Raw genomic sequence first — 140441 nt, 5'->3', positions numbered from 1 at the left:
TACATGCATGCACACCTGCTCATTCACACACATGACTACACGTATGTGCAACAAGCACAGAAAGACTATGGCTTCTGTCTTGGGAGCCTTCTGACTTACCTTCTCTTGGCTCAGGTCACCAGGCTATGAACAGCTCTACAGAGAGAGCCCCAAGCCTAAACACAGAAGTGTCTAATCTTGAACAGCAAGGAATGGCAGCTTGCCAATGAATCCTTGAATAACTGTAGAAAGACCTGCAGCCATGGGGAAGTCTTGAGATGCTTGTATGATGGTCCCCTCTGCAATCAGCCTGACTTCATTCTTGGGAGATACACTGAGCCATGGCCACGTGACCCAGTCATTCTTAGATCCTCATCTTTTAGAAGCTGTGAGCAGTCATAAGCCTTTATTGTTTTCAGCTGCCAAGTACTGGGTACTTCATTACATGGCCATAGATGACTAACACAGCTCCATGGATACCTGTGTAGTCAAATTTTGTTTTGCGAAACACCCGAGGAGGATTCTGCTTGCTGATACAGCTCAAGGCTGCAGCCTTCGTGGAAGGGACACTGCTGGGTCATTTAGCTTCTGCTTCTCTGATGGAAAGAATTGGTACGGACAGCTCAAGGGAGCAAGGCATTATCTGGGCTCACAGTTCCAAGAAGATTCAGGCCATGGCTGCTGGGACGTGTGGTGGGGACAGCTGTTTTCCTGCAAGCAAGAGGGAGAGAGGAAGATGAGAACCTGGGGCTGGTATCACCTTCAAGGGCACCCCTGGTGGTCCACCTCTACCATCTAGGCCCCCACCTGCCCAAGTTTCTGGAACCTCTCAAAATAATACCACTAGCGGGGATCCAAACACTCAACATGCAAGCCGTGAGGGATGCTGAAGCCACCAGCCATTATGCTTTCTTAGTGCCTGGATGACAGCTGTGCTGCTGTGTCTGATCCGAGTCTCTTCTCACTCATCCCTGAAATACCCAGGTTTGGAAAGAGCCACAGCCTCACACACACAGGCGGCAGCCCCAGGACTGGGGAGGAAATAAGTAGAGGAAGAGGAAAGAGAGACTGCCTACTGAGATTCATGCTGGGCTGGGGAGGCGCTCAGTCTGTAGAGTGTTTGCTGTGGGAGAGTAAGGACCAGGCCTTGAGCTTGATGTCAAGAACTCATGTTAAAACAACAACAACGCCAGGCAGTGGTGGCATATGCCTTTAATCCCAGCACTTGGGAGGCAGAGGCAGGCAGATTTCTGAGTTCGAGGCCAGCATGGTCTACAGAGTGAGTTCTAGGACAGCCAGGGATACACAGAGAACTCCCCCCCCCCAAAAAAAAAACCCACCACCACCAACAACAACAACAACTAACAAGCAAGCTGGAGTGGTGGCATGGACTTCCGATTTCAGTGCTGGGTAGGCAGAGACATGTGGGTCAGTGATCAGTCAGCTGAGCCTACTTGGAGGGCTCCAGGCCAAAGAGAGAGACTGTTTAAAAACTGAGGTAGATGGTGTCTGGGGAACAACATCTACAGTTGATCTCTAGCCTTCATATACAACCACACACACACACACACACACACACACACACACACATACACATACACACACATGTGCACACATATGTACAACTCAGGCCTGAGTTAGTTCATAAGAGGTCAGGGAGGAAGTTGTCTTTGCAGGGTCTGCTCGGCAACAAACTCACTTAACCCATCACATGGAACCTACACAGGAGCCTAAGAGAACTTCATGAGGGTAACAAGTTGTCCCCAGAGCAGTGACCGTGTTTTTGACTGACTATAACATGCAAGAGGTTTTCTTTGGGCACTGTGATGGTTGAAGTCGGTCAGTTACTAACTTGACAGGATCTACACTCACGGAGAGGACAAGTCTCTGGGTACATCTGTGAGGGATTAACTCTTCAAATCTTATTTATTAATTTTATATGTATGTGTGCATGTCTGTGTACCATGTGCATGCTGGAGCCTATGGAGGCCAGAAGAGGGCTTGGATCCCTCAGAGCGAGAGTTATAAATGGCTATGAACCATCATGTAGGTGCTGGGAACTGAACCCAGGTCCTCTGCAAGAGCAGTAACTTGTCAGCCATCTCTCCAGCCCCTGTGATGGATTATCTTGATTAGGTTAATTAAGTTGGGGAATCTTACTTCAATTGTGACGGGCACCATCTCCTGGGCTGGGTTCCTGGATTTAAATACACAGGAGAAAGGTAAACACCAGCACTGATGGCTCTCTGCATCCTGACTACGGGTGTCATGTGACCCACTGCCTCCTCAAGCTCTGGCTGCCAGGGATTTCCCGTGATGTTACATTGGATGTCAAACTGGAGCCAAAATAACTCCCCACCATCAGCTATTTTGTCTCAGGAGCTCATCAATAACAGAGGCACCAAATCCTGCCTGGTGGAAAAGATGTGTCCCCTTCTTGTAGGCAGGGACACATTCCTCCCTGCCTTTGGCTGAGGCCAGCAGCCAGGCATTACTATGCAGGGGGCCCTTTTGTGAGTCGGAGTGGCCTCGGGAGTACCCTCTGTGACTCATTTCCTGTTATTTCCTCCAAGAAGTCCTGCCATTCTTTAGAGCAAAATCTGACATTTTTGCAGGACTAACTTCTAAGATCTTTTGGTCAAGAAGTTGGTGGGGGAGAAGAGATCCTTTCTTCTATATTTACAAAGCTATTAATTGGTTTCTTTTTAAAATTAGACTCTATAATGGGCTCACTTGGAGCAGGAACACAGCTTTATTTAGCCCCAAGAATCAAATGGTTTTAAAGGTCTAATCTTCCATAGCAGGAAGGCCAGAAAAATTGCTACTAGGGCTTCTAGTGTCAGAGCCTGGGCCCTGGTGGCCTAACAAGCCAGCCTCAGTCACCATTCTCAACAGGCTGATTAAAGATACAAGTCATAACAGCTGTCTCATATGAGGCTATGCCAGTGCCTGGCAAATACAGAAGAGGATGCTCACAGTCATCTATAAGATGGAACACAGGGCCCCCAATGGAGAAGCTAGAGAAAGCACCCAAGGAGCTGAAGGGGTCTGCAGCCCTATAGGTGGAACAACAATATGAACTAACCAGTACCCCCAGAGCTTGTGTCTCTAGCTGCATAAGTAGCAGAAGATGGCCTAGTCAGCTGTCACTGGGAAGAGAGGCCCCTTGGTATTGCAAACTTTATATGCCCCAGTACAGGGGAACGCCAGGACCAAGAAGCAGGAGTGGGTGGGTAGGGGAGCAGGGCAGAGGGAGGGTATAGGGAGCTTTCGGGATAGCATTTGAAATGTATATAAAGAAAATATCTAATTAAAAAAAACAATAAATAAATAAATAAAATTGTCCTATCTGGAATAAAAAAAAAGATACACGTCATAGAGAGAGGCAGAGTCGTTCAATGTTCTACAATGGGAAAAACAATCAACAAATAAAGAGGTCTGGTGACCTCCAACTCCATCTTTGGGTTCTTGATATGAGGGAGGTTTAGGTTTCAATAGTAAGAAGGGGTTGGAGAGATGGCTCAGCAGTTAAGAGCACGGGCTGCTCTTCCAGAGGCCCCTGGTTCAGTTCCCAGCACCCACACGATGTCTCACAAGTGTCTGTGAGTTCTGGAGGATCTGATACCCACTTCTAGTCCCCATGGTACCTCACGCACAGAGTGCCCATATGTACATGCACACAGTAAACATGTGCACACAATGCTCATATGTACATGCACAGAGTGCTCCTATGTACAAGCAAGCAAAACATAGGATAAGTAAGTAAACAGAAGGCAAGAGGTGTGCATCTCTAGGCAGTCCTGGTCGTGGTGCAGGCCCAGCCATCACACACATCAATGTCCTGGCCCCAGCCATTCTTGGATGACTCGTTGTTAGAAGTATATGAAGTCTCTTCCTGGGGCTTCCCTCTGTGGCTGGCGCCTGGCTCCAGCCTTTTCCTTCCCTCTTGCCTGGGGAGCTTCCGGTTCCTTGGAGACCTCAGTATTCTGATGGCCCAGGGGAGGGGTGTAGCTTCTCTGTAGATTATCTTCCTTCCTGCCAGGATGGTTAGGGAAGGCAGGCTCTGTGGGGAGGTGCACCTCAGAGTACCTATCTGACCTGGGGAGGGGAGAGGATGCAGGACAGTGGTCCAGGGCCATTCCCAGAGCCCAGCTGCTCTCCTGTTTCTGTCTCCGTGTATCTAGCTAGCAACAGGGACATGCCAGGTGTGGAACTCAAAGACCTGGCACAGACAGCCGTGTTATCAGCCCAATGGCTTGCCCTTCTTACAGCTCCCCAGTCCACAAACCTGCCAACTACTGAGGCACAAAGGAGAATCATTCGACCTCACTTGAGTTCCAAGGATCTGGAAAGCACTCTCTATATCACTGCGCAAATGCCTGGGAATAGCTGCTGTGTGAGTTTCACCTTTCTCCTACCTAATCCCCAGCTCCCAGAGCACAGGGTGCAGGGTACAGCACATCTTCAGTGCCTGACTTCAGTCAGGGTGGGGTCTTGGGCTCCACATTTCTCAAGGCAGTGCTGGTACTGACACTTCAGGCCCCAAACACGCTTGAGGAGCCCAGAGCGTGGAGTATGCCCTTCAAACTGCACTGGGGAGCCTGAGCCCAGAGGAAGATGCCTTCCCCAGGACACTGCAGGGAGGGCTCGGGAGGCAGCTTAGGAGCTGTTATCTGCCTTGTGCGGCTAGTCCCATAGCCCTCAGGCTTCTCTGCACGCATGACTCTCCCAGGAGCTTTTGAAAATGCAGCCTCAGTCTGATGCCTTACAGCTGTGGTGGCAGAGGTGGCCTTGCACCAGCTCTCTGAGACTCCAGCTGCCCAACAGTGCAAGGACCCCATGGGGTGAGCAAGATCCCCAGAGAATGATAGTGTTGTGGCTCAGACCCCGGACTCTTCCAAACATAGGTCGGCGTTTAGTAACATTGCAACAGTGTTATAGGGGTAGAACAAGGACAGTGGTGGTACACACCCTTAATCCCAGCACTTGGTCCCCTACCTCCCCCCAGGCAATCTGATCACTGTGAGTTCAAGGCCAGCCTGGTCTACAGAGCAAGTTCTCAGTTCTCAGACAGCCAGGCCTGTTACACAGAGAGACCCTGCCTTGAAGAAAACAACAACAACAACAACAACAACAACAACAACAAGTGGAACATGAGAGAGACAGAGACACAGAGATACAAAGGCATGATTGTTTGTATTCCTGCGTGTGTGTGTGTGTGTGTACAGCCATTAAATAAGTGTTGACATTTATGGTAAAAGACAAGACTTTTTTAAAAATGCATGTCTGTGTGTGCAGGTAAAAGGTCAAGGGTTCAGACTCAGATCTTGGTCCTCAGGAGCTGTCTGTCACTGGCTTGGAATTAACCAGGTAGGTTCACCTGTCTTGCTGGTGAGCTCCAGCGATCTGTCTCTGTCTTCCTACAGCTGGGATCATGGCTCAAGGCTCACACCATGTCTGACAGCTTTAGTGTGTGCTGGGGACTCAAACTCACTCAAGGCTGGTACCCTATTGACTGGCCATCTCCAGACCCAAGGTGTGGCCCTTTTGAGAGGTGACACTACACTGTGATCCACCTTCATGGCTAGGGTTAGGTATCTTAATGTCAATATTTCTAATCGGGTATGCCCAGTCCTCTTGTCTTTCTCTGCTCTGTGCCTTGTAAAAGTAAAAGCCTCCACAGGGGTCCACATCCAACCTTGGACTTCCAGCCTGAGGAATGGTGAGGAAAAAGGTTTTTAGTCTTTGACCTTGCCCTGCCTCAAGTATTCTGTGACAGCAACACCATCCAACAAATAAGATAAGCATAATTAACACAGGCTTGGCGACCTGGGAACAGAAAGCCCAGGGCACTGCCAAGCCAAAGGCCTTCATTGTCCCGTCCCACCCTGGCTTTACTTGGAAGACTGATGTGGGAGAAAGGCCTTAAAGCGGAGACAGCAGCCAAGTTAGTCTCTGTAAAATGCTCTGAAGAACAAGCACAGACACCTGTAAGCAGGAATCAGGCTCTGCAGTCTCTCCTCTCCTGTTTGTTTGGTTTTTGTCAACTTGGCTCTTGCTAGAGTTATCTGAGAAGACAGAACCACAACTGAGACGATACCTCCATTGGGCAAGGCTGGAGGCAAGTCTGTGGAACAGTTTCTTTATTTTTTCCCCTTCTTTTAAAAATGTATTCTCCCATACAACACATCCCTACCACAGCTTCCCCCCCTACCCCCCCCAGCTCCTCCCCTCCTCCAAATCCACTGCCCCTCCTCTATTCCCCTTCAGAAAAGACTAGTGATTAATGTTTGAGGGTCTAGCACAATGTGGGCAGTGCCATCCCTGGGCTGGTGGTCCTGGGTGCTATAAAGAATCAGATTGAGCGAGCCAGTTAGCAGCACCCGCTCATGATCTCTGCTTTAGTTCCTGCCTCCAGAATCCTGCCCTGACTTTACTGGACGACAGACTGTGGCCTGGAGCTGTAAAGCTGAAGTCAAGCTTTCCTCCCAAATTGCTTTTGGTCTTTTTTTTTCCCCCCACAGTAGTACAATCCCTAACTGAGACGGTTTCCTTCCTGTACGCCTTAGAAGACATCGGGCTGGAGAGAGGGGTCAGTGGCAAAGTGTCTGACTCATGAGCAGGAGATCTTGGCTTCAGCCTCCAGAATCTATGTCACACGAGACAGGGTGACGTGTGTTTGCAATCTCAGCGCTTCTGTGGTGAGATGGGGACAGGGGAACCCCTGGAAGCTTGTGAACGAAGCACAGAAGTCAACAATGAAGAAGAACCCCATCTCAAATGAGGAAGACAAGGGCTGACACTTGGGTTCGCTCTCGGATCTCTACATGTGGGTCATGGAATTCCCATGTGCCTGCACACACAGCTGTGCACTTATACACACACACACTCATATACTCACACACATGTACCACACACTCACACACATATACACACTCATATACTCATACACACATGTACCACACACACACACACACACACACACCTGATTTTATTGGAGGCATTGAAGCAACCTGATTTTACAAACTGTGATTTTTCTATTCTGCCCTGAGTTTAGACTTTTATGTGGCAAGCTCCAGCCATAAAGTATAAATGGACATCACTATATCACTATATCAGGTTCTGTGGAAAAGTCTTTTAAAAGAATAAGCAATGGCCAAGCAAGATTGCACTTGCCACAAAGCCAGAGGACTTGAGTTCAATCCCAGGACCCACACAGTGGAAGGAGAAAATCAACTTCTGCAAAGTGTTCTTTGACCTCCGTCTCATCCTGCGGCATGCATCCTCTGATAAAGAAAGAAACACAGTTTAAACATTAAAATGAGATAAATTCATCAGTCTGTGCATTTTAAAATCCTGCTCTCTTCATCTCTCTTTCTTGCTACCTGGAATACAGATGTGAGAGTCAGGCTTCAGTGGAACGGAAGGTAAGATCGGCAGAACGAGGGAATGCGCATAAGACCTGATAGCAGTACACATGATTTGCATGGTTATCAGGGGCCGCCTGCATCTGTACATCAGAGGAAGGGACACCTGAGTGTTTGTTAGCCTCTCGGCTTCACCCTCAAGTGGTTGTGGGTTCTTAACCGACACACAGCATACCACAAACCCTGAAGGGGATCCAAAATCTCCTTTTGCATAATTCTATTCCCAGAATGAAATAACAAAGCTGGATTTTAAAAGACCAGAAATGGACAGATTTGGTTGGATTGAGCTTGAAGCAGTAGTGCTGGTCTGTGGGTGCTCAGCGTCTCCAGGGCGTGGCACTCTCTGGGGAGACATGGAGGCAGACAGTGCTCAGCCTTGGCCCCACTCCTCATTTCTCTAAGGCTCTAATCATATAAAAGCGAAGGTGATAATGATAGCGATCCATGAGGTAGCCAAGCGTCATAAGCAAATAGCCATTGGTATTGAACATCATGAGGATGTATCAATAGTTAGTGCACTTTGTGCACTTTTGCCTAACTTTGAAGGGTTGGAACAGGGTACAAAGAAGACAGAAGAACAGCTCTGGTCCTCTCGGAGCTCCTGGACTCGGTCCTGGAAGAATGGCTCCATGCCTTGATTGTCAAGAGGTCAGGAGATGCTGCAGAACAGCCTGGGCTGCAACTTCAGGGGGAGCCATGAGTTAGGTACCTGAGAAGATCCCCAAAGAGGTTCCCATGGAACATGGATCAGAGGTTCTCAGTGCACAGGCCTCCTCAGCATCTCACCCGGCCCTCTTCTGGACAAAGTACACCACTGTTTCTGCTTAAGATGCAATAGAAAGCCCGGCATGAGGGTGTGGGGTTGGGAGATGGTGGCAGGGGGCTCAGAAATTCCAGGCCAATCTCCCCTACATAGAGAGTTTGAGGCCAATCTCAAACTCACCTGAGAGTCCATCACAAACAGACAGACAAGCAAATAGATGCAAGACAGAGAACTGAGTGTATCTGGGGCTGCGGTGGGAACTCAGAAAGCCCAGGTGAAGCTGGGGCCTGTGGGCTGTCCCTGTCACTACCTTCATACGATCTGATTAGAAAACACTGCCGACTGACTCTCTGTAGCTCCTGCTGAGGTTGCTTGGGTTCAGTCCAGGACGTAGCTCCCAGGGGAAGAACTAGCTTCAGTGAGCTTGTCATCCTAATCTTCCTGAAAGTGACTCCTGCTGCCTGACACCCATGGCCACCTCTCCCGCCACCAGCCCCGGTCAGGGCCTGAGAAGTAAGATGCACTTTAGGGCCTATAGTCAGACAATTTCCTTCCAGTGGCTCCTTCTGGTCTCATTTGGGGAGCTGTGGTCAACAGGGCCAAGCAGAGTGGCTCCTGGTTGGGTGTCAGCAGCTTCTCTGGGGAAGCTCCTGGCTGATTCCGGAGCTCGCACAGGGCATTCCTCCAGGGGATTCTGGGAGACTTCCTTACTTGTGCTGTTCGGTTTTCTACCACCGTGTTATAATGTTATAAAGCACCGAGGACACACCTGCTGGGATTTCCAGACTCTGGTGTCTCAGAACAAAGAATCCAACCTCACACATGTGGACAGTGTTAGAAGTAGGGACAACTTACTATGAAGAGAAGTGTGTCAAAGATGTGGAAACCCAAAGGCCCTAGGACAGGAGAGCCATGACCCTTTATGGGTCACCTACATCCATTGCACACGGCACACTTTTCCTGCACTGCTCTGCACGTTGCATGTAACCTCAGTGGGCAGGAGTTTCCAGGGCTTCTGTTCACTGACTTCTTTCGATGCCTCTCTCCCCAGTCTTATGCCCCAGCCGCAATGGACAGGAGCAGCTTGAGAAAGGAGAGGTTTATTCTGGCTTACAGGTTCAGCCCACGGTTGTGCGAGCCTGTTGTAAAGGACTTGTGTCATGCATGACATCATGAGGACAGTATGTTGTAGAGAAAAAAGTCTCCTTCACCTCCCAACAGCCAGGAAGCAATGAAGGAGACCAGCATTTCAGTATTCCTTTCAAGGGTGCACCCACAATGACCTAACGCCCTCACATCCATTGGGCTCTGCCTCTCAGTGGTCCAGCACCCATGGCACCACAGGCTGGGGACAAAGCCTTCGATGTGTGAGATTTTCGGGGACACTTCAGATTCCAATCTGAAACCACCCTCCCCCTCATGTGTTTCATATGGAGCCATCAGGCATCCTGGCCAGCCCCTTTCCACCCCAGCTCCCAGGGAAATCTTTGCATGGATCGCCCACTGAGTGCCAGGAAGCCCAGGAAGGTGATGGAGGATGGCACCCTGTGTCTCCACCATGTCTGACCAGTGACTTACACTTCTCTGAGGTCATTGCAGTTCTCGTTAGGTGTGCTTTTCCCGCCGTCTGCCTTCGGTCCCCACTCCCATCCCAGCATGCTTCCTTGTGGTCACAAGGACAGTTAACTCTGGACTCACAAGGAAAGAGGCCACTGGTGCGCCCTCCCCAGCTTTTTTTTTAAATAAGTAATGAAATGTTTAAATTGAAATTCTTAGTAATACAGATCTTCTCAAAATGAGCATCCCATTTCTTGCTCCAACCTTCTCTCCGACTCTCTAAAGTAAACGTCCCCGAGGACTGGTAAGTGGCCCAGCCAGTAAAAGTGTTTGTCACCCAGCCTAGCAACCTGAGTTTGATTTGTAATACCCACATGGTGGAAGGGGAGAGCTGATTCCTGCAAGTTGTCCTCTGATCCCTATATGTATACCAGGGTACTCTGGAATACACACACACACACACACACACACACACACACACACACACACACGTATACATACATGCATGCACACATACCATAAAAGTGTAGTAAAAATTCCCATGAACTCTATCTACTGTAAATACCTTAACATGGTTCTGTGATCGATATTTTGGGTTAGCTTAGTTATGAATTATTTCCTTCACACCCACAAAAGTCAAATCAATAGCTAGCAACGGAAGATCAACCACTCACAAGGTACCACTCACAGACCAAACTAGTGCCTTAGTTTATAGTCTACTAAAAGAAAAGATATAAATTCGAAACATACAAAACTGTGAGGTCTAAATATGGACTAAAAACTAGAATCCCATACAATGTAACACATAGTTAATCAATGCATGATAACCTCATACAATGAAGGATAATTAATCGATACACTGTGGTCTAGGGGAATGGTTGGAGCTAAGGCTGAAGTGAGAGAAGAAAATTCTGCTCTTTCCTGGTCAAGGTATGTCTGAAGTGCAGCAGCTAATGTGGTAGGAAGGGTCAAATCCCAGCCCCAAACTGACTGGGGTCAGACCTTGCCTCTCGTAAACGCTGTATCCGCCTTGCATAGCACAGTGTCAGAGAGAGTTATGTGCAATAAATATTAATATCGCTCCCTTGTCTGCCACAGTTTCTTATTCAGAAGGAGCCCAGTCCCAGCTGGTGGCAGTCCAGCCTTGTGACTGGCATCCTCCTTCAACTGTCCCTTCATGGTTTATTCTTGGCTCCGGAGAAATATCTCTGACCCAGGAGAGCGGGCGCCTCACCAATTCCCTTCAGGGAATTTTTTTTCCAGAACTCTTCCTCCCCACCCAGCTTTCAATCTATTCCAACCATCAAAGTCATATGGCTCCACTGTGAGGAAACCTAGAATGCACAGGAAATTAATTGCATAATCCAAGGTTCACTGTGTGTGTGTGTGTGTGTGTGTGTGTGAGAGAGAGAGAGAGAGAGAGAGAGAGAGAGAGAGAGAGAGAGAGAGAGAGAGTGTTCTAATCATGTGCAAGTGTATGGGCCAGGCGAGGATGCTGGTATGTCCTTCTATTCCTTTCCACCATATTCCCTTGAGGCAGGGTCTCTCACTGAACTCAGAGCTCACTGTTTTTCTGCTCTGCTGGCCGTCACCCTCCCCAGGGCTGCAGCCACAGACTCATCCAGCCATGCTTGGCTTGAAATAGAGGACCTAACTCAGACCCTCAGGCTTGCCCAGGTGAACCGTTCTTACCCACCCTGCCACCTTCTCTGTCCCCTCCAAGTATATATGTTATACCTTTCTCTACTGATCTCAGTTTCGTTCATACACTTAGTCAAATCATTAATTCAACAAATATTTGAGTTAACAATCTTCTCTGAAATGAACATCACGGAGGGGGAGGAAGGAAGATTGTCGAGTAGCTCTCATCCTGCGTGTAACTGCAACATCATTTCTGGTTTAAGATGTGTGCGGTTCATTTCAATTAAATATATATTATATTGAAATGTTCCTTGTACTCAAATTTCATCTCAGATTGAAATCTCCATTAACATCCACTGTGAATTTCCTTTGTCCATTTAGATTCAGTTGCGTTCCGATCCCCAGCTCTCCTGGGCATGCCGCAGCTCTTAGGGCACGCCCTTGCTTGCTTACTTCAGCCCACTCCAAGCTTTCTTCCTGCTCAGAACTGAGAGGGTAGACATCCTAAATGTCTTCTTTTATGAAAGCCGCTCCCTCCAGCTTGCTCAGCGTCCACACCAGGAGGGGCAGCTTCCTTTGAGCCAAGCTCTATACAAAAAGTGCTATTGTTTGTAAGGCAGCAGCTTCAGATTCCCCGGTGGCTCTGGCTTAGGTGTTGTTTCTTTTACTATTTCCTCCCTCGTAGTTTGAAATGATAAAAACAGGGATCAGTTATGACTCTGAAACAATTGTCATTTAAAAGAATATGAATCTATTTTAAACGATCATAATGTGTGTAGCTTTCTTCCCCACACCACCCACCTCCCAGGCTATTGTATGGGGGAGCCTGGGTAACAAAACAAACCATATCTCTTTTAGTATTCGGATGAGCATAATACCAGGTTCCCTCCCAGCTGTTCCTTGCAAAGGGGCTTTTTTCCTGAGTTCTGCCAGCTTATACCTCTGTGAACTTGGTCGGTCTCTGTCCGGGCCCCAGCAGGGGAAGTTGATCCACTCTGTCCCAGTGGCCCCTCAGCAGACTGCATCTCTTTAATCCCATCAGCCTTCTTGTCCCAGGAGTTTGGACTGGGGGCTAAATCAATGAATCTGCTCTCTACAGAGCCACAGCCACACAACGAATGTCACCTCTACTTTCCTGCTGAAAGGAGGGTCTTACGCGAGTCCGCCAGCGTTTCTGTGTCCAACTCTCTAAGGTCTCGGCTAAACTCCCGGGTTAGGTACTGACTCTAGCATTTGTGAATTTTGTAGCCTTGTGGTTGAAAGCCATTCTGAGCTCTGGGTTTGTATCTGTAAACGTGGAACAAAAACAAACTAACAAACAAAACCCATGCACCCAGGGTTGGAGAGATAACTCCTGCTTGTCTGATAAACATGCAGACCTGGTGTTAGAAAAAGCTGGACCTGGTGTGTGTGTTTGTGATTCCAGGGCTGGGAGAATGAGACAGGTTGACTCCTGGGGTTTGCTGACCAGCCAGCCTGGCCTAGTCCAGGCCAGTGAAAGACCCTAGCTTTTCAAAAAAAACCCAACGTAGATGGTGCCTAAGGCATAAAATCCAAGGTTGGCAACACACACACACCCAGACACTCCTAGACAAAGACACACACACCCCCAGAAACAGGCACACACCCAGACAAACACAAGCACACACACACACACACACACACACACACACACACACACACACACACACACACACCATGTGCTCAGTGGTGGCCACTCTCTATCATGATTCCCAGAGCAAAAAGGCCATCTTGGCCCTTCCTGGATGAGTGAGTCTTAGCTAACAGAGGCTGGGGAAGTAGGGTGACCAGGGCAGGAGAAGCAGCCAGTGAAGCACTCAAAGAGTAGGTCAGGAGCCCAGTGTTGCTGCAGCTTCCCAGGAAAGAGGAATTCCCCCCAAATCTGGCCTCTTGAGCCAGGTCCTTAGAGTGGTGCCCAGGGTTAATCCACTTTAGCAAGCACCTCAGTTATTCTAATAACTGCTGTTTCAGCTCCAAGCACCACGGGTCCTTAGAGGGCACCCTGCTGCCTGCATTAAGGAACCCTGAGACCCAGATAGGAGAGGGCAGGTTCCTGAGTCATAGCTCACTGTCATTCAGACTTTACACTCTAAGACTCCCGAGATATCCCTCCAAAGCCAGCCACCTCCAGTATTCTTTCTCCTGACTTCAAATTCCTCATGGGGAGGGAAGGACCCCTGCTGCAGCTTCTAGCAGCCAACCCGAGTAGCCCTCCAGTTCTGGGCAGCTTCTCCCTCCTTCTGGCTGGAGCCTGCAAAGCTGTGTCCTCTGTGGTCCCACCACTATCTATGCCCCTGTCAATCTGCCTACACCAGGGCTGTGTGGACAGACTGCTCTGCCCACAGATTCGCTTTGCGATAGCTATGTGATTGAGACAGCTTTCTCATCTGTAGAATTGGGGAGGTTGCACCTGCTTTTACTGTGAAGCAAGAAGAATTCCTCAGTGCCTGGCAGCGCTGAGAAGTGGCTCCCAGGAGACGGAAGGAGAGAGTGCAGCTCACAATGGTATTTACAAGGGAAGGAGATACAGACCCTAGAGGGAGATGATCCTCAGTAAACCGCAGGATTCTCAGAATGTAGTTCCCCAACCTGTCCTATTCACTGCGTGGATTCTGCTGGGAGCCCAGACAGATGCAGGCGCCAAGACTCAAGCTTGTCTTTGGTTTTGTTCTTGAGACAAAGTCATGTAGTCCAGTGTACTGGCTGGTTTCATGTGTCAACTTGACACAAGCTGGAATTATCACAGAGAAAGGAGCTTCAGTTGAGGAAATGCCTCCATGAGATCCAACTGTAAGGCATTTTCTCAATTTGTGATCAAGCAGGGAGGGCCCACTGTGGGTGGTGCCATCCCTGGACTGATGGTCCTGGGTTCTATAAGAAAGCAGGCTGAGCAAGCCAGGAGTAGCAAGCCAATAAGAAACACCCCTCCATGGCCTCTGCATCAGCTCCTGCTTCCTGACTTGTTTAGTCCCAGTCCTGACTTCCTTTGGTGATGAACAGCAATGTGGAAGTGTAAGCTGAATAAACCCTTTCCTCCCCAACTTGCTTCTTGGTCATGATGTTTTGTGCAGGAATAGAAACCCTGACTAAGACACCCAGGCTGGCTTTGAATTCTCTGGAGTCGAAGATGCTAGCATCTATCCTCTTGTCTCTACCCCCAGGGTGCTAAGGTAATGGGGACGTGACACCAGTGGCACCAGGCCCACTTTATCCAGTACTGTCAATTGATTGCAGGGCTCAGTGCATGTAAGCAAGTGCTCTGTCACTCTAGCCACTCAAAGACCATCTTTCCCAACATGCATCGCTCCCAAGGCTTTTGGGCAGGAGCCTAGACGTCCTGGACCCTAGACACACACCCTGAGCACTGGGGGGGAAGGGCACTTCATCTCTAGAAGGCTTTTTGAGTGACCTGTGCTCACTTTGTATATGCATATTTGTGTATAGGTGTGTATAGGTGTGTGTGTGTGTGTGTATGTGTGTGTGCATGCCTGTGGAAGCCAGAGATTAACTTAGGGTGTCAGGCCTCAGTTACTCTCCCTCTTGTGTTTTTGAGACAGGCTCTCTCATTGGCCTGGAGGTCAATGATTTGGCTAAACTGCCTGGCCAGCAAGGCCCAGACGCCGGCCTGTCCTTATCTCCCTAGCACTGGGATTAGAAGCATGTACCACCATGCTTTGCTCTCCCCACGAGTACTAGGGTATCGAGTACTAGGGTATCGAGTACTAGGGTATTGAACTTGAGTGTTCACACTTGCAAGGCAAGCAGTGTAACAACTGGGCCATCTCCCTAGCTCCGTTCATCCTCCCTGTCTTCCTACAAGGGTGGGGCCCAGCCAGGAGCCAACCGATAGCACGGCCGAGGGTGCTCGGTGAAGATAAACATGCAGGGGCTGGACATGGAAGCCAGACCTTCTTCTGTCACCAGGCACCGTGGACTCCAGCAGGGCACAGCATGCCTCTGAGCCTGGCTTTTTCTCCTATAGAACAAGCTACAGTTCCATGAGATGCTGCAAAAGGCTGGAATCTATGCCCTTGCCATGGGCAGTACCAACTTCGTAATTTTTTGCTTCTATTACAGCCTCTTGACTTTAGAGCATAAAAGCTGAGACCCCGGCTTGGGAGGACTTTCTGGAATGGGGCTTCTTAAATTTTCTCCATTCACAATCTCCTTATATCCGATAGATTTTGATGCAGTCCTTGATACACAGGTGTCTAAGATAGATTTACAAGTCAAAAATTTGCTGATATCAAATCATACATTTATTTTAAACAATCCCTCGGTGTACATATAATTTACCATTTATTAAAGACAAAAGAGAAATGCATACCGATAAGGTGGGTGAGCTTGCTTATTTTTACCTGAGAATTAAATCTTGGCTGAATGCTCCATACTGAGGACACAGAGCCTCTACAACGCTTTTCAGAATTGATTGATATTTTCTATTCATAATCACCAATTCTGAGTATACTGTTTTTTGCATAAATTCATAGTATAAGTGGAAGACATCTGTTTAGGGCCAGACCAAGTTCACTGATTTTTTTTTTTTAATGAAACTCAAGTCAGCCATCAAACAGTAGTTTTAAAAAGCATCTAGCACGGGACGATGTAAAGTTGTGCAAATTTGATGCTTACACACTGGGGAGCAATGGTAGGGGAACGTGAAAACTCTCTGTTTTCTGTAATTAAGCTGTTATGTTTTTGTAAGAGAAGATCTCATATTTACAGGAAAAACACTGCAGTCCATAAGAGAGAAGAGTTTGAACCTGAGCTGAGGTTTGGGGCAGCATTCATGGCTTCCGGTATGAACATGCAGAGCAAGGTGTACCTGCATGTGTTCAGAAGCAAGCCCACAGTGAAGTCACATGACACAACATAGCTGAATGACGCCAGGAGAGCCTTGGAGGCGTGGCCTTTGATTTTGAATTAATTTTATGGGGCTGAGCACTCAAAAACCCTTTATTGTTGCCAACCCTTTGGTGACCCTCCTCATATTCAGTTGTGTGACCCCCTAAGAAGTCACAATCTACAGTTCAGTAGCTGGCATCTAGAGTACTTCATCCAGACCCACTCATTTCCCATTCATGAGAGCTGCTGAGAGTCCCACAGCAAGCAAGGCAGTAGAGGTAGTTTCAGAGTTCATGGTTTAACCCATGAGTGGATATGATTCAGCAAAGGACCCACAGGTCAACCCTGGGACTCCTGAAGGCATACCGGGGCTGTCAGTTTTCCAGAGCCCATCTGAGCTAGACACCTGCCTAGGTCATGTCTGTTAGACCTAGATCATGCCTGCCCAGCATTGCTTTGTACCATGTGACTCGTCCTGGGCATTGCACCCCAAACAGGCCATCGCCAGCAGACCTCGAAGCTCTAGAGCTATCTGTGGGTTTATCCAGACTCCCTGAGGCCTGCCTCCCTCAATCCCTATTTAACTCCCCCAGCCTTCCCTTCATCTCTGAGCATCCCTCAAGAGCCAATCTCCTATAGCAGGTAGCCTGTGTCACTCAGTGTCCCACTGGCTTCCACCGGTGTTATTTCCAATAAGCACAGAGTCAGTGGCTTGGCCACAACTCATGGTGACAAGAGATCTCTGACTCCGTGGTTGGTCCTTCTCTTCTGCATCCTTGTTTGGATGTCTGTAGCTGTGTTACCGTGCTTCTGGTCTTACCCCTCTGCTTGAATGTAGCATCTCAGAGCACTGGGACATCCTTCCGTACAGAGTGACCCACCCATTGTTGTTTTGAGAATGAGTCTCACACTCACAATCCTCCTGCCTCAGCTTCCTGAGAGCTGAGATTCTGTTTGGGTCCCTCCACTCCACTCTCTTGTCTTGTAGGATGTAGCTCCACCTCTTCAGAGTTCTATGGTGGCTCAGTTCAGGAAGCCCTGCCCACCCCCAGGCAGGCTCCACCCCAAACGCTGTGATCTGCACAGCGTGCTCTTCCATTTTACAGTTCTGCAGGATCTCCCTCATCTGCAGTGTCCCCTTCATCTCTGAACTGTTCCCAGAGTGAGGGAGTCCTCACCACGTCTCCATCCCTGAGCTGTTGCTGGGTTACCCTGCACTGCGATTATTAATAATAGCACAGCTCTTCAGCGGCTCTTAAGGGCAGTGTGACAGCTCAGAGGACCAACTTGACAGGATCTGAAATTATCCAGGAGGAAAACCTCCAGGGCTGTTTCTGAAGAAGCTTCTAGATTGAGTTGACTGAGGCAGGAAACCCCACTCTAAATGTGTATGGTGCTGTTCCATAGGTTGGGGTCCCAAAAGAATAAGAACAGGCAAGTGAGCTGAACACCATTACTCATCTCTCTTGGCTTCCTGATTGGAGCACAGTGTGACCAGCCCCCTCACACTTCCCTGCTCATGGCATCCCCACTGTGATGGGCTATGACCTCAAACTTCTTCAAACCTTACGTTGTTGCTCTTGACCAGAAAGTGACCTGTGATAAAGATGGAGACGGTACCTTAGTCGCCCTGCTGTCAGAAGGGCCTAGCCCAGATGGGGTGTGACTAAGTCAGAGAGCCAGATAGCTCCCAGTGCTGACAGCCCCCTTTGACTAGAGTGTGGTAGGAAGCACTTCAGACTCAGACTTTCTTCTCAGAGGCCAGGAAGAGCTGGTGGAACTGAGGGGCAGCTTGGATCCAGGCATCTGATCACAGGTAGCACCCGCCCACAGCTGTCCCCATGGGAACCATATCCCTCAAATCTCCAACTCTGAGCGAGCAGTATGCTCTGAGTCCAAACTCCCTCCCTCCTGCCATGGCCCTAGAGCCCAGTGGGGGCTGATGTGGGCACAGGGCCAGCTCAGGGCACCCATAGCCCCCACCACAAGGCCTGTGAGGGGCTGCAGCTGCAGGGACAGGGTGGGCAGGTTGTCATGGAAACCAAACTGCTGGCCTTTCTCTGGTGTTTAGAGTTCTGACAGAGGCCAGGCTTTACCAGCACACACTCCCCCGGGCTCCTCCCCACCTTCTCGGCCTGTGTCCAGAGTACACAGCAGGCACAGAGATGGGTCAGAGGCTCCAAGGAGTGGGACATGCAGAGAGACAGAGAAGTTGGCCATGACTCTCTCTTTCTGACTCTGACCACTGTCACAGTGTCTTAGATCAGGTACTGCCGGGAAGGAGGCAAGTGTCGCAGGTAGGAAATGCTTGGTGACTGGAGCTTTGGGACAGGAGGTTTTGTGTTCCTGTCCCTGCTAGTACTTCACAGCTGGTCATCACAGGTGATTGAAGCTTCTCAGCTTCCCCGTGCTCACTTTCCCCTCACAGGAGATGAAGACCAGTCAATCTGCCAGGTCCTCATCAAATACCCTACTCACGGGTAAACCTGAGGCCCTCGTGGGTCACTAGAGCCGTTTAGGTATATAACCGTACTCAGAATGATTAGATAAGCTGAGCTGAGGCAGCTCAGTGGGTAAAGTGCTTGTATTTGTAAACACAGGGACCTGAATTTGACCCCTAAAACTCACCTAAAAGTTCAGGCATGATGGCACCCACTGCAATCCCAGTGCTAGGGTGGTAGAGATGGCTGTTTCTTAAGACTTATGCATTTGCTGAATTCCAGGACATGGGAATACCTCAAAAAGAAAAGTGAACTGGCTGTGGGGAGGCATGCATTTAACTCCAGCTCTTGAGAGGCAAAAATAGGCAGATATCTCTGAGTTTGAGGCTAGCCTGGTCTACATAAAGAGTTTCAGGCCAGCCAGGACTATATGGAGAGACCCTGTATCAAAAAAAAAGAAAAGAATGTGGTAGAAGGGGGAGGAGAAGGAGAAGGAGGAGAAGGAGGAAGAGGAAGAGGAAGAGGAAGAGGAAGAGGAAGAGGAAGAGGAAGAGGAGGAGGAGAGGAGGAAGAGGAGGAGAGAGGTATTTGGCTCCTGAGGAATGACAGCTTAGATTATCATCTTATCATCTTTGGCTTCCTTGCATGCACACACATGTGAATGCACACTCATATATATGTACACCTGCATGAACATACTCACTTATATACATACGTGCACATACAAGAATTAGATAATCTGTGCACAGTAAGCATATTCCTTTAATCCAAGTACTGGGGAGGTTGGGACAAGACAACCCTGAATTCAAAGCCAGTCTAGTCTGCCTAGCAAGTCCTCATCTCAGACACCAAGAAGTCTCCCTTTTTATTCAATCCAGGCTCCCAGGATGGGGGATGCTGGGATTCAGGGTGTGTGTTCCCATCTCAATTCACAGTCTAGAAACTCCCTCCCAGACATACCCAGAGGCTTGTCTTTTCCAGACTCTGGATCCCATCAAGTTGACGACATTAAACAAGACAGAAACAGTAACTTCTCACTGACAGCTAACAGAGTCACCTGCAGGGAAACTAGGGAAGAATATGTGCTCTGAAGAGTTACTTTATATCCAGCGTGAGTTAAGTATCCATTTCTGTGTCTTCTTCTCAAAACTCCCTTTTTATGGTAAAACAATAAAATCCTGCCCGGAAGCCGAGAACAGCCGCAGAAGTTCAGTCATGAAGGATGTGGTTTGCCAGGAGACTCCAGGCAGCCAGGTCAGAGGAAGAGCTGCTTTCTAGTTGCAATCACTTGCTGTGTCAAAGGAGATGCCAATGACCCTGTCACGGTGAGTGCTCCTGCCTCCCCATTATGAGCTCCTTGTACACATATGGAACAAATGGATAGGTGAAATTACACAAGGGTATAGAATCTGGATAGGTTGTGTGTGTGTGTGTGTGTGTGTGCGTGTGTGTGTGTGTTTTGATGACACAAACTAGCGTCATCTGGGAAATAGGGAAGAGGAGCCTCAATTGAGAAAATGCCTCCATTTGACCTGTGGTCAAGCCTATGAACATTTTTCTTGATTAACGATTAATGTAGGAGGGCTTAGCCCACTTGGAATGGTGTACTCCTGGTCAGGTGTGCTACATTGTATAAGAGAGCAAGCCAAGCAACCCTGGAGGAGCAAGCCAGTAAATAGTGTCTCTTCACGGAGTCTGTCTGCTTCAGTTCCTGCCTCTGGGTTCCTGACTTGAGGTCCTGCCCTGACTTTCCTCCATGATGGATTGTGAACTGTAATTGAAGTAAACTCTTTCCTCCCCAAGCTCTTTGGCCATGGTATTTGTCACAGCAACAGGAAGCAAACAGATCCAACATCCATCGATGCGGAGACACAGGGAAGGTATTCTCAAGGGAGTGATGCCTTGTCTGTGGAAGGATGGGTCCAAATGAGCGGGTGAGGGAGAAGGAGACAGGCGAAAGGGGAGAGAAAAAGGAAGAGCGATGTCCAAGAAGGCTTCTAGTTGCAAGTGTGGGGTACCTGAGCACCTGGAAAAGCTGCAGTGTTTGGGGCATAGAAGTCAGGGTTCTGTGGAAGAACTATGGGGATGGAGCTGTAAGTCACCTGGGGCCTCGGGAACATCACTGCAGCAGCAACGGGCAGACAAGGGTGCTTAGAGAGGCAAGCCATGATCAGACATGTGTTTTTGTAGAGAATATTCCAGTTGCTGAGTGGAGAGAGCACTGTAGGGTCATGGAAGGACAGTGGGGAGGTCTGTTAGAGGTCCTTGAAATTATATAGTGACCTCGCCATGATGGTGGTCTCAGAGATCGAGAGATGATGTAATCAGGAGGACTCTAGGAATTCAAGTTAGAGGTCCCAGAAAGAGGGCTGTGGACGAGGGACAGCTCTTGGATTACCTCTAGATGCTGGGCTTGTGAGTCCAGGCAAGCAGAGTGTTCTTGGAGAGGCTTCTCTGGGGGAGGATCATTCTGAGCAGGGCACAGGCACAGAAATCATTAGTCCATCTGTAAACATGTCTGAGATGTTAGTGGAGTGTCCATGAAGGGAAATTCAGGCTTCTACCACATTAGTGTATATTTAAATCTGACACCAGGAGAGAGATTTATGATGGAGCTGACAGACTCCGGTGCCATGTCAGGTAGGTGACTGAAGCCCTGGGGAAGGAGAGGCGTAGGATGGAATCTTAAAACGATTCTCCAACTACTTCCAGGTGGCAGAGGAGGAGGCAGCCCAGGCCAGAGAAGCTCCTCTGAAAACAGAAGTCAAGAGGGTGGAGTGTGGTGCAAGGACCATGCAGCTAATCCTGCGGAGCCCCTAGGATGAGAGCGCCAGAGAGGAGTCACATGACCACAGGGAGACCAGTAGAAACCTGTTAAGATTCCGGGTGTCTCAGGACTGCCTCTGGATGCACACTTCTTCCTTCCTTGGGAAGTTACTTTTCTGTCACTGTGATGAAATACCTTAACCAAGGTGACTCAAAGAAGAGAGGGTTTATCTGGGCTCACGGGTCCAGAGGTAGAGGAACACATGGAGATCGTGGTGGGGAACCAGTGTAGCAGGAAAGCATGGTGGCTGGGGCTGAGGCTGAGAGCTTATATCTTTGTCTGTATACAGAAAGCAGAGAGAGCCAACTGGGAATGACTTGTGGCTTTTGGAACCTGAAACCTGTCTTCGGTGACATGCTCCCTCCAGCGAAGGCAATGCCTCCTCAAACTCCCCAAAGGGCACCACAAACTAGGAACCAAGCACTCAGATGCCCGAGACTATGAGCGACATCTCCTTCAGATCACCACACTTGGGTACACCCATTCTCCTGTCTCATCCAGTTTGCTCTTCTGGAAGGGTGGTGAGAGGGATGACAGCTAGTGACAAGTTGGAGAGACTTTAGAATAATTGCCATCACACAAAGCCTACCCTATCAGTTAGTGGCTGGCACGCTATCCCAACAGCTTGAGTCTGAACTTGCCAGAAATGGCCTCCGTCTCACCTCTCCCAGGCTCCCCAGCACCCACAGGTGCCCTCCCCCAAGACCTGACATCATCGGAGCACTGAAGAGATGCCTCCTCTGCCCCTTTCTCCCCTGGTCTGATTGCTACCAGGCAGCTGATCCACATGCCCTGCTCCAAGTTTGACCCCAGTCAGCAGGCTTCTCTGAAGAAGAGGGTCTGTTAGCATGACACACAGCATTTCCCATGCAACAGAACCTTGGAACCTAGGACAGAACTCAAGATATCAACGTGACACACACATGTACATGTACCCTTACACACCTGAACGTGCATATACACACGTACACTTGTACACACACTAAAATAACTGTGGTGCCAGGAGTGATCAGGGTACTGAGGTGACAGTCATTCACAAGGCTTGCCTTTCTCCACGTGACACACTTTGACCTTACCACCTGTTTCCACCTTGCTCTGGCATTTTAAAAACATGACATTTTTAGTAAATTCTTTGAATTTTTTTGAGACAGGGTCTTACACTACAGCTCAAGCTGATCTTGGGTTTGCAGCAATCCTCTTCCCTCGACCACCCCCCCAACTAGGATGTGAGCTGCCATGCCCAGTTTGACTCTTTCCCAGATGTTTGTTTTTATTCTGTGTGTATGAGTGTTTTACTGTATGTATGTCTGTATATGCACCATGTAGAGCCCAAAAGCAGTTGCTGAATGCTCCAGAGCTGGAGTTGTGGGTGGCTGTGAGCTGCCACGTGGGTGCCAAGAATAGAACACAGGTCCTCTGCAAGAGCATCGAATGCTCTTAACCACTGAGCTATCCCTCCAGGTATTAAAACATAAAATAAGCTTGACTTTTTACTCTGACATAATTTAAAATTCACAAAAAGTTTTAAAAAACGTAACAGCTTCCGTATACTCCCAACCCCATTTCCCCAGTTAGGATATTCTTTAACCATAGTACATTGTCAAATGAGAAAACTAACATTCATACAACACGACTGATTTTGGTGAAAACCCTATTTGGAGTACACTACCTTTGACTGTGATTTCTTTTTACGCTATGGCCCAGGCTAGCCTGCAACTATTTATCATTATTTATCCCAGGGTGACTTGAACTTAGGGCAATTCTTCTACCTCAGCTCTGCCCCCCACTCCCACCCCAACTCCAGTCCTGGGGTTACAGGAGCAAGCCATCAAGTTCTATAATATTTAATACACAAGGACACTGGTTAAACTCAGAAGGACCTAAATTAGCATAAGACTGTGGGGACCAGAGAAGTGAGAAGTGAGGACAGGGGAGGGAGGGTAGGAGAGGGAGGGCAGGGGAGGGAAGATGGGGAGGAATGATGGGGAAGGAGAATGAGGAGGAAGGGGAGGGAGGGAGGAGGAGGAAGGGCAGTGGAGGGAGAATGGGAAGGGAGGGAGTTGAGAGAAAGCAGGATCGGGAGCCATAGAATGTCTGTAGGAAACCATCAAAGGCATTTAATTTAATAAAGCAACCAGGATTGTACATAATTCTACTGTGTACATACAAACATTCAAGTTTTGGGAGCAAGAATTTTAGCTTTCCTTCCCCTGCCCCTTTATGATTCAGTCTCTGCTAGAAAAAGCGGAGCCTTGCAGGGTGCCGTGGTGCATGCCTTTAATTCCAGCGTTTGGGAGGCAGAGGCAGGTGGATTTCTGTGAGTTCCCGGTCAACCAAATCTCCGTAGTATGGTCCTTCGTGGAATACCAGCCAACCAAACAAGCAAACAAACAAACAAAAATCCCAAACAAACCCCACCCCCACCCAAATAGAGGGGATTATTGACTCAAAGAAGCCAATAATTTTGAGTTGGTTTGGGACATTTGAGTAAATGAAGCTGTAATGGGCAAGCATGGGCCCTCGCCAGTTTCCTGCAGTATAGCATGGCTTCCTAAGGCTGGGTGGGTTGCACTGTTACAGAGGGCTCAGCTCAGACAGGGGGTTCCCTGTGCAACCTCCCTTCTTATGGTCCCACAACCCCACAAATAGGGCACTTTCCCTACCCAGCTCCCTTCTCAGCTCTCACTGGGGTCGGAGAACATTTTTGTTTCAGCATTTCATCTGAAGCCACGGTTTCACATCATCAAGTCTGCAAAAAACCGTTCACAAACCACACCAAAACTTCTCGGTAAAGAACTCCTAAGGCCAAAGAGGGAGACTGGGTAGATTGTTTTTAATTTGTTTCTTTTTGTCAAAGGGGGACAAAACACGCTTTGGTGAGTGCGAGTGTTTATTCTGGGACACAAAACCAGAGTCTGGAAGGGAGCATTCAACGGGTGCTGCTCTGCCACGCAGGGGCAGCGGTGGGACTCAGCCCATCCTGCTAAGGACGGGCAGCCTGAGCCAGGCTTGGGAGTCTGTCATGGCTGCCAGACGAATCATTATCTAATTGCAGCCTTTTCTCTTCCTTAGGTTTCAGCAGGTCCCGAGAGAGCATTTAAAATCACATTTACTACTTTACCATCTAATCACACATAAGCCTCTCCCTATACCCTCCACCCTCCTTCCATTCAGAGTGTACTTTCTGGAGCACCATCCAGCAAGCAGGGTGGAACTCGTGACGGGAAATGGGAATGGCACCCACGAAGGCGTGATTCCTTGTAGATCCTTGAGTGACGGACGGGTGAGGTTTCCGTCAGGCAAGCCCAGCCACCTTCGTGGAGGAGCCCCGGACAAGTGTAAGTTTCGCAGAGCTGGGGTCTCCAGCTTACTTCTGCTAATGCTACCCCAGGCCTTTAGACGGAGAACAGATGGCAGATGGAGTTTCTTCCTGCCATGCGCGAATGCTGAGCGGATCTCATGATCCCCGAGCTCATGGCTTTCAGTAGAGGCAACCTGGGCTAAGAAGAGATCTCCGACTTACGGAGCAGCAAAGGTTTGGATGTGGAACTTGGGGTTCAGCCTGTGACTGAGGATTGAGAGACACACGCTTAGGGACGTTATGGGGAGGATTTCAGATTTACTCATGGACAAAGCGTAAGTGCTTTAAAAGAGTGGCCTTCACAAAATACTCATCCATGGAGAGGGCTAGTGTTCTCTTTCTTTGAACGATAAAAGGTTGTGGCTAATTCAAGCACTGGTCTTTCCTGCATGCTCTACCAAGTCGGTGCTTTCGAACAAGTTGTGCTGACATAAAAATACTTTCTTTTGATGGTGTGATTTTTAGAATGTTTTGCCAAAACGATGGTAAACAGATGACACCAATCCTGGAGGCATTGGTGAGGGTTCTACGTCTTAAAAATGGAGACATTGAGCCTCCTTGGGCGTTGGGAGATGAGTTTGGCCTCAGTCTCGAGGCAGCAAACAGTCTTGGTAGGGAGATGGAGGCGAGAGGAAACCATTGGCTTCCATTCTTGCTCACACTCCAGAATCAACAGATGTTTCAGGGGCTGCTGGATGCCACTGGTTCAGCTGGCTCTGAGCATCTCAGGAGTAACGGAACAGAATCTATAATTTTCAGAGTTCTGAGAGACAGTGGTAGGGCCTTTGGGATCTGGTGATGAGAAACAACAATGGAGGTGGTGAGGAGGGGGATTTTTCAACCTGCTGTGGAATGTTTCTGTGTGTCCAGTCGGAGTCAGTCACACGGACAGCCACTCTGACTCCAGGAAAAACGACTTGCTCAGATCTCTCTGTGGGTCTAGCTGTGTTTGGGCAGCAATCTTCCTCCTCCTCCTCCTTCCTCTTCCTCATCATCTTCCTCTCCACCCTTCTCTTTCCCCTTTCCTCCTCCTTTCTCTTCCTCCTTCTTTCCCTTCTCTTCCTCCTCTCTCTTCCCTCTCCTCTCTCCTCTTTCCTCTTTTCCTCCCCTTCTCTTCATCTTCTTATTCTTTTCCTTCTTATCTTCATCCCCTCTTTCCTCTATCTCTTCCCTCTCCTTTTCCTCTTTCTCTTTATCCTTAACTTTCCTCCTTCTCTTCCTCCTTTCCCCTCTCCTCTTCATCATCTTCCTCTCCCCTTCCTCTTCCTTCATCTTGCTCTAGTATACATAGTGTAAGGCTTCTCTCTTAATGATGGTTTTGTTCTTTGAGATTGCCTGATTTGATTGGTGCCGGAAAGAAAGAGGCACACAGGCTGTCTATCTGCTGTGGTTTTAAAACACAGTTTGAATCAGTTTTACTGCAAAAACAGATGCAGGCAGGAGTCACAGATGCATAATTTGAGTAACAGAAGCCAAAGGTTGGGCTTTCTAACCACACAGTGTGGGAGGAAGGTTGAAATGACACAGAGAAATGAATTGCTTTTAGACTGATGGGCAAATTTGTTTTGAAATGGCATAAAGTTGGTTTGAAACGTTAGAAGGTTTTGAAGTGGTCTTAAAGAGTAATTTCCTAGTTCCCTGTCCACTTGCTTAGCAAGTGGATGATGCTGATGATGCTGATGATGCTGATGATGACGATATGCAATCATAGAGACGGGAGCACCAGCGTACTTCCCTGGCATACAAAAGAGCATATATCTACAAGGCTGGTCCTAATGACTGCCAGAAGGAAATGAAAGAGAAATCTGAGAATGCTCTGTAATGGTAAAATGTGACAAAGAGGTTGTTTTTATATCCCCTCAAATAAATATTGCCAAGGAGATGCTGTCCCAAGAGGACAAAACCAGTCTTTCCTGACTCTGATCAGGTGGAGTCATGTGTTCCTGAGTTTCAAAGCCTAATCAAGTCACGAGGCTCCTAGGAACTTCAGCATCAGCTCTAGTTTCTGAAGGCCTCCTGTGCTCAGAGCGGAGATATGGGACGGCAGACACTGTGACTCTGGAGCCTTCCTGTCCCCGTCGCTGGCCCTTGTCCCCTTCTTGTTCATTCTCCATTCACTGGCATGCCCTTTCTGCATCGCCATGTCTACCCTCATCTGGCCTGCCTTTCCAGGTCTTGACTGACCACACCTTGTCCTCCGACAGACACAACCACCTTTCCTTTCTCTGCTTCGTTCCGTTCTTCACCGTCTTCTGTTCACTTCGCCTTGAGATGCCGCTTGTGCTTGCTCGGCTCCTGCCGGACTGTGAGTGTAGGTGGGCCGGGATCTCAGCCTCCTCTCTTCTTACAGCTTCACCAAGGCTTCGGACACGTTAACAGCTCCGTGAGTACTGGCAGAATCAAAACCATGGCTGGGTGTCCTGAAGTATGCGAGAAGATTCGGATGTATGAACACACTCTCGCCGTCTCCACTCAAGCCCCTCCCTTCCCTGCCAGCGTCCTCTCTGAGAGGCTTTGCTTGGTGTCCTCAGATAGCCTGCTGGTCCCTTCTGCTCCTATATTTTCCACTTGTTCATCTTAGCTTTCTATTCTTTTGTGCTTCTCTCTGCGTCTCCAAAGATGATGAAAGCCACATTTTATGAACTAGTTCCTAAGAGTAAGACTAGGTCGAGGTGACCATGGCCCAGCAGCAAGTACGGTGACTAAGAACACAGGCTCATGGCCTGAGCCAGACCTTATGGTCTAGGCTTTGCTGTTATTAGTGTCATAGGCAACCTTCCTCTTCTCCTTGTCACTACAATTCTGAAATGGCCTTAGTAAACCCAAGTCACAAGACAGTGTAAGGATTAGGTAGGCAGATGCTCAGAAACAAATTAGCCCTTCTTCTCAGCTCCAATGCCCAGTGTCATCTAATTAAAACTGAGACCTGGACTTTCTGTTCTGAGGACTTATTCAAGGTCATATAACTGATTTTCTGGCACAGAGAACAGTCCTGTCCACGGTTCCCAGAGTGAGACATCCTCTCGACATGGTTCGGCACTGTCTGTCTCTAAGTCTTTGTTCGCACTCTGTAGAGAAACGCCATGGCATTCAAAACCCCACAGAAATGTTTCACGGGGCTGTAGCTTGACCTCGTACTAGACCTGGTCTGAGGATAGGAAAAAAGGAGTGAGCTCTGTGTGTTGTTGTTGTTGTTGTTATTGTTGCTATGTGGCTCACAATGCTGATTATAAGCATAAATCAGAGGGTTTTTTTCCAAGAAAGGAGGTGGGGAGGGGGCTCGAGTGGTGGGTGGGCTTTAGACAGAACTCTCAGGGCCCAGGGGCAGGCAGAGCATCAGAAACATCCAGACTGTGCTGTCTGTCTGTGGTGATTAAAAACCAGAACTGGAGTCACCTGCCAGTCAAGGTGGTGATCGCAGGGGAACCTGCTTGTGTTAGAAAGGAACCATCCAACTATTGGTTTAAGATAAGCAAACCAAGGAGTTCAATTCCAAGCCCAAGAGCAGTTGTCGAGGCTGTAGGAGAGATAAGAATCTTGACTGAGATCTCCAGTGGCTTGGCTTTGGCTAAGTCAGCCTCCAGGCCGACTGACTGTAGCCTTATCTTAGGAAAGGGTTAAATGGGCTAGCCTGGTGTGCTGGGGTGAGGATTAAGACACACTGCATGCTTGCTGTTTTTGTCACTATGTTCAGCCCTCTGAAGGCGAACTGAATGGACAGTGTGGTGAGCAAGGCCATCGGATTTGTCTGTCTCTGAAAGCAGAGGAAGCTGTGGTGCTCTTTCCTATACAGTGTGAGCTGGAGCCTTGGATGGTCATAGGCCAGGCACGGGTCAGAACATCCGAACTTGGTTGCTTCTTGGCTCTAGAAGCCGAGGGACAGGAAGAATGGCTTAAAGCATCCTAGTTGGGCCACTGACTCAAAGGCTGATTGGGGTGGGGGTGCGGGTGGGGGTGACTATCTTGACACTGCAGAGCCAGTTCCTTCCAACAGTGGGATGCCAGCAGAGGGGAAGAGGGAGGAATCTAGAGATTGTGTTGATTCGGGCTGTAACCGTGCCCTGCCATCCTAAAGCTGCTTCTCCATAGCTAGAAGGGTCCATGACTCCCCTGACTCTCAGGTTCTCTGCCTGGCTGGGGGAAGTGGTATTCCTGAGAGTCCATACAGTTTGATGTGAATCCCGTATGTTGGCTGTTGTTAAGTCAACTATTTAGCAACCACAGACAATAAAATTAGCACGACACTTCTAAGCCACATATTCCTTTAACTCACCTGATCCCCTTGTGGAACTTATACTGTGACTGCTTCGAGGAAACAGAGGTACAGAGAAGTGACCTCATGTCCTGTAGACCACAGCTAGTGATTTGTAAGTCTGGCATTTGTTTCCTTCATTCATTTTTAACTAGTGTTTTACTTGTTCTCTGAAAATTCCATACAAGCATACAATGAGTTTTGATGTATTCACCCCCAGCTTCTCTCCCTCCAGGCTCGCACACACACACACACACACACACACACACACACACAATTTCACATTCTCATTTTCTGTGCTGCCCATACACCACAGGCATGGGCATCCTACCAGTAACTGGGTCCCCAAGAAAAAGTGACTCTGCCTTCTTCAGTAGTCGTCAACAACCAGTAGTTCCTCGGAGAGGGGTGGAGCTTGGTAGGCCCCTCCCCTGTCGATGTTGGTAGGTCGACTGGCTTGCTCTTTCTCTGGTCTGGTGCAGGTGAGGATAGCTGCTGTGAGTCCCTGCGTGCAGCAGTTGCGCCTTGTCTAGAAGACAGTGTCCCATCCCGTGGCTCTCTCCTCCCATCCTCCAGATCTTACAGTCTTTCCATAACCCCCTTCCTCGATGTCCCTTAAAGTGAGGATTTGAAGCCAAAGCTCCTGGCTCCCAGATATAACGAGCTCATGAGAGCACTCGCTCCTCTCTAAAGGTTGATTTCTTAATTGGTGATAAACGTTTTGAGGTGCAGGGGAAGAGATGTGACAGGTATAAAAATGGGTCAGGGATATTCCTTAGGAGGGGCAAAGCTTAAATTCCATCTATTGCCTGTTGTGAAGTCTAAAACTAGACGTATGCCACGAAGTTCTCAAAATGTGACTCTTTTCCTTAGAACATAGTTTTAGTCCAGTGATAATATTTGATGCGAGAAGTCAGCAAACCCACTCGGACCATCTGTGTGTGCTGCTCGCTGTGCTGGGCACTGAGCACACAGAGCTAAGGATGGAATAGATGTACCTTTGCCTGCATAGAACTCAGAGACAGCAGGGCAGACACACAGGAACTGAGCAAACACACAGGTAAGTACTACTGTCGAGTGTGGTGAGGAAGATCAGAGCGGGGTCCTTAGAGAGGCATCCCGGGCACAGCTGGTTCAGACAGGCAAAATCCAAAAGGGCTCACTGAGGAAGCCACATGGAATCTACAGCCAAATAGGAGACACACGATTCTGTCAGAACTCCTCATTTGGACAGGAGATTTAACGACCAAACCAAAATTGTGACTTGTGAACAAAAGGCAAATTCCTTCAATGCCAGGAGCTGCAAGGCAGCCTGGGATTTTCCCAGTGCCCTTTGCCTCCCCAGAATAAACCGAAGGGCTGCTTTATACTGCTTGGCATTTACATAATGTGCACAGTGCTCCTGCCTTAGAACTTTGTGTCCAAAACCCATTTCTGCCTGTCAATTTTTATTAGACTTTGCATATTTTTCTTTAGAAATTTAGCAGAGAAAGGAGGAATTACTCTTTGCAAGAAATGTATTTGGCTCTAAAATAATTAATGCTTAAGAAGATTAACTACCATAGAATTGCTTCATGGACAGAGGTCCTACATAGGTGCCCCTGCTTTTGGGATGTAACCAACAGAAACCAGATTTAGAGGGGAAAGGTCCCAGTAGGGACCTCCAGACAGGGTGCAAGTCTACATAACCTCCAGGGGCCCAGAGTTCGGGTGCACTGTGCCTCTCCCACACCTATTGCAGCATAGCTGCCATTTAGACACTACCCAGGCTACAGAAATGGCTCAGCAGGTAATGCCATGCAGATGGGAATGCCTGATTTCAAGTCCTTAGAACCCATGTAAAGCTGGGCACCGTAGCTGCATCTGAAACTCCTGTGCTCCTATATCGAGATGACAGGCAGAAGACAAAGAATCTCAGAAGCTTGCAGCCCAGTTATCTTGGCACACTCAATCATAATCAACAAAGAGACCCTGCTTCAAACAAGGACAGAGGTAAAGGCCACATCAGAGGTTGTTCTCTGACATCCACACATGCCCTACACGTGTATGCCTGCACACGCACACACACACTCACACAGTTTCTCTCTCTCTCTCTCTCTCTCTCTCTCTCACACACACACACACACACACAGAGTCACACATCCCTCTCTCACACACATATACACACTCACACACATACACACTCTCACCCAATCTTTTGTGTGCACATACACTCTCTCACACACATTCACACACACACATACACACACTCTCACACACATTCATACACTCTTACACACATACACACACATGCACACACACACACACACTCACATACACACACATGTACACACACACACACACACACACTCCCTCACTCCCACACACATACACATGTTCACATACTCTCTCACATACACACACATGCACACACACACACTCCATCCCTCCCACACACATACACACGCTCACACACTCTCTCACATACACACACACACATTCCCTCCCACACACATACACACTCATTGATACACATGCATACTTTCACACACACTTACAAGTCTTTCTCACAAACTCACACACACATACATACACACTCACATAGCCACATACTTACAAACTCTCACACACACTCTCACACACGTACACACTCTCAAAGTTTTTAGTTTTTTAGATTTTAAAAGGACACTCACAGACGTATTGGTTATTTCTTTATTCACACTTCAGACTACTTTATTTCTTAAAACCCCATAGCCAGAGTCACATGATGTTTTTTTCTCTTCTTCCTCTTCTTCCTCTTCCTCCTCCTCCTCTTCTTCTCCTTCTCCTCCTCCTCCTCCTTCTCCTTCTCCTTCTTCTCCCTCTTCTCCCTCTTCTCCCTCTTCTCCTTCTTCTCCTTCTTCTCCTTCTTCTTCTTCTTCTCCTTCTTCTTCTTTGAGACAGGGTTTCTCTGTGTAGCCCTGGCTGTCCTGGAACTCACTCTGTAGACCAGGCTGGCCTCGAACTCAGAAATCCGCCTGCCTCTGCCTCCCAAGTGCTGGGATTAAAGGTGTGCGCCACCACACCTGGCTGGTTTTTTTTTCCTAATTATGTCCTGATTATTAGGGATTTGTTTGACTATAAAATAAATCTGCAAAATATAGAACATGGTTTCTTGTTGAGGTGGAAGGTCTTGATGTACAATCTAGACCAGTCCTTTCATCGCACACATGAGAAAGCAAAGTTCCAGACCCTGGTATCCAAATGCTGGGCAGAGCTTTTCAGAACCTGGGCCTGGGCCCGCAGGCACCCACCTTCTAGCTAAATGCTCTTTTCTCTCATTATTGCTTCCTTGGTGTCTAATAACATCCGGCGCATAGCTGGCCTCCAGCAATTAAAGGCAGTGAAGTATCAGATTGAGGAAAAGTAGGGTTCAGAGTCATCCCACATCTTATAGCAACTGAGCTCACTCCTCTGGACCATAACGGTTTCAAGAGAGAAGGTCCTGAGCTGCCAAAAACCAAGGCCACATCCATACCTGGTTATAGACGTGGACACAGAGGTCCGTGTTTATTTGAATGTATGCAGTAGTCTCTACCCATCTAGGAGCTGTGTCCAGAAGGTGATGCATTACAGATGTGAGACACACTCCTGCCAGATGCATGACAGGACCCCTGCCCTCACGCAGTTTTGCAGAAGCCCCTGTGTTCATGAAACTCAGTCTCCCATAATCAGACAAAGCCTATGATTCCCCATAAGACTTCCAGGTCCTTAAGGCAGCCGGACACAGGGAGATCTCTGCTGTTTTGTGTGTGGTAATTTCTCAGAAGTGAAACTGATGCTCAAGCTCAGAATCGCAGTCAGCAGAAGGTCCTGGGCTATAAACTCCAGGTCTCCTTACTCTCACACCAGAGAGTTTTCCCAAGGCATCCTTGACTCTTACTAAACACCACTGAATTTATTTCCACCCCTGCCACTTCTGTTTTCTTACCTCAGATTTCAGCCACGACTTCTCTCCTGTCAGAAGAGAGTCCCTGGTCATGCTTAGCATCTTACAGGAGTGGGAATAATAGCTTTTGCTCTCACTCAAATAAGACACTGATGGTAGAAACTAGACAGAACAAGAGTGGTTCACATTGATGACCCTCCACTCCACGGGTGTCTGGGAGAGCTCCCTACATCTGCCCATTGATCCTTTTACCCTCAAATCACCCATACTGCCCAATGTCCCATTGTCTGGCATGTTAGGGATGCAGCTGGAGAGTAATGGGTGCATTTGTGGTTGTCAGGATGGTTGCCTTCAGGACAAGAGGGAGCGTCTCAACAGATGACGTTGAAATGGCGGTTAGCAGTGGAGGCTGCTGTAAAAGGATAAGGAAGATGGCTTCCCTGGTCTAGAGGGCCAGGGAGGATTGTTCTGAAGAAGGGACATTCAAATGCAACTGGTAGAGCAGAAGAAGTCAGCACAAAGGATGGAAAATACAGCCCTAGGTGTCAGGGTGGGGTATCAGACAAGTGTGAAGGGACCAGAGCAGAGAGGACCAAGGAGACCACGAGAACTTCCAGGAAGCAAACATGGGAAACAGTGGTGAGAATGGGGACAGACAAGGTGACACCAGGCTGAGTCAGGTGTGTGAATGTGCACCTGGGCTGAAGCTGTGCACCTGGACTGAAGCTGTGCACCTGGGCTGAAGCTGTGCACCTGGGCTGAAGCTGTGCACCTGGGCTGAAGCTGTGCACCTGGGCTGAAGCTGTGCACCTGGGCTGAAGCTGTGCACCTGGGCTGAAGCTGTGCACCTGGGCTGAAGCTGGTGAGAAGCCTTTGAAAAGAATCATCACAGGAATAAGACCATTCAGCCTCCATTTTTAAGCATCACGTTGGGGGCTGGTGAGAAGGCTCAGAGGGCAAAGGCTTGGCCTCCAAGCCTGATGACCGGAGTTTGACCCCTGGGGCCCACATGCTGGAGGGAGAGAGAGAGCAGATTCTTGCAAGCTGTCCATTTACTTCATTGCACATGGTACAGTGCGAATGCCCATGTATACCAGGGTACTCTAGCACATGTGTGTGTGTGTGTGCGTGTGCATGCAGGCACACACGCACACGCACACACACACACATACATATGTATGCACATGCACCCACACACATACACATATATAAACACTCTCTCACACACGTAGATGAATAGGTAGACAGACAGACAGATAAACACATGCATTAAAAAAATTATATTGTTTGCTGTGAATACAGGAGAAAGAGCTCGGAGAGAAGCTTGGGCGTGAGCAAGCACAGATGCTACACAGCTGACCAGGACGTGGCGACTGGAGCGGGGGAGTGAGTGTGTCTGGATGTTTGTGATAGAGACACTGGGTGCTTGATGGTATGTATTAGTTACTGTAGTAAAAGATAGAGAAGAAAAAGCCAATTTAGACAACATAGGTAGATTTCAAAAGAGCAGGTAGATTAAACATCAGGAGAGAGGTTGGAGTGGTTGTTGAAACCTGAAGAGAAAATTCTAGGTCCCTCTGAGAAAGGACATATAAGGGCGCCTGGGCAGAATCTCAAGAAGCTCCAATATTTAATGGCTTAGGAAAAAAGAAACCTCTAATGAAGTTTCATAGAGAACTCACAGAGCAGATTTTAAGGAAAATGGAATGGTCAATTATGTCATATCCTGCCAACACAAGCAAAACCGGAGGCCTGGGAGTGCGCCTGGAATTGGCACCCTGGTGGTAAAAGCTGGGTTGAAAGGAGCCAGGGAGACACAGTGTAGTGGGCTGTGGAGACACAGCATGAGTGGATGTGTTTCACACATGTCCTCGGCAGTAACAGGTCCCCTAATTGAACCAGTGAGGCCAGCACCCCTAGAACAGCTTAATTAAGGCTGGGGTGGGGGTGGGGGTAGCCTGGGCAGTAAGGTGCTCACTGTGCAAGCAGGACGGCCTATATTTGAGCCTCAGAACTTGTGTAAAAGTGCTAGGCATGGAGGCATGGTGGTGCACACTTGTAATTCCAGAACTAGGAAGACAGATAGGTGGATCCCGGGGACCCTCTGGCCACAAAAACAAGGTATGCCGGAAGTGGTACTGTACACCTTTCATTATAGTACTCAGGAGGCAGAAGCAGAAAGATCTGTGTGACTCAAAGCTAGCCTAGTCTACATAGTGAGTTCCAGGGCATCCAGGGCTACACAGCGAGACCCTGTCTCAAAAGAAAACAAAACAACAAATAAGATGAATAACACCAGAGTTGTTCTCTGAGTTCTAGATGTGTATGTGTGTATGCACATACATGCATGTGTGCGCACACACACACCTTAATCACTTTGGTCATTTTATGATTACATTTGAATCAAGCCTATGCTTCAACCTGGCAGAATTGTTGGGGTCCTTAAATATGCCTGGCAGTGGAAAACTGTAGTCTTAAAAATGATAAAAATTCAATTCTTGCCAGCTGCCCTCCTCCCAGAGCTCTGCAAGTAATGTGCTCAGATCAGTCAGTGAAATAGTATAGACGTGGGGGAAAGTAGATCCTATATGCTTTAAACAGAAACTCACCCACAGCACAACCTCCTTCAGTTTCTTGGGGGCGCTGTCATTTAAATGGCCTCACTGAATGAGTGCTTTTATTTTGGTCAGCTGAATTATATTTAAAAGTATTCACACACTAAAGATGGTGTGTAGAGAAATAAAGTGAAGCACTGTAAGGTTTTTTGTTTTTGGATTGGATTTAATTGCAGATGAGCCCACACGTTTATTTAATTTATGTGCCCGAGAGCCAATGGTGTGTTATGGAAATAGGCTAAGTGGCTATCGGCTATTAAATCACATATGTAATGGGAGTGTTAACATCGCCATTCTGTGTTTGCAAAGCAATTAGCTTACGAATGCTTTCACATACATTATCTGTTCCTCTGAACAACGGTGTCAGGTGAGTAGAGCAGAAGTAATCAACTCCACAGAATTGTGGCTCAAAGAATTTCAAAGGCTTAGTCAGGGTCCAATCCATACTTTATGTCTCCAAGCCTAGCGGCTATTCCAACAAAACCATGAGACCTCTGTGTTCTCTGTGTGTGCATGTGTGTTCAGATGCACAAATGATTGTGTGCACATGTGTGTGTATGTGTGCGTGTGCGTGTGCATGTTTAGAGACTAGAGGGTAATTTCAGGGATTGCTCTGAAGGCACGACTCACTTTGTTGTGTTTTGAGGGAGGGTCTCTTCCTGTCTGTAACTCACCAAGTAGGCTAGGCTGACTGGCCTGTGACCCCACAAATCCTCCAGTCTTCACCTCCTCAGCCCTGGGGTTGCCAGCACATTCCCCCTACTCCTGGCTTTGTTCGTTTTAAGGATGAGCTCTGTGGATTGAACTTGGGTCCTTTTTATGCAACGTGAGCACTCTACGAACAGAGCCATCTCTCAGCTTTCTGTGTAGTTACAGTTCGAAGTGCGTGGATCTGACTTGCCTCAACTTTCTGAGTTTCTGGGGCCACCACATTCTCAGATCTTATGATAGTGGATGTCTTTTATTTTTGTTTCTTTTTTTTTTTAGCAAATAAACTTTTTAATTTTCAATAATTTAGGGAAACTCTTGAGATTAAATATTCCTCTTCTTCAATTTCATTTGGCTGTCTACCCTGCAGTGTAAAGCTGTCTTGATTTCATAACGGAAACACTCATTTTCATTTTTTCAGCCAACTTCTACATATTTTTTTTTTAGCTCCCACAGAGATACAGCTAACCTCATCCCTCCAGCCAGACACAGGCCCTAGTGCTGCAAATTATTCACTCACCAAGGCGCACAGGAACCCGCTAGACTCGGTGCATACCCACCCTTGCGCTTGAGGTTCAGCACCACGGACAGAGCAGAGCCCAGCTGCAGGGCTCCTTCAGCCTCCAGAAGTGGATCCAGCTCTGCAATAGATGGCCAGCCAGGATCCTGTGCTCCCTCCCTCCCTCCCTGTGCATTCTTTCTGGTGTAAGGATATCTGAAGGGCCATCTCTGGTGACTGCACAGGATCACAGCTTGTGCTGTCAATGTGTAGTTCCAGGATTGCACTCTGCTCCCTGTCATCATGGTATAGCTGCTTCCATTCTCTCTCTTCCCTGGAGAGCATATCTACCCAGAGACCCTGTTATTCCAATGACATATTAAAGATAAAACCTTTCATGATAGCAGGCAGCCTTGATGTATAGGATATATATGTATATGCTGTATATGATACATACATATACATATATAAACATAGATAGATAGATAGATGGTTGGATGGATGGATAGATGGATAGATAGATAGATAGATAGATAGATATTTTAGGAACAATCTCTAAGTCTTGATCAGTCTGTCCACACTGCCCACATCACACAGACCAGGGACATCTAACCCCACATTCCTACTGCGATGGGAAGTCCAGTGTGAGCCAGCGCTCAGGCTAGCTCTGTTATTGGCTCTGTGGACAAGAGAACCTAACACACTCCCAACATCGAGCAGCCTCAGTCCCCACACTACCCTCACAGCAGACTCTCTGTGACCAGTGGAACTTGAGACTGGTGTGACTCCACTTTGGGGGTGCCTCCTATAGCGAGCTTGGTCATTTATCCTTATATAATACACCAATCCTGCTCTCTCTGCAATTCAGCAATCCAGCTGTGCCCTCTTATTTCTTGCTGTTAATTAGGCTCACCATTCTAGGAGGCAGCTCACTCATGGCCCTCCTTACTAAAATCACTGCTTCTCCAGAATAAGCCTGGTCCATTCTTAAATGTGTCTCCCTGGTGCTCCCATGCACTGGCTGTCCTGTGGCTCAGTATTTCTCCACTCCCAGCCTCCAATTTCTCCCTTCTGTTTAGAGAACAGTATTTATGATAGCACGGTAGAGTTTAGTACATTTTAAAATCAAATACAAGGCGCATGTATTTGTTTGCTTGTTTGTTTTTACAGCAGCAACATGAGGCAATCTACACCCTAGATTGACATTTTTAAAACATTTGATTTTCCCCCCTAACTTCCCAGAGTTTAATCCTGGGCCAGATGACAAAATCTAGCCCATAAATATTTTATTTGTGCCCCTTCAGGTCCCTTGATTATCCATTTTATCCAACAAATATTTGGTGATCTCCTACAATGTGCCAGTTTTTTTTCCCCCACTGTTAGGGGTTCCTCACTTAATCAAAGAGACAAAAATCCATACTCTGGAGAAAACACTTCTGATGAAGGAGATAAATAAGGAGCAAACAGAAAATTACCATTAAGTGTAAAATGTTACTAAGAATCATGGAAGGTAAAGGGATGGACAGTGGACAGGGACTGTTGTTCAGGAGAGAGTGCTGGGGAGCCTAGGCCAGCACAGCCATAGTGGACGGTGTGTGCATAGATGTGAAAATGAACACAGTACTGGCCAGAGGAGACAGGAGGCTTGGGGAAGCTGAGGCAAAATGGGCTTCATAAGACAGCTGTGGTGGCCATGCAATGATAATCCCAGCCCTTGGGATGATAAGGCAGGAGAATCATGAACTCAAGGCCAGCCTGGGCATCTTAGTGAATCCCAGACCAGGCTACATAGTGAGATCCTGACTCAATAGGTTATGCTCTGCATGTTTAAGAAATAGTAAAGCTGGGTGCTGGAGAGATGACTTACATTGGTAAGATGTTTGCCTTACAAACAGGAGAGCCTGAGTTTGACTCCTGAAAAACTGTACAGACAAATAAAAACCAGCCAGACATGATGGTGCAAGGTTCTAGACTCAGCTCTGGGAAGGTGGAGACAGATAGGCTCTCTAAGTTTGATGGCCAGCCTGACCTATTTGGTGTGTGACTGGCCAGCGAGAGACCCTTGAAGGCACTTGAAGAATGGCAATTGAGGTCGTTTTCTGGTCTGCACACATATGAGCAAGTGCATCAGAACTATGCATGTGCACACACAATCATGCGTGAACACACATAAGCGGAGTGGGAGAGAGAGATGGAGAGGGACAGAGAGGGGATGAGCAAGGCAATCTGGGGGGTAGAACTGCGGTCCTGGAAGCTAGAGAGACAACAAGGGCCACCTCATAGTACCCAGACTATATTGATGAGATCACACCACAGGGTGTGTGCTGGTCACTGCAAGTACAGGCTTCAGAGGGGCCAGAGACTGGTACAGTGAAACAAGCTAAGATAACGCACTCACAGTCAAGTGAAGGGTTATGGGGCCCTGGGCTATGGACCAGTGGTAGAGGTAGGTGGCAGTGGAATGGAAAGGCTTTGGCCATGACTGTGAGGGAATGTATACAACCACACTTGGGGACCAGGGGTATCTGAGGGACTGCATGCCCTCAGATTGAGGGTTTCCAATCAGTATGAATTTTTTTGGGTTTTGTCTTTAATTTATTATTCTCTTGTGCAATACAGCCTGGCCACAGCTTCCTCTCCTTCCACTCCCCTCAGTTCCCCCCACCTCCTTTCTCTCCCTGGTCCATCTGATGCCCCCAGAAAAGAGCTGGTGCCCCGGGACATCAACCAAACATGGCACAAGATACAATAAGACCAGGCACAAACCCTTACATTAAGGCTGGGGGAGGCAACCAAGTAAGGGGAGAAGGGTATTAAGAGCAGGCAAAAGACTCTCAGACACCCCCATTCTCAATGTCAGGAGCCCCCCAAAACATCAAGCCCTCCTTAACAACAACAGCAAAAACATACATACATACAGAAAGCCTAGTGCAAACCAACAAGGGCGCTGGGACTGCTGCATCAGTCTCTGTGAGCCCCCAAGAGCCCTGCTTAGTTGATTCTGTTGGCCGTGCTCTCCTGGTGTCCTTCAACCCTCTGGCTCCCACAATTCCTCCTCTCCCTCTTTCAAAAGGTTCCCAAAGCTCAGATGGAAAGGAGCTATCTCTGGTGATGACTGAACCATTGTTTGTTTATTGGTCAGTCATGCTGGGCTCTAACCTAGGTCTCTGGGCCATCCAGCCTCAGTTCCTGGCCATTCCCTCTCGTGGCACGAGCCTCAAATGAAATCACTCATTAGTTGGCCACTCCCACAAGTTCTGCACCACCATTGCCCCAGCATATCTTGCGGGCAGGACAGATTGTAGGTTAAAGGTTTTGTAGCTGGATTGGTGTCCCAGTCCCAGCACTGGAAGTCATGTCTGGTTGCAGAAGAGGAACAGTTCGGGCTCTGTATCCTCCATTACTAGGAGTCCTCACTAGGGTCACCTTCACAGATCCCAGGGAGTTTCCACTGCACTAATTTCCACATTCCCCGCTCCCAAATGCTCTCCAATTCCAGTCATCTCTCCCTATACCCCCCTCTCTATCCCTCCCCTCACCAGTTATCTCATCCCATACCATCTCTCTCTATCCCTCCCCTCACCAGTTATCTCATCCCATACCATCTCTCTCTATCCCTCCCTTCACCAGTCATCTCATCCCATACCCTCTCTCTCTACCCCTCCCCTCACCTCACCTTCCTGTTTTCATCCATAACTGCCCATGTCCACCTGCAAATTCCCTTCTGTTTCTCCTTTCCGGGGAGATCCATGCATCCCCCCAGAGCTCTCCTTGTTACTATGACTCTCTGGGTCTGTGGACTGTAGCATGATTATCAGTTACTTACCAGCTAATATCCACTTATGAATGATTCATACCACGTTTGTCTTTCTGGGTCTGTGTTACCTCATCTAGGATGATTTTTTTCTAGTTTCATACATTTGCCTGCAAATTTCATAATGTCATTTAAAAAAGAAACCTGTTGAATAATAGTCCATTGTGTAAATGTACCACATTTTCTTTTTCCTTCTTATGCATTCATCTCTCTACAATAATCTGACTGCAGCCTCCTCTCTCTCCACTCCTCCAAGTCCTTCCTCACTTCCCCTCCCCACCCCTCCAGATCCACTGCTCCTCCATTTCCCTTCAGAAAACAGCAGGCTAGCCAGGGATACCAAATGAACATAGCATAGCAAGATGTAATAAAACTAGGCACAAGCCCTTCTATCAAGTCTAGACAAGGCAACCCAGTAAGTGGAAAAGGATCCTGAGAGCAGAGACACCTCCACCACTCCCACTGTTAGGGTTCAGGGTTCCTACAAACAACAACAACAACAACAACAACAACAACCCAAGCTAGACAACCACAGCATGTATGCAGAGGAGCTTGTACAGAGCTATGCAGACTCCATGGTTGTCTCTTCAGTCTCTGTGAGCCCTGAGCCCTGCCTAGTTGACTGTGTGGGCCATGTTCTCCTGGTCTACTTGGCCCCCCTGGTCCCTACAATCCTTCAGCCCCTTCTGTGGGGTTCCCTGTGATTCACCTAATGTTTGGGTGTGGGTCTCTGCATCTGTTTCCATCAGTTGCTGGAGGATTCCTCTGTGATGACAACTGGCCTAGGGCGAATCTGAATGTAGCAGATTCTGATATCATTAGAAATCATTCCATTGACTTTTCTTTTCAGTTGTGTTTGGTTCTACCCTAGGTCTCTGAGCCATCTGGCTTCCAGTTCCTGGCCATCCAGGCAGTGTTGGGAATGGGCTTCCTCTCATGGCTTGGGCCTCAGGTTAGACCAGTCATTGGTTGGTCACACCTACCTACACGCTCTGAACTACCATTGCCCCAAAATATCTTGCAGGCCAGACAGGTGTGGGTTAAATGTTTTGTGGCTGGGTCAATGTCCCAGTTATAGATGATGGCCAGATCAGGCTCTGTATCCTGTATTACTAGGACTCCTTGCTAGGTTACCCTCATAGGTTCCATGACACTAGGTTTCCACATTATCCCATAAACGCCTCCCAATTCCAGTTGTCCCTCCCTGTACTCTCCCCCTACTCCATCCCTTCTTCACCAACGTGATCCCTCCTGTTCCCATGCCTACCCACCCAGAGTCCACCCACAAAATCTATTCTATTTCCCCTTTTCAAAGAAGTCTGTGCATTCCCCCGGAGCCTTCCTTGGGTCTGTGGACTGTAGTGTATCTTCCACTTAACAGCTAATATCCACTTATAAGTGAGTACATTCACATTTGTCTTTGGGGATCTGGGTCGCCTAGCTCAGGATGATCTTTCCTAGTTTCATACACTTCCTGGCAAGTTTCATGATGTCCTTGTTTTTAACAGCTGAGTAATACTCCATTGTGTAAATGTATCATGTTTTCTTATCCATTGTTCAGTTGGGGGACGTCTAGCTTGTTTCCAGTTTATGGCTATTATGAATAAAGCTGCTGCGAACATAGTTGAGCAAGTGTCCTTGTGATAGGATAATGTGTCCTTTGGGCATGTGCCCAGGGGTGATATAGCTGGGTCTTGAGATAGGTCAATTTTCTGAGAAACTGCTATATTGATTTCCATAGTGGCTCTACAAGTTTGCACTGCCGCCAGCAACAGAGGGGTGCTCCCCTTGCTCCGCATCCTCGTCTGCATGAACTGTCACTTCTGTTATTGGTTTTAGCCATTCTGATGGGTGTAAGATGGAATCTCGGAGATGTCTTGAGTTGCATTTCCCTCATAGCTAAGGATGTTGAACATTTCTTTAAGTGTTTCTCAGTCATTTGAGATTCCTCTATTGTGAATTCTGTTTAGATCTGTACCCATTTTTAAATTAGATTGCCTGGTTTGTTGATGTTTAGTTTCTTGAGTTCTTTATATATTTTGGATATCAGCCTTCTATTAGATCTGGAGTCAGTGAAAATCTTTTCCCGATCTGTAGGCTGCAATTTTGTCCTATTGGCAGTGTTCTTCGACTTTCAGAAGCTTTCAACTTAATAAATGAGGTATCATTTATTAATTGTTGATCTTAGTGCCTATGATATTGGTGCTCTGTTCAGGAAGTTATTTCCTGTGCCAATGCATTCATGGGTAATCCTCACTTTCTCTTCTATCAAGTAAAAAAAAAAAAACCCTCTACTCCACAAAATTGGAAAATCTAAAAGAAATGACTGATTTTCTTAATAGATATCACTTACCAAAGTTAAATTAAGCTCAGATAAACAATTTAAATTGACCTATAACCCCTACAAAAATCAAAGCAGTCATTAAAAGTCTTTCAACCAAGAAAAGCCCAGGGCCAGACAATTTTAGCACAGAATTCTACCAGACTTTTAAAGGAGAGTAAATGCTAATACTACTCAAATTATTCCACAAAATAGAAACAGAAGGAACATTGCCAATTTCATTTTATGAGACCACAGTCACCCTTGATACACAAACCACACAAAGACTCAACAAAGAAAGAATTACAGACCAATTTCCCTTATGAACATGGATACTAAAATACTCAATAAAATACCCTCAGACTGAATCTAAGAACACATCAAGAAGATTATCTGCCATGGCCAAGTAGGCTTCATGCCAGAGATGCAGGCATGGTTCAACATATGAAAATAAGTCAATGTATCCACAATAGAAACAAACTGAGAGACAAAACCCCCATGATCATCTCACTAGATGCTGAAAAGTCTTTGACAAAATCCAACACCCCTTCATGATAAAAGTCTTGGAGAGATTAGAGACACACGAGGCATACCTAAACACAGTAAAGGCAATTTACAGCTAGCCTATAGCCAACAACAAATAAAATGGAGAGAAACTCAAAACAATTCCCCTAAAATCAGGAATGAGATAAGGCTGTGTACTCACTCCATATCTACTCAATATAGTACTTGAAGTTCTAGCTAGAGCAATAAGACAACAGAGAGAGCAAGGGGATACAAACTAGAAATAAGGTCAGAGTATCATTACTTGCAGATGATATGATAATATATATATATGTATATATATATATAAATGATTCAAAAATTCTATCAGGGAACTCCTACAATTGATAAGTACCGTCAACAAAGTGGTTGGATACAAAATTACCCCCCCAAAAAAATCAGTAGCCTTCCTATATATAAATGGCACATATGGACTGAGAAAGAAATCAGGGAAGCAACACCCTTCACAATAACCTCAACTAATATAAAATATCTTGGGGTTACTCTAACCAAGCAAGTGAAAGACTTGTATAACGAAAACTTCAAGTCTTTGAAGACAAAAATTGAAGAAGAGATCAGAAGATGGAGAGACCTCTGATCCTCATGGATTGGTAGGATTAACATAAAAATGGCCATCCCACCAAAAGCAATCTAGAGATTTGATGCAATTCCCATAAAAATTCCAACACAATTCCTTATGGAATTTGAAAGAACAGTACTCAACTTTATATAGAAAATCAAAAATCCCAGAATAGCTAAAACAATCCTGAACAATAATGAAACTTCCAGAGGTATCACCATCCCTGACCTCAAGCTGTACTACAGAGCTATCGTAATATAAACTGCATGGTATTGGCATAAAAACAGGCACGTTGATCAATGGAATGGAATCAAAGACTCAGACATAAATCTACACCAGATTTTTTGACAAGGAAGTCAGAAATACACAGTGGAGGAGAAGCATCTTCAACAAATGGTGCTGGTCTAACTGGATGCTGGCAGATAGAAGAATTCAAGTAGATCCATATCTATTGCCTTGCACAAACTTCATGTTCAAGTGGGTCAAAGACCTCAACAAAAAACCAGATACACATAATCTACTAGAACAGTATGAAATTTCAAGGCTTGGAACCTTAGCCTTTGGGAAATATGAAGTTTTCATGCATTGAAAAGATTACAGGAAGAGCATGTGTGGGCTTGGACCTTCACATCCATCGACCGTCTACACATGTGGGGGGAGGGGATGAGTGATTGATTGATTATACCAAGTGTAGGATGCAGGGGAAAGGTCTGTGACACTAGACTGTGCTTTGGACAGGTTCTAGTCACAGTGTCACCATAAATCAGCCTTTTTGTCCTCTTAGGAGTTAAAGTCTATGACACTGGCCAAATAAGGTTCCCAAGCTATAGAGCCATATCTCATTTGTTGCTGTATCTCAGAGTCTAAACTAGTGCCTGGCACAAAGAAGAAAGGTTTGGGGAATAAAGGGGCACAAAGAGGCATCTGAATTTTCATCTTAGAAAGATACTGGGTTTTGTGGAGGGAAGGTGTTAATGTCAGGAGACCCAAAGTTATCCAAGTGCCAAGCACTCAAGCTGGTACGTTCAGAGACGTTTGGGTGACAAGTCTAGAGATGAGAGGAAAGGTCTTGGTGTGGGGATGCCCACATGAGAATGGCCACTGTGGGTTGATAGGAACACAGGAAAGTGGCATGACACGCAGAAAAGTCTGATTCTGCATGGAGTAGAGGCAGGCACACTTACCTGTCAATCAAGAGAAACCAAGTACAAGGGCAGAAAGAGAGAGCGGGAGGCAGAGAAGGTCCCAGAAGTGACAGAGGCATTAAGGAAGACAGGGAGATGCGATGATAAAATACCACGACTAAGATCAACTCTGGGCGGAAAAGGGTTTATTTGGCTTACAATCCCAGGTCACTGTCCATCATTAGGGAAAATCAAGGCAGGGCCTTAAAGATGCTAACTATTCCACACACTATTATCTCTGACCAAGGAACTCATTTTACAGCCAAAGAAGTCTAGCAGGATGCTCCACAGAGGATGCTGCATGCTAGCTGACTCTCAGGTGCCTTATACTCAGCAGCTTTCTTATAAAGTTCAGGATCACCTGCTGGGATGGTGCTGCCCACAGTGGGCTGGGTCCTTCTCCATCAATAAACAATCAAGACAGTCACTCAGAGACATATGCACAGATCAATCTGATCTAGACAATGGAGGCTTTCCTCTAAGATGACACTAGGACTGTGTCAAGCTAACCAAGATGGGTGTACAGGAAAGTCTCTCCCCAGAACAGCACTGGAGGGTTAGCAAAAACAAATAGGCTATTCCTCAAGTTAGTACTGAATATGGGCTCTGGCTCCAGACAGGGTCAGCAAGCAGGGTCTCCATCACAGGGCCACTGAACTAAGAGCTGTCTCTGAGTATGGTGGAAGCAACCAGGGTCTCACTAAATGAAGCTCACCCCTCCCCCCTCCCCCTCTCCCCCTTTCCCCCTCCCCCTCTCCCCCTTCCCCTCTCCCCCTCCCCCTCTCCTCCTCTCCCCCCTCCCCTCTCCCTTCTACCACCTGCTTGACTTTGAGGCACACTAACTACCTTACTAAAAGTCACTAAATTTGTCCATTTCTTTGGTTCTATGGACTCTGATGGTTGGTTCTACTTTTCTAAGCAAGATGTGTTCATTTTTATTATTTCTGCTATTTGTTTGACATATATCTATTAGTGATAGATTCTAAACATCAAGCTTTCTAGGGGGTCTAGAACGATTGCATATCATGGCCTCTCTACTTATTCTCTAGTAGTGGATCTGAAAACTCAAGAGCAATTCTAGGCCATAGGTTTATGGAGAAAACGAGAAGGTTATAGAAGCACGTAATGGGAACTGAGTGTGGTCTTTGTATAGGGACAAGGAGCGTGCTTCATAGTGAAGAGTTCAGGGCTGAGAAAGGACTATCTGAGGGCAGACTAACTGCAGGCACAAGAAACACACTTGCAATGAATGAAGTTCAAGAAAAAGCTACCTAGGGTATGGCTGGTGCCTACAGCATTAGAGAGAAGGCACAGACAGGAGGTGCATGCAATTATAGTTGTGAATTAGACAGATAGGACCTGAGTTGTGGACACGCACAGGAATAGGCTACTTGGGGGCCATTCATAGAGCCAGAGAGTCATAAAAGATGGTCAAGATTAGAAAGAGTGGCAGATGATAACGGGCTCAGTTTGAGGCAGGCTAGGTTTAAGGTGCCCATCAGACACCCTTGAGGAGTTGCCAGATGAGGTCCTAGGCCCTACAGAAGTGAGACCTGGGGCAGAGACTCAGTGAATACTCACTGTAGAGAAATGAGACTTGACCTGGAGGAAGGGGTGAGCTACTTCCTGCATCTGAGTCCCACCACATTAGCAATGTCATCTTGGAAAGTCTGAGGTTGCCTCTCTGTTCCTCTCTTCCATCTGTACGCTGAGGCTAATACCCGAGAGGGCCCACTGATGGCTTTATGACAATGTGCTCAGATTGCTTAACCCACACTCTGGGACATAATGGGGTCTCCATAAATGTCAGCCGTTACCAGTGATGCAGATGCTGTTACTCTTCAAAATACCACAGATAAGGGAGAACCCCAAGGCTGATAGCGATTTCCAGGCAAAGCTGAAGAAGTGGGGATGGAGAAGGAGCAGACAGATCTAGGGAGAGAACCCAAGAGGTGTCCCAGCAACCAGGACAAGAGAGTATTTCAAGCAGCAGGTGGCTAAGACAGCCAGTAAGATCACCAAGAAGGCAACAAGGACAGTCCCCTGAGTCAGCCACCAAAAGGTCTCTGGTGTCCATGGCAGCATGCATTTCAGTGAGGTGAGGGCAAAGGTCATGCTGCAAGGATGTCGGAGTGGTTGGAGACCATCAGGGGGAACACGTCCTCTGTGAAACTCAGTGGAGAACGAGCTTGGAGAGGAGGCAGGGTCAGCATGGGCTGTGCATCAGACAATCATTAACATAGTGTTTACTTAATATTTGTGTGCATGTGCCTGCATGCACTCACATGCACACGCACATGTGTAGAGGTCAGAGGACAACTGTGTGGAGTCTGTTCTTTTCTTCTACCTCTATGTGGATTTCAGGAATTAAATTATGGCCTCCATATTTGCACAGTAAGTGCCTCCAGCCATTGAGTTATTTTCCCAGCCCCAAGCAAGGTTTTCAAAATTAGTAATTTAATTTGTGTGTGTCCCCACGTGTTTTCACAATGCATACGTGTGGGCATGCATGCCATGGTGTATGTCTGTGGATCAGAGGATGAATTTCTGGGGTCATTTCTCTCCTTCAGCTCTTAATGGGTTTCAGGGATAGAACGTACGTCCCCAGGCTTGTACAGTGGGTACCTTTATCAACTGAACTGGCTCACTAAACAAATGTTAACGTTAAAACAAACAAACAAACAGGGTTAAGCAGTTCTAACTGCTGGAGCCAGGAAAAGAAACGGGGACACGATAGGGTGGGGACAAGAGCTGAAGCGGGGAGTCAAGGGCTGACCCTGGCAGAGAGGAAGGGTGATGTAGACTGTGAAAAGAGTTTTGATCTGTTTTTCTGCCTCAACTGGAAAACATGGCCTTTGGCTGTCTCCATGGAGAGACAGGGACTAGTCAGCAGAGAGTTGATCACTGAAATCTCACACTAGAGGGAACCGCTAACTAGGGAATCCCAGCCCATACAGATCATCTTTGTTGGCAGCTCCAACTTAGAGCAGCCTAGGTTCAAAGGAAACTGAATCCAACTGTTCTAGACTGACCTGGGCTTGGGACTTAAGTGGGGAAATCTGATCTAATGTTGTGAAGAGAACTCTCCTGCTGTGGACAGTGGGACCCAGTGGCAGTTCAAAGAAAGAGAGAAATACAGAAAAGAATAGGAATAGAGAAAAGGCCATGGTCAGAAGGTGGAGTGAGGCTTAAGACAGAGATGAGCAGCCAAAGTTTTCGGTGAGGCCAGGGACAGGCTGTAGCTGGGCAATCCTAGAGATGAGGTATAGCTGGTCTTTGGCTGCTTTGTGGGTTCTTTGTCCTTTCACCCTTCTCCACCCCTTTCCATTCTTTCAACCCCTAACTGCTAATTAGGAGTGTCCAGTTCCTTGGGGCAAGTTTAATCTTTGCTGTCAGGATATCTTCTTCTTCTTCTTCTTCTTCTTCTTCTTCTTCTTCTTCTTCTTCTTCTTCTTCTTCTTCTCCTTCTCCTTCTCCTTCTCCTTCTCCTTCTCCTTCTCCTTCTCCTTCTCCTTCTCCTTCTCCTTCTCCTTCTCCTTCTCCTTCTCCCTTTTCTCTGCCTCCTCCTCCTTCTCCTCCTCCTTCTTCTCCTTCCTCTTCTTCCTTCTCTTCTTCTTTCTTCATTGTTCCTTTCGAATGACTATGTAGCAAATGACAACCAACAATCAGCAACCTACCCATAGGGGCTCTAGAATTTATGTCCTCTGAGAGTCCCCAGAATTCCAAATGTCACACACTTGCAGAAACTACCTGCAACCGACAAAATCTCGCCCCTGCTAGAGCAAGAGGCAAATCATAGTCAGCTGCTGTGGTCAATCTGAAGCAGCTCCATATCCCACACCCGGGATTAAAACAGACATACTCATAATATTTCTGTGATTTTCTTCTTAAAGAAAGCAAAATTTTCACTGCAATGAGGGAAAGATGTCAAAATTTATAAAGCTAGTTTGTGGGGGAATGGGATGGAGCTTCTTACAAAGCAAGGAGGAAGCAATGGCTTCAGGGATATGGAGCAAAGACACACCTGTGCTACCTGGATTTGTAGATGGACTGCAGAGGATGGAGGGGGGGGGGCGGGTATTGAGGAGCTGGAGACAGAGATAGGGGGCTGCTCTGTCAATCAAGTAGGGGTGATGGACAGGAGGGTTGCAGTGGTCAGGCTGTCACCACTCTCTGGTTATTTTCCTCCCAGAAGAGTGTAAATCCTTCCCCAAGAAGAATGAGAAGATGGAGTTCCCCTTTGGGTCCGTGGGAACTACCAACTTCAGACGGTTCACTCCAGAGTCGCTGGCAGAGATCGAGAAGCAGATCGCTGCCCACCGCGCCGCCAAGAAGGGCAGACCTAAGCAAAGAGGACAGAAGGACAAGAGTGAGAAGCCCAGGCCTCAGTTGGACTTGAAGGCCTGTAACCAGCTGCCCAGGTTCTATGGCGAGCTCCCAGCAGAGCTGGTCGGGGAGCCCCTGGAGGACCTGGATCCTTTCTACAGCACACACCGGGTAAGAATGTCTGCACTCAGCTCTTGCGGAAGGAGCCTCAGTCCCACCCAACCCAGGAAGTCCTGACCCCGCCCCCAATGTAGTAGCTGTTCACTAAAGAATAGGCCGAGGTAAAAGAGGGGGAGTGCACCTCTCTCTGAATCTTAGGAACTCTGTGATGGGGTAAACTGAACCCAAATCCCCAAAGCAGACAGCTGCTGCAGAACTCGCTTGGAAAGTTGGCTGTTCCCATGGATGAGACCCAGCCTAGAGCCTCTAGAGATGTTATCTCTCTTTGCAGATCAAGAGCAGGGATTTTGCTGGGCAGTGGTGGCACATGCCTTTAATCCCAGCACTTGGGAGGCAGAGGCAGGTGGATTTCTGAGTTCGAGGCCAGCCTAGTCTACAGAGTGAGTTCCAGGACAGCCAGGGCTATACAGAGAAACCTTGTCTTGAAAAAAACAAAAACAAAAAACAAAAACAAAAAAACCAAAACAACAACAACAAAAGCAGGGGTTTTGAAGTTGAAAGGGATGCCTTGAGCCAGGGTCCTCTAAAGTATAGTCTCAGAGCCCTGGAGTTTTCCAAACTCTCCCATGGGCTACTGAAATCAAACCATCTTAAAACAGTAGTTCACTATCACCTGTCTCTTACTTACATCATCTTGTAAACGTATAACAAAGGGAGCAACATCATTCACAGCAGCCACGGGAAGATGTGCCTATGTGCTTCTGCGTTTTAAAGTTATATATGTATGTATGTATGTATATATATAGTGTGTGTGTGTGTAATATTCCTAATATAGCATGGGGACACTCTTTCCTTCCATGATGCTGTGATAACATAACATACTTGGACTTAAGCAACTTAAGGCAGAAAGGATTTATTAGCTTATTGTTCCAGGCTACACGCCATCAAGGTAGCAAAGTCATGGGAACGGGAGTGTGAGGGAGCAGGCTACATCATGTCTGTAGTCTGAGGACGACGAATGCAGCATATGTGTGCTCAGTTTTCTTTCTCTCCTCTTACACGGTCAGGATCATCTGCCCTGGGATAGTGCCATCCACAGGGATTGTGGTCCTCCCACCTTAATTACCATGATTGAGACAATTCCCCCATCTTAGTTAGGGCTCTATTGTGGTGAAGAGATACCATGACCATGGCAACTCTTACAAAGGACAACATTCATTTAGAGCTAACTTACAGGTTCTGAGATGCAGCCCATTATCATCATGGCAGTGTCCAGGCAGGCATGGCACTGGAGGAGCTGAGAGTTCTATGTGTTGTTCTGAAGGTAAATAGGAGAAGACTGGCTTCCAGGTAGCTAGGAGGAGGGTCTCAAAGGCCCCCGCCCCCAATGACAAACTTCCTCCAACAAGGCCAAACCTCCTCTACTCCCTGGATCAAGCATATTCAAACTACAACAGATCGGTAAATATATACGTTGCATAGGTATACATATATAAATTTCTATCATATATATATATATATAAACACACATGAGCAAAGCAAAAGAATAAATATAATAAACTAGATTATTTAATGATTCTTTTTAATCAAAAGAGTGAGAGTTAATAGTCTCATGAGGTGACAGTTTCCTCTGCTGTGCAGCCAAACATGGTAAGTACATGTTTGGGAACGAGAAAGAACTGAACAAGCCATTGCAAATATAGTTGTAGAAGAGATAGGACAAGGGATGTCTTCCCCCTTCTCTCTCTTCCCAAGAACCCATCCCTCCTAAATGCACAGAGGAGGGGACTGAGATGGTTTCGAGCCAAGGCCCAGGTAGTAGAAACGGGAACATCTCAGGACCAGGGCCCTCCAGTCAGAAGGGCATTAAATTCCGGGGCTGCAGACATGGCTCAGTCAGTAAAGGACTTGCGGAACAAGCGTGGGAATCTGAGTTTGATCCCTAGAAAAACATGTGGGGACAAACAGTGGAACACACTTGTAATGTCACTCTGGAAGAGGAGGGGCAGGGGAGGGGGAGGGAGAAGGGGAGGAAGAGGAGGAGGAGGTGGCAGCAGAGGCAGGTGGACCCCTGGGGCTCACTGTCTGGCCAGCCTAGCCTTCTCAGTTAGCTCCAGGCCACTGAGAGTTTGTCTAAGGCTCCTGAGGAATGACATTTGAATTTCCCCATCAACGCACACAAGCGCGCGCGTGCACACACACACACACACACACACACACACACACACACACACAAGTGTATGCACACACGCTAGATTGAATGCAACTGAGCTCAACCACCTGTAGTCAGAATCCTGCCCTGGTGTGCTGCACTTGAGTGAGCCTTGAGTGAGCAGCCTGCCCATGAAGCACTCTCAGTGGGCTTGCCCGTGGTTCATAGTCAGCCACGGAGTCCACATTCCTGTGGGGAGGGCTGAGGATGTGGCCTCCGCCCCTCCTCTAGACGCTCAGTGAGCTGTGGTTCTTCCTGCTCAGGCTTCTACCAGGAGGCCACTCGGGATTCTTGTTTCTCACGGAGCCCACTTGTGTTCTGCTTTGTTCTAGACATTCATAGTGTTGGATAAAAGCAGGACCATTTCCAGATTCAGTGCCACTTGGGCTCTGTGGCTCTTCAGTCCCTTCAACCTGATCAGAAGAACAGCCATCAAAGTGTCCGTCCACTCGTATCCTTTGCACAGCTTGCTCTCCTTGCTTCGGACGCATGCTCTGCCTGTGGTGTCTGGCGCCTTTCTTAGAATGCAGCAGCAGAGCCTTCCTCTGGTGGAATCCCCAGATAGTGACGTCATCACGTTGAAAGCACGGTTGGTGGTACCACACAGGGAGCACTCAAATGTCCTCTTTTTTTGGCGTGAGTTTTACTGATGCCCCAGGCATAGCCATACCACCAAGCACGGCCTGCTTTCCCCATGAGGTAATGGCTGGTTAGAAGACGCCAAGGCCCTTTGGCCAGATACACAGGCATGAGCTGTCACGCTATCCTTGACCATGCTGGGGGGGGGGGGGGTTGCTCATTACACAACAGAGAAATGCCTCCTAGACAGCAAAGAGAACATTCTATTACAAGCAATGCCCTGGTCATTTTCAATGGGAACCTCATCCATCTAGGGCACTGGCAGTATCACGAGCTACCGGCAGGTTAAAGATATAGTTTGCCCGAGGTTCCTGCCACAAGGAAGAGTACTTAGACATATCAGTCCCTGATCTGTGTAACCTTGGCTCCTTTGGGAAGCATTAGAAGTCACCTTCGGTGCTGACTCGGGCTTGGCTTCCAAGCATCTTTCAAACTGGGACTTCTCAGCATCAAGTGCAGCCCCAGTTTCCCGGAAGTTCATGTTCAGAACAGCCTTGCTCCATTGCAGGACAGATGGCAGCCAGCCTCTGTACCCGAGTGCCAGTTAGTAGAAAGGGATTTATTCTTTCCTTAGATAACCCCAGCCACTGTGGAACAGCTTGGTAAATTGCACAGTAGTACCTGCGCTAAGAAGCCTGGCACAGAACCTTCCACACACTCACTGTGTACTCACCGAGGCCCTGCTGATGGCATGCAGCCCGTTTTCTCTCGATGTGGGTATCTCTATGGCTTACTCAATAGGAATTCTATTTTCTGAATTGAATCTTGGGATTTTAGATTCTTCAGAATACTTCATGATAATCTCAGGCCCCCCAGTGGCTAAGTACCTTCCAAGTGTCAACACTGTCACAGGTACAAGAGCCTTGGAAAGGATTAGCAGCACCTTATTCTACAGATAATGAGACCAACACTCCGAGCATTGCAGAAACGCCAAGGTCACACAGCTAGTTAAGAGTTCAGTCTCCAGCACATCATGGGCAGTGTCTTCAGCCAGAAAGTAGACAGCAAGTGAACAGACACAGATTAAGGTAATGATTCTCTCAGCGGGCCATCTCTACTCTGGCAAAATGTTGGTTTTTTGTTTTTTTTAAAAAATACCTTTGAATTCAACTTCTGGACATTTTAGCAGCAAGACCCAGTTTTGCATCACAAAGACTCCAGCAGGTATGAGTGGGAAAGCTGGGTTTTCTTTTAAATTCCTTCATTCTTTGGTGCACTGGGATCAGATGTGACCAGTCACTGGGAACATTTGTCAATTTGAGGAATTTTTAAAAAGTCATTCGCAGGCAAAGGGCCTGGTAACCTGAATTCTTTCCAGGTGTTCTTCTGTTTAAAACTGTGCCAAGTCAGTCTATTATAGTCTATTTGCTATATTAATTATATTGTTCTACATAAAACAAAACATAAGATCTTGTTTTTAAAATATGTTTAAAGAAATAGTGTTACTGAGATTCAAGATGTTACACACACTTTCTCCATCCCACTCCTTAAGAATTCTCCTCCCGCACCCCTTTAATCCCAGCACTTGGCAGGCAGAGGCAGGCGGATTTCTGAGTTCGAGGCCAGCCTGGTCTACAAAGTGAGTTCCAGGACAGCCAGGGCTGCACAGAGAAACCCTGTCTCGAAAAACAAACAAACAAACAAACAAACAAACAAACGCAACAGCAACAACAAACCAAACCAAACCAAACAAAACAAGAATCCTCCTTCTCCTCCTACTGGGCTACTTCATCCAGCCTTGATACAATGTAGCTTATTAGGCAGTGGTTGATCAATGTCTCTGGGAGGCCTGCTATTTTCTGAGGGGGGGCTGGGATGAATCTGGGGGAGAGATACTGAGGGGGGGCAGTGAGGGAGAAAAAAACTGCTGTTGGAATTCGATACATGAGAGAATAATAATTTTTTTTTAATTACACTGCTCACCAAAACTGCTCTTTGTGCTTTAAAAAAAGATGTATACAATGACCCAATGCAGCTGGGGTCCTCTGTGAGTCCCAGCTGAATTATACAGAGATCAGCAAACAACAGCTAATTAGAAATACGATTTCTATCAGCAACCAAGTGAGCACGGACTAGTCCTTCTGCCTTGAGATCGGTGAGTGATTAATTACCTGGGGGAGTGTCGGCTGGTCAGAATTCCATGGAGGGGTCCCCTCCTCACCACCCACGTGCAGATAGACTTACCAGTTTGATGGCTACAGCCCCAAACAAGATTCTTCAAGGTGTGGAATCTGCACTCCAATAATAATATTTCACTCAAGGTTATAACTCCAGTGGCATTTTTTGTGAACGCCCTTCATAGACCCGGGATATCATACGACCTGTTCGCAGAACTAAAGAGGCAAGTTTTCATTTTCATCCTTGGGTTAAGTGTCCGACTAGGTGAGCATATCTCTTAATTGTATATTAGTGGGGAAATGTGGTGTCATTGGGACAATTTCCCTGTTCTTATAGATGTTTTCCTGAGTAACTGCAAAACAAAAACAAGACAGGTGTCTATAGAAAACCAAAATGGTTTTCATGTGTCTGCTTGAGTTGAAACGCGGAGGGGTGAGTGTTGTTCTTCCCCGTAGGCGGATGTTTGCCTGAGCGAGGTCTGTTTAGACTCATCCTGCCTCTGTCTATTCACTCCTGTGTTCCTTCCTCCCCTTCAAAACCTCCCTCCCCTTTCGAGTATCCCTCAGCCACTCCTAAGAGTCTCTCTGGGCAGTAACACCCTGTTCTCCTTGGGATATCCTCCCAGAGCCAGGATTTCACTTCCTGAGCCTGCTTTGGTCATCCCTACCCAGAATCCATTGCTTCAATGTGGTTGATCTCAGCTTAGGAAAACAATCTAAATAAACTAATATTCATTAAAAAAAAAAATACTCTTCACCTGGTTACTATGGTTACCAGGCCGCAGGAAGCCTCACAATTCAGGCAGGCTATTTAAGACTCATCATGCTGTTCGCCCAGATCCTAAATGTAAATGATAAAAGCTACCCGTGGGTTAATGGCATTTGGCATAATTTGGACAAGGTTTAGGGATTTGGCCCAGTGGTAAAGTGTTTGCCTAGTGGGGAGGCCTTGGGTTTGATGTCCAACACTCCTTACTGCTGTTACAACTGCTTCTGCTAATTATAAAGACAGAGCTCTCGGTGTGGGCTAGGCGCTCAACAGGTGTTAGCAGTAACCTTGTGACAAGACCACAAAGCTGACATTAGCTGAGTTGCCAGCGTCTCCATCAGCAGCGAGGTGATCTGAGACTAGGGGACGACGGTAACTCTCTCTTGCTTCCTTAACATGGACCTCACAGCTGGTTCTCCATATTTATCACTGTCACTATTTTGGTCAACTGTGTGTGCATGACCCGAACTGATCTTCCAGAGAAACTCGAGTGAGTAACATTGCCACCATTCCTGTGCCTTCTCCCTCTTGGAAACCTTTTCTTCTCCTTTCTGTAGACCCTGCCAGCTTTCATTTAGACAAGTCTGAATTCTGTTGCCTCTCTGACTTTGCAATGGTCAGGTTTCTTCTCTGTACCTTTCCCCCAAGTTCATGCATGATTTTAAACTTCAAGGCAGTGTAGATTAGTGGTTATCAACCTTAACTCCACTTTGGAACTTTAAGAAGGTCTTTTAAAACTCAGATGCCTAAAGGGACTGATTTCATTCAACTCCAATGCCCTGGGCAAGTCCTTACAGAAAAGTATGTAGAGCACCTAAAATATCCAACATAACCTAGAGAGAATCTGTTAGCATTAGAGCTGGCTCAGCAGAGCCTCTCCCACAGGGCTGGAGCTCAGTTCCTGACACGCACACTGGGCAGCTGGCAACTGTCTGTGTGTGCGCACACATGCGCGTGAGTGTGGCTGCCCACAGAGGCCAGCTCCCGTGGATCCAACACCCTCTTCTGGCCTCCATGGGCACCCATGCTCACATGCGTGTGAACACACACACACATAACAGACACACATGTACACACATACATAATTACAAAAATAGATTTTTAAAATCTACTGGAATTAATAATACTATATACATCAAGATAGCTGTGTGAATTAATATACATTAATCAGCTATGTATGTTTGTAGCAGTCACAAGCTGGAAATAAAATAAATTTTGAAGTATCCTTTATACTGGCATTTCAAAATATCAAGCTCCTAGGGAGAAAAAAAAAAGGATATCAAAACATTGAGTAAATTACAGAAACAACCCCCCAAAACAGGGAGCTAATGTTATGTTGTTAGACTCCAAGTCTCAATATTGTAGAAACTGCACAGATGACTAATCAATTTAGTGAGATTTCCAATGCCGTCTCAATAAGCATTTATGGCATTTTTTGGCACACTGGCTCTGAAATGTATGTGGAAATACAAAGAGTAAATTATAGTCAAGACACTTCTGAGGAAGGAAAGCAAGGAAGAAGAAATCACCCCACTGGGGTCAAATTGAGCTACGAAGCCATTGATTGCCGCGAGGTTAGCCAGACTCTAAACAGAGCAGCCGTATGTGTGTGCAGGCATTTGGCCTGTGATAAAGGTCACTCCACAGAACAGGGAGGGTCAGTCTGCGGTGAAGGGCGGTGAAGAATCAGGAGATCTAGAGGAATAATCCAACCAAGTAAGAAACTCAGCACTGTACTCCCGAGTCAGCTCTCCATTTCTTGGTGAAATACAAAGACAAAAACCAGAGGAATGTCTTTATGCCCTCAGGGAAGGGAAAGTCTTATTACATATGATATAAGAAACACTAACCAGGAGAAAAAAAAAACAGGTACACCTTGGTATACTAAAACTAAGAATTTTTGTTTCACCCGACCCGACGATAACTGTTTAAGATTTATATGGATCTGCGCATATGCGCACCCTAGTGCAGTACCCACAGAGGCCAGCAGAGGGCAGAGGATCTCCCGAAGTTGAAGTTACAGATGGTTGTGAGCTGCCTGAAATGGGTGCTGGGAACCCAGGTTCACTCTAAGAGGAGCAAGGGCTCATAACTGTTGAGCCATCTTGCTACCTCCTAGAGCAGTGGTTCTCACCCTTCCTAACGCGGCAACCACTGAACACAGCTCCTCATGTGGTGGTGAGTACCTAACAGCCTTAAAGGTATTTTTGTTGCTACTTTATAACTGCAGTTTTGATATTGTTATGAATCACAATGTAAATATCTGTGCTTCCCGATGGTCTTAGGTGACCCTGGGAAAGGGTCATTTGACCCCCAGAGGGGTTGTAGCCCACAGGTTGAGAGACCCCTAGGAGATAACTCTCAGGAAAACGAAGACACCTGTGCCAGCTCACACCCAGAGTCACGACCCATCTCTAAAAGTCAAATTTGAAAAACATGACAGCCCAATCCAAATGTTCTATTAACTCCCGAATGTTTCTTTCTTTCTCTTTTTAATCAAGGAAGGCAAAGTTAAATTACAGTGAAAGATTACTAGACATTCATTGTGTAATAGAAAGGCTTGAGCTGCGACCATTCCAAGTATCTGAGAAGATATGGAGAGCCGGAAGCTGCTGGGCTGGATGTGGGCAGAGCACCGATTTGGGATGTGATTGATAGCAGTGGCTACCAATCAGTAAAGAGAATGGTGTCCGTACACTGTGCTCTTCTGTTACACTCAGGTGTCCACAGACAACCAAATTACTCCCCGTGGGCACCAAGACCCAGATCTGAGGACACCTGTGGACATTACTTACAATGAAAACGGTCAATAACTCAAATGCCCATAACTGTTCAGTGCACCAAGTGTGCGTTATAACATCAGTTGGATAACTTGTAACAATGAATATAGATAAACCTCAGGATGCTGGCCAAAACTACAGGAGTCTATAGTCATGATTCCATGAATACAAAGCCTGAAGGCAAGGAAGGCAGTTTTGATTGGGGCCTCATCTACTTCCTGCTGTAAGAAAACGCCCAAGGCGTAGGAATCTGTGGATCATGTTTGTTGACTCACAGTCATGGAGGGGTGGGGAATCCAAGGTCACTGTGGCCCACACCAGTCCCCGTGTGGCCTCTGGTGAGGGTCAACTGCAGCATCCCAGCACAAGGAGACCGTAAACATGGTGGCCTTCTTCGTCTTGTCTTAGGAAACCACCACAAAGGCCTTCCCCCTGCCCCCCACCCCCGTGACCTCATCGAGTGCCAGTTACCCCCCAAACACTCACCTTGGGAATATATGAACTGCAAGCAGATAACACAGTTAAAGATACCTGCTGCCCAACCTGACTAGAGCCAGTCTCTGGGACCCACCTAGTGATTCCATAGGTTGTCCTCTGACCCTCACTCACACATTATGACACACATGCACTCATATGTGTATGTGTGTGTGTGTGTGTGCGTGCATGCACACATAAAAGTTGATTAGTAAATATGTAGCAAGTAATCTAAAATACATGAAATGAATTAAACCTGTAAAATATGTTTTATTTTGAGACGGTGTCACGAAGCCCAGGCTGGCTTTGAACTTGCTATGTGCCTTTGGTTAGCCTTGAACTTGTGTCCCTCCCGGTACTATGAGACTGTAAGACACATCTCTCAAGTGCTAGAGTCAGGGCTGGAGCTGCACATATCAATAACCACACCTGGTCACTTTCAAACCACAGCATAACAGGGTTAAAAATAGAAGCGAAATAAGCCCTGAGACAGAGGAGCATGTAATCCAGTGGGGACCAGAAAGTGTTGACCCATCCCATTTTGGGACATGGACAGCTGTCACACACAATGGTACCCTGTCCCCTGATTTTTAAGTTGGGACCTTGACACTTTATGTTACTACATAGGGGCCCTCAAGGAGGTGGCTAAGGCTCTCTGTGAGGTCACCAGGATTAGGGGTAGGGTAGCAAATAGAATTTATCTGCTAAGCAAGGAAGAGAAACCCTTTTCTCCATGCCCTGTGAGGATGCAGGAGAAGACAGCCACTTACAGCCCAAAGGGCACCTTCCCGTCCCCTTACCATGCCAGTGCCTTGTCCAGTCTCCCAAACCACAGGGAATTTCATTTCTGTTGTCCAAGGCACCCAGCTGATGGCACTTACTTACAACTAGACTGACTAGCAGAGCCTCCACTCTACAGTGACGACTTTACTGTCCATACTGCACTTGTTTATTGGGCATTGTGTGTCCTTGTGAGATGCATTTAAAAAATCAAAAACAATTTGTAACCCTGAAGTAGGGGCATAAGACTATAATCCCAGCATTTGGGAGGCTGAGGCAGGAGGATCATGACAAGTTCAAGGCAATTTTGACCTTGGTAGAGAGTTCCAGATCAGCTTTGGCTAGAGTAAGACTGTCCAAAACAAAATAATAATAACAATAATAATAATAATAAATTTTAAAATTCAAAATAAATGAGCAGTGCATAAATGAGGGCTACAAAATATAAACCAGAATATAATGCCTAGATAAATTATAAAGCTCATATTTTATATGGCTGAGATGGTATTGCTTTTAGATTTTCTGTCATTTGGAACTTCTAGTGTGAGCAGTTCTCTTCTCAGTGTGCCATTTGGGAGTCACCTGGGGACTGTGGTTAAATACAGAAGACAGGATGCATATGTTTTACCCTCTCTCATAAGGCCAGCTCAGCGACAGTGTGGGCGTAGGAACAGAAATAAACACCAGAACAAAAGCAAGAGGGAAGGCAACCCAGGCACAGAGATGTTAAAACAAGTTGGGAGACCAAAAGCCTGTGGAGGAACAGCAAGCCCCTGTGCAGGCCAGCTGTCCTCAAGCCACGCTGCAGACTAAGAGACGCGAGACCCTGGCATTTACCTGCCGCAAGCTCCAAAGTCCCTGGAAAAGTTGGCAGGACACAAACAGAGAAACACCCAGAGCAGAAGAAGACAGGATGTGGGAGAGAGGCAGTCATGGGCCACTGCTTCCCTAAATCCAAAAGACATTCTGGGGACCAGCAAGATGGCTAGGTGGGGAGGACGCTTGGTGCTAAGCCCGAAGGCCTGAGTTTCATCCCAGAACCCACTTAGTTAAAAGAGAGAACACACACTGGCAAGCTGGTCCTCTGCCTGTCTCTATGCATACAGGTGTAAGATAGGGTTGGTATGGGGAACAGGTAGAATAAATGTAAAACTTTTTGTTTTAATCGTTGTGAGGTGGTGTTTCCCCGCAGTATTAAAAAGTTAGATGTGGCAGCACAGTGCTGGGGAGCCAGAGACAAGCAGACTCTGGAGCTCACTGGCCAGCCAGCCTAGCGAGTTCCAGGCCCGTGAGAGACCCTGCCTCTAAAACACAGATTGGATATTCCTGTCCTCCCAAAGAGTGATGGCTAGGGTTAACTTCTGGTCTCCATGTCCGCGTGCACACAGGTTGCACCTGCACACGTGGGCATACACCCACATCCCCCACAAAAATGATACAGAGAGGTTTAAAGAATGGGGGAAATCCAGGCTTGATAGCACACACCTGCAACCCCAGCACTCGGGAAGCAGAGGCAGGGGGAGCAGGAGTCCAAGGCCAGCCTGAACAACATAGCAAGTTCTAGACCAGCCTGGGCTACATAAGACCCTGTCTCAAAACAAACAGAACAAAAGGATGGACAAACATGGAAGGAAGGACAGACAGAAAGCTAGCAGGAGCCATGACCAGAGAAAATGGAACTTACAGCAAAGGTCAGGAGCCTAACAAAACATAACACTCTGAATGCTAAACACAGGGCAAGTTAGAACTTTGCGGTAAATGATGTGGGGGACAATATTTACAAACCCACAAATGTGAGAGTGATTAAAGAAAACCCTTAGAGGGCCGGAAGAGCTGCAGTTCTCTTTGCCTATAACAGATACTGTGTAAAACGTCCGTAAAGATGAAGAAGGGACAGGACTAGGTTGCCTCTGGTTCATGCAGTGCAGACCATCTAAGTCACAAGACAGTACAAGTTAACCTCAAGGTAGCCCATCCCAAAACAAAACCCAACCCAGTAAGTTCCACAAAGCAGCAGTAACAAACAACAAGTTCTCTTGTCACTCTGCAATACAATTAGAAAATGGCAGGAAACTGGGGAGGGGAGGAGAGGGAATCTTTACACTTGGCTGCTTTCGAGCACTCTTAGAGAACTCTTGTAAGAAAGACAATTACAAACTAAAGCTGCAGAAACGCTGGGGACAAAAAGATTAAAAACAAATTTAATCGGAGCCTACAGGGACTCAGGAGGTGATTTATGGTTCAGAAGTGTGGCATCTTAATATCAGCTGAGGCTAAAGAGTGGCTGGAATAGAATAAGAGAAACGTTAAAGTAAGTGAAAGGTGAGCAGAAATCAGTAACGGGAGAAGAAGAGGTAAGCAGCAAAGTGGGGCGCATCGATTCCAACGGTGCTGCAAAATATATGCCCAGGACCTCTGTACTGAAAAAATGAAAAATCATTATTGAGAGAAATTTAAAGTACTTATATAAATTTAAATGTGTCTTGTGATAATGGATGAGGAAATTACTGTTATTAAATTGTTAGTGCTGCCCAAATTTATCTATAGATTCAGTGAAATCTCACTAAAGACCCTCTGCAGCAATTGGTTTTGTAGAAGCTGGATGGATGGGTCTTTCCACCCAGGAGAGGCTGAAGCGAACTATTCTCTATGATAAGCTCTAATCATCCTAAGAGTCCTTATATTTTTGTGACACAGTTAATTCTTTGATGAATAGTCTTGTGCACATATCTTTGTACAGCTAATGCAACAAAGCTTGAGAGATGAGTTTTTAGAAGTAGACCTTGTTCTCGGACCAAGGGGCATATAATTTAATTAATTTTTTTTCTTTGAGACTGGGTCTCATGTATTGCAGAATGGCCTTGACCCCCACTCCCTGTGTAGCCTTGAGTGTCTGATTGGCCTGCCTGCAACTCCTGAGTGCTGGGGACTCCACGTGTGCTCTTCCCCACCATTTACACAGGATTGACCTCAGGCGTGTGCTTGCTAGGCATCCCCTCTGCCAGAGCTACGCCCTCAGCCAGTATAAAATTAATTTTTACAGTGTTGCCAAATCGCATTCCAAAGCTGTGTCAATTTTCATTCCCAATGATTATTGAGAACATTCTTTATTAGGCTCCATATTAACTGAAATGTTTACATAACTTCTTTTATAAACACACTTTGGGAAGGAGCAGAACTATTTCTGTCTGGTTCCAGCTCAGGACAAGGCTGAGTGTCCTTGGCCTTGTGGAAACGCCAGAGTAGCTCTGGTGACCTTCAGTGGAAGCTGGACACCATTAGCTGTTTGCTGCTGGGACCCGAGAAGAGAATACATATCCTTGGAATAGATCTGCCCCCACATATCATATTGTGTTTTTTTTTTTAGGAAGAAAATAAATTGTAGCCAGTCAAGACACAGAAGCCAATGGAATAGCCTTGTCCTTGATACAATCTATCTGATAGATACCGTGTTTCTTGTTCCTTAGCTTCCCATTGTGTGTCTCTGAAACATTAGCAAAGTGCTATTATCTGCTGGGTAATATTCTCTCTCTCTCTCTCTCTCTCTCTCTCTCTCTCTCTCTCTCTTCCCCCCCTCCCTCCCTCCCTTCTTGCCTGTCTGTTAGGGCAAGACAGACATATGGAGTCCATTTATAATCTCTTCTTTCATTAACAAGAAACTAAAGAGGAAGAATGTGCTAGAAAGGGAATCAGGAAGAGGTGGGAGCCACACTATTCGTGGAATATTCTCACCCTCCTCAGACCCTGGGACTGGCAGAGTCACTGAAGGTGTCTTTGATAGCCTGGTTATACTGATCTTCTGGAAAGCGGTTGATTGCAGGGAAGACTTACCCTGAAAGAAATCCACTCTCATCTTCAAGACGGCATGATTTGTCTGGCATATCTAGAGTTCTTGGTGCAAGTCTCTGCCATCTCAGCAATCAGGAAGACAAAATTTTGTTATGAATGAGTGATTTTTGTCTAATCAGTATTTTCCTATTTATCAGTACTGTCATGTTTATCAAGAGAATAGGTTAGATGAATGCGTTTGTTCATCTGGTTTTAATGGTTCCAATTGATCCTGGCCTGGATTCAATTTACTAGTGTGTATTTTATTCGATCTGTAAAAGTCTTTATTTATGTGCACGCCCCACTCTCCCTCTACCCCCTCCCCACCGAGTTTGTAGGTCAGAGGTCAGTGTTCAGGAGTTGATTCTCTTCATCTACTATGTAGTTTACAAGAATCCAGCTTTGCTCCTTGGCCTTGGTGACAGTGCCATTCCCTGCTGATGCATGTCACCAGCCCATATGATCTGTTCTTATACTTGAGGCTGGCTGGTAGTCGTCCACAGACTGCCCCTTTGGGTCATTCCAACACTCTGCCTACTGTCTCCTGGGAGCTCTAAGTCCTCATCTGCTTTTGCAGACCCCTTCAGCTCATCCCATCCCATGGATGCTTCTCTTTGATCCTTTGAAGTCTTTCACTGTTCTCTCAGTCAATCAGCTGACTCGAAAGAAAACAGTGTGATTGAATTATAATGCACTGTTTTTCATTATAAAGTATAAGGTGAACTCTAACACCATATACTATTTGTGTCCTTAAAAGCTACTTACGTGCTCCAAGGACTGATTCAGCTCCCACTGGCTAGCAAGGAGCTGAGGACGGATTATCTTGAATAATGGGTTCTCCTGTCCTGACAGTGGTCACATTTGTTCAGTTTTATCTGTCACTGTTACTGTTGCCTTTCATAATATCCCAGTTTACAAAAATGAATAATCTTTTCGAAGACGGCTTGCTGAAGTATAATAATGACAAAAATAGACACCTAAATCCCGCAGCCAGAACTTAAATACAGGTGACGAGCAGACTCCACCATGAAGGCTGCAGGGATCACCCCATCATGAGACAAGTGGAGGACACTCGGATAAGCCCACGGAAGCAGATAAATACTTAAGAGTAACCATGACAGAGAATAAGGCTCTCCCAGTGACCATCTTCATCCTGGTGCCCACTTTTAAAAGCCTAGGCCTTTATGTCAAATAATTATATAAAACAATGAAAACGTATAGAGGCTAGGTAAATGCGTGAAGTGCTTGCCATGCAAAGATCTGAGTTTGCATCCCCAGAACTCACGTCATAGTGTATCCATCTGTAAGATCAGTGTTGCTACTGGAGACAAGAGGATGTTCATAGCCTGGTGTACACAGTGGTGGACGAGATAGCTTTGTCAAAACAAAGTGGAAGGCAAGGGCTGCGTGAGTGAGAGAGAGAGAGAGAGAGAGAGAGAGAGAGAGAGAGAGAGAAACTATTTCCCATTACCTAATATTCCTTTCTTTACCTAAGAAAACTGACTTTGGACATACATTTAAAAAATCACACCCAGCTGCTGCAACCATACCCACCAAGGGGAGGACACGCCTCCACTCCTGCTGTTGCCCAATGAGGCTTTGAGCTGCCAGCTCTCCACAGTGAAGACCCAGGTTCGCATCCTTCGCTGAAATTCTGAACATAGTCTTTAGAGAGAACTTTCTCTATAATTTCTGGGTCTGTTTGATCTGAAAAGCTGGAAATATCCCATCAAGGCTTCCCAACAGCCTATAATTTGGAGTGAAAATGTTCTAATTTAGAAAACACAAAAGATGGGGGGGGGGGGGAACAAATCCAATAAGAATGTCACTGACCACTCAAGCAGCCATTTGGCCAGAGCAGACTTCTTCAGGAGGTCTTCAGCACTGTTACTCTCTCCACATGAAAAATATTAGTCTTTTAGATTTGACCTTCATTTTAAAATTAAATTTTGATTGTAATTATTCGGTCACACAAATTATAGACATTTCTATACACATTCATATCATATTCTTTTATATTTGCATCAATATTCTCAAAAATTCTATTACTATGTGTTAACAATACAAAACAATGGGTTTCACTATGACATTTTCATACGTGCATACAAGGTATTTCAATCATAATTCACACACAGGCGCGCTCACGCCTTATTCATTTAGCTGTTAAGGAAGACCTAGGCTGATTCTGTGACATTGCTTAGTGCAAACAGGGCCTCAGTAAACATGGATGGGCACGTGCCTCTCTGACTGTTTGGGTTACAGACCTGGGAGTGGTAGAGTCACATTATATGACAGTTTTACTGTTTGCTCTTTGAGGAGCCGCCATACTGTTTTCCAAAGTGTTTGCTTACATTCCCACCAACAGGGTGCAGAGATCCCGTCCCCCAAATCCTTGCCACCTCTTGTGTGCTGTGAACTGGCTTGGATGAAACAGAGTCTCAGCATAGTCTTGGTTTGTATTCCCTGATGGCTAAGGAAAACAAACATTTACATGCTCACTTGCGGTTCCTCTTTTGAGACCTGTCTGTGCAGTTGATGGGCCTATTTATTGGTTGAACGACTTGATTTTGTGATATCTAAGTTTTTGGGTTCTTTATAGATTCTAGAAATTAATATCCTGTCAGATTACAGTTGGCTCAGATTCACCGATCCTTCAGCCTCTCTCCAGTCTCCTCTGTGCAGAGGCCTTTTGATTTCATGAGACTCCACTATCACTTCTTGCCTTCATTTTCAAGTGGGTAGAGTTTTTAGTTTTGTTTTTTGTTTCTTTTGTTTGTTTGTTTGTTTGTTTGTTTTTTCCCTGACAGGGTTTCTCTGTATAGCCCTGGCTGTCCTGGAACTCACTTTATAGACCAGGCTAGCCTCGGACTCAGAAATCCACCTGCCTCTGCCTCCCAAGTGCTGGGATTAAAGGTGTGCGCCACCACGCCCGGCTCGTGGGTAGAGTTCTTTCTGGACAGTCCTTGTCTAAGTCTGTATATTGGAGCTTTCTCCCCCGTTTTCCTGTAGCAATGTCAAATGTTTGAGTCTTACCTTGTGGTCTTCTGATACATTCTGAGTTGATCTAGGCACAGAGGGGCTGGGTGGGGACAATTCTTGTATCTTTGTCAAAATCCAACGACGGTGTTAATTGTGTGGGTTTGCTGGTGGGTTCTAATTGAGTCTGTGTGTCTGTCTGTCCTTCTGCCAGTGTAACATTATATTGTTTTTTGTTGTTGTTGTTGTTGTTGCTACTGTAGTGTCATTTGAAGTCCATCGCCATGATGCTTGCCAGGTTACCTTTGGTTCTGTTTAGCAGAGCCTCCTCCTTCAGCCTCACCCCCCACCCCCAGGATGTTTTGCCTCTGTGGGACCTTTTATGCTTCCGTGACAAATTCAAGATTTGCCTTTTCCTTCTCTGAAGGAACATCATTGGAATTTTGATGGAAAATGCTGACTATGTGGCTATCTTCCTACAGTACAACCATTTCACAATATTAATTCTGCTAAGTCGTGACCGAGGGAGGAGTTCTTGCCGCTTTCTAGTATCTCCTTTGATTTCTTCCACTTTTCCGATTTTCATTATAGAAGTCCTTCACACATTATGTTGGGTTTATTGCTATGTATTTTACTATAAATGGGTTTTTGCCCCAGATTGTTGCTCAGTGAATCTGATAGCATCTCTGATTTTTTTTTTTTTTCTTGCCGTATTATTCTGACAAACAAAGCTTTCAAGAACTATACTAAGGGGCCAGTGAGATGGCTCGTCAGGTAAAAGTGCTTGCAGTGCCAAACTGACACCCCAAGGGGAGGGAGGGGTGGGGGGAGGGATGGGAGCATGGGGGTGGGGATGGAGAGGTGGGGGGATGGGGATGTGGAGTGGGGAAGTGGGGGGTGGGAGTAGGGGGTGGCTTAATACCATCCCGCCCTCCAGGTCTCCCACTGTCTGTCACTTAGCATTCAGTCCCTTGCCACTGTTTTATCCCACTATTGGAGTCCCTGGGGCTAGTGATGCTCTTCTTCTTCCCCAAACAGAAAGTAGCATCTGCTTCTCCCTGACTTCAGCCAGTTTCCTACCCATGGAGCTGTCCACACGGGTGACTCCAAGACTTCCCTCTGTGGTCATACTTACCTAATCTCTAACGCAGCAATAGGTGGATGCACACTGACCCTTGGTGTCTTGGAGGCAACAAAATGCAGAACAGTTTATTCCTAAAGCTAAGCTCTCGGAGAGGAGCCACTTAAAACGGCTTCCTGTGCTGCACTGGAACTGGACCCTGGAAGAGAGAACTTCCCCGGGGCCAGGACGTAGGGACAGCACAGCATCCCTGTGTGATCAGAGCAGGTGTATGGGGACCAAGGCCAGTGTGAACTGTGTTTTCTCTTATTCCTCTTTGCTCTTCCTTCACCTCAGCCCTCACCATCTGCCCCTCAGCACACTAAGGTGAACTCTTCCTCACTCTGTTCGGCTTTGTAAATTTTTAAAAGATTTATTATTTACATATATATGGGGTCAGCGCATGTGTGAGTACAGGTGCCCATGGAGACCAGAAGGGGGTGTGAAATCCCCAGAAGCTGGAGTTACAGATGACAGGGGTGCTGGGAACTGAACCCAGGCTCTTTGCGAGAGCCGTCAGTGCATGCTCTTAACCACTGAGCCATCTTTCCAGCCCTACCGATTCCTTCTCCCGCATTGCTTCTACGCTCCTGGTTTGTATAAGGAGTTCTTCCTTTGTTCAGCGTTCTATCTAGGTATCCCTCATTTGTCCCCAAGAGCCTCTTCCAGGGATTCTATTCGCTGTTCTGCTCATCTGAATACATTAGCTGGCCCATCAGTTTCCATTCCTCCCTGAGAAATTGCTTCTGTCTCCGTGGTCTCTCAGCTCAGCTTGACCTACAGATCTCCGACAACGATCTTTCCTGGAGTTTTTCCTGTTCTGTTCCTTGGATCCTGGTCTTTGTTTATTGTATTCTTGTTGTACTGGGACAGTCAGTCTGGATTTTCATAGGCAGGAAGTAAGTGACTGTAGGTTTGCACACGCCTAGGGGTTTATCTTCATCTCTGACAGTTAGCTGACAGATTCTGTGTGAGAAAGGTGTAAAGGCTTTAATCTTCCAGGCCCAGGTGGCTCCTGTAACAGCTGATGGTATTTCTATCGTCCACTGTGGTGGTTTGAATAAGAGTGGCTCCCACAGGCTCCCACACTGGAAAGTTTGGTTTCCAGTTGGTGGCGTGTTTAGGGAGTTAGCCAGTGTGTTTGGTATCCAGTTGGTGGCGTGTTTAGGGAGTTAGCCAGCGTGTTTGGTGTCCAGTTGGTGGTGTGTTTAGGGAGTTATCCAGTGTGTTTGGTATCCAGTTGGTGGCATGTTTAGGGAGTTATCCAGTGTGTTTGGTATCCAGTTGGTGGTGTGTTTAGGGAGTTAGCCAGCGTGTTTGGTGTCCAGTTAGTGCTGTGTTTAGGGAGTTAGCCAGTGTGTTTGGTATCCAGTTGGTGGCATGTTTAGGGAGTTAGCCAGTGTGTTTGGTGTCCAGTTGGTGGCATGTTTAGGGAGTTAGCCAGAGGCTTTATTGGAGGAGGTTTGTCACTGAGGATGGGCTTTGAGGTTCAAAAGCCCACTCCACGCCCAGCTTCACTCTCTTGGTGCTTCCTGCCAGTGAGTCAGGATGTAAGTTCAGCTAGCGCTCCAGCCCCATGCCTGCCTCCCTGATCCCAGCCATGATCATGGACTCACTCTCTGAAACTGTAAGCAAGCCCCCAGTTAAGTATTTTCTCTTGTAAGTTGCCTTGGCCATGGTGTCTCTTCACAGCAACAAGGTAGTAACTAAGACATCAATCCTTTGCAGGTAGCCTGTTGCATTCTGTTTTTCTCTTAGTCTCTCAAAAACATGTTAACAACATGTTTCCTTTGTGCAGAATGATCTGAAACTTCGCAGAGGCCTGCTGTGGTGAGGGCCTTTTCAACGTCTCATCTACTTTCCTGAATGCTTGCCCACGTTTTTAAAAAGTTAGGTCTTTCAATTTGGGGAAGTTTTCTCCTTAAACAACCTCTGTGATACTTTCCTCCAGTCTCTTTCTTCCCAGACCCGATAGCAATCAAATTCCCTGATTTCCATTCTCTGTTCTATCCATTCTTACTTCAGGTTTTATTTTCCAAGGTTTCTAAAACTTTATTTGCAATCTCACTTTCAGAAGTTCTGTTTGGTTCTTTAATGCTTTTTTTTTTTTTTACTTCTATTCTTGTTTTCAGAAATGTTTATCTCACCTCTTAACTCTCTAAAAATATCTATCGCAGGTTCTTTTTTCTCTTCCATTAGATTTTATTTCATGGCTTCTCTTTTACTTTTAACCCCCTCTTTGGTTGCCTTGGGTGTGTTTGATTTATTTCGATGATGGCACTGTTGCTGAGGCAGGGGGTTGCCATACAGCATTGGTTGGCCTGATATGCATGCACAGTCCAGTCTGGTTCATATACCACTGCAAGACTCCCGCTTTATCCTCTCAAGGGCTGGGATTGCAGGACTGCACCACTGTGCCTGGCTCATGTTTTGGTTTTGATTTCAAACATCCCTCACATCCACAAAACTCCTTGGCTTACTAAATGTGCGGCATCTAATGCGGCTGTGGTGTTGGACACCTGTGATCCCAGCGCTCAGAAAGCTGAGATTGGAGGGCCACAAGTTCAAGGCGAGCCTGAGCTACAAAACTAGAGCATGATAGAGACCAGGGTAGATCTTCATGAGCTGTGAGTCTGACTGCCTTCTAGGAGGCGCCTGCCTTTCTGCAGAAACTCTCCTTACAGCCTCAGGCTGCGTCATTCCCCTCCTGTTTGGTTCGTGAGAATAGGCGTCTTGTCCAGCTCTGTCATGGCTGATTCCCCACTGAGGGTATAGTGAAGTCTGGTCTAGAAGGCCAGCTGTTTCCTGCAGACACTAGAACAGGCCTTCCAGCCCTAACTGCTCTATCTCCCACAGCCCACCCTCTGTAGTCCTGAGCATTTCTACATTCTGAACCATTCAGGGTTCTTCAGAGAAGCTTGTATTAATCCTTCTGGGTTTATGTCTTGGAAAGATCCTCCATCATTCTGAAGGGGCTCTCGGGAAGAATGAGCTAAATGCATGTTTAGTCAAGAGTTCTCCTATTTTTCCACACAAAAGCACATGTTTATAATTTAATGTTTTAGTTAGTTGTGTGTATATGTGTATGCACACACACACTCTCATATTGTGTGCATGTATGGGTTGGTGTATGTGCACGTGCGATAGAGGCTGGTGTCTAGCTTCTTCTCAGTTGCTCTCCACCTTATTTTTTGAGTCAGGTTCTCTAGCTGAGCCTAGAGCTCATGGATTCAGTCAGTGAATCCCAGGGATCCTCTTGTCTCCACTTACCTAGTGCTAGGATTAGAAGCACAGGCTTTTTGCAGGTATGCTGAGGACCCAAACTCAACCCAAGCCATCTCCCCAGTACCAAATCAAGTGCAATTTATGTGTGCACACGAGTTCCAGAGCCAGAGATTCTCCAGTCAGCACATTAGCAGAGAACATGTTAGAAGTTCTAATCTTTGATTCCTACCTTAAACCTCCTGAACCAGACACTGAGAGGACAGCAGAGGAACCTATTTGAGCAAGGCCTTCAGGTAGAGCTCATGGTATCCAGAGTGTGACAACCACCACCACTGGTGGTCAAAGGATTCTAAACATTCCAGAAGCATCACCTTGCTCCCAACCTCAGCTCTTCAAATCAAAACCCACAAGGGGCCCAGAGGAACAAAGGGGCTGTTTGGGGGTAGCCAGTTCTGTTACGTTCCGTCCTGCTAAGAGAGCATCTGTGCACTCAGATGTTCTTTCTTCTTCCACAGAACAGATGCCAGGAGCACAGCTGTCCCAGGATGGGACGGCATGGGGAGAAAAGAAAAGAGAGTAGGGAGGGACCAGGAAGAGGACAGTAACAGAGATCCGTGCCTAACCTCCACAGCATCCATAGTTTGGGGCCTCGCAATGGCATAGGAGGAGACTCGTTCCTTCCCTTGACATTGTCTGCTGTCCATTTCACAAGCTGCCGCAGCCCCAAGCCCTCCCCCCTCCCAGCCTTGCTCTCACTCTCTCTCCACCTACCCTATCCACTTGCAGGACTCTTCATCCTTTTCCTCCACCGCCTTGGCAGTGGTCTTTGTATGTGTCCCCTAGGAACAGCCACGGTGATTCCATTCTCACTGCTGGCAGAGGACGCTCCTGAGGCCCCTCTGTCCCAGAGTTAATGTCCCCCCTCTTGACCTCCCCCCAGGTATGCCTTCACTGTTGTTTACACCTTCGAGGCTCTGATAAAGATACTGGCAAGAGGGTTTTGTCTAAATGAATTCACTTATCTTCGAGATCCCTGGAACTGGCTGGACTTCAGTGTCATTACCCTGGCGTGAGTGTTGCCCGCAGCTGGTCTGTGTGTTCCTGTAGGCTTTGGGGTATAGAATTTGAGGGCGGGGTTCATGCTCATAGTCTGGGCTACCTCCTCATCTCAATCCAGCTTCCTCTGGCGGAGTCTTACGGCCTGGGTGTTGGACTACATAATTGGATTTGTCCTATGCCCATGGGGACGAGCCAAAGACTCAGTGCTGTGCTAACAAATGGCCAATGCAGGTCAGAAGAGGCTCAGCCTCATTCCTACCCCAAGAAACCATGTCCGAGGAGGCAGGTTCACCACGCCTGTGTGTTTGAAACCCAGCTGTTCACCTCTTGAAATGGCTCTTTCTGAGCAAGCTTGCGGATGGTTTAGTGGGCATTCATGTTTGTAGATGGCAATGCTGCTGGAATTACCATGTCTGTCCTGGGTCTCCCAAGGCCCCTCCCCCTAGAAATCCTGTTGTGTGTGCTGCATGCACCCTGGAGCCCTTTCCCTGAGGAAATGCCCTCCGGTTCTACAGGTATGTGGGTGCAGCGATAGACCTCCGAGGAATCTCAGGCCTGCGGACATTCCGAGTTCTCAGGGCCCTGAAGACTGTTTCTGTGATCCCAGGTGAGGGGCTTTACCCAGCTCATTTGCTCCAACAGAGCAACTGTTCTTTTCCACAGCTCTTCTTTGATATGCACACACACTCAGGTACACACACACACACATACACACACACACACACACACACACACACACACACACAATGTTCCAGGACAGGGACTCTTGACTATTAGCCTATTTAACAATGAAAATGAGGCTTTAAGCATAGAAGAAACATAGGTAAGGGTTGATCTCGAGTGAGGGGCAAAGGAAGGTTGGTTCCTCAATGCTGTGAGTTTATCTTCAGTTGTCACACAATCTGCCACACATGACATCATATGCATCACTCAGCTCCCAGTACAGGGTCGAACACATGTGCTGCCAAGACAATTATTTTTCCACCAAAATGACACAGTTGGATCCTAGACCGCTATCAGGGTCAGAACACTTTCTGTTGTCTGTGACACTGAGCCCCGCAAAGAATATAATTTCCATTAACAAACCTTATCCCTCCTTAAGGGGAGGAGTTTTGCAGCTAGCTCTAGTTGGTTCTGATCTCCTCAGATCATCCCATGAAAAGTGTGAAAAATCTCACAGCTGGAACAGAGCTGAGAATACAGCTGCGACTCAATATAGGTTTCCCAACTCTGAGGCTAGAACTCAGGCTAGAACTTGCATGTTAGGCAAGTGCTTGACCACTGCACTCCGCACCCCAACAGGGGTTTTATTTTCATTGAATCACCAGTGTCAATCATTGATTAGCCTTGAGATGATAAACAGATGTGTTTTTTGGGGCCTCAGCTGATTGGCTTTCTAATGAGGATGACAGGCCCTGCCCACTTGCCTCTGTGGGTAATTGCAGGGTGCAGATGGAGAAGCCAGGTTTGACACTGCCTGGGATGTGTAAGGGCGTCACACCTGTGTATGGTCAGAGGATGACAGCCAGCGTGTACACCTGTGCTCTGGGTGGCACTTCACCATTCGGGAGCATGTCTGTCACCTCCCCACAGGACTGAAGGTCATCGTGGGAGCCCTGATCCACTCAGTGAGGAAGCTGGCCGACGTGACCATCCTCACAGTCTTCTGCCTGAGTGTCTTTGCCTTGGTGGGCCTGCAGCTCTTCAAGGGGAACCTCAAGAATAAATGCATTAAGAACGGCACAGATCCGCACAAGGCTGACAATCTCTCATCTGAAATGGCAGGTGAGTGGACGTTCTGCTGCAGTGGCCAACACTGGTACCTTGGGACTGTGTGGCTGTGGGAACACGGTTACAAAGCCCTGCACATCCCTGTAGCTATCCCGGCAGGGGAAGTTTAACAAGCTCTAAACAAGCAAGGTCTTCTGGCTCCGTGCGGCTTCCAAGTGACTTGGAAGGTTGTGTGGATTCCAGGGTATCCTCTGAAGGCTCGTAGGCAAAGGAGCTGACTTCATTTAGACAGAAGGCGGGAAGTGTCCTCTTGGCCACCCAAGGCCTAGATTAGGGGCTTCAGAACACACGGTGAGGCTTCATCTCTTCCTTTCCTTAGGAGACATCTTCATCAAGCCCGGTACTACGGATCCCTTGTTGTGTGGCAATGGATCTGATGCTGGGTGAGTATGCATCCTGCAACCTCACTGGTGTCCAACATCCTTTCTCCACAGCAATCTCTGAGCAGAGACCATAGAATCCCCAAGAGAATGTACTCATGAATACCATAGACATTGCCATCTTAAAACTCACAGGTAGGGGAGCTGTGAGCATGGTAGGCTGATAGAGTGCTTGCGCGCAAGTGTGAATCCCTAGCACCCACATAGGAAGTTGGGCACATCAGTGCAGACCTGTGACCACAACACTGCAGGGCCTTGGGGCAGAGAGCTGGAGCCAGGCAGAGCTGCTGAGCTTGTTAAACAACCATTTTAACTCAACCGATGAGCGTCAAGTTCAGTGAAGGTATTGTCTCAATACCTGAGAAAGATCCTTGGTGTTGAACCCTGCCCTCTACATACATGGACCCACACGACATATGAACACACACACACATACATGCACAGACACAATCTTACAGACAGTAAGTGTATTAGTCGGATTCTGATATGTCATAAATGACTCCAGGGTTTTATGACTTAACACAACCACCATTTAGCTCATGGCTCAGTGCTTTAGCACTCGAGCATGGAGCAGCTGGAATTTGGCTTCTTCATACATCTGCGAGCAGCAGATGGATTTGCTGCAAGGTGTCTGTGTGCTCCGTTGTCTTTTATCCCCAGCAGTCTGGCTTGAGCTGTCATTGTGCAGTCTTGGGACTCCAAGGGAAACAGTAAAGTGTGGAAATCTTGACTTCACAAAGTGACATTCTCTCTGTGTCTCCTTGACCAAAGGAAGTCACAGTCCGAGGGCTGGTAAAACAGACGTCACCTCCCAGTGAAAAGAATGGCGGGGTCATATCCCAAAGGATTGTGGGTACCAAAAGGGAGGGAGGACAGGTGGTCAGCTCCCAGAAGAAACAAATGTGTTTGCATGAAGGCTACCTTTGAGCACCATAGCTCATTCTGTTCTTGGGTTTGTTTTTGTTTTTTTGTTTTTTGTTTTTTTTGTTTTTTGTTTTTTTTTGTAACAGGAAGAAATACATGTATAACATTTTTGCAATTTCAAATTCTCACAGAGGTCAGGCGCATAACAACAAATGAGTAGTGAGGGCTGGGAAGGAACCATGGCAACTGAGAGTTCATGCCCCATGGAAGGGGCAGACAGCGCGCTCGGCCAGCTGTTGGTTGTCATGTGAAAATGGGCACCCTCTGCTTCTAGCTCTGCTGGCTTAACAGAGGACGATGGGAAATTCTGATTTTTACGTGTTGGCCCCTAGTCGGATATTTGGTGACAAGCGCCCCCAAAATATCTACCTATCTTGTCGGCCAGGCAGAATATTCCCGAAGGCTGAATCCAGACTATAGCTCAGCTGTGTTTTGGTCTCTTTTGTATGTGCATAAAGACATTGTGCTGTAGAAAATATATGCTGTACCAGAAGCTCCATCGACTGGATAAACACAATGGATAATCTTGTAAGGCCGGATAGAAAGTCAGGGAAGACTTCCTGGAGGCAGTATTTGAGGCTGATGTTGAAGGGCGGGCATGATACTTCACTGGCGGGTGGACAGTGGTGCTTGGATGGAGGCGACCCCACGTGGAGGGCAGAAAGTAAGAAACCCGAGCTAAGGGGGAGGAGCCTCCTCTCTGCCTCCTGCTTTGGCTGCTGGGGTGGAGAGAGAGCAGGAGAGGTTGGGGTGACAGATCAGAAAGGCTCATCCTTCCCACTCACAAGGTTGATTGCCTGAAATACAAATTCATAGGCACATCTTCCTCGCGTGCCCACGTGGCGACAAAGGGATCCACAGGAGCATAGTAGCTGCATTTTTCACTGTGGCCGAACACCTGAGAAGAAACACACGTGGGTAGGGCTCATCTGGGCTCACAGTTTTAGGGTACAGTTCAGCGTGAGGCTGGCAGTCACGTGGCACCTACTCTGGGCAGAGACAGATAAACACTGGTGCTCAGCTTGCTGTCTGCTTTTTATCCAGCCTGGGGGTGGGGGGTGGGGTGGGGGCGGGGCCAGCCCGTGGAATGGTGCCGCCCACTCTTAGGCTGGGTCTCCTCACCTCAGCTAACTCAGTAACCTTCTCACTAGAAGAGTAAGCTTAGACTCAGCTGAGGGGTAGAGACAGACAGGAGGATCTGGTCATTGCCGGCCCTCCTAAGGTACTTGAGTCTTCGGCTCTGGAAAAGCGTCTCTTGGACGTCGGTTGTCACTTTCCTTGTATTTAAATCAAAACCTTGTGTTCTTCCCACATAGACGATGGCACTTTTAAAGCCCATGGTTCCAGAGCAACCCACGGCTCTCCATGATAAAGCTCTGGGTTCACCCATGCCCTCATCTCAAGTACCAGAGAGGCAGACTTCCCATCAGACAGATGCAGCCAGGCAGTGGAGGAATGGACCCAGCTTGAGTAGGAGAAGGCCAGCTTGTGGCAATCATGGAGTGAGGTCTGAGGGGGTCTGCATAAAGGCTGGGGCCAGGACTGGCTCAAGGCAAAACTGGAGCTGAGGTCTAGGGTCTCGAGATGGAGATCGAGTACAGAAAACACCTGGTGACCTTTATTATAATTTTTTTACATATAGACTCTTCCAGATCTTCCATTTAAAATTCTTTATTTTTAAAAAATAATTTATACAATATATTTAAATCATATCCCCCCAATTCTGCTCACATATATATAGTCTCACAAAACAACAAACAAAACCACAAACAATCAAAAAGAACCCTAATAAGACAAAAAAACAACAGAACAAAACAAAAAGCACATAAAACATGGAGTCCCCCTTGTGTCAACCTGTAGGCATGGTGCCCGGGACTGCGGCTGATACACCCAGGCATGCCTCCATTTTAATGATCATGCCGATGTTCTCTGGGTTCAGGTAGCTGATTTCTCTCTGAATGAACCCTACTTCCTCACTTTAAGTAAGAACTGTTGGGATGATGGCATTATACTGTCCGGGAAGCACTTGGGGAGGAGAGAGCCATAGAGTGAGCGCTTAGCAAGTAGAAGGTGATGTTTTCATTGTTATATAATCTGCCACTGAACTTGGCTGATGTAAGTCCCCCTTGATGGCTAACTCTGGAGATGGTGACAGGAAACTTGGGGTTTAGTCTGTTTTGTGGCTACTGGCTCTCCTTTCCCTGGTAGGCGCTGACAAGGAGCTTGACACCATATAGAGCGGGGTTGAGTCAAGGTTGTGCCTCCTCCACGCTACTCCTCTTGACAGGCAAAAAGAACAGAAGCGTGAGCATCCTCACGTTATAGATGAGGGAAACTGAGTCCCACACTAAATGCTCAACTAATAGGCTGCAGGCTGAGCTCTAAACTCAGATCTTTGACGTCAAACCTGCCATGTTCTTACTGCCCCAGACTACCTTGTTCCTAGTCAGCAAGGCCGCGTCATGGTGGCTTTGCACCCAGTCAGCGAGGCCGCTCCTTGGGGGCCTTCTCTCCTCTCGTTACAGCCACTGCCCTAATGATTATGTCTGCCGGAAAACTTCTGACAACCCGGATTTTAACTACACCAGCTTTGATTCCTTCGCGTGGGCGTTCCTCTCACTGTTCCGTCTCATGACGCAGGACTCCTGGGAACGGCTGTACCAGCAGGTATCTTCGTTTTGTTTATTTGAGACGGGACTTCACTGTGTAGCCTTTGTTCACATGGAACTTGTGGTAACCCTCCTGCCTCTGATCCCAAAGGCTGGGATTACAGGCACGTACCACCACGCTTGGCCCTGCTAGCTGATTCCAATCTGCATGTCCTTATACAGTTGTGGCTGGAGCCTGATGGGCCAGCTGCATGGTTCTTCTCATCTTGGAAATCAACTGACCGTCAAGGGTCCACGTGTACCCCACAGAGCCCTCTTTTCTTTCCCTTGAATCTCCAGACACTCCGGGCTTCCGGGAAAATGTACATGGTCTTTTTTGTGCTGGTCATCTTCCTTGGATCATTCTACCTGGTCAATTTGATCTTGGCTGTGGTCACCATGGCATATGAGGAACAGAGCCAGGCAACAATTGCAGAAATCGAAGCCAAGGAGAAGAAGTTCAAGGAAGCCCTCGAGGTGCTGCAGAAAGAACAGGAGGTGGGTGGAGCCAGTTGGTGGGTGGAGCCAGGAGGTGGGTGGAGCTAGCCGCCCAGGACCTCCTGGGACAGGAGTCTTCCTTTATAATCTCCTATAGAAGCATGAATCATATTTCAGGGGCTGTCTCAGGTTCCCAGCCCTGGGCTGGGACTTTGGCTGCCAGCAGAGTGCCTGCCATGCAAGGATGAAGACCTGAGTTCAATTCCCAGGATCCATCTTTTAAAAAGTAGTCAGGTGCATGCGTGTGATCCCAGTGCTGGAGAGGCCGAGTTGGGTGGATGGCTGGGGTTCAGTCTTGTTGGTAAGTTTTGGGCCAGTGAGAGACCTTGTCACAAAGATAAGCTAAACAGGTCTAATAATAAACATGCACACACATACATGTGCTCCTACATGAACACGCATACCCTGCACACAAAAGAATCTGAATGAGCGAGCTTTTTCCAAGTTATTTATTCAGGAGTCATTAGGACCCAAGGGAAGTGAGCTAAGCATGATCAGACAGTGGGTGGGACTAACCCACAAAGTGTTCTCAACTAGACGTTAGCTGTTGCCTGATCCCGCTGGGGATCTCCAGCAGCCACCTGCACCAGAGTTAGCCCTATGTAGAAGCAAGAGGATCAGCTGGTTGTGTTCACATATCTGCCTCTGGAGCAGAAAGACCAAGGCACTTTCTCCACAATGCTGCATTGAGCATCAACTGTTAGACTTGCACAGTGACTGTTAGAAAGGGCCCAGGAAAGGTACCAGCACCTACCACAAGGGCTGAAGGAGGGAGGTGATTCCCGGTTCTGCCATGCCCAATCCCACTACTGCTTGTACCCTAACCCTCAACCTTCTTGGTCTCAGATCCCTTATCTCCATGGCCATGTTGTAGGGACAGGCAAACACCAAGATCAGTCAGATCCTGTGGGCTGCAACGACTGCTTTTTCCTCAGGTGCTGGCAGCGCTGGGCATTGACACAACCTCGCTCTATTCCCACAACGGATCACCCTTAGCCCCCAAAAACGCCAATGAGAGAAGACCCAGGGTGAAATCAAGGATGTCAGAAGGCTCGACAGATGACAACAGATCACTACAATCCGACCCTTACAACCAGCGCAGGATGGTAAGACGTGCTAAGCTGGCTCGAAGGTTCCTTCAGCTTTACAGCTGCCTTGTCCATGATGGAACAGACAGAGCTTGGGATCAGGGAGAGAGGAGGGATTTGGTAAGACAAGCAGACACCCCTCCACATCGATGGCCTAAGCTAGGTTGGCAGCAGTTGTGGGGGAGGGGATCAATGATAAGGCCCTTTCTTTGTGGAGGAGACCAAGATTATGATTGGGAGATAAGGAAAGGGAAGCAGATACAGGGTGACTCCCAGGCTTAAGGTAGGACACCTCAATAAGCTGTGATTTTTAAAAAAAGAGCCTCTGTGTGTGTGTGTGTGTGTGTGTGTGTGTGTGTGTGTGTGTGTGTGTGTGTGTGTAGGGAGGAGAGGGGAGGGGAGAGGCCCCCTTGGGACATGCTGACCTTGAGGAATTCACAGCTAAGGGTCTATCTGCTTCCCTTCTTTCTGATCAGCAGCTCTGTCCCTGGTGCTGAACACCTCACTCCTTTCTTACCTCTTGCTTCTGACTCCACAGCTCAGGGCTGTCACCTGCTGTTGACACAGAAGACTCCAGGGCCTATCTCTGACAGCCTAGCCCAGGAATGACTTCCTTACCTCACATTACAGTCTGCCCTGCAATGGTTAACATTAATGTCCTGATCTAACTTTTCTCGCCAACTTTCTTCCTCTTAACTCTCCACTGCCTGGAAAGCTCCAAGTACCAAATAGCTCCTCCTTGTAGGCCTCTTCTTTCTTCTCTGCTGCTGGGATAAACACCATGGCCACAGGCAAGATGGAGAGAGCAGACAACACCCAGCTTACAACCGGATATTGAGGGAAGTATGGACAGGAACCCAAAGCAAGAACCTGGAGGCAGGAACTGAAGCAGAAACCAGAAAGGAACTCTGCTTGTTGGCTTGTTCCCTGGCTGATGTTCAGCCCCACATCCTGCATCAATTGGCAGTCAAGAAAATGCCTCCATAGACATGCCTACAGGCCAATCTGATAGAGCCAGCTCTTTAGCCTAGGTTTTCTCTTCCCAGGTAGGTCAAGTTGAACACCTGTATTAGTTATTATACCTTTCCATGTGGGAGAAAAATTCTCACACTAATCATACAGAGAGGAGATCTGACAGCATTTTGAAGGTTAGTTCCTGCCCCTGACCTTCTTAGCCCTTTTTCTTGTCTCACCGAAAGAAAGCTGTTCTCTACTGACAATTCCCTGATTTACACAGGCATGTACACTCACAGACACACTTGCATGCACTCTGGCCTCGGGCACACACCCACACTGGAGCACCTGTGTACATCTGTGACTTCTTATCCTCTGTGTTCCTTTGGAGCAGCACCTGGAATGCACAGGGCACAGTTCAATGCTTTCAATGGGAACCTGGCTAGGACTCTGACAGACAAGGCTAAGCCACAGCTTCCACGGAAATGCCAGTGGCACTGAATTGGGCTTTAATTTCCTCATTCAGTCAGCCACACAGATCAGCACCTGAGTGTCCAAGACGTCTCTCCTCCTCCTCCTCCTCCTCCTCCTCTTCCTCCTCCTCCTCCTCCTCCTTTTCCTTCTCCTCCTTTCTCTCTCTCTCTCTCTCTCTCTCTCTCTCTCTCTCTCTCTCTCTCTCTCTCTCTCTCTCTCTCTCTCCATTATATGCTCTTCTGGTAAATATATCTCTGGGAGTTTTCATACAAAAACTTTTTCATACCCAAAGTGATGATGTAGAGCTTAGAGCTAAGACACAGGAAAGAGATCATTGTCCATCTCTTCACAAACAGATTGGTTCTGAGATAAATGGTGGCAAGGAGGTGCTGATGGTCAAACAGTGGACCTACATTATCTAATGGTTCCTTCCTTAGTTTGCTTCCTGTCCAAATGAAAACAACTCTGTCTTCTTAGCTTTAAGATAGGCTTCCCAATTTTCCTTTTCCCCTAAAACATGGGAACAACTCATGCTTTTTGTGTGAGTGCCACAGAGTTGGGGCAAATACTCTAGGCAGAGCGCTCTGTGTAGAGCATTAGGCTGGTAATGGTGGTGCCTGAACGGGATTAGGCTCCAAGCCACCATGAAAAGAAACCTTAAGGGGCTTGAGAGATGTTTGAGCTGGTGGTGTGTTTGCCTCAAAAATATGAGATCAATTCCTAGAACCCACTTTTGTGGGGAGAAAAGAAAGCCAGTCATGATGGTGCTGCACTCCTGTAATCCCAGCGCCGAGTCAGCAGAACCAGCAGGATGCGCAGGGCTTGTTGGACAGCAGAGTATTTGGTGTTTGGTGAGTTCCAGGGCAACGATAGACCTTGTCTCAAAAAAAGAAAAATTAGTGCTTGAGAAACAACATCTGAAGTGGTCCTCTGACCTGTGCACACACACATATGTACACACAGAGCCATGTGTGTGTGTGGTGGGAGGGGGGACACGGGACAATGAGCTTAGTTTTATGACATAGAGGAGAATTCTAACGGTAACATACCCTATTTTTTAGTTGGTCCGTTAATAAAAGGAATTAAGAAAAATTAAGGTCAGTATGACAAGAGTTTGGTAGGGAGCCATCGCTTAGATTTTAGAGACACCACTTCTGATCTGAGCATAGGCGTGATGATCTGCTATGGCCAGGTTCCCACGGTCCTGAGAATTAGCTAAGCCCATGCAGGCGCCCTGAGGGGTTCCGGCGCCTGAGAATTGGGGAACTGGAGCTTTTCCTCTGGATCGGAAAGCTCCGCAGTTCTCACTTGGTGGAAGCTTTTGATGGGAAATGTTTATCGATTTGGAAGAATGGCATTATTCTTCCAAGAAATTGGGCTGCAACTCTTCCTTCAATCTTCCTATTGTTGACTGTTCAAAGCTGGCCTCAGGGGATCCTGCCAGCTCATTACACTGTAGAGCGCTTGTCTCCTCCGTTTGTACCAACACAAACCCTTGCGCTAACACAGATGGAACCTGGTGAATTGTACATCTTAATTTTCAGACAGCAAAGCATACTCGTTCATTCAAAAACAGTGTCCCAAGCTCCAGTTTAGAGGGTTCCTTAGGCAGGGATACTCCGCGTGCAGATGGAAACCGAGAACAGCCATGTCTGAGCCTGTCGTCAAAGGCCGGCCAACACCTGGCTCAGCCAGCAAAATTTGGTAACAGTAACCTACTTGCTGATCTTGGGCATCCAATAACCGCCCTTCTCCTGTCCTTCCCCAAGTCTGTCTAGGATCTCGGTTCCCTGGTTCTCTGTCCATGGCTACCCAGGATGTCTTCAGGTCTCTAAGTAGCTGCACGCGGAGAGGTCATGTGACATGGGTGTGGGTGGAGGGAAGTGCACGATGGATTTAGGGAGGACCACTCCTATCCAATCTTATCTCCTGCTCATTCCGGGGCAATGTCCAGTCTTTCCTAGGCCTTTCTTCTGGAAGACGCAGGGCTAGCCACAGCAGTGTGTTCCACTTCCGAGCACCCAGCCAAGACGTCTCATTTCCTGATGGGATCTTGGATGACGGGGTCTTTCATGGAGATCAGGAAAGCCGTCGAAGTTCCATATTGCTGGGCAGGGGTGCCGGGCAGGCAGGTCCTCTCCCCAGGAGTCCACTGCCTCAGTCCCCCAACCCTGGCCCTAGACGTGGAGAAGAGGGACAGCGTGGAGTGCCCACTGGTGAGCTTGCCACTGGAGCGCCTGAAGGCCCGGTGAGTTCGCGCATGCTCCATATTCTGTCTGACTCCAGTAGAGACCTCTTGCCCATAAGTCTCTAAGGAAGGGTCTTTAACAGCATCTGTCCCATGCCTCCCACCCAACAGACCCAGAAAAGCCACAGGGGTTGTCTGAGGTGGAGGGCGTTTTCTATTTGTTCTGCATGCAGCAGTGCCATTGATTTTTAATTTTAACCTCGTGTTTATTTCTTCTTGGTGTTTCCGTCCCTACGGGCCATCACAGCTTTGAGATGGTTCCAGGTGCTCCTCTGACGAGGACAAGGAAAACAAGGGACCCTTTTATCAAAGCCTATGACTCTGGGCAAACTGTCCATGGGGTTTGACACAATTCTAAGGGGTTCTCAGGACCGATCTTGGAAGAGGTGCGGTGGCCTTGGCTCAATGCACAGAATGAATAACTCCTTAAATGGCACAGACTAGGGACAGGAACTGCCAGGCTCCTGCTCCTTAAGTCAAGATCCACAGTGGGTATCCCCAGGATGCCTTTGGGTTGGGAGGTGCAATTTAACTTGCGATCTCCTCCAGTATCACCAGCGACGCTTCTGCAACTTCCACATGCTCCCACTGGCTACCAGAAATACATATGCAGAGGCTTGTAAAGATGCACTGTATGGTTGGTTCCACTGGCTCAGGATTCCAGGAAGAAGCAGATGGCCTGCTTCAGGGGCAAGTGGAGGGATTGGTAAAGTGTTCACAGAGGTATGGGCGGGGCTCAGGGAATCAAGGGGCAGTGAGGGACCCTGAGAGCAACAACAGTGACAGAGATGCTGTATGCCCAAGCTGGAAATGTCAGCGAAGGGCCCTGAATCAGAGCTTGTCAGGATCCGTGGCTGAGGGACCTGTGGTCTCAGGCAGAGAATCACACTGCTGCCAGCCGAAGGGTACAGGGTACAAATAGCCACTCCCCAATCTCTCTGTGTGTGTATGTCTTTGTCTCTCTGTTTCTCTGTGTCTCTCTGTGTCTGTGTCTCTCTCTGTGTTTGTCTCTTAGTGTATGTGTATATGAGTTTCTCTTTGTGTGCCTCTTTGTCTCTGTCTATCTCTGTGTATCTCTCTGTGTCTCTGTCTGTCTCTGTCTGTGTATCTCTCTGTGTGTGTCTCTGTGTCTCTCTTTGTCTCTCTCCCTCTCTCCCTTTCTCCCTCTCTCACTCCTTCTCTCCCTCTCCCTCTCTCCATCTGTCTCTGTCTTCTCTGTCTCTCTCTCTGTGTGTCTCTGTCTCCGTCTCTGTCTGTCTGTCTCTCTCTCTCTCCTTCTGTTCTGCTTCCTGTTGGCCGAGCCTGACTAGAGCCATGGGGTGACAATTTTGCTCAAGTTGCCCTCTCTGGACACAGAGCCAGGAAGACAGATGAAGAGTATGTCTCTAGGGCAAATGGAATCTCCAATCCAGAGTCCTAAAGTCACAGCCAGGCTGCAGGGCTCTCTGGGAGGTGTTGTAATGCTATTCATGGGAAGATCTTGCCCCCAGAATTCTCTCTGATCCTGATCACAGCAGCCATCTTAGTTCTTGTGATCGCAGCAGCCGTCTTAGCTCTTGGGAGCCAGCAGAAGACATTGCATGGAGAACAGCCAGAGAGAGCAAAGTCTGTTTGTAGCAGGTGAACAGCAAGGCAGAGAATACACCGTGCAGATTAAGAGCTATCTGAGCCACACAGTGACAGCCAGCATCAGAACTTAGTGAGTCCTGGGCTGTGTTTCTCCCTCTTGTCCACTCCTGGGCAGTCTGAGTGGTTTCCTTTCTGTAATAGGTAGAGGTTTCTTAGAAGTTGTCTATACATGATTCACTGTGTTACAATTAGATGCATTAGATTTAAGAATGTGGATAAAAATGTGAGTAGCCATTAAGTTGGAAGTTTATTAGGGCATACCTTGGTGTACTTCTCGGGGAGAGGGTTAGGGGAACCAACCAGCGCCTGCTGAGGCCTGCTTCGCTGTTTTCTCCAGATCCCAGTCCTTCCTTGTATCTTGTTAGCTTGGCTGCCTCAAACCCCAGCTGAGGTATGGGGTATATAAGGGCACAAACCCTCTATTTCTCTTCCCCAGTTCTCCTGATCTTACCATTTGAGCCCTAATGTTTGTTTAAACCCCAGAAAATGCCTCATGCAGCATTTTGTCACTGGGATGCACCCCTCACTCTCCTGTATCTGTTCCTGGGACAGTCACGTTCTTGAGTATTCAACCTTGATTCTTTCTGGTGAAACTACCCAGCTAGTGCAGGGTGACTCTTTAAGGCCTTCTACATCGTGAGAACTTATGTTCAGTTGTTTTTAGCAAGATCCCTAATTTTCCTAGCCTCTTTGCCTCCCTTGGGGCTTGGCAAACTTGTTCTCCAAATAAACTCAAATTGTATTGGCTGGGCCCATACCTTCCAACCTGGGCACTGTCTCCATCCCGCTTCTGTGTGCTGGTCCTCATAGCTGAGCTCCTAACCTGATGTTCAGACACCATCCCTGTTTCTCCAAGCTTTACCTCAGGCTCCTGGCTTCACAGTGCAGCTCACAACTGTGTGGGAGCAGCCAATAAGAAGCTAAATAGCCTGGCCTTGCTGCTGACGCCTTCACGGTAGCCCTGCTTGTGTCCCGACAGGCACTCGATGCTGCAGGACAGAAGAACTTCCTGTCTGCAGACTACTTGAATGAACCTTTCCGAGCACAGAGGGCAATGAGTGTTGTCAGTATTATGACTTCTGTCATTGAGGGTGAGTGTTGCTCATGAAAATGCCTGTCTTCTGTGCTGTGATGAGTCTAAGCCAGGCCAAGGATCTCCTTGTGGCCTGAGATCCATTCTTATGCCTTAGGCCCCCGGGCTCCTTTACTAATGTGGTTTTTATGTGCATAAAGTTGCCCAAACAAGAGTGACTACAATGAAGAAGTGCCCTGGTTCACTTATTGGAATTAGCATCTGCTTCATGCATGCTCACAACTAGATTCTCGGAAACATGAGACAATGTCAGCCACCTCCCCGGTGTGTGAGGAACTCACGTCTTTCATTTTCCGGCCTGGCAAAGTTATTCCTCATGTTCACCGTAGCTATAACTTTCATTATTGAGACTTCACTTCTGTCTTGAGCTCTTATTGTGTGCCAAACTTAAGTAAATTAGCCAATCCATTTCACCAAATCCTTTTCAATTCTGCCAACCAAATGGGAGCAGACTCAGTTTCCTGAGGGAATATGTCTATGATCCAGCTGAGAGTAGGAGGGGAAACCAGGAGGAACTGGCTCATGGCCCCCTGTACACACAAGTCCCAAGACAGCGTGGCTGTGTCCTCTCTGAGTACAGAGGCTGTTCTATCCCAGTTATTACTTCACTACAGAATGGGCAGAATCTCGTCTTTGACAAATCCCCTCCCTGCGTACCCACTACAGAGGGCCCGACAGCTCCAGGGGCTGCAATGCACAAATTAAATAACTTACGTTTTCAGTTATTCCTCAGAACTTAAAAAAAAATTATTTATTCAAACATCTGTTGGGCATCTGTTAGACATCTGGCATTGCTCCAGGAGCCTGAGATTCATGGTGAGCAAGATATATACCTGCTGTCATGGGCTGTGCACCCTGGAGACAGAGCTGATCAACACAAGTAGATGTGGAAACAGTGACAAGGGCTGGGAGGGAAAGTAAAGGAAGGTAAGGGACAGTGGGGACTCTGACAGGGCAGTGTAAGACTTGGGATTCTGAATTCTAACAGGGCAGTGTAGGACCGGGCGGTAGAGAAAGGGCAGCCACTCCGGGATGGCCAAAAAATCTGAGTGGAGCGAGGGAAATCAGCATGTGAAAGCCATGAGAGAAATGTCCTCAGGTGTAAACACCAAATAAAGTTTCCAGGGATAAGACAGAAGCTGGGCATGGTGGTATGTCCCCCCAAACTCCAAAAGGAGGAAGACAGAAACAGGAGAAGTGGGTTCTAGACCAGCCAGGGCTAGACCATATGACCTTGACTCAGAGAGAAAGATAGGTGGGAGCAAGAAAAACGTGAAGGCAAGCACATCGCACTTGAACAGAGAAAGTCTTAGAGTGGAGAACATGGATCTGGAGCCCACATGCCTGGGTTTGCATCTGAGCTCTGCCATGTATAGCAAGGTTATGACTTTGGGGTTCTCCTGGCTTTCTACGACTCAGTCTTCTTTCTGGTGAAATACTGTAACTGAGAAATGCCTCACAGCGTTTTGTGAGGTTGGATAACTTAGGTCTAGTCTGCAGCATCCACGCCAGTTATCACCTTCCGTTGTTCAGGCTGAAAGCCCTCGAGGGCGGGAGATCCGCCTCCTCTGCTCACACTTGGATCTCAGTACCCAGGTAAGCAGCGTGGCGCTTTGCAGGCACTAGCAAACAGTTGCTGAGTTCATGGTGAGTGAGCCTGAGACCCAAAGGAGACATTTGGAGGGTGGTGCTGATTTGTAATGAACTGAACAGCCGAAAAGCTAAAATAAGAAATGATCCGACATCTTGGGGTAGGAAGTAGAGAGGGCTTCAGGAGTGACAGGAAAGTCAGGTGACAACATATTAAAGCCGAGTAAAGCTAGTAACTGCTAGCTTAGGCTGGAGTTTCTGATCATAAAGTGCATCCCATTTTCTAGCTGGGTGCTACATCCATTATGGGGTTCATGGAGTGTGCCTCATACTGTCAGAGTCACGATGGAATCTACAGGACCACTTCCTTCAGGGCAACTGTACCAGAAAAGGTTTGGGTCAAACCAATAGGAGCATGACAGTTCACTTAACTCAAGGCCTGTGAGCCATCCAGGCTTGGCATGCAAGCTGAGACTTGACAGTCATCCAAACCAGAAGGCCAGACTCCGACTCGCTGCTGTGAGCACAGCTGTTATCACACTTAGCAGGAGAGGACGGCATGAGACAAGTTGCTAGTGGGGTGTCGAGTGTCTTGGAGAAATGCAGGATACTAAGAGAAGTGGAGGGAGTTTTGCCCGGGGTCAGGGAAGTATCCTAGGCAGACAGATCCTAATGCAGACATTTAAAAGCCTGAGCTATCTGGAACATAGACATCAAGGCAATGGGGGTCTCAAAATAAGGCAAGGAAAGCAGTCTGGGCCCAGATCCACAAGACTGCACCCCACTAGACTCTAGCGGACATTGGGTTTCATCCAAGAGCAATGGGGTTGCCACTGAAGGGCTGGATGCAGGAGAGCAAGACTTGGATTTGATATAAGTTGTTCTGATACTTGAGAGGATGGAATTTAAGTGGGAAGGTGCCGGCAGGGAGAGCAGGAGAAAATCAGGTGAGAGCTGGGGTGCTAAACTCTCAGTGGAATGAGAGGCAGCGGGGATGATAGAGAATGGAGGAGGATTGCATGGCTCTCTGGGAGTCACGAGATTCGGGACTGCATGGCGCACATGTGGTTCTGGAACAAGCAACTGGAGAGGTGCTGGTGCAGTGACCAGTGTGAGCATTGTAGGTGCAGTGACCAGTGTGAGCATTGTAGGTGCAGTGACCAGTGTGAGCGTTGTAGGTGCAGTGACCAATGTGAGCATTGTAGATGCAGTGACCAGTGTGAGCGTTGTAGGTGCAGTGACCAGTGTGAGCATTGTAGGTGCAGTGACCAGTGTGAGCATTGTAGATGCAGTGACCAGTGTGAGCGTTGTAGGTGCAGTGACCAGTGTGAGCATTGTAGGTGCAGTGACCAGTGTGAGCGTTGTAGGTGCAGTGACCAGTGTGAGCGTTGTAGGTGCAGTGACCAGTGTGAGCGTTGTAGGGAGGAGCAAGGGCCTCAGAGGAAAGACACGAGAAGGTGCCCATGGGACATGTTGGATGTAAAGTCCCCTGGGGGCATACAGGTAGTGGTGTCTGGTAGGAAAGCTAGCTTAGTGCTAATGGTTCTGGAATCCAGATGAGGAGAGGGAACTACAGCTATATCTTCCATAACGCTCTAAAGACATGGTGGTTTTGAAAAGATGCAAGAAGATGAGGCGACATCAAGGAGAATTAAGGCAGAGTCTCAGGAAACTACAACACGTCATGGATGCTCAGAAGAGACGGCGCCATTAGAGACAGAAAAAAAAGATGGAGACATCAGAGAGGACCCAGAAGTGGAGAAGAGACAAGGGTCCAAACTCCTTCAGGGAGAATAGAAAGAAAGGTCAGCAGATGCAAAGCTATGGAGATGTCAGGCGATGTGCACTGGGGCTATAGTCACACAGAAGTTTTTGGTCCGCACAGGGTCTACCCAGGATCGTCAAAGCAGACAGGGAATTAGCTCAGTGGGTCAAGTACCTGCCTTACAGCATGAGGGCCTGACTTCAGATTTCCATCATCCGTGCTAAAAAAATAATTGGGCCAACTGCATTTGTCTGTAACCCCGCATTGGGACCAGAAATAGGGGTCTCCCAGGAGCTCACTGAACAGTTGGTCTAGCCTCATCAGTGGACTGAGTGTTCAATCAAAGGCTCTGTCACAAGGCAACAGGCACACTCACTTGCACTTTGACATGCATGCATCAAATGCACAACATAACACACACAAACACACATATGCACTCACACCATTGGTGCATCTGCATAGGCATGAATGTACATACTGAAAAAGAGAAAGAGACAGACAGATACACAGACAGATACATACAGAGACAGACATACACAGAGACAGACACACAGAGAGACACAAGACACAGACAGACAAACAGACACACACAAGACACAGACAGACAGAGACAGACACATAGAGACAAACAGACACACAGTGAAACAGAGAGACACACAGAGAGTCAGACATACACAGAGAGACAGATACACAGAGACAGAGAGACAGACAGACAGACAGACAGACAGACACACACACACATATACCAGGATCATCATAGCTAAACAGTAGCAGAGAACATACATGAAGAATGAGAAGTGAGAGGATGGAGATGCCTTGTCCAGGACTTTTTCTGTGAGCACCGATTGAGAAATGGAACAGGACAGTGGGGGCTGAAGGACACCTTTGCGGCTTCTGAGAATGGGATCTTTGAGCATATCGACCTGGGATGGTCTTGGAGCATGGAAACAGTGGAAAGGGTACAGAAGGACATTAAAGTAGATTCTGGAAGTGACAGGAGAGGGTGCCCAAGTGGAGAGTGTGGCCTGTTATCTCAAGGGAGAAAGACACGCCTCCTAAGAGGAACTGTCTTTCCAAAGACTGCTAGGAAGGAGGCGTGGCCACGTTCAAGGCTAGCAAGGGTGTGATTGCTCTGGTTTCTGTGTTTCTCAGCCAATCAAGATCAGCCATGGTAGCTACAGAACTGAGGTGGCTCTGTTGATAAAGTGCCCACTGTGCAAACATGATGACCTGAATTCAGATGCCCAGACATCTGGTCACAGCCCTCTGGGCCTATGACCTCAGTAGTGGGGGTGGAAACACCACATCCCCAGATCTTAGATCCAGGCTCCTGGGGAGACCCTGACTTAGAAACAAAAAGGCGAATGAGGAAGGCACTAACATTGGCCTCTGGCTTCTGCAAGCGCACACACACACATGTGCACACATACACACACACATACACACATGCACACACACATGCACACACGCACCCCTTGCTCGTTGTGCTTCCTGCAGAATGGTATCTGTAAATGTCCTCACCCAGCACTGGCTCTCAGGTTTCCTTTTGGTGCCAAAACAGGTCCAGGGAAGTCCACTTTCCTTCCAAATAGGGATGCTTAATTTTGCTCCCAGAACATGCCAACTTCTGTGCAAAACTATGCTCTGCCAGTTTTGACATCTGTAGTTTGGAAAAAAAAACTCACAGTGGGTTATTAGCACAGCACGGTAGTGGAAATAAATAGTCTGGTCTGTGGAAGAGAAATGGACGTGTACATGAGAATATATGGAATCACCATGATAAAAACACCATTCCCACTTCCTAGGAAAACCAGGTCATCCTATCAGTACTGCTGATATAAACAACCAAAGATGGGGCGGGGGGCATATCACTACACTCCTCAGCCGAAACAGGCTGCAAATGTACTAAAAGTTGACACGAAAAATAGCCAGGCTACAAAGAAAGAAGAGAGTATGGATAGGTGTTTTATTAAAACCTTACCGTGAAAGAGGTTTCATGTGCAAAATGTGTGTGAAAGGAAACATGGGGGAAACACTCGCGTCAGCTGGTGTGTCTATCTCTGCGATGTATGGCACACAGTAGAATTTATAGACAAGCCCAAAGCTCTAAAATCACCTTCCATAGGGATGGCCCCAATTACATATCCAAGCAAAAATGTATTGGAGGAAGCTTCGGGATGGGCCTGGGGCTCTAGAGAGAGATCGGAAGCTGGACATGTAATTCAGGAGCGATCTGCGTGGAGGTGGTTTTGTAGGGCCATGGGGTCCAATAGGATTGCCTAGGGGAAGATGAATCAATGGAGCGAAGAATGCTTGCTCTCACCAACAGCTCGAGCCAGGGGAGGAAGGAAGCAAGAAACCAGAACTGAGAAGCAGCAGCCCTGCGAGGAGAGAGAAACTAAGGCATCATTGTAGCCTGGCTCATGAACGCTGCCAGTGCTGTGGGAGGCAGGGCAGGGGGAAGAGCCAGGCACCAGGGTCTCCAGAGAAAAGGAAAGAAAAATGGAGACTGCCTTTAGGAAACATCCAAGGAAGTTTGCTTTTGAAGAGGCAAAGGGTGAGCGAGAACACATGGTCCAGAGAGGCAGCTTTTAACGCTGAGATACAGTTAAAACGCGCTGACATACTGACATGGGGTGATCAGGGGTAGAGAAGGGGCTATGTAGGTCATAAGGGAGGGGCGTCTACCTAAGTCAGAGGGGCACAGCTTCTCCTGATCCTATAGTCATGAAGACAGGGGATGGAGAGCGCATGAAAACCCACTAGACACCCAGTGGTGGGAGGAGGAGGGGGAGGGGGAGGGGGGAAGAGAAGGGGGAGGGGGAGGAGGAGCTGTTCCATGAATGATTTTGAATTCTGAGGAGATAGAGGGATGCCCATGAGCATAGATAGGAGTCTCGGGCTGTGGGAGAGCGGAGGAGTGAACTCAGAACTGATTGGATGAAGGCCTGGATTTCTATCTGATTTACACATGGCATTTTTATTTAGTTTTTGTCATTTTTAAAATTATTTCTTATTAATAAGATAAAAACCATACTGGGTTTCACTATGTGCTGAATGGGGTAAATGACTCAAGGGGACCCATTGCCTCTGCAGAGTTTCTGGGCAGGGATTGTCACAGGCTCAAGGATGGCTTTGGTAAGGTTGGGTGTATGTGTTGTCCAACCACAGTCAGCTGGCCAGGTTAATAAACCTGAGTGAATACATAGGGTACTTTGCCAGGTGTGTAGAGGAAGGAGAAGATGGATGAAAGACTTGAGTGCGTCTGCAAAGGAGCCAGGAGGGAATGGGTGTGAAATCCAAGTGGGCTAAGTTGAGAGGTAGGGACTTCGTATGAGCAGTGGGTAGTAAAAAATGAGGGAGAAGAGGTCAGGCTCAGCCAGAGCCTCGCAAGTGTGGGGGCCTGAGTTCAATCCTCAGATACCACACAGTGAGCAGCCAGAGGAGGCAGTGCACACTTAGAATTCCTGGTTAGCAAGGCAGAGATCCTAGGACTTGCTGGCAGGCCAACCTAACCTACTTAGTGAGTTCCAGGCTAGTGAAAGACTGTCATCTCCCAAGCACGCTGATGCATGTCTTTAGTTCCAGAACTCGGGATGCAGGGGCAGGGGTGGGGCAGGGGCAGAGGGATCTCTGTGACTATGAGAGCAGCTTGCTCTATAGAGTGAGTTCTTAGCCAGCCAGGGCTGCATCAAGAGACCTTGTCTGAAAGAGTCAGAGAAAGAGAAACAGAGACAGAGAGACAGACAGCAAGACAGAGACAGAGAGCGAGAAGAGAGAGACATGCCAACAGTCTGAAGGACTGGGTGGGTGGGTGGATTTCAGTGACAGGAGCAAGGGGGGCTGAAGTGAACCTTGAAGGTCATGGGTATTGGTATGCCAGGGTCTAGGTCATGGCCACAGGATGGGGGTCCAAGGTGACATGTGAATGACAGCTGCCATTGACTCCCCTGTAATGCAGAGCTGGAAGAGTCTAAGCTGAAGTGCCCACCCTGCTTGATCAGCTTAGCCCAGAAGTACCTGATATGGGAGTGCTGCCCCAAGTGGAAGAAATTCAAGATGGTGCTCTTCGAGCTGGTGACTGACCCCTTCGCAGAGCTCACCATCACCCTGTGCATTGTGGTGAATACCGTCTTCATGGCCATGGAACACTACCCCATGACTGATGCCTTCGATGCCATGCTCCAAGCCGGCAACATTGTGAGTGAGCCGGCCATACTGGTGGTGGCACTGCCTCAGCCATCTCGTGGGGACGTTGGGTGGGTGGCTCCATGCTCTCACGGGTGGTGCACTAACGTGCCTCTGAGAGCAGAGAGGCTGAGCAGCGATCAGAAAATATGGAGCTTGAACTCAGGAGGTCAAAGGTGGAAGAGCCAAGCTAAACTGGAGGGAGATACTTCAATGTCACTTTCCCATCAAAGACAATATGTGGAGTGTGTGTGTGTGTGTGAACTTGTGTGCATGTGTATGTGCATGCATGTATGTGTGTGTGCATGTTTGTGCTTATGTGTATGTGTGTGTATGTATGTGTGCATATATGTGTACATGTACATGGGCATGTTGTGTTTATGTGTACGTGCATGCATGTGTGGGTATTTTGTGTTTATGTGTATGTGTGTATGTGTGTGTGCATGCATGTTTGTGCTTATGTGTATATGTGTGTATATGTGCATATATGTGTGCATATATGTATACATGTACATGTGCATGTGTGTTTGTGTGCATGTGTATGTGCATGCATATGTGTATGTTTGTGTTCGTGTGTATGTGTGTGCACATTTGTGCTTATGTGTGTGTATGTGTGTATTTATATGTGCATATATGTGTACATGTATGTGCATGTTTGTGCTTATGTGTGTGCATATGTGTGCATGTGCATATACATGTGTATTCATATGTGTCTGCATGGTGTCTGAAGACCAAACAGCAACCTCATACAAATGTCATTCCTCAGGATCTACCCAACTTTGTTTTTGTTGATTTTATATATTTATATATTCTTTAAGAATTTCATGAAGTATATTTTTACCGTGTTCTTTCCCATCCTCCATCCTCCAAACCCCATTGTTTTGGAGACAAAGTCTCACTAAACCTGGGTCTCATTCATTCAGCCAGGCTAGCTGGCCAGTGAGCCCCAGGGATCCTCCTGCCTCCAACTTTGAGCCCTGGGATTACAGGTGTGTTCCACCAGGCCAGGCTTTGTACAGGGATTGGGGGAATTAAACTCAGGTCCTCCTGCATTTGTGGCAGTACTTGGCCAGTGGATCCATTTCCCCAGTCCCTGGATATGGTTTTCAGTGTGGTCATTGAAGAGTAGAGGACAGGGCAGGGGACAGAAGGCGTGCACAGATGCATATGCTATGCAACCAACACATCCAGAAGACTGGCCTGTTCTATGTGACTTTGCTTGGGCAAGCCCCAAACACTCTCTTCCATTCTGTCTGCCAGGAAGAGGCCAGCACTGTCTCCAGGCTCTTCCATGGCCTTGATAAAGCCTGGGAGGACCAAGCCCTGAGCCCAGTCCTTTCGCTCTCTCTCTCCCTTGCCTCCTTCCCTTGCTGGCTTTTGTTGCCTGATGTTTAATCACCTTTAAGGTCAGAGTTCTCTCCTGGGTAAGACAACTGAAAACCTTCAATGCAAAAGGGAATCTTAAGAGACCATAGATCACTGATCTTAGTCACTGCTATTTTTTTGTCACTTACTGCCAACTGAGAACTACCCAAGCACTTACTCCCATTATACCCATTACACAGATGAGGAAATAGAGGCATGAAAAGGGTGCATTGCCTATTCAAGCTTATGTAAGCTAGGATGTGGCCGAGCTGGCATTTTTACTTTAGTCTTACTACACATTGTAGCTGCTGAACCAGAGTAACTTTTGTTGACATAATTATATAGTGAAGTGTATCCTAGCAGTTACCGCTTGCTCTGTACCCACCACCACTGGAATGGAAGAGCAGATGCAGGGGGGTGGGGGGATGCCTCAGCAGGTAAAGAACTTACTATACCCAAGGACTGGAGGGAGTTTAGACCCCAGCAACCACGGAAGTTCAAGCAGATTGGCCCACCTAATATTCCAGCACTCAGAAGGCTGACATGGGAAATTCCCAGAGCAAGCTGGCTATGAAGTGCAGCTGAATAGGGGAACTCTGGGTTCAAATGAGAGACCCTGCTGAAAAGTGTAAGGTAAAGAGTGATTGAGGAAGGCATTCCGTATCAACCTCTGGTCTCTACATAGACTGATACACATCCATGCACGCACATACACGAGACAGACAGACAGACAAAGACAGAGACAGAGACAGAGACAGAGACAGAGACAGAGAAAGAGAAAGAGAAAGAGAAAGAGAAAGAGAAGGAGAAAGAGAAAGAGAAAGAGAAAGAGAAAGAGACAGACAGAGACAGACAGACACAGAGACGCAGAGAGAGAAGAAATGGAAACCTGAGTTCTTTTGTGTCTTCTCTGAATGTCAGTGGCTCAGAAATTCCCATCTACAGTGCTCAAGAACAGACAAGAGGATCTGCTGTTTTCTTCCTCCTCCGTTTTCTCTTCCTTCTCCTCCCTTTCCTCCACCTCTTCCTCCTCCTCTACCTTCTCCTCCTCCTCCTTCTTCTTCTTTAATGTTGTTTTCAGACAGGATTTTGTTGTATAGTCCAGCCTGGCTTCAACCCTGAGATCCTCCTGCCTCAGTTTCCTGCAGGCTGGAGTTACAAGCATGTGCCACCACACCCAGCATGCTTTGCTATCTTGCAAACAAGATTTTTCTTGCTGCCCTTGTCTTCATGTCCCTGGGCAGAGACCTCACAGCAGTGAACACTTGTTCCCACCCTCAGGTCTTTACTGTGTTTTTTACAATGGAGATGGCCTTCAAGATCATTGCCTTCGACCCCTACTACTACTTCCAGAAGAAGTGGAACATCTTCGACTGTGTCATCGTCACCGTGAGCCTGCTGGAGCTGAGCACATCCAAGAAGGGCAGCTTGTCTGTGCTCCGCACCTTCCGCTTGGTAACGTCTTCTCTTGGCCACTTGGGAAGCTCCCATTCAGGCTCAGGGAAGCTGACCCCGAGGGGACAGGCACTGTGTGTCTGGGGACTCTACCGGTGGTTCCCAACACCCTTCCTATTCTCGTGGGAGCAAGGCAAGCCATGGTTCTGAAGAACCTAGAGACTCAGTTTGGCAATTCCAGTTTTTCACTGATGTAATGTGGGGTGGTTGCTCTCTTTGTCCCTCCATCTCCTTGTTTGTACCAAAAAGGGACTTCGGAACAGCATTCCATTCTCTTACCACACAGCAGTCCCAGCAACAACGTTGGGACATTTTCAGCCAACATTTTCTGAATATGTGGCTCAGCCATAGTACTACGTAGGCTCTTGAAATAATAAGATTCATTTTATGCTCCCAACCCTGAGAGACCATTGCTTTTAAAGTCCTCAGGATGAGCCAAACTGAGACACACCATCTTTAAATGATGAACTCAGTGTTTGTCGAACGCCAGGACAGCGAGCTAGTGTATGACCTGGAACTCAAATCCACGTTGCCTGACTGCTGAGTCTCAGCTCCGTCCCCCCTCAAAAAGGCTTTCCCTTATTTCTTGGTTGCCCAATTCAGAGCCCAAAACTTCACCCACAAAAGCTTGCCTCCTCTTAGCCTCCACAGGCGCCTCTCCAAACTCAGCTCCAGGGCGCCCTCTACTGGAGGCATTCCTCCACTCAATCACTGGTCTCCATGTCTGCCCTCCACACCACCACAAATGCTTCCATCAGCCACCTGTAAGTGAGGTCACTAATGAGAGTCTGAGGTTACTGATGTCCTCAAGTCCTCAAGCCATCTGGAGGATTCTTGGCATTTCAGTGACTCCTAGAAGCCAGCAAGGGACTTGAATAGCTAGGGTGGCCATTCCCAGGATACGCCATAACGCAAAAAAAAAAAAAAAAAAAAAAAAAAAGACTGAAACTGGCATGTTTGTTAGCAACTAGAGCCAGTGGACACTGTGTCCTTTGGAGGCTCAACCAGGTCTCTCCTGTTCTTGTGAGAGGGAGGCAGGGGAGGGCCTCCTACACACCTAACTTCTGATTATGACATGCGAGTCCATTCACAATTCCCTAACCTCATCCCCCAATCGCGCGTGCAGGCTCCCTTCCATGTTCCCAACAGCCTGGTGAGATTCCATGCTCTGCCAGCCAGTATTACATTATCAACAAAAACCCAGCCCCTTCCCTTTACCCCACAGCTGGAGCTGGCCCTGAACTGTGTGCATTCCTGGGTAAAGAGACACAGCCGAGACGATCAGTTGGGTGGTTTTAGTCTTCAAAACTGTTTTAGTCAAGCACATCCTGCCTCCCTATAAGCACCCCCCAGACCAACAGTTTCTACTCTCATGACCACCTTCAACTGGCAAGGGCCATTTGTCACAAATAGTTCCCCAGTGGAGTCCCCTTGAAGTCCTTGTGGCGATTGTGAGGCTCCAGCAAGCCCCGCCCCTCTTCTCCCTGCACTTTTCTCAGCCACAGGCCTGGCCACCCATCCTCTGCCTCAGACACCTGTTCCCAGGTCTTCACCTGGTTTGGCTGGTCTTGGCCTTCTGGGCTGACTCATCCCCTCTCCACAGAGGGCCTCCCACACTCTGGTATCTGAACCTGGCTTCGCTCTTCAAACCAAGCCGCTCTTTTGAGATTATAATGCCATATCCTGAGAGTTCATAGGGCTAAACCCAGGGATTTCCTTTCTGCCATCCTACTCCAGACACTGAGCACAAGCTGTCTATAAGGAGAGACTCAGTAAAAATGTTGGGATTGGTTGAGGAAAGGAAGGAGAAGAACAAGAGAGGAAATCCCATGTAACTCTTTTTGCCCTTCCCCGAATGCCACCACCCATCTTGACGTGATTTAAGGTAGGCTCTGCCACTCTATCATTGTGCCAGTACCATACCATCTTAGTTACTGCAGCTTAGAACATGTCTGTGCCTGTAAACACAGTCGCCTGCTGTGGTGGTTCACTTTCTTTGTCAACTTGACTGGATTTAGAATCACCAAGGAGATATACTTCTGAGTGTGTTTGTGAGGGTGCTTCAAGGAGGTTTAACTGGGAAGGAGCGCTCGCCCTGCCTGTGAGTGGCAGGTGGAGGGTGGGGCAGACAGAATAAAAAGAGGGATGCTGAACTGCAGCAGCCCTCTACACTCCCTTCCCTGCCACCCTTCCCCCCCCACCCCCCGCCCGCTGAGGACTCTGATGTCACTGCCTCCGTGCCTTTCCAGCATAATGGACCATGTTCCCTAAACTCTCTTAAGATTCTCCCTGCTAGGTATTTGATGACAGCCGCGAGAGGAGTAGCTGATACACCCACCTGGTTTTACTCTAAGAATATCCTGGCCCCTGCACTTCCGTTACGGTTGGAGAAACCGGCTATGTCCACAGCAACACAGACACAAACTCTTGAGTCTTCTCTTTATTCAGACTGCAATAATCTAGCCGTCGATTTAGGAAGGGCTATAAACTCTGCATTACATAATCCTCTGACCTACAGAGGCAGTAGTACCCTCTCTGCCTAGCTCGGTCCCTCGAGTTTTATAATTTTCCATCCTTTTCTCCGCACAGATCTTACATATTTTGAAATAGTCTTTGCTAATTTTAACTAGCATTTTGATAGTCAATATCTTTGCACCAAGACATCCCCTTTCTTAATTCTGATGATTCATCCATAGAGTCTTTTAGATTTTTCAAAATGATCGTATCATGTGCAAACAATACATTTTGTTTTTCCTTTCTAACCCCCATGCCATTTGATTCTAACTATGTGACCACACTGGCTGGGACATCTAGTACCCTGCTAAAAAGAAGTCTTAGTAACAGCCAGCCTCATTTTCTTGGCTGCTAAGAGATACTTTCAACATTTCAACAAGTCTGACATTTTTGCAGGTTTTTCTTAAATGAAAAACTTATCGTGAATAGGTCTTTAATTTTACCAGACTATTGTTCTGCATGTAAGATAATCACATTAATAATTAACAAAGATGCATTGCATATTTCAAAGCAGCACAAGGGAGAATTCTAAGTGTCACCAGAAAGAAGTGACGAACATGCATGCTAATTACCCTAATTTGATCTTACACATTTGGACACAAACAGAAACATCGCCTCCTGTCCTATATGCATAATTTTTTCATGTCAGTCAAAAAGCAAAAACATCAGATTGATTCTACCCCTAAAAGAAAAAGGAAATCACATTAAGAGAACCATGTAGGGGCTAGGGAGAGAGCTCAATGGTTAAAAACATATGCTGCTGGTGTAGAGGACCCAAGTTCAGTCCCCATTAGGTGGCTCACAACCTCCCATAATTCCTGCTCCAGAGGGTCCTACACCCCCTTCTGACCTTTGCTGGCAACTGCATCCACATGCCCATACCCGCACAGACACACCCAGACACACACCCAGACACACACGCACACACTCACACACTCACAGTATTAAAAAACAAAATTGAGTTTCTGTTGCTGAATCTTTACATTTGTAGAGTAGACCCAACTTGTTTGTGGTGCATTTTCAATAAAATAAATGTTTAATAAATAAATAAACTTAATAAATAAATAAATAAATTTAAACAAACAGAAAGGGTCAATTTGCTAATAATTTGTAAGTGTAAGGTTCTTGCATCCATTTTGATGAGTTGGCCTGTAGGTTTTTAAAATTTACATAATCTTTCCCAGGTTTTAGTATCGAGTATACATGCAAAAGCTGGGAAATACCCCCTCCCCCCCCCTTTTTTTTTGATTGCAGAATCTCCGTGTGGTTTTAGAATCATTTGCTCCTTGGGCGTGGGTGGAGCTTGTAGGGGCCATCTATGGGGCCAGGACTTTCCTTAGTGATGGTTTTTCCAATGTTCTGAAGTGAGTCGGACTTTATTTCTCAAGCTGGCTTTTTGTAAATTGTTTTGTCTTGGATTCGGACTTTCCTTATCTAGGTGTTCGGAGTTACTGACGTGAAGTTTCGGACGCCTTCTTCTCTTTTGTGAGGATCTATGCCATCTGTGTATGTGCTGTCCCGTTCCTGGGGATGATGGCAATCGTTAGTTTTCATCCGTTTTGTCGAGAGCCATCGATTTAATTCACTACTTCAAAGAAGCAGCTTGCAGCTCGCTGGTTCTCACTACATCATTGATGTTTTCCGATTTCAATTAATCGTGCGTCTTATCTTAATTACATTTCCCATCCTGCTTATTTTGTTCTCCCCTAGCTTTTTAACATACAATTTTTGGTCTATTTTTTCTTCTATAATTCATGTAAGACTTCTACTTCCTTCTAAGGACGGTTTTAATCTGTCAGATTTTCCTTGTTTGATTCTAAACGTTTCCTAATTTCAACTTTGACTCATCCTTGGACTCCAAGGTTAATCAGAAGCTCGGCTCTTCGTCCCATAGCATGTGGGATCTCTCGTTTGTGCTGCTGGGTTCTAGCTCCGTTGTATTCAAGTCAAACAATGTATGTTATAGATTTTAAGGCTTTTATGTTTTATCTATCTCTGGTCCTTGGCTCGGTATATCAGAAATATTCCCACACATTTACCTACAATGTGTCTGCTGCATTTGTGGGTTGCAGCACGTAGCACTACCTCTGTGCTGTGGGTAGAGGGACTTTGTGACACGCTGCATTTTATATCCTGGCTTCTTGTTGTCTACTGCTTGTTATAGTAATTACTGGGAAAGTGGTGCTTAAAAATATCTCCGCTATGATTATAGTGTATCTGTACTTGAGTGGTTGTCTCTTGAGTCTGGATTATCAAGTGCACACATATTTTAAGTTTTATACCTTCCTGGTAAAGACAAACTTTTATTATTAAGAATAAAAAAAAAAAAAAAAGGTCTATTTTCCTTGGCAATAATTAAAGAGATGGCTTTCTTCTGGTTTAGAGTTTGCCCAGTATGTTGTATCTATGCTTCTACTCATAGGCTTTATGTGTCTCTTGCAAATCACATGCAGACTGATTCAGGTCCTTACTCAGCTCTGGCTATCCAGTCTTTAAGTTCCAGCCAAGGCACTTAGTCCGCTCATTTCATTGTAAATACAGATAGATTTGGATATGTATCATTAACTTGATCTATAGCTCGCCTTTCTTTCCGCTTTTCTCCCTCCTCCCTTCCCTTTCCCCTACCCATCTTTGAATTATGCCACCACCCCCCCCCATTTACCGATTTAGAAACTAAATATCCTGCTTTCACTCTTTGGCTAGTTAATTTAGAAATTAGAGTATCAATAGTTAGCTTAGTCAAAATCAAAACTTGGCAAGGCTGTTTACTTTTCTCCCAGGACAACATTTTATAACAATTATCTGTTTCCAACTTAACAATCACATCAAGCATTTTAATTTTATATCATTTTTTTTTAATTGGAGGCTATACTCAGTGATAGAGTTGTTTTATAGCATGCACGAGGACCTGGAATCTACCCCAAGCTCCTTAAAAGATATATACCAGTAAGTAGAGAACGGGAAACATCAGTAACTGGATCCAGGGAAGTTCTGTCTCTCGCCAATATTAACAGTCCATGCCAGTCCCATGGCTTTGGCTGGGCTCCTGCAGAAGGGATCTTGCTGCACCTGAAGATGACCTTGCAGCCTTCAAAGTGTGCCTCCCACTTACAGAAAACTGGGCAGCAGGGCTTTCTAAGTCTGGAAGCTCACGGTCTTTTCCACTCAGGGCTTCTGGTTTACTATGCAGTATCATTCCGTCACACACGTAACTGGCTGTCGGTCTGCATCATGTGGCACACACGCCCAGCTCATTCTCGGTCCTGACTCTCAATTCTTCCCTTTCCTGCCCCAGGCCTTTCTTCAAGAGTACTAGTGCTGAGTCATCAGGCCTGTCTTCAAGAGTACTAATGCTGAGTCATCAGGCCTTTCTTCTTCAAGAGTAATAATGCTGAGTCATCAGGCCTTTCTTCAAGAGTACTAATGCTGAGTCATCAGGCCTTTCTTCTTCAAGAGTAATAATGCTGAGTCATCACTAGTGTGGTCTTGTCTTAAGGGCTGCTTTTCCTTAGAAAATAGAATCCACTTTCACTTCCCAGAGATGTGAGCTCATTGCCTCGTGTTGGTTATTAGAAGCGTGCTTTCCCAAATCTTCAAGGATTCTAATCCTAAACTTCCGGATTCTGTTCCCTTTCATTTCTTATAAATATGTGCCTGTCTTAGAATGTCGTGACAAACATAGGTAATCACAAATTGATACTCAAATGCAAGATGTTTCCTTTTGGTTTGGTTTTTGAGACAGGGTCTTGTGTAGAGCAGGTCTCCAGCTTGTTCTACATTTGAAAATGACTCAGAACGTCTGCTCCTCTGTCCTCCCCCACCCAGGGGCTAGGATTATGGGTGTGCTCCACCACACCTGGTTTATGAACTACTGGGGATCAAGCCTAGTGTTCTGAGCATGCTAGCCAAGTGGGGGGGGGGAAGAATATGAAGAGAGAGCAAGAAGAAATATGAAAATAGAAATATGGAGAATAGAGAGAGGAGAGGGCAGAAAGGAAGTTTAAGGAGAGAGAGATTGGCTTCTCATCAGTTCTAGTGAATAAATACCACTGCTCTCAAGCCTGTTTCCCTCAGAGTGAAGTGTTTATATTAATTCTGATTGATTAATTAGAGAAGTGGTATATTAACGATAGATGAATATTCAACGCCTACCAAAATAATTGTTTGTAAATGATTGCATGAATGTGGGAAGAGTTTCTTCCATCATAATGCTAAGCTAGACAAAGACTGCGGAGGACAATTAGCTGAGGGACAAAAGTGATGGCTGTGGGAGTGCAGACACAGGGCACTCCTGGCCTGTACTGCTCACTCGGGCATCAGCAGGAGCCAGCAGGCTGCGGCCCCTCAGCCCCAGCAGTGGACAGACTCCCTAATGTATGCGGACTGACTGGCTGACCCAATGTGTGCTGACTGACTGGCTGAGAGTCAGCAACACAAGTGGGTAGATCCTGGTTGTGGTTTATTTTGTCTTTTATAAAGACAAAAAGTAATAGAAGATGACTCCATTCATGTCCTAGATTGAAGAGTATACACCATTCGCTTCTAACCTTACAGATTAATGATGGCAATCACCAGCCTCGATAAGGAGATTCTAATGGTAATGTCTAACCCTCCTACCTCACTTAAGAAAACTGCACACTTTCTTAGTGAATTCCAGTTAAGGCAAATGTAAATGCCTAACATAGATAGATAGATCATAGATGGATAGACAGACAGACAGACAGACAGGTTGATTATAGATAGATGATTGATAGACAGATATATAGATATAGAGGTATGTCAGGTGCCAATACCTAAGCCTGCCCGTGTCTCCTAGCAGGTGTCCCATCCACACTCACTGATTGGCTTGTTGACGCTGGAGCCTGTACATTTCTTTCTGGAGAACTAGAGGATTACACAAATTTATTTTCAAATGTTAAAGCTTCTTTGTGCATGGAACTCCTCCCTTGTTGTAGATCTCAGCATAAGTCACTCCCTCTCCCTCTCCTTCTCCCTCTCCCTCTCCCTCTCTTTCTCTCTCTGTGTGTGTGTGTGTGTGTGTGTGTGTGTGTGTGTGTGTGTGTGTGTGCTTGCATAGGCACTCATGTCTGTGTGCTCACGTAGGGGCAACTGTACACGTGTGTGTGCTTGTGAAGGCAGAGGTCAGAGGTCAACATCCCATGTCTTCCTCAATACTCTCCTCACTTCTGCTCCCCCCTTCTATTGAAAATACATTTTTTTCACAAATAATAAATCCTGATTGGTTTCCCCTCTCTTGACTCCTCCCAGTTCCTTCCCACTTTCCCTCCCATCCAGATCCACTTCCTTTCTGTCTCTCATTAGAAAACAAACAGGCTTCTAAGGAATAATAATAAAACATAAGAAAATAAAATATAAGAAGATAAACCAGAAATATCTCACTGGAATTGGACACAGCAAACAGAAGGAAAAAGCCCAAGAGAAGGCAAAAGCCTCAGATTCACTCATTTACACGCTCAGGATTCCCCTAAAAACACTAATCTGAGACCATAGTATATACACATATGGCCTGGAGCAGACCCATGCAGCCCTGTGCAAGCTGCTTCAGTCTCTGAGTTCATCTGGACCTTGCTCAGCTGATTCAGAGGGTCATGTTCTCCTGGTCTCCTCTGTCTCCTCCTGGTGTCCTCCATTTCCTCTTAGTATCCTCCATCCCCTCTGGCTCTTACACTCTCTCTTCCTCCTCTTGCACAGGGTTCCCTGAGCCCTGAAAGGAGGGATTTGATGGCTGCTGAGTGTTCCAGCATCTGTCACTCTGCATAGTGACAGTCTGATGTGGGAGGAAGCTCCTCTGACGATGGTGGAGTAAGGACTGATGGAGGAGTATGACGGATCCGCATTACTGTTGGATCCAGATGAACCTGGAGTTCAGAGATTCAGATAGGCTGGCTGGCCGGCAAACACCAGGGACCTTCCTGGTTTTGCTGGGATTATAGGTGCTCACCACTGTACCCAGTCTTTATATGAGTGTGGTGATTGAACTTAGTCCCTCATGCTTCTATGCAAGTATTTACCTTCTAAGCCATGAGCCCACCCCCTACAATGAAAAGTTTGTCTTCATCCTATCTCAGTCACTAACTGTTAATCCCACAAGAGAAGGGGCCTACCACCTTTCTCCACATATCCCACAGACCAGTTAGGTACCATGCCAGGCATGACTGGACTTCCATAAGGCGAGGGAGTTGGTTGATCAATCCCAGTGTGCATTTTGGGTCTATGAAATCATACTTTGGGTTTCAGAGTTAGTGGCAACAACAGATGCTATCAACTGTCCCAAGATAAAAATGCCCTAAAAAATACTGACCAATGTGTGTCCAATGCAGTTGACTGTACCCTAAGCAAAGGAGGCTAGCCCCTCTTCAGGTCTTGAGGCTGTTCTTATTGTGAGCTCCAGGTACAGCTAAACTCACTCATATCAGAGGTCAGCTCTGTATCCAGGAAGGATCCGGTCTGTGGCTGTGAAACAGATGGCAGACAAGCCTCACTAATGTGAGGCCCTGGATCTGCCAGTTGGTGGAGTACATTTCAATTTAGCGACCACTGGAAGGTGATCAGAGCTCTGAGTGAGATGTAAAAAGAAAAGTCTCCACAAACAGCCCCACCCCAAACTCATGAGATGTCTTGGTGCTTGTCCCACAAGCTTGGCTTCCAGTGAAGACTTCAGTTATGAGATGGTGAGAAGAGACCTGAGACAGTGTCTCTTTCCACAGCTTCGGGTCTTCAAGCTGGCCAAGTCCTGGCCCACCCTGAACATGCTCATCAAGATCATCGGGAACTCTGTGGGGGCCCTGGGCAACCTGACCTTCATCCTGGCCATCATCGTCTTTATCTTCGCCCTGGTGGGAAAGCAGCTCCTCTCAGAGAACTATGGGTGCCGCAGGGATGGCATCTCCGTGTGGAATGGTGAGAGGCTGCGCTGGCACATGTGTGACTTCTTCCATTCCTTCCTCGTCGTCTTCCGGATCCTCTGCGGGGAGTGGATCGAGAACATGTGGGTCTGCATGGAGGTCAGCCAGGACTACATCTGCCTCACCCTCTTCTTGACAGTGATGGTGCTAGGCAACCTGGTGGTGAGTGCTGACCCCTCACAGGTGAATCACAGGCCGGGAGGCAGCCCCGCCAGTGACATGTTCGCTATATAAGCATGAAGCTCTGAAGTTCAATCCCCCAAAACACATGGGTTTGTTTGTTTGTTTGTTTGTTTGTTTTTTAAAAAGCCAGGCATGGCAGCACCCTCTTGTAACCCCAGTACTGAGGAGGCAAAGACAGATGGATCCCTGAGATTTGCTGACCACCCAGCCTCTGTTTAGTGAGTTCTGAGCAAACAAGAGACCCTGTCTCAAAAACAAGCTAGATTGCTTCTGAGGAATACCAGCAGGGGTTGTCCTTAGGCACCCACAGGCACACACTCACACATACAGGCACACACACATACACACACTTACACCCACAGGCACACACTCACACATACAGACACACACTCACATATACACACACTCACACCCACAGGCACACACACACAAATACAGACACACACACCCACAGGCACAGGCACATGCTCACACATACAGACACACGCTCACACATACAGACACCTGCTCATACCCACAGGCATACACTCACACATACAGGCACACAATCACATATACAGGCACACAATCACACATACAGACACACACTCACACCCACAGGCACACACATACAGACACACCCACCCACAGGCACATGCTCACACATACAGACACACACTCACACATACAGGCACACAATCACACCCACAGACATACACTCACACATACAAATACACACTCACACCCACAGGCACACACTCACACCCACAGGCACACACTCACACATACAGACACACACTCACACATACAGGCACACAATCACACCCACAGACATACACTCACACATACAAATACACACTCACACCCACAGGCACACACTCACACCCACAGGCACACACTCACACATACAGACACACACTCACACCCACAGGCACACACTCACACATACAGGCAAATGCTCACATACAGACACACGCTCACACAGTCTTGAATGGTTGGAGTGCCTTCAAACTTACCAAAGCCACGTGGGCCACACCCTGGGAAGTGTTCATGCTTCCGTGCAGCCTGGCTTTCCAGGAGCGAGCTTGAAGACAGAGCAGGAAAATTCCCGTCCGGCATTCTTTAGCTGAGGGACTCAAGACTGAAGAGTGACTTTCCCAAACCCTAATTTACTTAAAGCCAAGAAAGCGGTATTTGCTCACATGTGTGGGCGTGACGAGTGCTAAGTCTAGGGACTCAGTGAATGGCAGACGGGCTATTCATTGTCAAAGGAAAGTTTCTTGCCTGGCTAGGGTTCTCAAATGATTTTCTTCAAGAGAGTAAAAGGCACTCTCAGCTTGGATCTGGATGGGGCGGCAAGCTGGATGGGACCCAGGTGCTCCCAGGTCCTGGGGGGATGGACCTCTGGAGAAGTAATTAGTCCCACCCCCGGTTTTCTACCCCCTCTCCCTGTGAGTGTCTGTGCCTCCCTATGCTGATCTTCTAAGAGCCCCTTTCTTATGCCAAAGCAACTGAGGACTCCAGAAGTCAATCAGTTTGTGTCTGTAGTAAAGAGGGTGGAAAACAGGGCCCCCAATGGGGGAGCTAGAGAAAGCACCCAAGGAGCTGAAGGGGTCTGCAACCCTGTAGGAGGAACAACAATGTGAACTAACCAGTACCCCCAGAGCTCATGTCTCTAGCTGCATTTGTAGCAGAAGATGGCCTAGTCGGCCATCACTGGGAAGAGAGGCCCCTTGGTCTTGCAAACTTTATATGCCCCTGTACAGGGGAACGCCAGGGCCAGGAAGTGGGAGTGGGTAGGTAGGGGAGCGGGGGGAGGGGGAGGGTAAAGGGGACTTTCAGGATAGTATTTGAAATGTAAATGAAGAAAATACCTAATAAAAAATTGGAAGAAAAAAAAGAGAGGGAGGGAGCTCAGCTGAGAGGATCAAAACACAGTAGGGCACCTGTCTGTCTCCCACCCTGGCTCCTGGGGCACAAATGCCTTCTGCTGATCCTTAATGGTAGACCCTCAAGCCCACCATTCCTCTAAATGTTCCTCTGCTGCCAGGATGATCCCCCACTGCACGGGGAGAGCTATGTGCTTAGAAGCCTTAGGGTCATGGGCTAAGATTAGGGTCCACATGTACAGGGCACCTAAAAGAGCCCCAAAGCTCTCTCCAGCTGTGCCCAGGGTATACATTCTGCCAAGATTCCATTCTTCCAGGTGGGCAGGGACAGCCCAAGCAATCGTTCAAAGAGATCAAGACTATGCCTGTGAAAATGCTGGAAAACCTCTGTGATGGCAGATATCGTTTGTCAATGTGGTGGCATTTAAAATCACCTAGGACACACACCTTTGGGTGTGCCTGTGTGGACATCTCCAGAGTGGTTTAACTGATGAGGGAAGAGCCTTCTGCATGTGGGTGACACCTTCCCATGTGCTAGGGTCCTGCACTGAATGAAGGGGAAGAAGGCCAAGCAGAGCAGCCATCTCTCTGTGTCTCCCCACTGCCCATTCAAAGTGATAGATATGTCTTCCCTTCCGTGCCTTTTCTCAGGTGCTCAACCTATTCATCGCTTTACTGCTGAACTCCTTCAGTGCGGACAACCTCACAGCCCCAGAGGATGACGGGGAGGTGAACAACTTGCAGGTAGCACTGGCCCGGATTCAGGTATTTGGCCATCGGGCCAGTCGGGCCATTACCAGTTACATCAGAAGCCACTGCCGGCTCCGCTGGCCCAAGGTGGAGACCCAGCTGGGGATGAAACCCCCACTCACCAGCTGCAAAGCTGAGAACCACATTGCTACTGATGCTGTCAATGCTGCAGTGGGGAACCTGGCAAAGCCAGCTCTTGGTGGCCCCAAGGAGAACCACGGGGACTTCATCACTGATCCTAACGTGTGGGTCTCTGTGCCCATTGCTGAGGGGGAGTCCGACCTTGATGAGCTCGAGGAAGATGTGGAGCATGCTTCTCAGAGCTCCTGGCAGGAAGAGAGCCCCAAAGGGCAGGTGAGAAGTCTCTTCAGAGGACAGATGGCCACAGGAAGGTGGAGGGGCTGTTGGGCAGAGAGTGGCTCTAAGGCAGAAGAGAGAACTTCTGTCTAGGAGGCTGCGTTCGTTACGTTTCTCACTGACGTGACTGCATACCTTATAGAAGCAACTCAGAGAGGGAAGGACTTGCTTGGCTCATGGTTTGAAGACCTATCAGGTCCCTCACGGTGAGGACAACATAGACACACTGGGCCCCAGTCAGGGAACAGAGACAGATGAATTCTGATGCTCATTAGTCAGTACAGGACACAGGTGTGTTTCCATGGGGATTCTAAATGTGACCAAGTAGGTTAGCCATCAGAGAGGTTTTCCAACACCAGAGTGTCAGAGCTGTGAGCTCCTGGCAAACCAGGCTTAGGCAACCAGCCTGAATAGAAGCTGAAGCCACACCCAGCATTCCAGGGTAGGCACCCACCTCAGCAAAGCCTAGAGGAAAGGGTCAGCCTCCTGAGGAGGCAAGTGGGGATGGGGCGGCAAGTAAGCCGCAGACCACTCCAGGGTACTTGCCCTTACACGCTCCTTGACACAGGGGCAGCAAGCGAGCTGCGGCCCAGACTCTTACAGGAGCAGCTAAGGGCAGGCTTGCAGTACCAAGAGGCCACCAGAAAGCAGGCTCACCTTATCTCTGTCAGAACAGGAAAAATCCTGGTCATTCCCTGACATCTTTACAGGCCTTTTATTTCCAGAGAAGAGACCTCAGAAGGAAATGACAGTCACTTCAGAACCACAGAACTGAAGGCACCCTGGAGCCTTCTGATAACGAGTCTTTCTCGATACCTTGCACGGGTTCCTAGTGCTTTAAGCTGGTACATCAGCCCTCACGAACCTTGGTGACTCAGGGCATCCATTGTGCTCAATGCCAGGTTCAGGGATCCAGGGCAGTCCCTAGGGACACTCAGGGCTGCTGGCCAGGCTGTAAAGCTATGCCCTGCACCCACAGCTCTCCTGACTGCCTTCATCCCCTACAGCTGTCATTTGTACGCTAACAGCTGCTGCTATCAACTATCATTTTCGAGATTCCTTTGTCTGAGTGGCAGCCGAGGCCAGAGTGTCACCTCCCGGGAGTAAAGAACACGAACTCTGTGATAGCTGTCCGCAGCTCAGGGCCATGTTCGGCTACTTTGAGGTCCTTGGGGTATGAGTGCTCAAATGACCTTAGTCCATGACCAGTTTGACTTCTGGCAAGGTTCTGATGGCCATGGCTACCATCTGTGGAGCCAAACCTCCCGCAGTGTATTATATAAGCATCCATATATTTAGTGATCAGAAGAACAACGTGAAGTAAACCTTACCTTCCTGATTTTGCAGATAGAGCTAAAAAGATGAGAGAGATTAGATAAATTTCCTAAGGTCGTGTACCTGCAAATGGAGCCAGGAGCTGTATACAGACCTATACCCCCCAAGCTTAATTCACACTTAGGTACCTATGCACATAAGATGCACATGTGAAGAGCTTAGCTCTTCTGATTCAGAAGTGATGAAGTTGACTCAATTTCCCAGACGGGCCCTCTCTCATCAGCAGGAGCTGCTGCAGCAAGTCCAAAAGTGTGAAGATCACCAGGCAGCCCGAAGCCCACCCTCCGGGATGTCCTCTGAGGACCTGGCTCCATACCTGGGGGAGAGATGGCAGAGGGAGGAGAGCCCTCGGGTCCCTGCCGAGGTAGGTATGTGAGCTTACTAGAGAGGTCCAACAGCTGGACGGATGCTGTCAGCAGGGTTGGTACTATAGGAGGATGGGGACTGGACAAGGCTGCACCCCACTGCAGGACCATCTGCCAACCTCTGGTGACTCACACAATGCTACATTGGTGAAACTCACCCCTTCCTAGTTGTGAGGATGGGAAGAGAGTGTGGGTCCCCCAGGCTATAGGACCTGAGCCACCTTCTACTCTCTAAGCCTGTATGTCTTCATCTATAGGACTGAGTAGCAGTGCCTCTATAGAACTGTGTGCAGTACCTGTATAGAAATATATACAGTACCTCTATAGAACTGTGTGCAGTACCTATATAGAACTCTGTAGCAGTGCCTATATAGGACTGGTGTGGGATGCCTACATAGAACTCTGTGGCAGTGCCTATATAGAACCGTGTAGCGTGCCCATGCAGGATGTGTGCAGTGCCTATTTGGCAAGGTTATTTGGAAGCCTAGATGAGAAGCTGCTTGTCAAATGTTCAGTTCCTGCCTGAAATGGAGTAAGTGCCCAGAAAATGACAGCCAAGAAAGAGAGGACAAAAGACCGTGAACAAAGAGAGTCAGGTAATCTTCCAGAGACAACAGTGAGAGTCGGAGGTGTTCCCTGGGCGGGGGAGTCTTCCCGGGGATGCCCCCCTCCGCCTTTTGTCCACATCATTCTCTCTCGCCAAAAGCAGCCTGGGGTGGAGGGAGGCTGTCTACAGGTGCACAGCGAACTGACAGCCTCACAAAACCCGAGCCGGGAGAACACTCAGCTGCAGGATGCTGGGGAGGTAAAAATAAACCGTGGTGTCACTTACAAACCCTGGGGGAGAGTCTCTCTGCAAAGAGATGCCTGCTACAAAGAGTCAGCGCCTTGGGGCAAGGAAGGTGGTTCAGTCGGTAAAGTGCTTGGTGGCAGCACACAAGGACCTGACTTTGTATCCCTAGTACCCAAGTAAAAAGGCTAGGCTTGGTAGTGCACCCCTATGATCTCAGTGCTGTGGGGAGGGGGGCAGACAAGGGGATCCAGTGGCCAGTCATTCTAGCCAAGTCCGTACTCCACATTCAGTGGGAGACCCTGGCTTTTGTGGAGAGTGACTAAGGAAGACATCTAACTCTAGCCTCAGGCATTCACCCACACGTGTGAGTGTGTGTGTGTGTGTGTGTGTGTGTGTGTGTGTGTGTGTGTGTGTGTATGTGTGTGTATGTGTGTGCACGCATGCACTCTCACACAATCACTCCCACACGTGATGCACACATGATGTGCACACACACAAACGAGCTCCAGATACTTTCACTGCCACTGTAAGAAACTCAAGGCTTTAACTTGACACCTCGGCCCCAAGTGCAGCTGTGTGACAGCCACTGGACTTGGCCAAGATAAGATGAACACAGTTCACCCACGCACACGACTTATCAAGCCCTTCAGTGTGAGGAATGTCAGCTCCTGGCTTTGAGCCCAGGCAAGGCTGACCGCAGCAAACTAAGATAACAGAGTGGACGGAGATGCAGTTTGGGTGGGGGATGTGACATTCCAAATGTGGGCATCCCGTCCCTTCTAAGTTGTTCAATGGACCCCCTGACTAGCCTTCCCTACTCCCTGCTTTCAGTACGTAACTTCTGAGCATGGGTTTTAATTTTGTTTTTGTTTTCTTGGCCATGACCCTGGCCAGGCAGGGAGGGGCCTGTCGGTGACAGATGGGGTTCCTCCCTACCATTTGGCTCCATTAGCCAAGCGATCAGGTTCACTAACTCTGGCTCCTAATTGAATTCGTCTGGAGACATTACAGGCCAGCGCTGCTGGGAGGACGGCAGGGCCCCACAACACCGCTCCCTGATTAAATATTCAAGTGCATTGAAAGCTGAGCATCTTTATGGATGTAATTATGGTGTCTCGGGCCATTGCCAGCTCTCCATCATGGCCCGGAGGTTTACATCCTGGCTCGGCCAAGCCACAGGGCTCCACGGGGAGCATCTGTGTCCTGGCCTTAGGTGTTGAGACCCAAACACACGAGGATGCCAAAGCAGCAGACAGCAGGGCCTGAGCCCTATAGGGATACCAGCCCCACCAGATAGGCAGTGACCATGTACAGTTGTGCCAGATTCTTCAAAGAGCCAGGTTCACTGCCCCAGCCTCTGCCCTGCAGGGAGTGGATGACACAAGCTCCTCCGAGGGCAGCACGGTGGACTGCCCGGACCCAGAGGAGATCCTGAGGAAGATCCCTGAGCTGGCGGAGGAGCTGGACGAGCCCGATGACTGTTTCCCAGAAGGTATGAGAGTCACGGGCCTCCTTGTGCTCATGTTATCCAGAGTCAGCATCCTGCCCAACACTTACCTAAGCACCTCTGTGTCCAGAACCATGACCTGGCATCTACAGGAACCAACCAAACAGGCTCACACCAGTTGGGACATCTGTGTCAGAGCACATTGTCGTCCGTCCGTCCGTTCCCCCCCCCCCCGCCCCCAAACGCTTCGGGAAAGTATAAACCAGTCCTCTTGAGTGTGAGAGGGGGAAATGATACTATACTGGTGTCATTGTGGACTGGTTGGGGCCGTGAAGGACCCCCAGAAGGGTCATGGGTGTCTGCTCCCTTAAATCTTTGGTGACATTGCATAAAGTGGGTCATACGGATCTACTTTCCCCTTTAGTATTTACAAGAGTGAGGCACGTTACGTTCTCCATAGACACTTGTAGGATGGATGAATAGACAAATACTTCCTATTGTAAAGGTGATTATAGCCTTGGTGGCTCTAAATAAGTGGAAATTGTGGAAGCAACATTCTGTTGAGTTTCTGCTTCCACCTGAATTTAGCTAAGCTGGATGGACCTAGGTCCTATCCCAGTGGTTCCCCCAGTCTAATATAGATGGATAGATCAGGCTATAGCTTCCCAGTGCCATCAAATTCAGGACTTGGGGTTTATCAGGCTTCCACGGATCTGTGGGCATAAGGATAGAGACATCTAGTTTCATTTATATTAAGGAAGGAACCTAGGGCGGGCATTTGAATATCAAGGCCATGATGAAAGCCACCCCTAATGAGCTAGGTCGGGAAGACAAGCTGGGAGGGACCACTCCTCTTGTGTTCCAGAAAAGGAGTCTTCACCAGTGGTGCACACAATGGTTTCTCTGCAGACCAGAGCGACATCCTATTGCATTATCTGTCACTATCTATTCTAGCTTACCCTCTGTGCTGTGGAAAAACACTGTGACTAGAAGCATCCAAGGGGAGGAAAGGATTTGTTTGACTTCCAAGTCACGGTCACCACTGAGAGAAGTCGGGGCAGGGAGCTCTAGCAAGAAGCTGAAGCAGAAACCATGAAGGAATGCTATTTGCGCTTGATCACAGGCTCACACTTAGCTAGCTTTCTTACAGAATCCAGGACCACCTGCCTAGGGAAGGGTGCTGCCCACAGTGGGCTGAGTCCGCCTACATCACTGACAATTAAAGCTAACCAGGGCTCTTCCCACCATCTGTCCTCCTAGGCTGCACTCGCCGCTGTCCCTGCTGCAAAGTGAACACCAGTAAGTTTCCTTGGGCCACGGGCTGGCAGGTGCGCAAAACCTGTTACCGCATTGTGGAGCACAGCTGGTTTGAGAGTTTCATTATCTTCATGATCCTGCTCAGCAGTGGAGCGCTGGTAAGGAGGAGGAAGTGGGGTCCCTGCCTCAGTGGCCTCCAACTAGCCTGGCCTTCCATCTAAAGGCTTTAGAGCTCCCTTGGTGGACTGACCCCAAAGCTTGAGCTAAAAGTCCCCAGCCACAGATGGGAGGAGAGCTTTAGCCCTGCTCACCTCATGGGAGGTGCTCAGCACCCCACATGTGACATTCTAAACCTAGATACAAACTGTACGAACAATGAGGGTGTGTCTCCCACTTAACAGATGGAAAAACTAAGACTCAAATGGTCAGAGGACTCTCCCAATGTCACCAACTAGGCAGTAGCAAAACCTAACTTCACCCATACGTGGATCTCTAAACCCTTGGCTTTCTACCCCCCACCCCCACACCCCGACCTCATGAGTACACACTGCCTTTTTCTGAGGATCAAGACCGTCTTCCTTCTCACAGTTCCTTCAAGCATCATCTCCTCACATCTGGGCGTCTGGAGAGCTTGTGGAAACGCAGCCCAGTTGGAGAGCTTGGTGACTGAGCCCAAGAACTTGCATTTCCAACAAACTGAAGCTTGAGGCTGACACTGGCCGCCAAGAGCCACACTGAATAGCAAGGTCTTGTGGGATAGGATCTGAGATGCTCCCTATGCCATTGGCCAAAGGCTGAGCCCTGGGGAGCCAGGAAAGAAGCCCTCTTCCCATGGACTTAGGTTCAGGGCACTGTTGAGTACCCGTCCTAGTTAAGTAAAGTAGACAGACACCAGGAGGGACTTTCTGTCCCAAGCTGGCTGTGCTTCATACATGAGATCGCTAGTACCAAGGGCTCGGCTGGGGTCCAAGCTAATCTGTTTAGGAGCTGGGGCTAGAGCCCCAATTTCCTACAGCTCTACCCATATCCGTGTCTGTTTGTCTTGCTTGTCCTGTGTCATTTGCTCTCTAAAAAGAAAGCAATCTACCGAATGCCCGAGATCTGACTAAATGCCAGAATTGTTCAGTGTACGGCCTCTTGGCCATCAGGAAGAGCATCGGGGAGAAGCTGGTGCTGGGTGGGGGAAGGGATGAGGAAGTGGCCAAAGCTGCTAAGTGGATGGGTCCCTTCCCCTGCACCTCACAGCTCCCGTCTTCCCATGGGCCTTACCCCAAAGGTCCTCTTCTTTGTTCTCTGCACCCGTTGCTGCAACCTCCTCTCTCCTCTCTCTATAGTCTAGTGCCAGCCTCCCTGTTCCCAAGGGGGCACTCAGATCCTGAAACAGCTGTTCTGCCCCAGCCCCACAGCCAGCAGCTTCCCTGCAATCCCTGGCTCGTTTTCCTCTGGGACCAAACAGACATGTACCAAATTTAGGCTTCTTTATGCTTTTACTTTGAGTGCTTAAAAAAAATGAATTTTCATCTGACAAAGTAAAATGGAAAAAACTTGGAAATTATAAAAAAAAAATGGTAAAGGGGGAAAAATCAGCCATTTTCCTGTCACTCAAAGAGAAACCCACTTAGAAAACACTTTGGTGTGGCTCTCGCAGTTTTCTCATGCATGGAATATATAAATATTATAAAATAAATGTATGTGTGCATTCTATAATGTCTCAGGAAATGTGTTCATGTAAACTCACTTAACAGCCACGACATTATAGGAGCATGCCCCTGTATATCCAGTTAGCGCCTGTATTCACACCTCACATAGACCACCCGTCTTCAGCACTACCTTGGAGATATTATGTACTTACTGGAGATTTTTGAATGACAATCAGAGATGTTGAATGATTGCCAGAAATACTGAATGATATTGAATGATGATCAGAGGTAGTTAATGGCTGTCAGGGATAGTTAATGATGGTCAAGAATATTGAATAATAGACGGAGAGAGTGAACGATACCCAAAGATGTTGAATGGTTGTTGGAGATTTATGAATACCTGCCTGGCTTAGGTTTGGTCCAAGATGCAGATATTGAAGTCATGTCTCTTGATCCATCAGCTTATTGAGAAGAACTTGTGGATGGAGCTCAGAAGGAAAGCAGGGGAAGGAAGGTAGGGCAAGAGAAGGAAGGAACTGAGAGACAGGGTCCAGCCTCAGTTGATACCAGGGGTGCCTTGACCGTCCAGGGCATCACAGAGTTATCCTACATGGAGACAAACATATAAAAACCAAAGGCTCCCTGTGGATGCCTTGGACTGTCCTGGTGGGCACCAAATCTATTAAACACTTCCCAAAGTGGATTCATTTTGATCCAAACCATGAAGCTGCTCCCAGCAGCTGGGGACTGAAGCCTCATGTGACACTCTTCAGTCATGCAGACACTGGTAGCACCCATGTCTTTAGCACAGCCTTAAAGATAATTTGACTAGCTTCCTGACACCTATTTGGCTCCCAAAGACTGACTGTCTTTCACTCCCATCCATCATCCCTGAGAGGGGATGTCTAATGGACACACCAGCATTGGGACCGTCTCTGTTCTTTCTCATCTTTGCCTCTGATAAAAGGAAAAATTGGTGTCTCTTTTTTATTTGAATTTCCTTGATTACCCATGAAAAAAAATGCTCACTTTCAGAAGTTTCTTGGCAACTCTTTCCTCTCTTGTGGACTGCCTGCGGATATCCCTCTGTGCTTTTATTTTTAAAATAAGTCACTGTGAACATCCCCTTGGTTTGCCTCCAAAATCCAGCTTGAGGTTTCTTTTCTCACTTGTACCCAACAGCCCTGTGCAGTGCTCGATGTCCCTGTGAGCTGCATCGTCTCCATTTATGTCCCACTCACGTTGCCGCCTCCACTTTCTGCTGAAGCTGTTCTCCAGAGGCTGTGGGCAGGCTGGGCGGGTCCTTGCTGTGGGTCAGGACTCCTGTGATCCTGGTCATTCTCCTCCCTGCCCTGCAGGCCTTTGAGGATAACTACCTGGAAGAAAAGCCCCGAGTGAAGTCTGTGCTGGAGTACACTGACAGAGTGTTCACCTTCATCTTTGTATTCGAGATGTTGCTCAAGTGGGTAGCTTATGGCTTCAAAAAATATTTCACCAATGCCTGGTGCTGGCTGGACTTCCTCATCGTGAATGTGAGTGGGGCTGTGGGGGTGGAGGTGGGAATCTCTCACCAGAGGCAGGTGCCTAAGGCTAGAACAAACACAAGCTGATCGGTTGTCTCTGGGGGCTGCTTTAAGCACTGAGTGAGAAGTCAGGGTAAGTTTGCATGTCAGTGAGTAGTAGCTCCAGGAAGCTCACAATTCAGACACGATGGTGACCCTCGGGTGAGCCTGCAGGTCTCTGGCTTCTGCTAAGTAAAGCTACTACAGCAAGATAATGTGGGCATCCCAGCTTCTGTGTTCCTTCACCCATCACCAGGGTTCTGGACCTCAGAGCACTGTGGTCTTCAAACAGAACCCGTCCGCTTGCTAGCTTCATGGTCTCCATGACTAAGTCAAAGATACCCATGGAGCTTTAAAAAAACAACCCTGCGCATCCTGGTCTCTAGGAGATTCCAGCCTTTCTGGTCTTGGGCCAGCTCTAGGCATCAGTATTTAGAAGTTTCAGTCATTTTCAAGGTGTGTCTATGGCTGTAAACCTCTGAGCGGAGGGCACTGGCTCCTCTTTGGTATCAGCAAAGGCATCAGAAGGTCCTGCTGGAACTCCTACGTAGGGACTCTTGTCATCTGACTGCTAACCCCTGCATCAGTGCATCGGCTGTGAGCCCCACACTCAGGCCACCGTCCCTCCTGTGGCTAACCCATTCCACTGCCCTACCTCCTAGCAGGCTGTCTCCTTCTTGGCTTTTCAATATGCCAACCTGTGTTACTTGCTCACTGTTGTCTATCTGAGAGCAGGGTAAGCTGTGGGTTGTCTCTGTCTCCCTCCTTCAGCAGCCACTTGCACCAGGGCCTTGCAATGCCAGGAAACATGTCCACATCTGGTATTTGCCTCCTGAATCTGGCTAGGCTCCTCTCTGATGGACTGTAGCTTGGGATTGAGACAGATGAGCCCCCCCCATTCCCTTAGCTGTGTTTTGTTGGGTGTCTCATCACAACCACAGTAAAGAAGCAGAACCTGATCTATAAATGAATGGAAACAGGCTTCCCTGGAGGATGTGCAAAAAACTGACATAAAACTGTCCCAAACCTTGTTGTCCTCAGACAGACAGAGAGCTGGGTGCCTGATGGTATCAGCCTTGTATTGATGCAAGAAGGAGGTCCATCCAGTCTGTTTTGGCTGTTGTGGGTCTGTTAGAATAGACTGCCCATTAAAAGAAAGGGTATTGTTTCAGACACAAGGAGCCACATGTCAACCCCTTGCTTTCCGGAGTCCTAGTGCAGGTACCAGAGTATGTAAGGTCAGTCTCAGTTCAACATCAACCAGGATTTGTGGGTCTGGGTACCAGCCCCATCAAGCTAAGCTTGTCCCCAGACCATTACCCTTAGCATCTTGGAGATTCCTGGGATGGGTGACTGTTTTTCTATGACAGCCTGTGTCCTTTGCTGCCCTTGGGGTACCACCTAAAAAGAACTGTCAGACCCACAGGGATTTGCTGCTCAGTTGTACCTCAAATGTCCACTGAAGCTAGATCTCGGACAACTGCCAGCTATGAGAACTAGCTAACTTCTGAATCCCCTCTTTCCACTTGACTCTCTCACTTCACAAAAGGGCAAAAGTGTCCCAATCTAGCAGGTCACAAAAAGGGACCAAGAGGAACCTAAACATATACATATAAGCAAGACTCGTTCCAACCCGATTTTCTGAGCAAAGACAGTTAAGAATAACTCTAAAATCCTTCAAAATAAGCATATTGGTCACTTTTCTACTGCTGTGTTAAATTTCCATGTCCAAAAGCAACATAGAGAAGAAATGGTTTATTTGGGCTTATGCTTCCAAAGGGAGAGAGTCCGTCACCACAGGGAAGCTTGGCACAGGAGCAGGAAACTGGATGGTCACTTTTCGCCCTCACTCAAGAAGCAGGGGTTGTGTTTGGGGGGAGGGGAGAAACAAGAAGTAGAACAAGGCTGTAAACCTTCAAAGTCAGCTCTCTCCCTGCCTCCATGATCCCAGCAATGCATTTCCTCCAGCAAGGCTTCTCCCCTTAAAGGGTCCATAACCTGCCCAAACAGCATCACCAGCTGGAGACCAAGTGTTCAGATACATGAGTCTGTGGGGGACATTTCATACTCAAACCACCACGATGAGCTTTATTATAGGTGCAATGAAGGGACCTCAGCTGCCTAGGTCTCTGAAAGCCAATCAAAATGTTAAGGTTCTTAGGACCCTTGGAAGGGAAATGAAGTTTTATCTGCATGCATCTTGGAATAGCAGTGAGTGAGAATGGGTTGTCTTGCCCAGAACTCCATGTGTGTAATGAATAGGTCTTGAGACCATAACAGAAGACGGGGCAGAAAGAATGTAGATCCAGAGAAAGGGATGGCGCACTGTAGAATGTTGTCTTCTGGGTGTGCCATGGACATCCCACTCATGAACTCTCAGCAATGGTGATTACCTGCACAAGTTTGGGTCCATTGCTACCCTGTCATGATTGAGGAGGAGTTCATGAGGCCCCACCCATCCCCAGCGATCTATAGACAGCTAGTGGTTGCTGGAGGAAGGAGAGACATTGTTCTTAGTGGTGCAGACTAGCTAGATATCTGTGCTCCTGTAAGCAACCCTAATGAAACTCACTGGGTCTTCTAAAAATAAGTTATGAAAGTAAAAGGGATCTAATTGGAGGAGGGAGGAGTCAGTGGGTGGATGAGGGAGATAACAGGGAATCATGGGTAGTGAATATCGTGTGTTTGTGAAAATATAAAGTCCATCGTTATGTATAATTAATATACAGTAATAAACACTTTGATTCAGTAAAAGAAAAGGACTTTCAAGGTTCAGGAAAAGGTGGGAGCCAGGACAGTTGTCTAGAGAGACAGAGCAAGCAGGAAGTAGGAGGCTGGGCGGAGACAGATAACATTCCAGAACACTACGATGTTGCTTTGGTCTCTGCCTGCACCAGATCTCCCTCACAAGCCTCATAGCCAAGATCCTCGAGTATTCAGACGTGGCGTCCATCAAAGCCCTTCGGACTCTCCGTGCCCTCCGGCCGCTGCGGGCTCTGTCTCGATTCGAAGGCATGAGGGTAAGACCCTGTTTTGGAACTTCTCTGATTAGCACCATTCTACAAACCTTCTCTAACTTCCTCCACTCCCATGTCCTCCATACCGCTGTCTCAAAGTGACAGGTCCCACTTCCAGTTATCAGCTCTTCATTGTCCCTTCCTGATCAGGCTCTGATGACACTGTGTCATCTAACTCTCTTGTCTCCCTCAAGTCTGATCTTAAGAACCTCTTTTCTTGTCACCCACAAATGCCACCACCCCCATGACTCAGACCTTACACCCTCAGGGAAGGGGACCTTGGTTATTCTCTGCCTCTTGGTCTTATCCCTAAGTATGTCCAGAGCTCTCACTGTTGCATTTCAAGTGAGTCTTTTCTCTGGCACTCTGCATAAATGTAGAGATAACCTCCACCCAGCACCTCAGCCAGAGTCCACCTGAAGGTGTCCTGGCTCTGGATACAGCCTCTATGTCCTGTGGCTTTCTCCCCACCCACCCTGTCCTTCACTGCTGTCAGTTTCCTTCCAGTCTCACCTCCACCAGTGGCTCAAAGCCATCACCATAGCTTTGCAAATAGCAGTGTAGTTTTCAGATCAGCTGTGGGCTGGAGAGATGGCTCAGTCAGCACAGAGCTCACCTTGCAAACATAAGGACATAATTCAAGCCCCAGACCCCATGTAAAAAGCATAATTTAAAAGACTGGCATGGAGGTACATGTGTATAATCTCAGCTGGGGAGGTAGAGGTGGGCAGATCCCTGGGGAGGTAGAGGTGGGCAGATCCCTGGGGAGGTAGAGGTAAGCAGATCCCTGGGGCTCATTGGCAGCCTACCCTACCTGGTGAGTTCTAGGCCATGAGAGACTGCCTCAGAGGAGGTGGGTGGGATTCCTAAAGATGACACTGAAGATCGTCTTCCAGTCTCCACACGCAGGTATGTGTGTAAGAAGCACAGAAAGGGACATTTGGGGATTTCAGGTCTTCTTCTGTTTCCCACCAGGTAGTGGTGGATGCCTTGGTGGGCGCCATTCCCTCCATCATGAACGTCCTCCTCGTCTGCCTCATCTTCTGGCTCATCTTCAGCATCATGGGTGTGAACCTCTTCGCCGGGAAATTTTCGAGATGTGTCGACACCAGAAGCAACCCATTTTCCGTCGTGAATTCGACATTCGTGACTAACAAGTCTGACTGTTACAATCAAAACAATACTGGCCACTTCTTCTGGGTTAACGTCAAAGTCAACTTCGACAACGTTGCTATGGGCTACCTCGCGCTTCTCCAGGTGGTAAGTCAAGTCTGAGATCCATCTTCTCTGTGCCTTTGGCTGCTTAGTAAATGGAGCTTCCAGATTCTTCCATAAGATGCTACAAGAGGCAGCACTGAGTGTGAGCTGAAACCACTCTGTATTTCCACAGATGACAGGCCTTGATGAGAAGACCTCACTAATGAGTGTGAGCTCACAGGGCTACTGTTGGCTAAGTCTACATAATAAAATAAAAAGATGGACCATCCATGAGGCTTGTGATTGATAGGGTTACGGAGCAGGCTTGTTTGTATACAGGGCTTTATCTTTTTTTTTTTTTTTTCCATTTTTTATTAGGTATTTAGCTCATTTACATTTCCAATGCTATACCAAAAGTCCCCCTTACCCACCCACCCCCACTCCCCTACCCACCCACTCCCCCCCTTTGGCCCTGGCGTTCCCCTGTACCGGGGCACACAAAGTCTGCGTGTCCAATGGGCCTCTCTTTCCAGTGATGGCCGACTAGGCCATCTTTTGATACATATGCAGCTAGAGTCAAGAGCTCAGGGGTACTGGTTAGTTCATAATGTTGTTCCACCTATAGGGTTGAAGATCCCTTTAGCTCCTTGGGTACTTTCTCTAGCTCCTCCATTGGGAGCCCTGTGATCCATCCATTAGCTGACTGTGAGCATCCACTTCTGTGTTTGCTAGGCCCCGGCATAGTCTCACAAGAGACAGCTACATCTGGGTCCTTTCGATAAAATCTTGCTAGTATATGCAATGGTGTCAGCGTTTGGATGCTGATTATGGGGTGGATCCCTGGATATGGCAGTCTCTACATGGTCCATCCTTTCATCTCAGCTCCAAACTTTGTTTCTGTAACTCCTTCCATGGGTGTTTTGTTCCCACTTCTAAGGAGGGGCATAGTGTCCACACTTCAGTCTTCATTTTTCTTGAGTTTCATGTGTTTAGGAAATTGTATCTTATATCGTGGGTATCCTAGGTTTTGGGCTAGTATCCACTTATCAGTGAGTACATATTGTGTGAGTTCCTTTGTGATTGTGTTACCTCACTCAGGATGATGCTCTCCAGGTCCATCCATTTGGCTAGGAATTTCATAAATTCATTCTTTTTAATAGCTGAGTAGTACTCCATTGTGTAGATGTACCACATTTTCTGTATCCATTCCTCTGTTGAGGGGCATCTGGGTTCTTTCCAGTTTCTGGCTATTATAAATAAGGCTGCTATGAACATAGTGGAGCATGTGTCCTTCTTACCAGTTGGGGCTTCTTCTGGATATATGCCCAGGAGAGGTATTGCTGGATCCTCCGGTAGTACTATGTCCAATTTTCTGAGGAACCGCCAGACTGATTTCCAGAGTGGTTGTACAAGCCTGCAATCCCACCAACAATGGAGGAGTGTTCCTCTTTCTCCACATCCTCGCCAGCATCTGCTGTCACCTGAATTTTTGATCTTAGCCATTCTCACTGGTGTGAGGTGGAATCTCAGGGTTGTTTTGATTTGCATTTCCCTGATGATTAAGGATGTTGAACATTTTTCAGGTGCTTCTCTGCCATTCGGTATTCCTCAGGTGAGAATTCTTTGTTCAGTTCTGAGCCCCATTTTTTAAGGGGGTTATTTGATTTTCTGAGGTCCACCTTCTTGAGTTCTTTATATATGTTGGATATTAGTCCCCTATCTGATTTAGGATAGGTAAAGATCCTTTCCCAGTCTGTTGGTGGTCTTTTTGTCTTATAGACAGTGTCTTTTGCCTTGCAGAAACTTTGGAGTTTCATTAGGTCCCATTTGTCAATTCTCGATCTTACAGCACAAGCCATTGCTGTTCTGTTCAGGAATTTTTCCCCTGTGCCCATATCTTCAAGGCTTTTCCCCACTTTCTCCTCTATAAGTTTCAGTGTCTCTGGTTTTATGTGAAGTTCCTTGATCCACTTAGATTTGACCTTAGTACAAGGAGATAAGTATGGATCGATTCGCATTCTTCTACATGATAACAACCAGTTGTGCCAGCACCAATTGTTGAAAATGCTGTCTTTCTTCCACTGGATGGTTTTGGCTCCCTTGTCGAAGATCAAGTGACCATAGGTGTGTGGGTTCATTTCTGGGTCTTCAATTCTATTCCATTGGTCCACTTGTCTGTCTCTATACCAGTACCATGCAGTTTTTATCACAATTGCTCTGTAGTAAAGCTTTAGGTCAGGCATGGTGATTCCACCAGAGGTTCTTTTATCCTTGAGAAGAGTTTTTGCTATCCTCGGTTTTTTGTTATTCCAGATGAATTTGCAAATTGCTCCTTCTAATTCGTTGAAGAATTGAGTTGGAATTTTAATGGGGATTGCATTGAATCTGTAGATTGCTTTTGGCAAGATAGCCATTTTTACAATGTTGGTCCTGCCAATCCATGAGCATGGGAGATCTTTCCATCTTCTGAGATCTTCTTTAATTTCTTTCTTCAGGGACTTGAAGTTTTTATCATACAGATCTTTCACTTCCTTCGTTAGAGTCACGCCGAGATATTTTATATTATTTGTGGCTATTGAGAAGGGTGTTGTTTCCCTAATTTCTTTCTCAGCCTGTTTATTCTTTGTGTAGAGAAAGGCCATTGACTTGTTTGAGTTAATTTTATATCCAGCTACTTCACCGAAGCTGTTTATCAGGTTTAGGAGTTCTCTGTTGGAATTTTTAGGGTCACTTACATATACTATCATATCATCTGCAAAAAGTGATATTTTGACTTCCTCTTTTCCAATTTGTATCCCCTTGATCTCCTTTTGTTGTCGAATTGCTCTGGCTAATACTTCAAGTACTATGTTGAAAAGCTAGGGAGAAAGTGGGCAGCCTTGTCTAGTTACAGGGCTTTATCTTTCGCTGCTTGCTGTCTCCTGTATGGTAAATCAATTACAGCTAATTGAGTTTGTTGCAATGATGGATACTATTGATAATGGTCAAGTGTGTTCATGCTGCACACTTGTCTATATCTACACCTTCACTCAGTCCTGTGTTCACTGTGGTGTGGTTACAGTTACACATCTGTCACATTTCTTTGCCTATGAGTTCCTGTATTCCACCCCCTGGTTCATGCATTGAAGGAACAAGTAACCTCTGTGTAGCTGCGGCCTATCAGGCACTAGGTTTAACCCCTGGAGATGATAGTCAGGACAGGATGCAGGAACTGGGGCTTTATGAGAAAACTGGACAAATGTGTTATTCAAATAGCCCATCAGACCCTGTAACAGGCTGGAGAGAGCTAAGTCTCTTTCATGCCTGGGACATGTTACAAAGCACATCTGCTTTTGAGACTTCAAGGATGCTAAACCTGGGCCTGGAGGTGGCTCATGAGCAATTGCTATGCAAGCATGAAGACCTGAGTTCAGATCCTCTTCGCCCATGTAAAATTCTGGGCGTGCCGGCACTCGCCTCTAACCTCAGTGCTGGGGGTGTGAAATCAGAAGCATCAGGAGAGCTTGTTGGCCACCATCCTAGCTGAAGAATAAAGTGTGAGCCTCGGGTTCAGTGAGCAAGTATGCCTCAAGGGAATAAGGCAGACAGCAATTGAAAAGGATGCTAGACAACTTCCTCTGTCTTCTGCACACACGTGCATGAAAACAGGTAACACACACACACACAAAGAATGTTAAAACAAGGGCAGGAAACTGGGCGGGGAAGAGGGAAAAGAGGAAATTTCAGGTAGGATATAATATATGAGAGAAGAATAAATTAAAATTTTAAATAAATAAATAAATAAATAAATAAATAAATTTTAAAATCATTGACCTTTCGAAAAGAAAGAATGGTAAAACTGGAGACAAGAGATGTGGTTTTGTTCACACTTTCAGACGGGTCCAGTTAAACAGACAGACACTGATTGTCATCCACCTTCTTGTTTCCAGGCAACCTTCAAAGGCTGGATGGACATTATGTATGCAGCTGTCGATTCTCGAGATGTGAGTCTCCACTCCTGTGCTTTCCCGTCTGTGTGCCCTGTTGCAGCAACTCTGTGTGATGAAATGTAAAAGGCCTTGGTGCCAGAAGAGTCAGGCACCCACAGCTTCCCACAACCCATCTCTGTGGCAACATCCAGCGGCTATGTTTTTGGGTCTTTGAGCCCTGCTAGCTTGCCTCCTTCTGTGTGTGCTCCTTAGACTTCTCCAGCATGTCCGTTGCCACTGTTTAGCGTCAACAGCTGTGTAGAGAGGTGGTTTTCTTGTTGCTATGACCAAACACCTGACAAGAAACAATGTAAAGAAGTTGTTTTGGCTTACAGTTCAAAGGGGATATGGTCTCCCCTGGCCTGGAAGACATGATAAGAGAGGGAGGCATCTGGTCCCATTGCACACCCAGTCAGGAAGCAGAGTAGACAGGAAATAATTCACATCTTTCAGCCAGGTTTTCTATCTTAAATGTTCCACAACCTTCCTGAATGGCAGCACCAACTAGGAACCAAATATCCAAACACTAATGAACCTCTGGGAGACATTCCACATTCAAATCCTAACAGTAGTGCTGATGATGGGAAGGGCCCCTTCCTGCCATGGTAGGCACAACTGACATCCTGCCAGTGTCCCCTCGTCCCCTGGGATTCCCATCCTCTGTTTGAAGCCTTTCTCAGCTCCTCGGATCTTGCTCTGTGGCCTCACCCAGCAGGACACGGGTGGGATGTTTCTGGACACCTCTTATTGGGGGGTTCACAGACAAGCATCATACTTCCTTATTCGCTGGTGGTCCCATTGTGGGTTGTGTTCTCCACCAGGGTGGAGCTACAGTTGCCTGCAGCAGCAGCCACCTAGTTATTAATACCCCTTCAGCCCCTCTCACCTGTGGCTTCTTCCCAGCCCCCTCAAACCCCCTTCATGGGATAAAGAACCAGGGTCATGTCTCCAGGGTCATGTCTCCAGGGTCATGTCTTGGCATTGGCTTTCAGGGGAACCTAAGCCACTCGCCCTCATTGCATCTCCTGTTTTATTTGACCACAGATCAACAGTCAGCCCAATTGGGAGGAGAGCCTGTACATGTACCTATACTTCGTCGTCTTCATCATTTTCGGTGGCTTCTTCACGCTGAATCTCTTTGTCGGGGTCATCATTGACAACTTCAATCAACAGAAAAAAAAGATAAGTGGGCCTCCGGCGTGTCCGCCGCCGTAATGAATCGTGTGCTTCCCTTCCCTCAGTCAGCTGTGGCCACGTGGCTAGAAGCCAGTGAGACTTACAGCGCTTCCTATCTGTAGCGACAAGCTGATATTCGACCCTTGGGTTTGGTCCTCACTGCTGTCTGGTGCTTGCTGCAGCTACTGCTTGGGGAGCTATGTTTGCAGTGTTAGCCATGCTCCTCGAGAGTCCCATCCTCCAGGAAAGTGACCCTGGCCTCCTCAGCTGGAGCCAAAGTCACAGAGGAAGCCTTAAGTTCCGATAGGGAGAGAGAGCTCTAGCACCTGCCACTCTAGCGTTAAGCCCCCAAGGGACAGAGTCAGGACGTCTCAGGAAGGACCAACGCCGTAGGCACTCTCAGAATCCCAACCTTCTGGGGAAGGAGTTTCTTACCTCTACCCTTCCCGTAGCTTCATAGGAACCTATCCCAATTATTTAGCTATATTTATAATATAAGATAGGAGTGTTAAAGGTATAAAACACTTTCCCATTGTGCCCGCATCTACTCCTAGAGTCCTATTCCCAAGCCCTCTCCACTCTTGGTACTGTAGAATAGAAACAAGCTTTGCTTCAGAAACCCGGGCACTGGATCTTATCCAGGTGCTCACTTCAGAGTCGTTAGTGGGCATAGCACTGTGGTAGAGCATTTGGCTGTAGAAACAAACCTCGGCAGGGAGTCTGCAATGGGCCATTCCCTCTCAGGCCAGGCCTTCCCTTATCATTCTCGCAGAGGAGATAGGAAGGCTGAAGTGGTCCTTCCTCTCAGAACACTCAGGTTTTGGCATGTCTGGGGGATCTTGTTATTTTAATAACATCAGCAGGTCCTTCTCCTCTACCTAGGGGGCCAGGACATCTTCATGACAGAGGAGCAGAAGAAGTACTACAATGCCATGAAGAAGCTGGGCTCCAAGAAACCCCAGAAGCCCATCCCACGGCCTTTGGTGAGCCCCTGGGTTTCTCTCTCCCTGAGCAGGTTTGCAAATTAATTCATCCTAAGCCTGGGCTGAATGGAAGCCTGGCCAGCTCTGTGTGGGGAGATCTGGGGTGAGTTTAGAGGTGGAAGTGATGAGGCTCCCAGGCCCCAATAGTGAGAAGTTTAAATAAAGTGAAAGCAGCTCTGTGGGTGCGTCCGTCACGCTTGTCTGATGAGTTCTGTAACGCCCAACAACCTTAGGCTTCCATGGTGGCCTTGGAAACAGTAAAAAATAGTAAGGGTGGTTAGGATTTCTACCCCATGGTGTGGCCCTCCTATGGGTTACTCCAGTGAGTCCAGGCTGTCAGGACATTTACAGGGAGGAGAGAGCTGTCACGTTCAACACACTTTGTGTGTCGATAATGAGAATCGATTTGTTGCTATCTAGAATCTGGTCAGAAGTATCAGATCAGGAATGAACCGCAGGGGGTTCCAGGCTCTGGAATGGCAGGGGCACCTTTAAAGTCCCATAAGATGAAGATAACTGGGTTTGGGTGAGTCTGTGCAAGAGTGTGCTGGGCTTCCTTAAGATGGACACACACACACACCCTCACACACACATTTATATACATCATATCACATACACATGTGCACAAGCACCTGTGCGCACACATCAGTGGGTGAGAACAACCTCAAAGTTAACAGATTCAGGTGGAAGCTGAGTCCAGCCAGTGGGACTCAAGTGAGAGGCTAAGAAGCAAGCAGCTGAGCTCCAGGGCCTTCGCTGGCCTCACACCATCACTGAGCTCCCGCAGAAACCAGAGCCCTGTGTTTGAGCCACTCCTTAGAGTAAGCGAGCTTTTGATGTTTCTCTCCAGCCTCTCCACACTTCAGCAGCCCACAGGCCACTGGAGATTCTTCCTCTCATTATCCCTGGGAGTGGGTGGGCTCCATTTCAAAAACTGTCCTGTAGATACAAAGGTATGGAGCTACTGTTGGAATTCCAGGCAACATGGTCTGTGTTCTGGCCAGCATTTGTAACCTGATACCACCTGCACAGCTACATAAGCCTGATCCTCCCTAATGCCTGGAACCAAAAAGGAAACGCAAGGGGGATTTTTCCTACCTTATCTGATATTACTGGAAATTTTAGGGTACAAGCCTGGCTCTGGCAGACCTAACAAGTGGGACTCTAACTCCCATCCTCAAAGTGCTAAGTAGAGAGACAAGTAAGACTGGAAACCAGAGAGAGGAGATTATTCAACATGGCCACAAATAAAGAGAAAGAAATAAAGAGATCACAGATGCCCAAGTCTATCCTCTAAGTCCTGATTTGAGTTTTAGGTTGAAATAGACAGTGGGAGATATGCATAGGAAGCCCTGGTCAAGTATGGTCCTGCCTGTCACTGACCGGTCACTAACTTACTTCCAGTCTATCCTGCAGCCTGACCGGTTGCCAAAACTGCAAAAAATCTCTTCCTGGGAGACAAGCTCCCCTCTGGCTGGCACAGGACTTTGCTCTTCTATTCCTTCACCCAGCATGAGACTCCTAGGGAAATTCAGTTGCTCAGGGTCTGTGTACCAGTAGTCTGATGGTCAAACGGAGGGGCACAAAGGCCTCCACTCCTCCCAGGACCAGCTTTCTTTCCATCCAGCATCTGTCTCTGGAATGTTCCACCGATGTGTTTGGGAGCCGAGCAGAGCATTGGCTGAGACGCTGTGTGTGGGTGTTGCTCAGGGCAGAGCTAACACAGTACCACAAAATGATTTCCCAAAGCATGCAGGCACCGCACCCCTTGCCTCTGGTAAAGCCCACATTCTGAATCTTGTCTTCATTGTTGGGAAAGCTAAAGGCTCTACGAGACTGGGTGATTTTATTCTGTAGTGCTCTCTCTTACAGAAATCACAGAGTAGGTTTCACATACTCCACATTATGAGAAAATGATAGACTCCGGGCTATCCTGTTGTCAATCACCCTTCACCGTCCCTGAGGGCACAGAGCGTGATGTGAGCCCTGCCCACAGGCTGAGCTTGGAACAGCCAAAAGTTGGGCTGCCTACCCTAATCTGATGCTTGCATAGTTTGAGTAGAAGTCATGTAACCATGAACGGGCCTCTATATTTTTCCTCTGCATTTTCAGTGATGACATGGGAAGGGCTAAGTGGCTTAAGCCAGTAGTCACACACAGAGCCAGGTCCTCTCTGGTCTGATTCTCTGCTCTAACCCAGCAGGGTAGCAACCCTGCCCCCACTGTGAAGCATCAGCAGGGATTGGCTTTGCAGGAGCACTTCCCCCCACCCACTTGAAAGCTTCTGGAAGAATCCTGGCAGGTTGTTCACCCAGACCCTTGTGGCCACACACATGGAACCCTGGACACAGTATCCATCCAGTGAGAGTTATAGATATAGTGGACACTAGTCAGGTAGCTATCAAATGTTGAGGTATTTAACTCGCAGCTGCTCGTTCTGTCTTCTGTTCCCTCAATTTCCTGAGGACCTTCTGCATGGAGGGCACTATGCAGATGCTAGAATTCAAACTGTAAGCAAGATGGACGCAGGAACTGCCCTCAGAGAGGCTGCAGTTTGGTGATAGAGGCAAATAACTTGCAGAAACCACACACTGTCAGCTCATAGGCTGGAGGGCTTGCAAAGGGAGGAAGAATCTAGACTGGAGCCAGAGGAACCCTCGTGCCTAGGAGTTGGATACTGGAGACTGAAACAGCCTGGCCTGAGATTTCCTTCTCTCTCTCTCCCTCTCCCTCTCCCTCTCCCTCTCCCTCTCCCTCTCCCTCTCCCTCTCCCTCTCCCTCTCCCTCTCCCTCTCCCTCTCCCTCTCCCTCCCCCTCCCCCTCTCCCTCTCCCTCCCCCTCCCCCTCCCCCTCCCCCTCCCCCTCCCCCTCCCCCTCCCCCTCCCCTCTCTCTCTCTCTCTCTCTCAGAATAAGTACCAGGGCTTCGTGTTTGACATTGTGACCAGGCAAGCATTTGACATCATCATCATGGCTCTCATCTGCCTCAACATGATCACCATGATGGTGGAGACCGACAATCAGAGCGAGGAGAAGACGAAGGTCCTGGGCAGAATCAACCAGTTCTTCGTGGCCGTCTTCACGGGCGAGTGTGTGATGAAGATGTTCGCCCTTCGGCAGTATTACTTCACCAACGGCTGGAATGTGTTCGACTTCATTGTGGTGATTCTGTCCATTTCTAGTAAGTGGCAGCCGTGTGCTGGGGGAGCCTCGTGCCTGCTTGGGGGTGTTTAGCTCTTCCTTTTAATTCAAGGAAACTGCTAACTTGATTTTTTTAAAAATCCCTCCTCTCTTTCTCTGTGCCTGTGCCTGCCTGTCTGTCTGTCTCTCTCATGGTGTGTCTGTGTCTGTCTGTCTGTCTGTCTCTCTCATGGTGTGTCTGTGTCTGTCTGTCTGTCTGTCTCTCTCTCTCTCTCTCTCATGGTGTGTGTGTGTGTGTGTGTGTGTGTGTGTGTGTGTGTGTGTGCAGACACAATGTGTCATGATGTCCATGTGGAGGTCAGAAGACTCCTCTGGTATAAGCGCTCATCTTCCACATTGTTTGAGCCAAAGAGTCTTACTGTTCTCCGAGTTTTATACCAGGCTAACTAGTCCACACTTCTGGTGATCCTCCTGCCTCCACCTCCCCCCTTGCTGTAAGAGCACTGGAATTACCTGCATGTGCTCCCGTACCCCGCTTTATAAGGGAGCCACCTCCCCAGGCTCAGCTCACATTTCCCAGCACATGGTCTAGGTTAGAAGATTCCAGTCTGTGCAGCCTTCAAAGGCAGCAGACTTTAAATACCCACAGGATGTTCCCAGAAGAAGATGTTCAGTGAGCTTCATCTTGTTATCACGGGAACAGAAAAGTGAGGGTCTATGCATGGAGATCAATGCTATAAAGACACTGGGTGTTGGTGAAGCCCCTATATTTTGGGTGCAGTGGTTCTGGGGTTGGGATCTGATGTGAGAAACGAGGCCACTCTAATTGCCTACTTACGGGGTTCTGAGCACCAGGCTGGGGGCCACAGAACTTCAGCAGCCATGTGTAGGAGGTCCAGGCTGGGGGCCACAGAATTTCAGCAGCCCTGTGTAGGAGGAGCCACTGATCTCATGTTATATATTTACAATGGGGCCTTGGAGGTTAACAATGTTAGGCAAAGTTACAAAGTAAATCCAAACTCAGACCAAGCTGTGCTCCTCTAAAGGACTAGCTCCCTCGCCACAACAACCAAGGCATGCTGAGCAAACTGACTTGCTTAGGCTCCTAAGGAATGCAGCCAACTGAGGGAAAGGCCACAGCAATAGCGTAGGGAGAATGGTCATACTGTGTTCCCAGTCAGCTCGCTCTCTCCTTTCCATTTAGTCCGGGACCCCAGCCCGTGGCATGGTATCACCCACATTCAGGTCTGATCTAAAAGCTAAACTTTTCAGAAATGTCCTAAGACATACCCCGAACTGCGTCTCCCAGGTTATCCTAAGTCCAGGCAAGCTGACAGTGAAGACTGTCACATTGTCCCTGGGCCTGTGGTTTAATTGACCTCTGATTCTTCAAAGGACACATCCTGACTCACCAATTTGGTATTGAATCATAAACATGCACGGGCCAGTTATACCCTGGGCCACCCACTTCTCGTGTCAGAGCATCCCTGTGGGTTTAATTTCCCACTGATTTGCTACCAAGCCCTGGCAGCATCTATATACAACTGACGGCAACCCATCCTCCCCAAGCCTGCTCCGGTGTTAAAACCGTATCTTGGGTGGCATTTATTTGTTTGAGACTTTTTAAAATCTGTCTTTGTTTTGTCCTGATATTACTGCTGGGTTGTTGCTGGGATTTTTAAAACTACATTATTGAGTTAAAATTGACATACAAAAACAAATACTGCATGTACTTAATATATACAACCTGTCAGGCTTGGGGGTTTGTATATCCATGAAAGCATTTCTACAGTCAACACCATAAGGGCATCCATTGCCTCTGAAAGTCTTCTCCCTTCTAATTAGTCAGTTCATTAGTTACTTAGTGCTGAGATTTACACTATTAGCTGGGTGTGGTATCCCAGCTAGTAAAGCCAAGTGCCTATAATCCGCGCACTTGAGAAGCTGAGGCAGGAGGAGTACTGTGAATTTGAGGTCAGCTGGGTTACAGTGAATTCAAGGTGAGCCTTGGCTGCAGAGTGAGACTTCCTTTAAAAAGCAAACAAAAAGCAAACAAACGAGAGCCCTCCCTCTCAGACTTATGGGACTTAACACAACAGGAGGTTTTGTAGTCGGTTGGCTAGTGGGCTTGGGTTTTTATTTATTTTGTTTCATCTGTCTTTCAAAGTAAGAGATTCACAAGGACATTTTGATGGGAGCTTGCGTGTCTGGCCAACCATATCAACGATATAGAACAACCATGTGTCCTGTGCCCTGTGACACATAAGGGCTTCTAACTACCAGTTCTTGGTTCCTATGAGGCAGCCCCATCCACTGAGCAGGAATCCACTATGGTGGAAACTGCCTGAAGAGGCTACCTGTCCATCTTCCTTCTCTTCCTCCTCTTTGTCTTTCCCACCAGAGGGACATTTATTGTTGCAAGTGTGCATTTTCTCTCTCTCCTGAACAATCCTGGGAAAACAAAAGCTACACAGCACTTGTCTGGAAGGAGTGAAACCTTCCAGGGAGGAAGAGTGCCATAGTTGAAGTAGACTTCCCGAGAACTTTCCCAGAGCATCCGTAAGCTATATGTGCGCACAATCCCACAGGAGATGACATAGTGGGTACACGCACTCTTCATCTTTCTGCCCTTCCTAATCATGGGTAGGATGGGAGACATAACTGACCCTGAAAATGCCTATCTCTGGGCCCTAACATAGGGTTCAAGTACAGCTGGACATGAAAGAGATAAATTAAAACCATTGTGCAGGCAGCTGGCCATTCAGAACCAATCTCATTCATCTGTCAGCAAGTTACCCAACTCCTAGCCTCCCTTATAATTAGTGTGAGTTCCGTACAATTATCTGTGGGCCCGTGTGCCAGGAACTGAGTCAATCTTCACAGTAGGAGACAGGGAGATGAATCATAGGGTGGTCCTGGCCTACCCGGAGCACAGAACCAGGAAAGAGAAGTGGGTATGGTGGTACTGTCATGTTGGAAGCAAAGCATTATGGGTATGTGGACTAGACCACAGTCACTTCCAGCTGAACTTGGCTATGGAAGAGAGGGGGTTTTATTGTGATTATTAATACATATTAATTGAACAAATTAATGGGATTCACTGTGATATCCCTATACATGCTTGTAGATGAAGAAGGCAGGGTTTTAACCAAACCACAGAAGCTAACTAATAAGATATTCTGGGTAGGGAGAAAGATAAGAATACAGCAGAAAAGTTGAAACACCACCCAAGGAAGGGATGGTTACTGCAGTGGACAGCTACTGAACGGTCTGTCGGACCAACACCTAGGTCAGACTCCCAACCCAGACTCCTGGGATACAGATGCAGATGCCTACACTGAGAAATGTGATCACGGCCAGCCTAATCAGAGCTCACGATCTGAGACACTAATTAGATAATTCTCTGCCCCGTTTCACAGGTCTGTTGTTTTCTGCGATCCTTAGCTCACTAGAAAGTTACTTCTCCCCCACGCTCTTACGCGTCATCCGTCTGGCCAGGATCGGCCGCATCCTCAGGCTGATTCGAGCAGCCAAGGGGATTCGCACGCTGCTCTTCGCCCTCATGATGTCCCTGCCCGCCCTCTTCAACATCGGCCTCCTCCTCTTCCTCGTCATGTTCATCTACTCCATCTTCGGCATGGCCAGCTTCGCTAATGTCATAGATGAGGCTGGCATCGACGACATGTTCAACTTCAAGACCTTTGGCAACAGCATGCTGTGCCTTTTCCAGATCACCACGTCGGCTGGCTGGGATGGCCTCCTCAGCCCCATCCTCAACACAGGACCCCCCTACTGCGACCCCAACCGGCCCAACAGCAATGGCTCCAAGGGGAATTGTGGAAGCCCAGCGGTGGGCATCCTCTTCTTCACCACCTACATCATCATCTCCTTCCTCATCGTGGTCAACATGTACATTGCAGTGATTCTGGAGAACTTCAATGTGGCCACAGAAGAGAGCACGGAGCCCCTGAGCGAGGACGACTTTGACATGTTCTATGAGACCTGGGAGAAGTTTGACCCGGAGGCCACCCAGTTCATTGCCTTTTCTGCCCTCTCAGACTTTGCAGACACACTCTCTGGCCCTCTTAGAATCCCAAAACCTAATCAGAATATATTAATCCAGATGGACCTGCCGTTGGTCCCCGGAGATAAGATCCACTGTTTGGACATCCTCTTTGCCTTCACAAAGAATGTCTTGGGAGAATCTGGGGAGTTGGATTCTCTGAAGACTAATATGGAAGAGAAGTTTATGGCAACTAATCTTTCCAAAGCATCCTATGAACCAATAGCAACCACCCTCCGGTGCAAGCAGGAAGACATCTCAGCCACCATTATTCAAAAGGCCTATCGGAACTACATGTTGCAACGCTCCTTGATGCTCTCCAACCCCCTGCATGTGCCCAGGGCTGAGGAGGATGGCGTGTCACTCCCCAGGGAAGGCTATGTTACATTCATGGCAAATGACAACGGTGGGCTCCCAGACAAATCGGAAACTGCTTCTGCTACGTCTTTCCCACCATCCTATGACAGCGTCACCAGGGGCCTGAGTGACAGGGCCAACATTAGCACATCTAGCTCAATGCAAAATGAAGATGAAGTCACTGCTAAGGAAGGGAAGAGCCCTGGACCTCAGTGAAGACACTCCAGCATGCACGGGGCGGGTTCTAATGTCTTTCTCTGCTGTGCTGACCCTTTCCCTCCAGAGATGGCACCAACCTACAGCCTCACCGATGCATGTCACTGGTCATGGTGTCAGAGCTGAATAGGGATATCCTTGAGAAAGCCCCCACCCCAATAGGAATCAAAAGCCAAGAATACTCCCCCACTTTGACATCTCTTCTGAACTTTCAGAAGATGACATCGCTTTGTGTTGTTTGTGACCAGAGATGTGATTTACCAACTTCTCAGAACCAGAACTTCCAGAGACACATGGCAAGGACATTTCTGGTGGTCTCAGGCAATCTTGGAGAAGTTGCATAGGGGTGGCACTGTCGCATAGGGGTGGCACTGCTAATGAGGGTTTGCATGACTGCATGCTCGCAGTTGCCGGACAATACCTGAGGGTCGGCCATTAAAATTGATATTTTTAAAGGTATAGCAAGAGTAACATATCTCTTGTGTGTATGTGTGTGCACACGCATGTGTGTGTTATGCCTACACATGTACATGTGCCTTTGGAGGCCAGAGGTCAATCTCTGGTGTCATTCTTCAGGCACTTTTTATGATAAGGTCTTTCGCTGGCCTCGAGCTCTCGTAGGCTCTGCTGGCAGGGCATGAGCCCCAGGGATCTACCTACCTCTGCCCTCCCCAGCTGTGAGATTACAGGCACACTCTCCAAATACCTGGTGGTTTTACATAGGTTATAGGAGGTAAAATTCAAGTCCTCGTGCTTGTTTACAAACCAAGATATCTCCCCAGACCCCTACCGTTATATATCTTAAAGTACCAGTTTATGCCCCTCCCCATACATGTATGATACTAACATGTGTCATGAGTCACTTTCCCTTTACTCTCAGGGGCCCTGATACTCTGCGGTCAGAACCTGAAGATGTATGTATGTATGTATATATATATATATATATATATATGAAATTGTACATGTGAGTACAAGTCTAGGGATGGCATGGCACTGAGTCCCCTGCAGCTGGAGTTTACAGATGTTTGTGAGCCACCTGATGTTGGTGCTGGGAACTAAATTCAAGTCCTCTGCAAGACGAGAAAGTGCTCTTAACCACCTAGCCCTAACTGACTCTATTTTAACTCTGTACTGATTGCCTGGCTACCTAGGGCTGAGATCTTTCCCCTATGAACCCAGTTTCTCCACTTTTAAAGTCTGTAGGAATAGGAGCCGATTAGACAACTCTCGGTCTCATGCTCAAAGCTCAGTGGTACTCAGACCAGTGGATGGGGAGGACAGCATTGCCATGCCCAGATCTTCCTTCTGTGATTGGCCGAGGCAGATTTGGATTATGTTCTAGATTCTGTTTTATATCTCATAATAGAACTTTAAGAAGGCCACCATAGTCCCATGGTACCAGGACTCCACAATTAGTATAATTAAAAGCTAATGGATATTTCAAGAAAAATCTGGTGAATAAAATATTATAGTCAGTAGGTTTTTATCCATCCAACAAACATTTGTAAGTACCTGTTATATGGCAAACATTGCTCTAAGAACAAAAAACAAAACAGGAGCTAAGCTCCGCAGATGAATTGAAGTTTATTTGGTGTATATCCTGGTATATCAACTTGACACGACCAAGAGTATCTGGGAAGAGGGAGTCTCGATTAAGGGACCTAAGATCAGATCAAATTGACCTGCTGCCATGTCTGTGGGAAATTGTATTGATTGATGATTAATGTATAAGGGCCCACCCAACTCATGGTGGACAGTGCTATCACAGGGCAGGTGGTCCTGGCTTTTAAGAAAGCTGACTAAGCATTTACGAAAGCTGACTAAGCATTTACGAAAGCTGACTAAGCATTTAAGAAAGCTGACTAAGCATGAGCCAGACAAAGCAGTCCAGTAAGAAGCATCCTTCCATGGTCTCTGCTTCAGTTCTTGACTCCAGGTTCCTTCATTGGATTCTCTCAGTACAGGATTATAATCTGTAAGCTGAATAAACCTTTTCATCCCCGAGTGGCTTTTGTCATGATGTTTATCACAGCAACAGAAGGCAAACTAGGACCATGTGTTAGACACTTTGCTTATTTGGTGTGACGAAATACTCAATAAGACCACTTAAGGAAGATAGATGTAGATGATAGAGATAGATAGATAGATAGATAGATAGATAGATAGATAGATAGATAGGTTTGTATGTGTATATGTATGTGTTTTGAATCACAGTTTTAGGGTACACCATCCAAGCATGAGTTGATGGGTCCCATCATATCCACAATCATGAAGCAGAGGGAGATGGATGTTGGTGTCCCACCTGGTTTCCCCCATGGGATGGTGTCACTCATACTTAGAATGAGTCTTCCCTCATCAGTTAAACCTCTCTAGAAACATCCTCACAGGCACACTTAGAGATGTGCTTTTATGGTGATTCTAAAGCCTGCCAAGTTGACAGTGAAGATTAGCTGTCACATGACAAAGCTGGTCACACGGAACTTATCATCCTCTGTGAACTCTCGAGACGTTCCCAGCCATGATCAAAAAGCCCAGGTCGATTCACTGGCTGTGTGTTGCACAGTAGTATTTTCTGTTGAAATAGTTATGAACCATAGAGACTGATCCACGGTACGTCTCTCACAGATGGTAATCCCCCTTTCTCTGACACCATTGGCCCAGCAGTGACCGAAAGCTTTCCAGGTTCTAGCAGGGTCTGCCAGCACCCACAGGTGCACAGGAGCACAGTGGTGATGGGATAATGGAGGTGTGAGCCATCCCAGCCCAAGCCACACTCTCAGGTCACATCTGAAAAATTAGTTCAACCTGGCAGTGCTTAGTCCCGGGTGCCACTGATCCAAGGGACACAGACACAGACTGAGACTGCTGAGTACTCTGTCAACATCTCAGCCCCATGCAGTCAAGGCCAGAAGCTATCTAAAATTACATTTCCACAAGTGTTTACAAGACAGTTGGGTAGACAGACAGCCTGGGGACCGTCTTATTTTTACAGTGTAATGTGAAAGAATTAGAAGTAGCCAAATAGCAGACTGTTTTTTATAAAATCGATGGTGTTATTCTCAGAGGTATTTGTTCTAGTTTGTGTCTCTGTTGCTGTGATAAAACACTGATCAGAGGGGGAAAAAAAAAGCAAAGCAAAGCAGTTTGAGGAGGAACAAGGTTATTTCATCTTAGACTTTCCAACTTAGAAGTTCCATCATCAAGGGAAGCCAAGGCGGAAACTCAGCCTGGAAGCAGGAACTGAAGCAGAGACCATGAGGAAGTCTGCTTTCTGGCTTGCTCAGTGCCTTTCTTATACACCCCAGTCCCCCTGTGCTTGCCCAGGAATGGTGCCACCCACAGTGGGCTGAGTCCCCTTACATTAACTAGCAATCAAAACAGTGTTCTCAAAAACATGGCCACAGGCCAGTCTGATGGAGGCAGTTCATTTGGCATTTCTTCTTCTCAAGCATGTCAAGTCGACAACTGACTCTGTCTATGACAGTACTTCTTATCCTACCTCCTACCCCAATTTGTAGGTTGAATTGTGTCCTCCCAAAAGACCTATTGAGGTCCTAACATAGGAGATCTGTTAATACGTATTCACTTGGAAGTAGGTTCTTTGCAGGGATAACCAAACCAAGATGTGGCCGTACTCAATCGGGCCCTAATGCCAGAGGGCTGGTGTTACGATAGGAGGACGGTTTGGACATTCAGAGGGGACGTGCAGCAGGACAGTGCACATGCAAAGAAAACTGTGTGAAGACAGATCTGGCTGATGGCAAAGGAATGTGAAAACTTGCTGACATTCCTCAGAAGCCCAGAGACTGTGAGGGAGACAAGGGTTCTCCCTTAGATGTCAGAGAGAGCACAGCCAGCGCCTTGGTTGTTAATGTCTAGCCTCCAGGAATGCTAGACATAAGGAAATGCATGTCTGTTCTCGAAGCCACCTAACCTGTGGTACTGTGCTATAGCATCCCTGGGAAACAAATACACACTGTGTTTATTCCACACAAAGGCATCTGTCAAGGTTCGATGGGAACCATTAAAACAGGGACACAGTGCAAAATGAGTCCCTCACAGTTTTCAGGAATGTGCTCAATGCAAATGCAAGAGCATCAAGTTTCACTAAATCTTGGCTCAGTGAGATGGCTCAGTGCATTAAAGCGCCTGCTGCCAACCCCAGAGAAGTATTAGCTGGGGGACCTCTCGGGGAGGAAAAGAGAGAACTGAGTCCTTGGATTGTCCTCTGATCTCCACACGTGTACTGCGGCACATGCACTCCTACCCCGTCACACGCAGAATAAGTCATTGCAATTTTTAAAACTTCACTAAATCCACTTCTGGAGTTTTCCTAGTGGCCCCGTTATAAGATAAGAGCTGGTCTGGGCAGATGTGAAAAGCACGGGCACGTGGAATCCAGCCCCACACCCCACAGGAGATGGCACTCGAACATCTGTGATCAGAATATGTGAGAAGCCCTCAGCTCTGGAGGAGATCAGACAGAGCAGTGGTGCTGACCATGCAAACATCCATAAAACGTGCATTTTCTTTAATAAACACTTCCCATGGCGAAGCATTTACTCTCACCAAAGAAGCCTGCTTTTGCAGGGCGGGGTAGATCATTAAAGAAATCCACAACTGGTCAAAACACAGACAACAACCGGCCATGGGCTCACCAATCCCAGTTGATATATAAGGCTCAGGGGATATCTCAGAAGAGGAAGGGGAACGACTGTAAGAACCAGACAACCAGGACATAGCACAAACCATGGCTGCCTAAGCAAGACTTACACAACGGTAACAGTTGGCATGCAGGTGTGAGTGGGGGAAATCTTACAAACCTGCACCCTAGATGAAAAGCTACAGGCAGTTAATGGCTGCTGAGGGTGGAAGGACCAGTCCTTCCCAGGGACTCCCTCTTTGGTAGGTATCCAATCCCAAGGGGTCAGCCCTAAAAACATATATATGTGTGTGTGTACATATACATATATATACACACACACATGCACATATATATGTATATGCATAACACAGAACACTATCAGCAGGATATAGGATATAGTTATATATACACATGTATGTGTGTGTGACAATGGACAATGACAAGTGGATCAGAGCTTGAGAGGGCGTGGGGGAGAAACAGGAGGAGTTGGAAGATGAGAGACAGAGCAGAAATGTTATTAAGTGCAAAACTCGCGGAAATTCTTTTCTTAAAGCTTTTAAAATTTAAATTAGAAAACTACTAATTATTTTATCCCATGAACCTAATCAACCTGCAGACATAGTTTAAAAAGAACACTCTCACCCAGAAGGCCAGGCATAGGCTTTTGCCCTTAGACAAAGGTTAAGACGTTTTCCTCGATACCCTGGTTGTGGCATCCGACAGATTCTGAGTGAGTTGCTGAAACACGGGCTGGAAGCTTCAAACAGACAAATGAAAGGGCAGTTCTTAGGTTCCAGTAGTGACAGGGCAGCATATTTAAACATTTCTGCCGCCTAGTTAAATACCAGACAAGCAACAAGTTGGGAGGATGTGGTGCAGTATTG

General features: G+C 47.5%; 1 protein-coding gene across 5 annotated transcripts; it reads left to right on the top strand.

The window, feature by feature from the left end:
- The first annotated feature begins 24514 nt into the window (after positions 1–24514).
- Positions 24515–135381, top strand: Scn10a (sodium channel, voltage-gated, type X, alpha). Of its 5 annotated transcripts, none has more exons than XM_017313223.1 (28): positions 24515–24839; positions 49477–49781; positions 52275–52393; positions 55877–55957; positions 71591–71719; positions 72225–72316; positions 73303–73494; positions 73820–73883; positions 77330–77471; positions 77753–77950; positions 78886–79056; positions 82421–82714; positions 85323–85434; positions 92753–92991; positions 95626–95799; positions 105042–105401; positions 107942–108394; positions 109956–110096; positions 112259–112382; positions 113598–113752; positions 116593–116766; positions 119694–119816; positions 120789–121073; positions 124940–124993; positions 126023–126160; positions 127033–127137; positions 130046–130316; positions 133696–135371. In XM_017313223.1, the coding sequence occupies exons 2-28, from the start codon at positions 49512–49514 to the stop codon at positions 134910–134912; spliced, it is 5877 nt and encodes a 1958-aa protein (XP_017168712.1). In that variant the 5' UTR covers positions 24515–24839; positions 49477–49511; the 3' UTR covers positions 134913–135371. The 5 variants fall into 5 exon arrangements, with proteins under 5 accessions (XP_017168712.1, XP_017168710.1, XP_017168711.1 ...); NM_009134.3 differs by having other exon boundaries at positions 24805–24839; positions 109959–110096; positions 133696–135381; NM_001205321.1 differs by having other exon boundaries at positions 24805–24839; positions 126023–126164; positions 127037–127137; positions 133696–135381.
- Positions 135382–140441: the final 5060 nt, after the last annotated feature.

This window comes from Mus musculus, chromosome 9, assembly GCF_000001635.26.
Source record: "Mus musculus strain C57BL/6J chromosome 9, GRCm38.p6 C57BL/6J".
NCBI classification, from domain to species: Eukaryota; Metazoa; Chordata; class Mammalia; order Rodentia; family Muridae; genus Mus; species Mus musculus.
This window is presented reverse-complemented; position numbering and strand designations above follow the sequence as displayed.

Bases quoted from the DNA above. Each gene is read 5' to 3' on its own strand.
- Scn10a (NM_001205321.1), top strand. From the start codon at position 49,512: ATGGAGTTCCCCTTTGGGTCCGTGGGAACTACCAACTTCAGACGGTTC. The intron at 49,782-52,274 runs GTAAGAATGTCT...GCTTTGTTCTAG, and splicing joins CTTTCTACAGCACACACCGG to ACATTCATAGTGTTGGATAA. The intron at 108,395-109,955 runs GTGAGAAGTCTC...CTCTCTCATCAG, and splicing joins AAGAGAGCCCCAAAGGGCAG to CAGGAGCTGCTGCAGCAAGT.